At 36.9% G+C, this 144,179-nt stretch overlaps 9 protein-coding genes across 14 annotated transcripts; 4 read left to right on the forward strand and 5 right to left on the reverse strand.

Moving 5' to 3' along the window:
- Positions 1–13,360: 13,360 nt before the first annotated feature.
- Positions 13,361–21,124, reverse strand: tor4ab (torsin family 4, member Ab). 3 transcript variants are annotated; one of them, XM_084113609.1, is made up of 4 exons: positions 20,955–21,124; positions 20,828–20,864; positions 14,873–15,223; positions 13,361–14,594 (listed from the first exon to the last, which is right to left on the reverse strand). In XM_084113609.1, exons 3-4 carry the CDS (start codon positions 15,185–15,187, stop codon positions 13,779–13,781), a joined length of 1,131 nt encoding a protein of 376 aa, XP_083969735.1. In that variant the 5' UTR covers positions 15,188–15,223; positions 20,828–20,864; positions 20,955–21,124; the 3' UTR covers positions 13,361–13,778. The 3 variants fall into 3 exon arrangements, with proteins under 3 accessions (XP_083969735.1, XP_083969736.1, XP_083969737.1); XM_084113610.1 differs by having other exon boundaries at positions 20,790–20,864; positions 20,955–21,092; XM_084113611.1 differs by lacking the exon at positions 20,828–20,864 and having other exon boundaries at positions 20,955–21,112.
- A 13,655-nt stretch (positions 21,125–34,779) lies between these two features.
- On the reverse strand, positions 34,780–39,953 carry LOC311082706 (RING finger protein 225). The gene is made up of 2 exons (XM_084113741.1): positions 39,710–39,953; positions 34,780–37,004 (listed from the first exon to the last, which is right to left on the reverse strand). The coding sequence occupies exon 2, from the start codon at positions 36,946–36,948 to the stop codon at positions 36,376–36,378; it is 573 nt and encodes a 190-aa protein (XP_083969867.1). The 5' UTR covers positions 36,949–37,004; positions 39,710–39,953; the 3' UTR covers positions 34,780–36,375.
- A 3,051-nt stretch (positions 39,954–43,004) lies between these two features.
- Positions 43,005–54,235, reverse strand: wdr31 (WD repeat domain 31). The gene is made up of 10 exons (XM_084113740.1): positions 54,018–54,235; positions 53,341–53,472; positions 53,129–53,252; positions 49,973–50,047; positions 48,858–49,002; positions 48,667–48,767; positions 47,700–47,767; positions 46,446–46,587; positions 46,200–46,362; positions 43,005–44,674 (listed from the first exon to the last, which is right to left on the reverse strand). The coding sequence occupies exons 2-10, from the start codon at positions 53,385–53,387 to the stop codon at positions 44,514–44,516; spliced, it is 1,026 nt and encodes a 341-aa protein (XP_083969866.1). The 5' UTR covers positions 53,388–53,472; positions 54,018–54,235; the 3' UTR covers positions 43,005–44,513.
- Positions 54,236–55,329: 1,094 nt separating this feature from the next.
- Positions 55,330–69,819, forward strand: slc2a11b (solute carrier family 2 member 11b). 2 transcript variants are annotated; one of them, XM_084115938.1, is made up of 12 exons: positions 55,330–56,028; positions 56,520–56,618; positions 58,916–59,076; positions 59,183–59,307; positions 60,294–60,423; positions 62,080–62,228; positions 63,215–63,402; positions 64,905–65,015; positions 65,257–65,358; positions 68,395–68,470; positions 68,702–68,829; positions 69,126–69,819. In XM_084115938.1, exons 1-12 carry the CDS (start codon positions 55,921–55,923, stop codon positions 69,312–69,314), a joined length of 1,566 nt encoding a protein of 521 aa, XP_083972064.1. In that variant the 5' UTR covers positions 55,330–55,920; the 3' UTR covers positions 69,315–69,819. The 2 variants fall into 2 exon arrangements, with proteins under 2 accessions (XP_083972064.1, XP_083972065.1); XM_084115939.1 differs by having other exon boundaries at positions 55,356–55,574.
- A 546-nt stretch (positions 69,820–70,365) lies between these two features.
- LOC311082507 (glutathione S-transferase theta-1-like) lies at positions 70,366–74,177 on the forward strand. Its single transcript, XM_084113374.1, has 5 exons — positions 70,366–70,579; positions 70,795–70,882; positions 71,008–71,158; positions 71,819–71,995; positions 73,129–74,177. Exons 1-5 carry the CDS (start codon positions 70,414–70,416, stop codon positions 73,273–73,275), a joined length of 729 nt encoding a protein of 242 aa, XP_083969500.1. The 5' UTR covers positions 70,366–70,413; the 3' UTR covers positions 73,276–74,177.
- Positions 74,178–75,310: 1,133 nt separating this feature from the next.
- On the reverse strand, positions 75,311–80,737 carry LOC311082508 (glutathione S-transferase theta-1-like). The gene is made up of 5 exons (XM_084113375.1): positions 80,526–80,737; positions 80,250–80,337; positions 79,088–79,238; positions 76,023–76,193; positions 75,311–75,858 (listed from the first exon to the last, which is right to left on the reverse strand). The coding sequence occupies exons 1-5, from the start codon at positions 80,647–80,649 to the stop codon at positions 75,730–75,732; spliced, it is 663 nt and encodes a 220-aa protein (XP_083969501.1). The 5' UTR covers positions 80,650–80,737; the 3' UTR covers positions 75,311–75,729.
- Positions 80,738–84,117: 3,380 nt separating this feature from the next.
- On the forward strand, positions 84,118–85,585 carry LOC311083062 (glutathione S-transferase theta-1-like; the record flags this gene model as incomplete). The annotated part of the gene is made up of 4 exons (XM_084114313.1): positions 84,118–84,134; positions 84,505–84,640; positions 84,772–84,942; positions 85,100–85,585. The coding sequence occupies 4 exons, from the start codon at positions 84,118–84,120 to the stop codon at positions 85,226–85,228; spliced, it is 453 nt and encodes a 150-aa protein (XP_083970439.1). The 3' UTR covers positions 85,229–85,585.
- A 3,364-nt stretch (positions 85,586–88,949) lies between these two features.
- Positions 88,950–102,076, reverse strand: chek2 (checkpoint kinase 2). Of its 3 annotated transcripts, XM_084113258.1 has the most exons (16): positions 101,945–102,076; positions 100,414–100,703; positions 98,895–99,019; positions 97,505–97,637; positions 97,237–97,327; positions 96,761–96,857; positions 95,974–96,027; positions 95,833–95,897; positions 93,941–94,040; positions 93,037–93,123; positions 92,776–92,939; positions 91,761–91,876; positions 91,547–91,632; positions 91,165–91,281; positions 91,060–91,125; positions 88,950–89,152 (listed from the first exon to the last, which is right to left on the reverse strand). In XM_084113258.1, the coding sequence occupies exons 2-16, from the start codon at positions 100,688–100,690 to the stop codon at positions 89,093–89,095; spliced, it is 1,638 nt and encodes a 545-aa protein (XP_083969384.1). In that variant the 5' UTR covers positions 100,691–100,703; positions 101,945–102,076; the 3' UTR covers positions 88,950–89,092. The 3 variants fall into 3 exon arrangements, with proteins under 3 accessions (XP_083969384.1, XP_083969383.1, XP_083969382.1); XM_084113257.1 differs by having other exon boundaries at positions 91,060–91,281; XM_084113256.1 differs by having other exon boundaries at positions 91,060–91,281; positions 101,827–101,956.
- Positions 102,077–102,612: 536 nt separating this feature from the next.
- On the forward strand, positions 102,613–110,344 carry hscb (HscB mitochondrial iron-sulfur cluster cochaperone). The gene is made up of 6 exons (XM_084113796.1): positions 102,613–102,990; positions 103,305–103,401; positions 106,828–106,917; positions 109,587–109,731; positions 109,974–110,021; positions 110,131–110,344. Exons 1-6 carry the CDS (start codon positions 102,614–102,616, stop codon positions 110,223–110,225), a joined length of 852 nt encoding a protein of 283 aa, XP_083969922.1. The 5' UTR covers position 102,613; the 3' UTR covers positions 110,226–110,344.
- Positions 110,345–144,179: the final 33,835 nt, after the last annotated feature.

Consider the following 144,179-nt stretch of genomic DNA (forward strand, 5'->3'; position numbering starts at 1 on the left):
TTGATTATGATTTCACTTTTCTAACTTTAGATCGACAATTTTAACATGCTATATAAAAATATCTGTGGGGTATTTTGAGCTAAAACTTCACATACACACTCTGGGGACATCAGAGACTTATTTTACATCTTGTGAAAAGGGCATTATACCACCCCTTTAAGTGATACTCTACAGTGATCTGTCACGACACGTTAAAGAGCCACAAAACGGTATTTATTGTTTCAATTTATTTAAAAAATTACCAAATTTGAACGTTGAGACTTTTTTGTCAGTGTCCTCTCTGCTAACTAAAGTCTTTGCGAACGGTCAATTAGAAAAATAAATAAATCACAGACTCCTACACAAAAGCTTGCAGATCACATTGTGTGGTAGAGTCACTGATAATAGACTCATTGAACTTTACAACTGTCCTTACAATTATCACTCCCACACATACAAAACCATCCAAAATGTGCCATTAGTGTTTACCAAGATGTAATTTCTGGGTGAGTAATGGGGTCATGCTAGCTTTTAGATGATGTCGTAGTTGTGAATGATTTCCACTTCTTGACCGGCTGTTTGTGGAGGCGTGTTTATATAGCAGCAGCCGCATCACTCTCAAATGAACTTACACATAGGTCATGTACAAACTCTTAAGCCCCTTAGAGATGGATATACCAAACTACCCAACCTCAAAATCGATATTAAACAGTCTACAGTTATGAAATGGGTTCCCGTACTTGGCCTTCACATGTCACTTTCACACCTGATTCATTTTTGTGCACTAATTTAATGATCTTGGTCTAACAGAATGAAATTAAGGGTACACAAGATGTTCAATTCGTCTATGAGAGATACAAGTCCTTCACAGTGGCCAGAGGTCAGGTCACTATGTGATGCTGGTGGAGGAAAACGTTTTCTGACTTTCTCCTCCAAAATACCCCAAAGTGGCTCAAAAATCTTTAGATCTGGTGACTGTGCAGGCCTTGGGAGATGTTCAACTTCATCAAACCATTCTGTCACAAGTGTTGCTGTGTGTATTGGTACATTATCATGCTGATACATGGCACCACCTTCAGGGTACAATGTTTTAAACATTAGGTGCACATGGTCCTTCAGAATGGTTCGGTAGTCCATCAAGCACAGTCGGGAATGTCATGATATTACAGCTCAAACATCACTGATCCACCGTCGTGTTTCACTCTGGGCATCAACAGTCCGGGAGTTCAGACTCTTTGGGGATTCTCCAGACCGTAACTTCCACGGATGTGGTAAAGTGAAAAGTGAACGTGGACTCAGAGAACAATACATGTTTAATATTGTTGATAGCCCAAGATTTATTGGCACCAATGAAACCAAAGGTTTGGCTATAGCATCCTGACCATGAATATGGACTCTGTGGAGTTGAGCAGCTGTGTTTTTTTTGATACAATCCGGGTTAGTACCTGGACATCCCTTTCAGACAGTACAGCTTCCTCATGCGTCGACAGTTACTCCTGTTGGATGCGGTTCGTCCTATGTGGAGATATGCCGACATTACCCTGGATACCAGAGCTCTCGATACACCACAAAGACTTGCTGTTGTAAACTTGCGCTCGATCGGCTCAAAGTCCGGCATCCGACCAGCGCGGAAGGTCTCCACGTGTTACTGTCTTTTCTCGAGGCAAAGTATTTTTTGATTAAATGCAATACATTTGAATATGTATTCTCTCGTTATTTCATCTGACTCTGTTACGTCCCTGAAATGGCCCAGGGCATGATAAGGGAACACAACATAAAATAATTTAATTCCCGGATTAGTCGGCCGGATAATGTTTCTACGGTGCTGGAGCAACAGGACACAAAGACAAAAAAATAAGGTTCAAATCATGAAAATACGTATTTATTCATAGCACCCACGTGCACAAATGAGAGAGAGACAAATACCGTACCCAGGGAGTAGGAACTTGAGCGGGGCTAAATTAAAGAAATAAACAAAACAAAACCCACAATAACTACTTTCCCCGTCCCCACTAAACTACTACCACAAGAAAATAAAACAAAACAAAACAAAATCAACGGCGCTCAGCACGCCCTACTTAATCTACACTACATAAAACAAAAACATACAATATAGCACCCGCTCCTTACCTGATGTACTAACACGGATTTCCCCTAGGTGTAGCATGAATGGAAGTCACGTGACATGCTTTCCTATTCACTACTCCCTGGCCGGTTACAAAGCAATATACAAAAAGAAACGTAGGGACTCAAGTCCAACGTAAACCAAAAATAACAATACTGCGGAAAAAATAAACGGTTAATCCAAAAATATAAACAGTGAGTAACAAACAAAAGAAAACAAGGCACGCCACGCATGAACCCAAAACGAAAACCAAGCAAAGCTTCTCTCTCCCCCGCTTCCGGTCTACGTCACTCTTTTATAGTAAGGACGCCCATTCAAATGTATCCTACGTCGTAATGATGATGGACAGCCAGCAGCACCGCCCTGAGAGGTGATAGCGGAGAGAGAAAAACAGCAAAACAGGAAACACAACAAGACAACAAAAACAACATATCCTCTGAGTCCGTAACATCCCCACCCTAAAAAGAACAAACATACAACATGTTTGTCACAATTTCCACAAGAGGGGGGGGGGGGAGAAAGAGAGAGAGGAAAGAAAAAAAAAACACAAACCATTCACAATAAACACATTGACTTATACTCAAACCCTGGAAAGCGCATCGGCTACTACGTTCTCAGAGCCTCGTTTATGCCGAATTTCGATGTTATAATTTTGGACAATCAAAGCCCACCTCATTAACCTCTGGTTCTGGTTATACATTCGGCACAAAAAGGTTAGGGGATTATGGTCAGTGTAAACGATCACTGGACATGCCGTAGATCCCACGTAAACTTCAAAATTCTGGAGTGCCAATAGCAAGGCTAATGCCTCCTTTTCAATGGTTGAGTAGTTGACTTGGTGCTTATTAAATTTCTTGGAAAAGTAGCAAATTGGATGGTCAACTCCGTCTGCATTCTCCTGGAGAAGCACTGCACCCGTACCAGACGCACTCGCGTCAACTTCAAGCTTAAACGGCACCGCGAAATTGGGCGCAGATAACACCGGAGTACTACATAATAGTGCCTTAATATTCTCAAACGCTTGCTGACTTTCTGAAGACCAGTCAAAAGATTTTGAGGGACTAAGCAGATCCGTTAAAGGACGAGCCACGGTGGAGAAATTTCTACAGAAATTTCTGTAATATCCTGCCATCCCAATAAAACGCCGCAATTCACGCCTGGTTAACGGCGCTGGGAACTCAAGGATGGCTGCAATTTTAGCTTCCACTGGTCGAACTTGACCCTGGCCTACCCGCTTCCCCAAATAGGTGACCGTAGCTTTGCCAATTTCGCATTTGGCCAGATTCAATGTTAACGAAGCTGCTTCAAGGCGTTGAAATACTGTTCCCAACAAGGATAGATGTTCAGACCAGCTCGTTGAATACACCACCACATCGTCTAAATAAGCATTGCAGTTCGAAACTCCAGCGAATACAGTATTTACTAGTCTTTGGAAGGTGGCCGGTGCATTGCGTAATCCGAATGCCATAACCCGGTATTGCATGAATGAGTCAGGTGTAACGAAGGCAGAGATCTCTGAAGCGCGAGGGGTTAAGGGCACCTGCCAATATCCCTTCAGCAGATCTAATTTACTAACGAACTGGGCTGAGCCTAAATTGTCAATGCAATCCTCCATGCGAGGCAAAGGGAAACAGTCTGGCACTGTGACAGCATTGATCTTACGATAATCCGTGCAAAATCGGTAGTTTCCCTCAGACTTCGGCACAAGTAGACATGGTGAGCTCCACGGGCTACTACTAGGTCCAGCAAAACCTTCTCTTACTAAGTAATCAACTTCTTCTCTCATTAAGGATCTTTTAGTAGCATTTACTCTGTATGGACGCTGCTTAATAGGTTGCGCATCCTTTACGTTAATGTCATGGTACAGCACCCGAGTTTGTGTAGGAACGTCACCACAAATTGCAGGAAAACCACGAATAAGTGCAATCACGTCCTGTTTTTGTGACTCAGTCAACCCGACAAGAAAGTTTGAAAGATCACTCAATACCTCGGAGTTTGACAAGCGCGCACACGACAATGGGTCGCTGCGTAACGTCAAACCATCCTCATCGATCAATACACCAGCAGATGACGCTCCTACGTGACAATTCACAGCCACCGGAGAGATAGCGGGCCCTGCAATCTCCTCCGTAGGAGATTTTACCCACACGTCATCTCTGGAATGATACGTTTTCAGCATGTTAACATGACAGACTCTTTGTTGTCGCTTCCTGTCAGGCGTTCTAATCACATAGTCGGTTTCACTCTTTTTACCCACGATCTCATACGGTCCTGCAAAGCGTGCTGACAATGCAGACCCGGGTATAGGCAACAACACTAATACTCGGTCTCCAACGGAAAATGAACGAAGAACTGTTTTCTTATCAAATCGTTTCTTCATATTACTCTGAGCCTGAGATAAAAAATCTTTAGCCAAGTCACAGGCGCTCTGCACCCGTTCACGGAGTCTACAGACATAATCCAGCACATTAACCTTTGGACTCAAATCACAACCGATGCCTAGCATTTGTTCCTTAAGCACTTTTAACGGTCCTCTAACAGAATGTCCGAAGACTAGATCAGCTGGGCTAAACCGTAATGACTCCTGCACAGTTTCCCGAATAGCGAATAAAACAAAGGGAATTCCCTCGTCCCATTCGTTACCCGTCTCCACACAATACTTCTTCAGCATTGATTTCAGAGTTTGGTGGAATCTCTCCAGGGCTCCCTGGCTTTCAGGATGATATGGACTTGACACACGATGTTTTATATTGAGCGAACTCAATACTTGCTTAAACAAGTTCGAAAGGAAATTCGTGCCCTGGTCAGTTTGGACGAATCTCGGCAATCCAAAAGTAGAAAAAAATTTAATAAGGGACTTAATTACAGCCTTCGCAGTGATCGTACGTAAAGGTATGGCCTCTGGATAACGAGTAGCAGAACACATAATAGTGAGAACGAATTGGTTACCCGATTTTGTTTTAGGGAGCGGACCCACACAATCCACAATTACACTCTCAAACGGCTCACCCAAGGCGGGGATGGGCACAAGCGGAGCCGGGGGAATAACTTGATTCGGTTTTCCCATATATTGGCAAGTGTGACATGTGCGACAAAAATTTACTACATCCTTCTTAAGTCCAGGCCAGAAAAAGTGTCGCAAAATACGGCCATATGTCTTAGTAACCCCCAAATGTCCGGATAAAACGTGATCATGAGCCAGGGAAAGTACGTGAGGGCGGTAGACAGAGGGAATCACCACCTGGTATACTGACGCACCCTCGTCACTCGCAGAGGTGGTCGGCTGCCATTTACGCACTAGCAGACCATCATCTATAATATATGAAGCACCTTTATCTTTACCTTCTCTTGCTGCAATGAAACACTTAGACAAAGTTTCATCCGTCTTCTGAGCCTCCACAACTTCCTCACGCGTAACTGACAAGGGCAAAAGAACATTGACCTTAGCAACTTCTGAGTCTTTACTAACAAGATCATTCGGAGCAGTAACTTCACCAGACTCATCAGCTACACACAAAAAGGTATCATTCAATACAACCTCATCACCTTTTTTCTTAACCTGCGCACGAGTGAGGACGCATGCGGAAAACAGCTCAGGGTACGTCTGGGCTAACTCGTCTGATTCCGGAGTCAACATAGGCTTATCAACTACTTCCAGTGCAGGCAAAACTCTCCCTCCAGCCAGGTCGTTTCCTAAGATAAATGACACCCCTGGAACTGGAAGCGCAGAACGCACCCCCACATTGACAAATCCAGTGACCAAATCAGACTTCACATGTATACGATGTAAAGGCACCTTCACCACTTCCATACAAAATCCCTGAACTAAAATGCTAGATCCCAAATGTGACTGATCAGAAAAGGGCAGCGCATCAGCACATATAAATGAGTAAGCAGCTCCGGTATCACGCAAAATCTGTATTTCCACCTGCTCCTCAAGCTTACCACTAAATGATACAAATCCTTTCAGTAAGAAAGGTTTGTATATACCATCAGGTAACCCTTCTGTCAGACCTTCAGAAACCGCGGTGTTCACAAAAGCAACAGGCTTCTGCTGTGGCGAACTCTGCTGTTTGCGTTTCAGCACTAAGCAATCTGCAATCACGTGACCGGCTTTATGACAATAATAGCACTCACGTCTCTCTTTCGATTGTTCATTCGCCATCCTCGCCTGTTCATTAGCAGGTTTCCCCTGAAATAACTGAGGCTGAGCAACAACAGTCGTGTTTCTCTCTGTGCGCGCACTAAAAAACACATTCTTATGTGTGAGCGCAAACTCATCAGCGCGCACAGCTGCCGTGGCAAGATCAGCGACTTTTTGCTCATTCAAATACAGAACAATGCGTTCCGGCAAGCCTTTCTTAAAATCCTCAAGTAACATCAATTCTCGGAGAGAGGAAAAATCTGTTACCTTACTTGATACACACCATTTATCGAATAACACCCCTTTCTCGCGAGCGAATTCAACAAATGTTTGATGCACACCTTTCCTGTGGTTTCTAAATTTTTGCCGGTAAGCCTCTGGTACCAATTCAAACGAACGAAGGATAGCTGTCTTAACGGTCTCATACTGTAAACTATCTGCTAACGAAAGTGCAGAAAAAACTTCCAAAGCCTTTCCTGACAGCCGGCACTGCAACAATAATGCCCATACATCTTTAGGCCATCCTAACGAGACCGCTATCCGTTCGAAAGCTCCAAAATAGCTATCCACCTCCGACTCTCTGAACAAAGGCACCAAGGGAAGATTTTTACTTACATCGAATGCAGCCGAGCCTGTAGAAGCTCGAAATGGACTATCTTTACTCACCAAGTTAGAAGTGACCGGACCAGCAGTGACAGGTGCGAGCTGCCTCCCCTCCATCTCTAACCGGCGCAAGTTCACTTCTTTCTCAGCTTCTATTTCCAACCTACGGATTTTGAGCCGCAGATCAATTTCGCCCTGGCGTACTTGCGCTCTCTCCTCCGCTTCCATACGGAGTCGGGCGAGACGAACTTTCAGTTTCGACTCCCCTATTGATCCCGGCGTGGCCGGGGAAAACGGCTCAAAGGGTGGCAAACCTGCTCGGGCTTCGACCTCGGTCTCCGTCCCAGCGAGTTTCACAACTTCCTCCCCAGCCTTTGCACTTTGCGCATCATCGGCGATTTGAACTGCTTCTCCCTCCGTCTCCGATAAAACTAAAACATCCATTTCCACTAATCGATGCAATAAAAAATCTTTAATCTCCCTTTTTAACAATTGTTGCCTAACAGAAATTCGGAAGTGGTCAGCTATAGCAATCAATTCATCTTTCCGACATCTCTCAAATACCTCAAACGAAGGGTTCTCAATGAAATTTTGTGCGTACGATGTCATAATGAAACTTACAAACGAACCATAGGCCCGTAACTAATTCCACAAGAAAACATGCACACAATCCCTAACTCATTCTCTAATGCACTCGACAAATGTACTAAATCCTTCCCTAAAGTACAACTCAACAACTTGAACCAGCACCTCAACAACGTCCAGGCTTTAAGGAACGGACGAGCCCCCACATTTATGTTACGTCCCTGAAATGGCCCAGGGCATGATAAGGGAACACAACATAAAATAATTTAATTCCCGGATTAGTCGGCCGGATAATGTTTCTACGGTGCTGGAGCAACAGGACACAAAGACAAAAAAATAAGGTTCAAATCATGAAAATACGTATTTATTCATAGCACCCACGTGCACAAATGAGAGAGAGACAAATACCGTACCCAGGGAGTAGGAACTTGAGCGGGGCTAAATTAAAGAAATAAACAAAACAAAACCCACAATAACTACTTTCCCCGTCCCCACTAAACTACTACCACAAGAAAATAAAACAAAACAAAACAAAATCAACGGCGCTCAGCACGCCCTACTTAATCTACACTACATAAAACAAAAACATACAATATAGCACCCGCTCCTTACCTGATGTACTAACACGGATTTCCCCTAGGTGTAGCATGAATGGAAGTCACGTGACATGCTTTCCTATTCACTACTCCCTGGCCGGTTACAAAGCAATATACAAAAAGAAACGTAGGGACTCAAGTCCAACGTAAACCAAAAATAACAATACTGCGGAAAAAATAAACGGTTAATCCAAAAATATAAACAGTGAGTAACAAACAAAAGAAAACAAGGCACGCCACGCATGAACCCAAAACGAAAACCAAGCAAAGCTTCTCTCTCCCCCGCTTCCGGTCTACGTCACTCTTTTATAGTAAGGACGCCCATTCAAATGTATCCTACGTCGTAATGATGATGGACAGCCAGCAGCACCGCCCTGAGAGGTGATAGCGGAGAGAGAAAAACAGCAAAACAGGAAACACAACAAGACAACAAAAACAACATATCCTCTGAGTCCGTAACAGACTCCATAAATGAAAAGTTTTTAATGATATCTGTGCATCATTAAATGTGAGCGAATGTTTGACTATTCTTTTTAACTCTTTAATGAAAATAATGTCAAAGTCAGTTAGAATAATCAAATGTAACAATTTATTATATCAGGTAAATGTATCATGCCAATTTCATAATCAATTCAAAGATAATCGATACAAAACATCAAATGCTCTGGAATAAAGAGAAGAGATGCAAACCCAACATTAAGATACATGATGCTAAGAGTTTACTCTTAAGTAAGAGTCACTCTTAGCATCATGGGCCAACTTGAGTTACAAAAAGGCCCATTATATAGACAGAAACTCTTTCACATGGAAACATGTGCTAACAATGTAAATTTGCATTCAGAGGTTATACCTTTTGGGGGTATGAGACCATTTGCCAGGAGACCACCTTCCTTTGTGTGCCAGTTATCTCTAAAACTATTAAAAACCTGATTACCTTTTGTTTTACTTATTTGGAAATGAGACATTTGTACCAGTTGCACTGAGACATTTCAAATGATACTAAATATGTATATATAGTCATAAGATAATCATTCACATTAAACTATATATTTTCTTGGGTGAATTCAGGTGATCTGAGTATGAAAGAGAGGGGGTGAGGGATGAGGGAATGAAATGTAGATTAGGATGACTCAGAGGTGAGACTTTTGTCTCAAATGGTGAGTTCAAATGGTAATTTCCAGCAAGATCCTGTCTTCTCAGGGTCTGGTCGCTCCTTAACCAGACTGTCCGGCATTTTCTAATTTCTCAAGTCTTACACTGTCCTGGTCACAGATGAGCCAGCGAGACGAGCACCAACAATTTGTCCTTTTCTGAACTGATATATCTCCCATTATGTTGTGTACAGCTGTGCTATTGCTCTGATGTTAACCTTCACACTCTACTCTTACTGATGGAATGTAAAATCAGTGATGACTGGCCACCAGGCCGTGTATATATATATGTATGTATGTATTATATATATATTTAAAACACATATTCAGAATGTACGAATGTACTTCTTAAGCTCAAAGTGCAGTACCTGCTGCCGTGTCAAGAAGCTGGTTATGCTACATGGTCTTATAAACAGCCTGCTGTATATAAACAGAATGAGCTTGGTTCAAGATGATCAATCACAAAACATACTAGATGTTTACATATTCTTTGAACAAGTAAGTGGTGTAGCCCAGGGAAAAACCCACTGCTGTGGGGTTGTTTGTGGTTGTCAAGACATTGCTTCACAGTTGCTAAGGTGTTCTTAGTGTTTTTTTTGTGTGTTGCGAAGCGGTTCTTGGTAGATACTTCATGGCCCAACTTAAAAGAGCCCATCCCTGCATCTCTATGTGATATTCAGGTTGCTAAATATGGCTTGGGACCCTCTTTAAGTGTTAGTACACTCAAACAGTGCAGGATGAGTTACAAAATGAAAACTTTGTTGAAATCACTAACGGTTAGTGACTAACCCCACGTATAACCAATTATAATAGTGACGCTAGCCTTAGTAAAATGATAGAGTTCATTCTAAGTGTATGCCAGGAAAGTGATTGAATTTCTACACCGGAGGTCAAATTTATGTTAGAAAGCCTGTGATTTATGTCACTCTGAGTGAAACTCTGGCTTCAAAAATCAGGAGTCCTATTTCATGTTTTTTTTGTGTGTGTTTTTTTCAGAGGAGTGTGTTTTCGGTTCCTGGTTTAATAGGAAGTTTTGTCAGTTCTTATCTGGGTTGCTTCACTCCGTTTTCCTGTTTCCAGTGATGCAATCTACAATTTTAAACAACTTTGTATTTCAAATCAATTTAATAAAGCAGTAAATGTGCAAATCTGTTGTATAATGCATATAAAGGCCACCGTAGAGGAGCAGTGGAAAGTTCTGGTGCGTTGAAAGATCCTGTTGCAGTAAAACTGCTGGCAGCTATGCAAAGTTAGTCTGGCGTTGAGCTGAACCACAAAACGGAGGAATGCACTGACCTTGGTCTCCACCTTCCTTCGGAAATTAACTCTTTGTTCACAACAGCTGGAAGCAACACTGAGATCAGACACAAAATAAAACCTCCATGCTTGACACAAAGGACAAAAATAATAGAGTATTTTTGCATACTCTAACTGCTCTAAATTGTTTGTGGTGCTGCTGTACCACATTACTGAATTGTTAGTTTGTGTGAGACATGTAAATTTGAATCCTCCAGCACCTCCAGTGCCCTTTTCCACCCTTGTAACTATTTTGAATTACACTGATTACCAGAAAGTTCAAAGCACATAATTAAACTGGCTGTAAATTAAGCTGTCAAGGTTATGCATGTCTCAACTGATATTATCAAACTTCCCCATGGCATGTGCGTTATTTTCAAAAAGAAAGTGTGGAGTGAAAAAATGTCAAAGTAATTGGAGCAGAATCAGAGCATTAAAATTGCTTAAAAGGGGAACCATAATTTCAACCAAACAGTCAAGCAGATTCAAAATGGTTAATGTAAAAACTAACGTACAGTAAAAATAAAGATAATAATTATCAAGGTATTTTTTAATACTGTTGAAAACATTAATAAAATATTGAATATTTTTTATCAGATTTTTCAATGCATTTAACTAAATATTTATAACAAAACATTTTAATACATAAAAAACAAACTTGGCACAAATGAATCGTTTGAAGAGTTAAGAACCAATTTATTGAGTCACACAGACTGAACTGACAGAATCATGCTACGAACTGTAGATGTGTTTAAAACTGCTATAGCACTTTAAAAAAAACCTCATGTTAGTTTTGCACAGATTTTAACCCTGGGTTAAGTCTAACCCTGAATTGCGATGCCAAAGGTATACATAGTGAACTATGTCTAAAAAACAGGCTTAAAAACAGGATATGAACAGTGTGAAATATGGAACAAGCCATGATTGCATTAAAATGCAATATCATTTGAAGTGGAAAAGATGACGTTCTTCCTCTTCCTTTTCTAGAGCAAATATCTAAACATTTTAAATCAAGATACGTGTACTTGAGAAGCACAATTAGGTCTTGTTTTCTACATAAAATGTATCAAAATGAAGTGAGTTTTTGCTTAAAGCAAGAAAAAACAACTGTCAGTGGGGTCAGCAAAATAATCTTGTTTTGCAGCGTGAATATGTAAATATAAACTTTTAATATATCGCAAATCCTTTGCTACTACAGTCAATGGTACTCATATTTCATGGCATTTTCTCTAAATGAAAGATATTTCACATGGAAAGTGTGTGCATGTGTGGTGATCGCGTGACACTTTTCGGCCGTGTCTTGATGTGATTAAAAGTGAAATTTGTTATGTTCAGCATTCTCAGACAGAAGGCTGTAGGCAGGTATGGGGTGTGTAATTGGGATTCAAAATTATTTGTGGTGGTAACCAGGCTTCTGTCTCACACTAAACACACAAGGGTGAAATCAAGATCAACCTGCCAATCACAGCAAAGGAAACAAACCCAAACATCAATCAAGTGAAAACAGCAGTGCAAACCATCAAACACATATATCACGATTTTGACCACAAGACAATTAACAGAGGCAATCAATGCATTTATAGCATTTATGTATATATATATATATATATTCAAACACAAAGAGATAAATATATTTAGCCTATGAAGTATATATGAGGTAAAACACTCCTCCCTTAAGGTTTTTAGCGAAGCATACAGACAGTATGTTTGTTGTCCTGTTGTCCTAAGACTTAACATAAGACATAGTGTGATAGAAACACTTACCTGTTCTATGTGAAGTTATATCCAATCTTTCAACTTGCCGACGTAATGCTACAGCTGCTAAATTGCTAAACTTTTAGCAAAAAAATATGCACAAGTTTACCTGAAAGCGATGTGACGTAATTATCCGTAAAGCATTGTTTACATTGAACAAACTGCACCCACAGGAATTACATCAGTAACATGTGACCAGAAGTTCAACCGCCTAGAAAAGTAGTGCCACCTCACAAGGATTTATACGAAAGCCCCAAAGGCCATGCATTATGATTTTTTTTCTTAAAGGGGTGGTTGATTATGATTTCACTTTTCTAACTTTAGTTAGTGTGTAATGTTGCTGTTTGAGCATAAACAACATCTGCAAAGTTACAATGCTCAAAGTTCAAAGCAAAGGGAGATATTTGCTTGTAAAGAAATCACTTTTTAAGGACTACAACAAACGGCTGGTAGGGACTACACGACATTCCTCCCGGATTAGTGACATCACTAACCCTAAAATTTACATAAACCTCGCCCCCGGGAACGCGATTTATAGATTATCAAGACAGAATATGCTAATCAATGTCTAGAAGAGAACTACACATAAGCTACATAAATTCATCAACTAACCATTCAGAAATGTCCTGTTGCATTCTACATGTTGTCACTTCTTCTTGAATCTCTCCATCATTGTCTGAATCCGGTTTGAACATAAAAGGCTAAAAGTTTTTGAAATTTTCAGTGCATGTCTGTGTGAGGTAAAAGGACACAAGCTGTTGAAGCCCCGCCCTCTGTGTTGGGAGCAGCAGCTCATTTGCATTTAAAGGAACACACACAAAAACGGTGCATTTTTGCTCACCCTCAAAAAGTGACAATTTTAACATGCTATATAAAAATATTTGTGGGGTATTTTGAGCTAAAACTTCACATACACACTCTGGGGACATCAGAGATTTATTTTACATCTTGTGAAAAGGGCATTACACCACCCATTTAATTTTGTTGTAATCTCAACGTCATCTCAATTTAAGGTTTTCACAAGAAAAACAAACCATGTTGTTAATCATTTCTCTGTTCATATGATCTTGAGGGTCATCAAAATTATTTTCCATGGCAATCAACATTCTGACACAAATATATTATTGAACATTCTTTTAAGATACTTTTATTCAACCAAGCAGCCAGAAAAATTAATTACATATTTCTGTTACTTTTTTTTGGAGAAATACTTCACAGAGACACATCATTTGAATTAAAAAAAAGTTGTATTTGTCACTACAGCTTCCCCTCCCCAAATTCATTGAAGAAAAGAAAGTCCAAAAGAACAGCATTAATTTGATATAGAAGTCTTTTGTAACATTATACATATCTTTACTGTCACTTTTTTTAATGCATCCTTGCTGAATAAAAAAATATTAATTTCTTTATTGTCCTTAAACTTTTGAATGGTAGTGTATTTGAAATGTAAGTTTGGCAAGTTGTTCTTGAGAATCCGGTCTTTCTTTAGATAGGAGCTGTATTTGCGTAACTGAAAATCAGTTTTCAAACAGAACTCAGATCTCTCAAAGCAGGTTAACTTTTCCCACTACTTGTTTGCATCCAGTTTTTGCATACTGTCTTCCAGCCGCTCTGTGATAGGCCAGTTCATCCGCCAGCCTATCTACATGACTGAGTTCGGGGTAAAACCCTTCCAGGGTCATTTCCTCTAGAAAGCATTGTATGATGTGTTCCCGCTCCAGCAGGGAAAGAGGTATAAGCTCGACTACTGACTCCGTCCATAGAGGATGGACAAGAGACAAGGCCTGTCGGAGTGGTTTATGGGCTCCGGCGGTGGAGGCGTTTTGAAGAACGTGAGCTGAGATCTCTCTTTGCCCCAGACTGCTGAGGAAAACGTAAACCACGTTGAGAAACTCATTCGTCTGATCTGACTGAAGAAACGTCTGCAAGATGTCCAGCAGCAGAGGTGGCATTAGTTCTACCTCATCCAGAATGAAGAAGGGAATCTGCTCCTCTTCCTCGGCTCGAGTCACTACCTCAGTTATACGGCGAGCCATTGCGGAGGCGCAGTTCTGCGCTGCTTCCTGCTGGGGGCAGTGGTGTTTGGATAAATAATGCACCACTAGCTTGTCTTCCACCACGGAGCGGAAGTGCCGTACCAGTAGGCGACCCAGGTGGCTCTTCCCGACGCCAGACGCCCCGTGCAAAGACAGGACGAGGGGCTGCTGGTGGGCATAAGTGGACAGGTAATCGTTCAGATGGTCCATTAGCTCCTCTAGCGCCTCTGACTGGCCAAACACCTCCCTGTGCAACGTCCTCTCCAAACCCTCAAGATCGTACTTCACAACATGGTCGTCCAGATTCTCAATGGCGTTGTAGACCTGGGAGAACAGGAACTAATTTTTAAAGAATTGGAAGGCATCTTTAATAAAGCTTTGGTTATACTTTATTTTGACGATCCACTTTAGAAATTCTACTGACTGTGAGTAACTTTGCATCTACATCATTAGAGTATTAGTACTCTCAGCACTCTCAGTGCTGGGCTGCGTCTAGTGTAAAACCTGTGCCAAATCCAATGAGTGTGTGTTTTTCAATTTAGTGGTTTTTCAATTCTGGCACAAAAGAAATGGCACCCAAGGAAAAGAACAGGAAGAATTACCTGGACGAAGACGATCACGCTAAAGAGCACTAGGAAAGGTTTAGCTCGGCTGCGCTCTTTCTTTGGCTTGAACATCAGAGTGTCATTAGGGAACATCACGCGGGACTTCCTTCGCTTGGACTTTCTGGTTTGGGGGCTCTTAGGATGCAAACTCGCATCAGAGACAACTGAGTTAGTTGACCTGACTGAATTAGATCTCTTGAGGTACTTTTTCTTGATTCGCATCATGGCTTTCAGCTGTGGGGAGATCATAGACGCGCATTGCCCACCTTCCTTCTCCTCATCTCCTCTCGCCTTTTCCACTTGAACATCCATGGAAACCCCTTCACAGTCCACCACCAGTCTGGAATACTGAGAGAAACAAACATAAGACCATGTTATAGTTTAATAATTGTATAAATTCACTTGGTAAATGCTTTAATCCAAATCTTACAGTGCCTACTTTGTTGATCCTGGAACAACATTCCAATCAACCAATCAGATTTGAGGGACACGTTTACAGTTTATGCCATGTTTAGGCTTACAACCAGGGTTAGGTGCTGAGTTAGTGTTATTCACTTATCATTTCCCTCTGATTTTAGGGATAACTTATGGGTAGGTTTAGGTTTAGGGGTAGGGATAGGACTACATTTTCAGACAGGAGTGTTGTTTCAAGATCAATAAAATATGTTGAAGCAGGAACATGACTTACTTGGCAGAATCACAGAGACCATGTTTCTTATAGCCACAAGTTCATGCAGTTCTGCTACAGGTCGAGGTAGTTAGCGTGACTGGTTTTGAACAGTCTTAAATTTAGCTGTATCTTGGCAAACGCATGATAATTAGAAGTAATTAAGATTGAGAGGCTAAATAAGAGGCTGGAGTTGGCAGCAATGGAGATGTGTGTGTGTGTGTTAACCTACAGTAACTGCTTTTTTAAAAGTTTAAATAGCAGCTCAAAAATGGATTTCACAATTCGAGGCTTTTCAAAGTATATCAGAAAGTTCTGATATTAAATTATGTTCATTTTAAAAGCACATTTCTGATACAGGCTATAAGTAAGGGATAATCCACAGCTAGCTGTGCATTAAACGATTTTAATGCACGACATGGAGGCAAAGAACCGCCCAACATGAACATATTTGACAGGAAGACTAAAAATGATGGTTATTTTTGTCAGTTAGAGGTCGGGAGATCTAGCATTCTGTCCCCTTTAAATCAGTCACAGAGATAAAGTGTGGTAAGATTACATTTATTAGAATGAATAAATTGCGGAATTTAAAACTGCTGAGAATGTGTTGGTTTGTGTTTTTGTATCTATTAACTCAATATTACACGTTTTTCCATGGACTATGGTAACTTTTTATTGTCGTGTTAGCTGACACCTTCGTCTTGTTGTATTGTGTTAGTTTAGCAAAATCATCTGCTGAAGTCTATTTCATATAGCTATAGATATTCATACATGCGTCTAATTATGAATGTTCACGGACCGGCTTTGACCGTTCCAATATGGCGGACAGCTTACGTATAAACAGCCGCTACTGAGGCATCTATGTGTATATACTGAATCTATCTATAACTATGACCTGATTGTACCTGCACAGTTTTGGCGTAGTGCCATCTAGTGGTCAGGAGATATGAATCTGGTCTCTTAAGATTTGATTCCCATGCTGCGTTCCAGTCCACTTTTAGACATGCACTTGCGAACTTCCCTAAGCACTTCCCCTCGGGGGAATCCCCGCAACCATTTTGAAGTGCGTTCCACTTCGTGAAGTGGACGAGGGAAGTTTATATGGACAGACCCTCGCTCCCTCGATTTTTGACCTATATGTCCCACAATGCAGTACGATTGTGCGTCACCACAGATCTCATCTAATCACCACCACAACAAACAACTCTATGATATATTAATTCTATTTTTTTTTATTGAAAACAACCCAAACACCATATATACATTTGGATGCTGCATTAAACTAATTCTTAAAGGGAAAACAAATGTAAATAATAAATCAACACCATAGCTGATTCCAAGTGATCAAGGGCTTAGGACGTTCCAATTCAGCCCATTGCAGTTTCCGCCAGTAGTGGGCACTCGCAATGACATACATCCGAGTGAACGAGACGGAGGGAAGTTAGCAAGTGAAGGGCATGACAATTTTGGACTGGAACGCAGCCCCAATTTTCCTATATCGGCCATTTTAGACAATGGCCATTTTAAATTTTGTTGTAAAATGCTAGATTTTATAAACGCATTGGCGCATCGTTACAAAATTCGGTAAATGTCATCGGCAGCATGCCCTGAAGGTACTTAAAAGTACTGATGTACTGAAGAATTGTAATGAAATAAAAAAAAATGCTTGTTATCACACTAGGTAAGGAGCGGGTGCCATCCTTCTCAGGTTCCTACTCTCTGTGATCGGCATTTGTTCTTTTTCTGCATAGCAACGGCCTAAATCTACTCAGAACCTCTTGGCAATTGCACATCAAAGCACTGGAAATCACCTACAACACAGAGGGCCCTATCTTGCACCCAGCGCAATTGACTTTGTACACTGACGCATGTATCATTCCTATTTTGCACCCGCGCAAAGCGCGCTTTTCGCTCCACAAAAGCACGTCGCTAAACTAGGGAATGAACTTGCGCTCCCTGGGCGGTTCAGCGCAAAAAAGGAGGCGTGTTCCGGCGCAAACGTTCCTTCATGCTATTTTGCAGGTTTAGAAAACAATTGCGCCACTAACCAGGAAAAAATAGTTTAAAGTCAGTGGCGCGTTGCGCATGTTATTCATAAGCTATTTTAAGGGCGCATGCTTGGCCATAATCAATGTAGCGTGTGCACAACGCGCATACACTTTGATTCTCTCATCTACACAGAAGCAGCAGTTTTCATTTTTGCAAATCATATATTATTACGATAGATAGATAGATAGATAGATAGATAGATAGATAGATAGATAGATAGATAGATAGACAATTTATTATAAAAGCATACATCTAGCTTACACATTTACCCAAATTATCATACGCCTTTTTAACCGAAGTTAATTTGGGTGGGTTTCTCCATCCCCAACGTCCCTGACGAGAGCGTTGCTCTCCTTGGCTGTGAACCGCTCCTGGCGCGCGTCTGGCAAATCCGCCGTTATAATAGGAATCCGCTTTAGAACAAAGCGCGCCTGCTCTTAAAGGGAATGTGAGATGTCGCTCTGATTGGTTTATTTCACGATACGCCCAAACCACACCTATGAATAATGAAGCTACTTCAGACCAACCCATTTTAGATTTGCGCCTGGCGCAAGAGTCATTTATCCCGCTGGGAAAATAGCAACAGCGCCAAGACCCGCCCACAAAGTTACTTGCGCTTTGCGCTTTGACACTTGCGTTTCAGATCGTTAAAATAGGGCCCATAATGTTATGGTGAAATCTTTTGCATGAGCAACACCACTCACATTTTGTAATAAAAAGAAAATGTAATCACATTTTCTTCAGAAAATGAAATAATCTATCATTTCTATTTACTCAAGACACATGCATTCAGGGGAAGTCCACATCCATTTCTCTCTAAAGTTTTAGTCATAGTGCTCTCATATGTATTATCCTGGGCTCATCATCCTAAGCTCCACATGTCCGGGCAGAGAAAGAGAGAGGGATGTGTGTGAGATGACTTTTACGATTTTGCATAACTGTCTACACTCACACTGCCGTTCTGTTTTACAAAAAACGCACAAACAGGAAGTTGATGTATAACACACTAGCATTGAAATTAGAGACAGAGCTTTTGGTTCTGTCTGTATAACAATATGCCATTGTATATGTGTGTAACTGTGTGTTAAATAATGGTCTCAAAATGTATTAGAACGCTTACTTAAAACCGTAAAAGGTGCTAATGAAATTGAGATTTCTGGGTCATTGAATGTCATTGCGATAAGTGTCTAGATCTACGCATGTGCTATCCATACAGGCAAAAACATTGCTTACAACGTGTGTCGGAAACGAATCGCTCATTAGCATATCTGAATTTCAGGTCCGGAGCTTCATCAGCCCTTGATACACAGTGAAACGAACAGTAAAGATGGCGTCGGTTTTACCAGATCAATTCGAGCGCAAGTCCTCGTCCTTTGGAAGTGAAGCAAAGTGGATTAGCTTTCGTAGCGCAGAAAACAGCATTTTCTCAATATGTCGACAACAAGAACCAAACTCTTCCAGGCCTCAGCTACATCTACAGTGATTGAGGGCGGGTCAAAGTAGACGATGTTCGCGGGCAGCCAATGAAGACCATAGGCTGGAATTATGCAAATTTGTTAAAAACCTACATAGATTTGTGCAGGAAGTAAGACTGGGATTACTGATGACTTGTTTTAGGCTGTTCAGAATCCATTCTTTCTTTTAGGAGACAATAACTTTCCCCCAGTTTGGGTCCCAGATTAAAATGCATGTTTGAGCTGTTTTAACTGAAAGCAACTTGCACTGACATATATTAAATTATGTCAGTGCCATTGTTTTGTCTCAAGATTCACACAGTAATGTTTTTTTCTAAGGCACGTTTATAAAAGCTAAATGTCCTAATTGAACCTAATCCTGGCTTAATCTGTGAAATCGGGCCTTTATTTTATTGTAAACTTTGATCTTTCAAACTTTGCAGACCTTTTACATTCACAAACAGCTATATTACACACTACATGAAAGGTAATATCCAAAAAAAGGCATAATGACAGATTTACTCCTATCTATATTCTGAAGGTTTTAACCGAAGGGTTTGTTCATAAATGTATATCATTTGCCTGGTTTTACACAACAGTTTATTCCTAAAAACATGGTGATATTTTTTTTTTCTGGTTGTTGACAGGGTTTTCTGATATATGGAGTGATAAAAAGAGATATCAGTAATCCCTTCTACAATACAATACAACATGATACTACTTTATTAAACCCCAAAAGTAAATTATTGTCTTACAGAAGCAGAAACTCATACGCAAACAAACCGATAAAATAAGACAAAAATCATCTACAAGCATGGCACATCTAAATCTACACTTCTGCAAAAGCCTTTGACTCAAGGAAGTTGGCACAATGAAACATTTTTTTTTTTTAACCTGGCTTCATTCAAGGTTTAGATTTCTTTTCTGGAAATGTATGCAAATTAGAGCATATTTGATTAGACACTGCCTCATTTGTATACTTCATACACTTTTTTTTGTGTGTGCAATTCTTAATGAAATCAATGAGGAAGTATGCTGTATATTTTGTTTTACCCTATTCACCTGGGATGTCTGCCATAAATATAAATGCCACCTGATATGTTGTTATCTAATGCAATGGCATTCAGACATTTAAAGGGATAGTTCTCCCAAAAATGAAAATCCTGTCATCATTTACTCATGTTGTTCCAAACCTGTATCTGTTTCTTTCTTCTGTTGAACACAAAAGAAGATATTTTGATGTTGGTAATCAAACAGTTGACGATAGCCATTGACTTCCATAGTATTTTTTCCCTACTATGGAAGTCAATGCCACCGTCAACTGTTTGAATACCAACATTCTCCAAAATATCTTCTTTTGTGTTCAACAGAAGAAAGAAACTCATACAGGTTTGGTACAACATGAGGGTGAGTAAATGATGACAGAATTTTCACTTTTGGGTGAACTAACCCTTTAAGTGCGACTTGAGAGTTCAAATACTCTGAAGCCATTATAGATGCATATATAAAAACATAACTGTATATTTCCATCTTTCAAGGTATGGCTGGAGAATGGTGTTTGTTTGCACACAGCTGTGTGAGGGCAGTTATGCAAACTTCACCATGCAAATGGTTATGTTGCACAGAAGCACTAATGTAAAAAATTAATATGGAGACAGAAAATGATCTAGAAATGGAGGAGATTACAAAAACATGTTATGGTTCTCTTTGTTTGTCAAAAGCAGGGTCAGATGCCTAAACTTGCCTGATTTTATGGATATGAAACACAGTAGGGGCCTTTACCTTTCATGGATGAGTGATATCACCTGCAACGATACCACTGTGATAAAGAGAAAAACATAATAGTCTATGATCGACAGACAAGGTTAAACCAAAAATAAATAAAAATCGTAGAAAACAGATAACAGACCTTCAAAGCTGCATGAGACGTCTGCCTGCTTCCTTCTCCTTGAGCGTTGGTTCTTGTCCTCAAAGATGACGATTTTGACGATGATGATTGATATGAAGTAGACGATGTTCGAAACACACATGCACACCTTTCGACTACCTGCTCACTCCTATTTCCATCACACCATCTCTGTGTTTGAGCTCCACCCTCTCGTCCCACTGTTACTTCACATCTCTCTTTACATTTTCCTTTCCTTGTCCCATAAACCACATACAATAGCCTATATCAGTGTGATTGTACAATTGCACTGGCCAACTTTTCCTATTTAAAAGAGCAAAATTAATTAAAATGGATAACCGCTCTCTGACCGCAGGCCCCCAAAATAAGACTTATTTTTTCAATTCCACTTATTATATAAGGAACGTTATTCTTAAAAGTTAGTTTGCAGTCATTGATGCTATGCCATTTATGACATTATGTTAATCAAAATGTAAAGCCTGCCATATGAAATAATAGTCAGAAACCTTTAGATAAAATGTTGAGTACATTATATTTGATACATCAGGCTTTTATGGCTCATATAGTGAGAATATGGAGCTCATATTTGAGGAGGGGAAAAAAAACTCAAAAATATGTAATATACACACAAAAATATGTAATGGTGCAGTTGCGTATATTTATATGAACAAAACCTATGATGAAATTCTCATAGCTTGTAATGTAAATCAATGAGATCTTTAGTACATTATGGTGGAAACTTACATAAAATGCATATGGACACCAGTTGTCACTGTATCTCTAAATAAAGTCTCAGTAAGATGATATTTAAATGCTTAGTTTTATGATTAAAACATATAATGCAATGATGATTGAGTGATGAACAAATAAACATTCCTCAAAACCCTGATGGATTTGATACTCACGTTTAACATGATTTAAAAAAAAGAAAAAATTATGTATAGATGATGTAAACCTAAGTTGTTTCAATATAAAAGTTATTCTCAATTATACTAAAAGGCCTTTTACTTGATAAAAAGTATAAACTACCAATCATACGACAGAAGGCCTGTAGTAGACATGTTTAACAGCAAAGTTTTGATCATGTTGATAATTTAGAGGCCTTACAAATTTGTGTATCAAATATGATACAGTAGGCTTTATAGGGTTAAACCTGGAGATACAGTATTGCTACTGGTTTCCATTATATTTAATTCAGTGTAACACCACTGAAAAAAAGCATGCTAGCCAATAGTAAATAACCATTTTCTAATCCTAATCTTCAGCATAATTTTATATGAATTTAAAAATTCAAATGAATTCAAAAGCTCGATCACCTCTGCGTTTTAAGCGAGATTGTGGAACAGCCAAGAGATATTGATCTCTTGATCTGAATGATCTGGATGGATTATGAGTGATAATTAAGTCAGAAAGGTATTTGGGGGCCTGGTTGCTAAGAGATTTATAAACAAATAATAACATTTTAAAATCAATTAGGATTGGGGTGATGTGATCTCATTTTCGGCTGCCAGTGAGCAGACGGGCAGCCGCGTTTTGGACCATCTGAAGACGAGTGATGGAAGAGAGAGGTAACCTGACATATAATGAGTTGCAATAGTCAAGTCGTGTTGAAATAAAAGCGTGAATAATTGTTTCAAAGCTATTCCTGTTTAAAAATGGCTTGACTTTGGCTAACCGGCGTAAGTGGTAAAAGCTGGCTCTAACTGTGGCATTCATTTGTTTGTTCAGTTTAAGGCTATAAAATCTGAAGTTTTTAACTTCGGAAGTGAGGTGTGGTGTGAGGGTGCCAAGATCGGTACAATTTCTGTCAGAGAGCTCATTTGGACCAAATTGGATAATTTGGGTTTTATCGTCATTAAGCAAAATGAAGTCGTTAGTGAGCCACAGCTTGAGTTCTTGTAGTCTCGTAGTGTTTTCAATATGTTTTATAGGTATGTAGAGTTGGGTGTCGTCCGCATAACAATGGTACGACACACCAAATCTACTCATAATTGATCCCAAAGGGAGCATGTACAATGAGAATAGTAGGGGTGCCAGAATCGATCCCTGGGGTACCCCACAATTGAGGTGAGTCGCAGAAGATAGATGAGTACCTAATCTAACAGAAAATCTTCTGTTTGATAGGAAAGACTGGAACCATTTCAGTACCATACCTGAGATACCGATCGAACGTTCTAGCCGAGATAGGAGAATCTTATGATCTACAAAGTCAAAAGCTGAACTCAAGTCTAATAGCACATGGTATCGCCAGCATCTGTCGTTATTAAAATGTCATTAAGAACTTTTAAAAGAGCAGACTCAGTGCTGTGAAGGGGTTTAAAACCAGACTGAAAAATATCCGAAATTGAATTAATGTGCAGATAGTGTTGCAGCTGTATAAAGAGATCAGATCAAAGTTGGCTCCACTGCGAGCAGGAGAAAGTAGGATCGGGAACATGCTCTCTTGAGGTAAAAACGTGCTCGAGTAATGTTAATTTATCAGAGAAGAAATTAAGGAAGTTTTCACACTCAGTAGGAGAGATCATAGAAAAGGACTTAACAGAAGGGTTTAAAAACCCCTTGCCTAGCAGGGATCACTGGTGATCCCAGATCTCAGATTGTTCATTGTTTTTGAGCTTATTTATCTCTCTATTAGTAATTGCTAGAGTATTTCTGAGTAGTTAAGAGTAAACTGTCAAGTGTCAGCTTTTAAATGATACCTTGGTTTTGTGTATAGTCAGAAGGACTCATTAGCAACAACCATTTTATTATGGGTATGTCATATTGCACTCGATTCTCAAATGGGGGGTGACAGGTAAGGGGTCAGACAGGACAGAGTCGATAGTAGAAAAATAAGAATTTTTTTCAATGATGTCAGATAAGAATTTATTTTTAGCTGCTCTGGCTGTTTTTTTGGAAATTATTTAGTGAAACAGTCAGCATCTCGAAGGAAATTTGAAGCCTGTCTTTCTTCCATTTTCGCTCGAGCCGTCGACATTGATGACGCAATAGAAGAATATTGCGCTATTTATCCATGAGATGAGCTTCAATTTTAAATGGATGGATGGACAGATAAATAAATAAATGAGATGCCACCATGCTTGAGGAATGACCCATCTGGCATGTTTCTACATTGTTCACAAATTATCTACATAACATTTACATAACTGATCTGTGGGTGGAACAGAAAGCGGTATTATTTGAGATTATTTGAGGTCTGATTCACTAATTATTCAATTAGGTTTGCTGGAGGAGCAACTTTCCTAACAAAATAAATAATGAACAGTAATTATTCCAAGTCAAAGCATCCAGACAGAAACAGACCACAAATTTAACCTCGATATTTCACCTGAGGGACCCTAGTGAAAAAAAGTATACTTTGTATCTGAAATATATTCCCTTTTCAATAAATATACTAACAAAAATTGTACTCTCTTTCAATATATTAAAATTAGCATCATGCTTTTACCTATTTTCACAATACAACTTTTAACACATTTTAAAATAATTGGACTTTAGTATATTTTAGAAAAATATATTTTAGAAAAATATACTTGAAGTGAAAATTCAGCTTATTTTTTTTAAAGTGTATTTATTTGCCCTTTATTAAAAATATATTTTAGGTATATTTGAACTGTGTGCTGGAAATGATCATTGTAACAATGCATTGAAATTATTCTTTCAAAATACATTATAGTACACAATAGTATTTTGTACAAATTATAGCTAAGTTTTATTTGTCTAATAATGTACATTTGTTATTGAAGACAATTTGTAGTATTTGGAATAAGCCAAAGGTATTAATGATCCTGTACTTTTTACTCAAATATATCACACCATAACCTCGCAAGTGCGCAAGGCCCTCCTCTCTCTATATATAGATATATAGGTATATTGCTTGTTTGTTTCGAAGACACTCGTAATGAATTTGTAATGTACTTGTAACACAAATAAAGTACACTTAGTCCCTACACAAGCATATACTTAAAGTATACTAAGTATTCTTGAAGTTGGTCCCATTTAGTACACAAAAGTACACTAAATACACTTTCAAAATAGAAAAGTTTCAAAATAGCACACTTCAAGTTAACTATTATTAACACACTTGAAGTTTACTGATAATTAGTCTGGCTGCAAGTATACTTAGCATATTTTTTTTTCACCAGGGGATGTTTGTCACAAAGTTCATCATCTGCGTGTCTGCTTGTACACAAAACTGAATGACTAATTGCGTCACAATCTTGAGTGGACGTTAAGTTTCTATTTCCATAGAAACATTAAAAACTTGCACTTTTGTGATTTGCAGTTCTGAATTAATTGCAAAACATATATTTTAGGTTTCATTTCACAGTGTAGGGGCAAAACTTTAACTAGAAACCAAATACTAATGCTTTTTTATATAAATAATTATTAGACAACAATTAAAACATAAAATGCACTATTAATGTTTATAAAATAATAATAATAATAAAAACATTTAAACAATATACAACCTCAAATCAGAAAAAGTTGGGACACTGTACAAATTGTGAGTAAAAAAGGAATGGAATAATTTACAAATCTCATAAACTTATATTTTATTCACAATAGAATATAGATAACATATCAAATGTTGAAAGTGAGACATTTTGAAATGTCATGCCAAATATTGGCTCATTTTGGATTTCATGAGAGCTACACATTCCAAAAAAGTTGGGACAGGTAGCAATAAGAGGCCGGAAAAGTTAAATGTACATATAAGGAACAGCTGGAGGACCAATTTGCAATTTATTAGGTCAATTGGCAACATGATTGGGTATAAAAAGAGCCTCTCAGAGTGGCAGTGTCTCTCAGAAGTCAAGATGGCCAGAGGATCACCAATTCCCCCAATGCTGCGGCGAAAAATAGTGGAGCAATATCGGAAAGGAGTTTCTCAGAGAAAAATTGCAAAGAGTTTGAAGTTATCATCATCTACAGTGCATAATATCATCCAAAGATTCAGAGAATCTGGAACAATCTCTGTGCGTAAGGGTCAAGGCCGGAAAACCATACTGGATGCCCGTGATCTTCGGGCCCTTAGACGGCACTGCATCACATACAGGAATGCTACTGTAATGGAAATCACAACATGGGCTCAGGAATACTTCCAGAAAACATTGTCGGTGAACACAATCCACCGTGCCATTCGCCGTTGCCGGCTAAAGCTCTATGGGTCAAAAAAGAAGCCATATCTAAACAGGATCCAGAAGCGCAGACATTTTCTCTGGGCCAAGGCTCATTTAAAATGGACTGTGGCAAAGTGGAAAACTGTTCTGTGGTCAGGCGAATTAAAATTTGAAGTTCTTTTTGGAAAACTGGGACACCATGTCATCCGGACTAAAGAGGACAAGGACAACCCAAGTTGTTATCAGCGCTCAGTTCAGAAGCCTGCATCTCTGATGGTATGGGGTTGCATGAGTGCGTGTGGCATGGGCAGCTTACACATCTGGAAAGGCACCATCAATGCTGAAAGGTATATCCAAGTTTTAGAACAACATATGCTCCCATCCAGACGTCGTCTCTTTCAGGGAAGAACTTGCATTTTCCAACATGACAATGCCAGACCACATACTGCATCAATTACAATATCATGGCTGCGTAGAAGAAGGATCCGGGTACTGAAATGGCCAGCCTGCAGTCCAGATCTTTCACCCATAGAAACATCTGGTGCATCATAAAGAGGAAGATGCGGCAAAGAAGACCTAAGACAGTTGAGCAACTAGAAGCCTGTATTAGACAAGAATGGGACAACATTCCTATTCCTAAACTTGAGCAACTTGTCTCCTCAGTCCCCAGACGTTTGCAGACTGTTATAAAAAGAAGAGGGGATGCCACACAGTGGTAAAACATGGCCTGTCCCAACTTTTTTGAGATGTGTTGATGCCATGAAATTTAAAATCAACTTATTTTCCCCTTAAAATGATACATTTTCTCAGTTTAAACATTTGATATGTCATATATGTTGTATTCTGAATAAAATATTGAAATTTGAAACTTCCACATCATTGCATTCTGTTTTTATTCCCAATTTGTACAGTGCCCCAACTTTTTCTGATTTGGGGTTGTATATTTAATTATAATTAAATTATTGTTAGTAAATAGATTTTTATTATATAATTATTATTATTAACAATAAATTAAATTAATACTGTATATAATATAATATTAAGCAGAAAAATATAAGCAAATATATCATTAGATCATAAGTTATCATTGGTCTAGTTATACTGTATGTTTGTTTACTAGAGAGTGTTTTACTGTTCGAAGGTTGTTCTGATTACTCACCCGTGTGGAGGAGCCATCAGGAAAGCTCACTGTATGTGGGAGGGCTGGTGAGTAACACTGCTTGTTTGTTAGTTTGGGGTTAATTGGTATTGGCCTTGACCTCAGAGAGACAAGAGTGACTCTTCCTGAAAGAGTGGTGATATATATGAGGAAGCTTACTTCTATGGCATTTCCATACACTTGAATATCTCTTTGTTCCTCCTGCTGTTCAATAGAGCACAACAGTGACCGCCCACTTTTTCAGAACATTCAGGGATTTAATTTCTTTTTTCAAAAGTCTTCAATAAAGTCTTCAAAAAACAATAATCAAACTAAGCAGTGCTGAGTTAAAGGAACCGTATGTAAGAAATATATTTCAATTAATCATAAAATGGCCCTGATATGTCACTAGACATTAAGAAATCATGTTCATTTCAAATACTTATATCACTGACAACAGTAGTACGGCAAGGATATTGTCATTTAAAAGTGAAGTTGCAGCCCTCAACTGATGTTGATGTTGTCATGTTGTGTTTTGGCCTGAAGCGCCACCCTCCACCTATCTACCAATCACGAAATCAGTAGTGTTTCGGCATCCGGGTTGCCAGCTCTGCTCTAGTTACCACAGCTGCAGCTACAAACGTGTCGGATAAAAAATATCTAACGTTACGAAACCTAAAAGACCTCGTTATGAATCCGAAATATGCAAAACATCTCTCATGAAGCATAAACATAATTAACAGAAAAAAACTTACTGTGTAGGACTCGTCACTTGCCATTGGAAGCTCCTTGTAGCAGCCTACGTTCCTGCTGGATCCTGCAGCCTAACTGGCAACCTCGAGTCAGGGGGGAGGGGGAGGGGATACACCGCTCTACAGTAATTTGAAAGTGATTGCAGTACCAGTTTTGGCCACAATCTTACATACGGTTCCTTTAAGTGGAACACTACAAACTTTGACTGACGACTGGAGTAATGGGAATAACATCACAAGAATAAATTATAGGCTTCACTTTATTTTGATGGTCCCTTTAACACTTTCTGTTGACTATAAGTAATGTTGCACCTACATGTCTACTAACTCTCATTAGTGTTAGTAGAGTTAGGGTTAGAATAAGTTGACATACTTGCAAAGTTACTTATTGTCAGTAGAATGTCTGTTGGAGGACCATCAAAATAAAGAGTTATTAGATATTAAACTACCAATACTCTACTGAGAGTCAGTTGACATGAAGTTGCAAAGTAACTTAGTCAACAGAATGTTCAAAAGGGACCATCCAAATAAAGTGTTACCAAACTATATTTAAAATTATATCCAAATGGAAAACAATTAGCTCAACTTGCAAATATGTCTCAATATTAATGTTTTTTTATTTATTTTTATTTTATGGCACCTGAGCATAAAACACTTATTTCAAAAACATACAAAAATCTTACTGATCTCACAGTGACTTTTGGCATGTATTATTGCAGTCTGAGAGCTCATTGTAGGTTTGTCTTTTATACATTTGTATGTTATCTGAAAGGTTTAAAGGGACACTATGTAACTTTTGGTCCTCTAATGGTAAAAACTAATGGTGAAAATTTTGTTTTCGAAATGTTGTAAAAGCAACACAGAGATGTGTTTTTATTACTGTTTTTATTTATAATTATTACTGTTATTATTTATTATTATATTATTTATATTACAGTAATTATTTATTACTGTTTTTATTTATTATTTTATTTATTTTATTATGTGAGTTAGGTATTTTATTGAACAGATACATTTCCACATGCATGTGGCAGAAGAACATTGTTTAGATTGTGCTTCGGCTCTGCATGACTGTGTAGATTAATGTGATTATCATACTGCTCATAAAACATTCACTACTAGGCTTTTACTTAGAGATATAATCAGTTTAGATGGAAAGGATCTAATCTAAATCTAAAGTCGTTACTGTATCTTTACTTATTAATAGAAACGGTATACTTCCTTGAAACTAAATTCCAGCACGGCTACAACAACCATTATGATCTTCACAATAGATAATGCTTTACAGTGAACTCTGTTAGAGAGCTACATGTGGAAATTTATCAAATACCATACTCACCTGTTGAGTAATAAAAACACATCTTTTTACTACGTTAAGTATAATGTCTTGTTTGTGTATGTATAGTGTATAGAGAATTGTGGTGTAGTGTGTAATCTTTGTCCTGTCTTTTATGTATTTTTTTTTTTTTTTTTTTTACTTTTTGGCCGCCTGTCTTGGCCAGGACTCCCTGTGAGAAGAGGTACTGTAACTCAATGGGACTTTTCCTGGTTAAATAAAGGTAAAAAAAATAATAATAATAATAAAATAAAATAAAAATCTCTGTGTTGCTTTTATATTTCAAATCCCTCAGTTCTCGCCATCTCTGAAAAGCCAAGCCAATGTTGATTCTTGTTTTATTACGAGCTCAGTCGCATTCTCTTTTTGCCAGAGACACTGGCTGAGTTTACACTTGGCATTAACATGCGACCTGTATCCAGATGTTGTCCACATACACATTGAAAAGACAAGTGTAAACGCGCTTCTGATGGGAATGTTATCCGATTAGCGTGTCCAGGTGTGGAGGTAGTCGAGGACGCATTGTGATCGGATCTAAGTGTAATGTAAACGCAATCCAGCCATCGTGTCTGCATTCACAGGTGAACGTCACACAACCCCCCCCCCCATTCATTCATCATTCCCCCTCCTCTCTCCGGAACTGAGAGCGGGTGTGGTTTTGCGATACAGTCGAGTGCGAAGTACATGTAGGCTACATCGCAAATATAGCCTACTGAAATGTTTGCCTTCACAGTTCGCACACAAAATTTGCAGAACCATTCATTTTCTGTAAAGAACGCGCATTTTTCCCACCACAGCTGGCAACGTTCTCGGACCCATACGTTTCTCTGGACGGTTTCCATTACGGCATCTATCCACATTATTAGTAGCCTACTTGCAGCCTCTTCATCCTTCTCATTTTGCGAGATTTGTAAAAGGTCCCCCGATTGAAAACAGTGTGATTTCAGTGATTCAGGTCAAATGATTGTGAAATAATGATTATGTTAAAACACAACCAACACATTCAGATCACCTTTTCTCTTTGTTCCTCTGGCTGTTATAACTCAGGTATAGCAGCCAAACAAAACTTAAAGTTAATAATTTAAGGGTCAAGAGCCCAACTAAAACACACACTGATCTCCACAATGGTGACTTTAATTATGGTTTTCTCCTTCAGTGATTCTGCTTGTTAACACCAGGTGTCTTCAATGTTGGCAATAAAAGATATTTTGTAAATTTTAATCATTTTAAATGGTTAACTTTTAAGGAATTAATTTGATTAATTATTACTCAATTCTAATTTGTTACATTTAATTAATAATATTGCTTGTAATCTGTTGCCTCAATTTTATTGATTAGATATCAATAAAATCAATGTATTCTTTTTTACAGTGTACACCACTCCCACACCACACACGTCAAAGTAGCCCAATTTCCCGCGAAAACCATACCAACAGGTCTAAAATATAAACTTACCATAGTGAATTATGACAAAAACACATTTTTGAAGAAGGATTGGTAATGTATTGACTGATTATTTAAATTGTATTAATGTTGATCAATAAAAGTTACATAGTGTACCTTTAATCAATAAAAATCAATTTCTCAATAGAGAAAATAAAGGCTTTTTTTATTACACGGAAACCGCTCAGTTGTAAGAAAAAAACTAAAAACATTATAAAGGTAAATATAAATGTACTGGCTGTGGTAAATATTATAGCACTTGGATATCAATAAACTCTTTATGTTTGGTGTGCCACAGATGATTACAGCGACTCTCAGACTCACACAATACAGAAATTCACACGTACACTCAACACGATCTTCACAAAAACAAAGATAAGTAACAGACAAAACTCTTGCCAGTTCCCACGAAGGATGAAGGACACACACACACACACACACACACACACACACACACACACACACACACACACTCTTTTGTCAAAATCTCTTTCTACACCAGTAACATGTTCAAAGCAAAAGCACAATTGTGCATTGTTCACATGCTGTACAAAAGCACAAGAATAGTATCACAAACATGACTGCTGTAATCCGGTCTGGGTGCAGTCTTTGTGCCAGTTTAAACATCATCTGGCATATATATTAGCACTAGCTGCGAAAATACATAGGCAGAGATGTGTCACATCAATGTGACAATGCATTATGACATCAATCGCCCAAACTGTCTGGAAGAATCAGTGGTGAATCAATCTAACCCAACATTTACCTTCATACGGTACATTAAAAATCATCTCACTGTACAATCAAACCGTCTCTAGAGCAGAACTGGTAATGTCTGATCCAAATCCACACAGAAACACCCGGCACACCTTATAATCAGTCCAGGCTGTAACATTTATTTTAAGAACAGATTTGTCTGTTACACTTTACAATAAGGTCTCATTTTTTTAACAATAGTTAACTGCATTATTTAACATGAACAATGAACAATACTTCTATAGCATGTAAAGGCCTATTATGTCTTATTTAAATATCGAAGCTTGTTGTGACTTTTTTTCCCCTATACAATTGTGAGCTTATATCTTGCGATTGTGAGAAATAGTCAGAACTGCAAGATATAAACTTGCAATTGTGAGAGGAAAAGTCAGAATTGTGAGATAAAAAGTTTTATTCTGTGAAATCATTTTATTCTAAAATCAAACATTAATGCACCATGTTATAGCCTTTTTTTTTTTTTTTAATTAACCAACTTTAACAAAGATGGCTAATAATAGAAACTCTCTAAATGTTACTCATTGTTAGTTTATGTAAGCTAATGCATTCTCTAATGTTAACAAAAGAGACCTTATCAAGACTTTGTGGTCATGCAGAGTGCTATTTTTAGATCGTTGCATAGCACAGGCTACTGATGTATCGATTTCAAAATTCAGAAAAAGTCCGGATCTTTCAGTAGTGCAAAGTTTCACTTTACTTCCTTCTGCAATTTTTCCATCACATCCGTGAGCTGAAGTCACTATAAAGTTAAATAGAAATGTATTTCCCCATTTCTGAGGTTTCAAGAGGTGGATGGCACAGTGCACTCATGTGTTCACTGGTTTGTTTGGTTTTGTCAGCCATACAAGGCTAGCGAGCCAGGGGGGCAGCTTGACGAGCTCTGGTACTTTTCCATTGCGTACAACCGCTCATTAATGAAGCGCGGTGAAGTTCGGGCCAGATTAGTGAATGAACTCTGGCGAGAAGGCGTCATCTGGTGGACGTGCGGGGCAGTGGCGGCTCGATACCAGACTTGCAGTTTTCCATTTCTACATGACTCTGAAAAACTTTGATAATTCAATCGCTATGTAATCGATTTGGACAATGAGACAATATGACTTTAATAGCCGTGTTGGTATGAGAAACAGAAATAATTAATCAACATTGTAAACACGCATAGCCTATGTAAAATAATAATAATAAAAAACATTATGTAGGGTAGGCCTAATATGACAAAATATGTCCAAAATGACGCAATATACACTTATACACTCACTATGTATACTTATGCGCTATGTGTAGTGTATTAATTTTGTAAGCGCTATGCAATTCCTAGCTTACTTATACTGTAGGCTAGGCTAGGCTACTATCCCTTAAAAATGTGTAGCCTAGTTTTTGTGTGGGTGTGTATGTGTGTGTGTGTGTGTGTGTGTGTGTGTGTGTGTGTGAAGAAAAATACAGTTTTGAGTGTGTAGCATAGAAAATACTGGCCTACTATATGTCATACAGCTATGTCGCTTAACTAGTGCATTCTGTCACTGTTTAAAGTGCCCTGTCAATCATCTTGTCACAGGACAATCTCGAATCCTCCACATTTAATTTCCTACCGTTTCGGAGAGAAATACGTTGATCTGCCAGCACTGGGTACTTCATTTTCAATATGCATAATGATGCATTTACAAGTTAATGAACAAACGTATCTTTACAAAAGTTCACAATGCTGTTGCAAATGAAACATAATGTGGATAACATTGAATAAATATCTTTTCGTCAGGTTAGACTGATTATTAATCACTCAAACACCTTTATCTAAACCTTTGAACTTAACCGTCGGAAACACACGTCCGCCGTGTTTGTAGTTTTTAAACTCCTTTTATTCGTGTTTGTAGTTCTAATCGAACCCTAGTCCAACGCGCAATGGGTTGTGGGCAATATTACCCGTTAGAGTGTGCACGGATTAGCACATCGGACTCTAACCGGAAAAAGTAGACCATCTGCGTATCTTTGGAATACTCATTTCAACTTAGCCTACTACGATTTGGGACGCACTAATTCTAATTTCGAATACTATTTAGGACGGATAGTAACCTATGTGAATTGGGACGCAGCAAAGGTTATTTTGTCATTCAAAGTTGGAGTCTGATAGCCCATCACCCTCATGTAATTAAAATGGTGACAGTTGAGTGCATGGCTGCATCCGAAATCGCATAATTCCCTACTATAGTAGGTGAAAAACAGTATGTGGCAAAAGAAGTATGTCAGAATTCACAAGCTATCCGGATGACCTACTTCCAGCATGTATCCCATGAGGCCACGGGAGAGGGATCACATGACAATGACAACATGGCGGATGTAGTAAATCCAAATTACATTCATACTACACACATTCATACTATAGGCCTATAGAACATACTTTTTTAGCCGTTGTGAAGTAATTACTTATTCAAAATAAGTACCTACGCAAGAGAGTATGCGATTGGCAGCGCTTAAGTCCAAATATATATTTTTTTTTTACTTAAGTCCAATTTTTATGCCCTTCCCTCGCTAACTTCCCTCTGTCTCGTTCACTCAGATGTATGTCATTGCTTACGTTGCACGAGTGCCTACTAGTGGCGAAACCCTTGAAATGTTTAAATGGAATGCACTAAGCCCTTGGAATCTGCAATGGATCTTTATTATTTAGTTTTTTCCTTATTACATTTATTTTACGCAGCATTCTATAGGTCTGTATGTTTGGGCTGTTGGAGAAAATATAAAAAAAAACTACACAACTGAAAATAATAACAAAACAATAAACTTTAACAGTCAGCTTAAGGTAGCCACAAGTATTACATTTAGTTAAATAACTCCAATATCATACACTAGAGTTGTGTGGGGTGTGGGTAAATTGAGCATGATCTGTCATGGTGCATTGTGGTCTATGGATCTGCCTGAAGTGTTGAGTAGACTCACTCCCTCTGTCATAATCGAGGAGTCGAGGGTCTGTCCAAATAAACTTGCCTCATCCACTTGACGAAGTTGAATGAACTTCAAAAGCGGTGGGAATTCCCATTCCCCGAGGGTAAGTGCTTCAAGGGAAGTTCACAAGTGTATGTCTAAAAGTGGAGTTAAACGCAGCCCACGAAGTGTCCAACAAGTGCGTCATCCGGGTATTTTTAAAATGTACTTTTTCTATCTGGGATTTTCAGTGTGAAAACACTACTCACACTATAAAACAAAACGTCATAGAATGGTGCGTAAGTATACGAAGTATTGGCCTTTTCCTTTTTTTTTTTTTTTTATTGTGTGGAAATGTGTGTGGCTATAATTTAATGTTACCAATACTTTGGCAATGCAAAGTCTTTCATCACGGCAATAAAGCTAAATCTAATTCAATACATAAGGAGTTCAGTTCAGTGAGCAGAAAAAAAGTCAATAAAACAAGAAAAGACCTCTATACAGAAATCATTCAGAAATAACGTTTCCCTTAATGGGAACGTTAGCAAAACGTTATTAGAACATATTTTTTTGTTAGCTGGGATGATTGTCGATAAAAAGTATAGTTTTAAAACTTACACTACCAGTCAAAAGTTTTGGATCAGTAAGATTTTTAATGTTTTTTTAAATGTTTTTTCACAGTCTTTTACCAAGGGTGCATTTATTTGATACAAAAAAATTGATTACAATTTAAAACAGGTGTTTTCTATGTAAATATATATTGTAAAGTGTAATTTTTCCTGTGATCAAAGTTGTATTTTCAGCATCATTACTCCAGTCTTCAGTGTCACATGATCCTTCAGAAATCATTCTAAAATGATGATTTGATGCTCAAGAAATATTTCTCATTATTATCAATGTTGAAATCAGTTATTCACATTTTTATTTCAGGATTCTTTGATGAATATAAAGTTCAAAAGAACAGCATTTATCTGAAATCGAAAGCTTTTGTAACATTAAACACTACCGTTCAAAAGTTTGGGGTCAGTGAGTTTTTATTTTATTTTTGGGGGGAAATAAATAAAAGAAATCAATACTTTTATTCATCAAGGATGAATTCAATTGATCAAAATTTACATTAAAGACATTTATAATGTTACAAAAGATTCTATTTCAAATAAATGCTGTTCTTCTGAATTTTCTATTCATCAAAGAATCCTGAAAAAAATTGTACACAACTGTTTTCAAGATTTATAATAATAATGAATGTTTTTTGAGCATCAAATCCACATATTAGAATGATTTCTGAAGGATCATGTGACACTGAAGACTGGAGTAATGATGTTAAAAATTCAGCTTTGATCACAGGAATAAATTACATTTTAAAATATATTAAAATAGAAAACAGTTATTTTAAATTGTCATAATATTTAACAATATTATTATTTTTTTTTTAACCAAATGGTAGTGCAAATAGCGGGAGAGAGAGAGAGAGAAATTAATGTGAATAATAAAAAAAAACAGTTATAATATAACATACATTTTAAAATATAATATACATTTTAAACCATACATTATAAAAAAACATTTTGGACATGTAGTACCATAGTCATTACCATTATCAGTGTGCATGACCCTCCCATATGATATTTTTGTAAGGTGCAGTTATGAGTGCCTTTGATTTTCACACACACACACAAAAAAAAACTACCTAAAAGTATCATATGGTATACTGTAAAGCAGCCTACCACAGTATTTTTAAGGGACATTAATAAAAAGATACAAGGTGCCATAGTGTTTTGCACATGTACCATGGTAGTAGGGCCTATACCATCTAAATACCATGGTAGCTTCACAGTACTTTTTTCACATCCACCGTCCTCAGCTGTCAAATATAGCAGTAGAATTCCATGATGAGAGGGACAGTTTGATTTGCATATGGAAACATGCAAAAATATGCTCGTCATGTTAAATTCACTTTGAAGAAGACGATCGTAATGATGATAATGACCATCATAATGGCCACCGCACTCATGAGAAAAGCTTTGCACAGTGGCGAGCGCAGTACGGTGATCAGCACAGACCTCTCTCTGGCCGAGGCGCGCTCCTCTCCTGCTGGGTTCACGACGTCCAGACTCTGGCTGATGGTGTGTGTTAGAACCGGGGCAGAGCTGGGCACTCTCTTCACCTGCAGTTTGCCTTTGTTGCGATTAAAACGGATGCTGTAGACGTGCTGCATGGCAGCCGGGAGGTAGGACAGCACCGTGGAGTCATTCGCAAGCTTGGGAACACCCAAGTCTGGTAACGGGGTGTAGGCACGGCACAGCGGGCACTGGATGGTGTTGGGTTGGGCGGACTTCACGTTCATCCGCGCTAGGCACTCCAGGCAGAAGGTGTGCTTGCATTCCAGTACCTTAGGGGTGTTGAAGATGTTGTTGAACTGGCAGAAGCAGATGGCGCACTCCAGATCGGGCAGCTCGCCCTCTTCCGCGTCTGGTTTGTAGGGGTCACGGAGGTCGTTCGGGTCAGGCTCCATGACAGAGGGGGGAGGTGAGAGAGAGGGAAGTCACAGGGCATCTTCAAGGTCCAAGTCTGGAGGAGAACAAGAAAAGTTTTGTTTCATGGATTTTTCTTGTATTTTCTACCACCACCCATAGAAAGAATAAAATAAAAACAAAAAACCTGGCATTATACACTATGAATATTGTTGGCTCTGTGACTAATTGCTTATGTTCCTCTTTTGTCTGTGACTTTGGATAAAAGCGCCAGGCAAATGCATGAATGTAAAAAAACACACAAAAAACCTGCCATTGTACACTACGCATATTGTCTGCTATTTGCCACATCGCTTATGTTCTTCTATTGAAGTTGCTTTGGATAAAAGCTCCTGCAAAAAAAAACAACCTGGCATATACACAACAAATATATCCTTTGCATAAAAGCGCCTGTCGAATGCATAAATGTAAAATACTTATAAAAAATAAACAAATAAATAAAATTGTACACTATGAATATTGTTGACTCTTTGACACATTGCTTATGGCCTTCTATTGGAAGATGCTTTGGATAAAAACTTTAAAAATGTTAAATGTTAAATGTAAAAAAAAAACACACACAAAAAAAAAAACACCTGCCATTGTACACTACGCATATTGTCTGCTATTTGCCACATTGCTTATGTTCTTCTATTGAAGTTGCTTTGGATAAAAGCTCATGCAAAAAAACCCTGGCATATACACAACAAATATATCCTTTGCATAAAAGCGCCTGTCGAATGCATAAATGTAAAATAATAATAAATAAATAAAGCTCCCATTGTACACTATGAATATTGTTGACTCTTTGACACATTGCTTATGGCCTTCTATTGGAAGATGCTTTGGATAAAAACGTCTGTAAAAGAAAATGAATTAAAATAAAATAAAAGCTGGCATTGTACACTATGAATATTGTTGGCTCTTTGACACATTATTACTTATTTTCTTTAGTTGAAAGTTGCTTTGGATAAAAGCGTCTGCGCCTGCTAAATTAATCAAATTAAATTAAATTAAATTAAATAGAAAAATTAATAATAATTTTATTAAATTAAAAACCTGGCATTGTACACTACAAATATTTTCTTTGGATACAAGCACCGGTCAAATGCATAAATGTAAAAATAATAATAAATAAATAAATAAAACTGGCAATGTACACTATGAATACTGTTGACTCGTTGACACATTATTACTTATGGCCTTCTGTTTGAAGTTGCTTTGGATAAAAGCGTCTGCAAAATAAAAAATACAAATACAATCTGTGGTGAATTGGTTATGTTCCTCTGTTGTAAGTTGCTTTAGATAAAAACATCTACTAAATACATACATGTAAATGTTAAAATAATCAAATAAAATTACATTTTTGAGATTTATGAGCCCTGCATATGGTCATCATGTGTTCTGGATGTCAGTATATTCCACATCAGGCTTTTTAGGCCTGGCTAGCAAGGCTTTCATACTCAACCAGCTTCAGTGGAAATAACATGCACTGGTTGACCAAGGTGCAGATTTGTTCTCGTCCGCCATCTACAATTTTTTGCAGAGAATGTAGTACGATTGGTTGACAGACTTGTTTGCTGTTCCACCCACGCTGACCTGTTCTCAATAACAGATTTGCCTTGGAAATGATTGTAGGTCTCCATCAAAGAATGGCGCAAAATATGCAAAGCAGCAGAAGGGTGTCCCATTACACCCATAATGCAGGTAGAAAGGATTGGGTTACTTCATTAGAGGTCCACTTAGCCTCAACTGATCATATAGTTTACATTTATGATGCCAGTATAGTCAAATATGGTGCATTTAAATGTAGCTGAATGTCTCAGCGTCTACCTACAATTTGTTTCTTACTCTACAGATATATATAATTGAAATACTTTCTTATAATTGAGACTTAGGCCTGGTTCCATAGACAAGGCTTAGATTAATCCAGGATTAGGCCTTAGTTCAATTAGGGCATTTAAGAAGCTTTTATAAACGGACCTTAAAAAAACATCACTGGTGTTATTTGGTACTTCAGACAAAACAATGGCACCGACACATTTCGTGCTCAAACATGCATTTTAGTCTGGGACTATAGGCTTAATCCTTGTCTTTGAAACCAGGGGTAAGACAGTTTCCATTATCTACATCTTCAATCATCAAATGTTGAATATCTGATTTCAGATAACATACCTGAAAGTTATGACTGAAGGCATAAGATGCATAACACATTTTTACATTTCAAAAACCTCAAATGAGTTTGACGGCATGACCGTCAACAAGTTTTAACCCCAACAAGTATGTAAACTCCGGTGTTTTTGCATTTCAATGGTTGATTAATAAACTACTGGCTTTGAACCATATATTTTGCTTGACTATTATCAAGTCAAGGAAAACGTTAGAGCCACTCTTATGTGTTAATATCACCAGTTCTACTTGGTATAAAGACAGTAGACATAAAAAATACAATGTAACACTTTATTTTGATGGTCCCTTTAGAACACTCTGTTGACTAGAAGTAACTTTGTAACTACATGTCAACTGACTCTCATTAAAGTTTTAGTAGACCGTCTGCTTAATATCTGAACGTCTCTTTATTGTGATGGTCCTCCAACAGACATTCTACTGACAATAAGTAACTTTGCAAGTACATGTCAACTTATTCTAACCCTAACCCTACTAATACTCTACTAATGCTCTAATGAGAGTTAGTAGACATGTAGGTGCAATGATCAAAATAAAGTGAAACCAAATACACAAATATATTACACAACTACTCACTCATCTTCTGGAAAGATCTCTTCTTTTTTTTGTTTTTTTTGTTCTGGATGTCGAGGCTGTACTTTGCGTCTTTGTTGCCTTTCAGAGAGAACGAGATGTGTCGGTGTCTCTCTTTCTCTCTTTGGACATCTACCACAGTTCTCCTGACATGTTTTACATAGAAAAACAAAACACCAAGAGTCACTACCACTTTTTGTCTTCTCGCTCAGCTCTCTTTCTTAGTCTCTCTCTACCACTGTGCTGTAAAGAATGGCAGCATTTGAATACTGGAGCAGCAGCAGGAGGAAATACACAGTCAGTAGTCAAATACAGCCGTCAGAGTAAACTCTACAACCATGACCTGAAAGACAGAGAAACAAAGAGGGATTAGAGAATTCATACCTGATCTGAAGAATGAAGTGAAGAAAAGCCTTCCATCTTTACTTCACGGAAGTAAAATAACCTTTAAAAAAAAAGGACTGTGACAGTATGACTGGTGACAATTTATGTTTTTTCAAAAGAATGTTTAAAAGTACAGTGGTAGTACCATGTTAGTATTTTAAAATAATAATTCATAATAAAAGTGTTTATAAAAGTATAAATGCACTGCCCAGCCAAAAAAAAAGAAAAAAGAAAAAAGAAAGTCGCTGTTTGGATTTAAATAGGCAAAGGAGTTTATGATTGGATCATTATTGCAGTGATTATTATGTTTCTAGCATGTGATATGTTTGGAAACAGTTCTTCTAACATTAATTGATGGAGTGTGTAGCTTTTCATTACTAAAACAACCATGTATGAGAACACATAATGGCAATTTTCCAGGATGACAATGTAAATATTCACCAGGCTCACATTGTGAAAGAATGGATGGGAGGGAGCATGAAGAATCATTTTCACACATGAATCTCTGAGTCCAGAGCTTAAATTCATTGAAAGTCATTGGGATGTGCTGGAGGAGACTTTACAGAGTGCTGGACTCTTGCATTGACAATACAAGATCTTGAGCAAAAACTGATGCACCTCTTGATGGAAATAAATGTTGTGATGTTTTTCCATCAATAGGTGCATCAATTTTTTGGCAGTAGCATGAATAGAGTACAGTGTACGCCGCGAGTAGCTCCTTTACTCTCAACCACAATACCCTCCCCTATTACCAATTCACCTACTTTTTGTGGACTGTTTCACAAGAGTTTAACTTGGATATTGAAAAGATATAGCTTTTCATTTTTATTTTGCCTCTGTCCGAACCTCTTTGGAGTGTGAAGCAGTCATCAAAATCAAAATTTGTTTACTTTTACAAAACACAATTAAGTTGCTCAGTGAAACCATTGGAAATCTTTTCTTTGTAATGTTGTCAGTTAAATTAAGTTGAAAGAAAATGAACAAATCACATGTTCTTAAATTTTATTGCATTTGACCAAATGCCCCAACTTTTCTGGATTTGGGGTTGTATATAACTGACTAATTACGATCAAATAAAATATATTATGAGCTTTTAATAAATATCATGGTACTATCTTTTGATATGGTTTTGTAAACGTAAAAATGTTCGTATTACATATTTGTATCAACAGCATCAAGCCACACGTATTCCATGTCCTGTTGTGTCTGTATGCAAACAAAGAGCCAAAAAAGGACTCTTCTCATTGAACTGAAATAATTTATCACATAACGTGCAAATACATTAACATTTCCTTCAAATTGATATTTCGACACCACAGAATTTACATAATAGTCAAATAAACACATCAGTGTAACATTCACATCCTTCTGTATCATTAAAACAACATGACACAGTATGGACAGTCCTTTCCGCTGTTTGCTCGTCGGTACACTGCTAATGTTATATAGTGGTTGAAAAAAGTATTTGGACACTTTAAAATGCATGAATGTCTTGAAATTTCATTAGACAACAAACGATAATGTGATGAGCTACAACCTGTTATTTTACACTACTTAAAATTAAATAAAATACCAGCTTAAAAAGCCTCAGAAATGCAGTTTGTTTTGAGAAAAGCTCTACTCTTAAAAATAAAGGGTTTTCACAGCAATGCCATAGAAGAACCATTCTGGGTTCCTCAAAGAACCTTTTAGCACTGAGAAAACAATGAGTAAAATTGACTTAATTTAAGATTTTGCACGGATATCTTTCAGGTAAATTTCACATATGGAATTAAGAAAAATCTACTGTATTTAACTAAGTTAAGTAAAATCAACAAAGAAAATAAGTTACTTTAACTTGGCCAGTTACATTTTGTTTTAATTGAGTAATTTTGAGTAATTTCTACTTTGTTGAAGTTTAGTACATTTTATTCAAGCATTATCACACTGAATTAAGACATGCTTTTGAAGTGTATTATTTACTTAGAACATCAAAGTAAACAATACAGTAGATATGACAACATATCTACATATTAGAAGTTATGTGGTACCCACCCGAACACAGAGATCGCAATGCTTACTTGGTACACAACACAATAAAGGTAATATAATTGAGTGGAAAATTAACTTCAGATGTCACAAAACAGCAAGTTGCCTAACAAAAGCAACAATAAAACAGTTTAAATACAGCTGGAAAACAGAGAAAAATGCAACATTATTATTCATGTCAGAAAGTTGAGTAGGTTTCACTTAGTTTTATAATATAATAATATAATATAAGTAGGGCTGTGAAATGAGAATTCAAGAATTTTTTTTTTATTTATACATAAAATATTTATATTTATATATAATACAAATTATATATACAGTATATTTAAGCAAATATTTCTTAAATATATACATGCATGTGTGTGTATTTATATATACAAAATAATTATGCACAGTACACACACATATATTATGTGAACACAAACTTTTATTTTGGATGCGATTAATCACGATTAATCATTTCACAGCCCTAAATATAAGCTTAAATTGAGTACTAATATAGAATTTACATTTTTTGGGGGGTAAATTCTTGCCTCAACTAACTTATTCACGCATATTAACATTTGTTTTTTTTCTGTAGTATTTGTCACCACAGAATAATTTTTTTATTTTATTTTTTACAATAAAAGATATATGAACCATATTTTCGTTTGAAAATCTGAAAATTGTTCTGATAAAAATAACCTTTTTTGCAATTTTCATGGATGTCAAAGGTTCTTTATGGAACCATATTTGCCAATAAAGAACCTTTATTTTTAAGAGTGCAGCAACATTTATTTGATATTTTGCATCTAAGGCAATGACATTCAGGCAGTTTTAAGTGTGATTTAAGTGTAAAAATACTCTGGGACCACTGTGCATTATGTAGAAATAAAAGAATACATAAATCAAAAACTCTTTGGTTGACATGTTTGTAAAAAAACCCCTTCAAAACAAGGACATTTTTAAATCCAGATGGAATCAACACTGCCGGTGTTGGCAAGACAGTATTCGCTGGAAGAAGCTGCAATAGTATTTTTATTCTAGAACTATAGTAGTAATATTAAAGGAAAAATATTAAAAACAACAACAACAAAAAAACACATTGCATCACTGATTTTCATTGACTTCACATTCTCCATTGTCTGGCCACTTGTCTCTGGAAGAATATTGAGACGTGCCGTTTTTGTATTTAATTCTCAAAACCGGCTTCAGGAAATACAAGAGCTGAATGTTTACCGAAATGTTTAAATGTGTGTGTGTATGTAAACTCTAGCAGCTTCTCTGTGAAAAATGATTCAGTTTCTGGCTCATGCCAAGCCCTGAGTCTGAGTCTATGTAACTGTGAATATGTGTGTATGAGAAAGAGAGAGAGAGAGAGCATGAGATTTTAGATCCTTCTATGCTACTTTCTGCATGACTTTAGCAGTGAACCATTACCTAGTGCAAATAAAAGGTCTCCAACAGGGGTGTAAAAGTACAGAGTAATTGTACTCAAGGTCTGGCCCAGCGTCTATATAAGATCGTGGTTGCACAGTATGTGTACTTACAGTGTACTTACCTAAGAAAGTACTGGGTAATGTAAGGTAACTACATGGGTTAAGGTTAGGTTTCAGGGTAGGTTCAGGGTTAGTACCCAGTTATTGTAATTAATAAGTATAGAACTGGTATATACCCAGTATAGAACTGTGCTACCTAGATTGCGAGGTTTGCGATTGTGATATAAGCCAAACTCTAAATAATACTTTAGCATATAATGAAGTACAATTACTCCGGTAATTTACACCCCAGGACTCCAATAACATATTCAAGCATATTCAGCAACCAAGCAGAAGTGGAGTGGCATTTTATTGCCTGTATTTGTTTACACAATCACACACACACACACACACACACACACACACACACACACACACACACACACACACACACACACACACACACACACACACACACACACACACACACACACACACACACACACAATAAACAGACAAAACAGCACCTATCTTATCTCATAGTTGAATTTGGAAATGGAGAAAAATTCCCATACGGTAAATCATCCCTGCCGGTAGGGTGTTTTACAGCGACCCAGTCTCTTTCCTTTAGGGAAGTTGATTAATTTTTTATATCCTTTAATGGTTCATGCAGTCAAGTGATCATACACTACATGGCCAAAAACATGCGGACAATGTTGGAACATGGATGCAGGGATTTGCTCCCATTTAGACACGAGCAGATTGCATGAATTCATGCTTGATTTTATGCTCCTGTTAGTAACAGACGTAGCTGAAATGTCCAAGCTGTTTAGAATAGGGTGTCCACATACTTTTGTCAGCGCAGTGAACATTTTGATTTCCAGGAGTTCCAGTTATTAAAGTTGTTGGTTTTATCTTCCAGGAGGTCCAGATGGAAGTCAGAAGCGAGCCACTTCAGCGAGGCTGGGCACTGTTGCCTGATCCAGATGCAGCTGGTGCAGTCCTGTGTTAAAACTGGCACACAGGAGACTGCTGGAGTCACACGGAGCCAGAGACACCAACGGCCCTGAACCGTCCAGCGTTAATGTGTACAAACATGCTGAGGAGAGAGTATGGAGACAAGAATCAAACCATGTGGATCTGACTCATTTTTTTGTGATTATTCCACCAGACATTTGAAGGAAAAGCTATTTGTTGCTGAAAAAAGCATGACATACACTAAATGTAATGTGTTTACTGTTGCCTTTGACAGTGGCTATGTTACCAACCACCTATTTTTACGCACATTTGGGATATAAAAAATGCCAATGCCAAGATGCGCATAAACTCTAAAAATGCACATAAAAAAACGTATGCACTCAAGCGAGGCGGATAAATGTTTTATTTTATAAGAATAAACTATGATGGAAACATTTACTGAAATCCCTCAAAGCTCAACAAAAGACTTTTGTGATTTTGCCTCAACAGCGGACTAACCAGTGGACCGATTTCATCGCACGGCATGTCTAACGTTGGTTTGGTCATTCTGAAATGCCTGAGCCAAAGTCTGTCACCAAAATGATTTTTTTAATCCCCTCCCAGAAGCGTTAGCATCCGAACGCAAGATAACACGACAGCGTTTATTGCGTTTCGTCTGCGCTCTCTGTGAGACGCAAAAAAAGAGCCACAGAGGTTTCCCCGATTGCAGAAACTCACATTTTATTACAGATATTTTGCACCAGTTTCCCGGAAAGTGGCGATTTTGTTCTCTTGAACACATGGGATGGAAACGCTGCTTTATTCGCAAACGATTTACATGTTATTCCAATTCTGTTCATAAGTTAAATTCGCAACTATGGATGGAAACATAGCATTGTTGTTTAAAAAATATATATATATTTGGGAAACAGGGAACCATTTGCATTTCAATTCCACAAGTCATGAAAAACCTGAAGTTCAAAAAGTTCAAAACAGCATTTATTTGAAATATATACATATTTTAAATATCTTTACTGTAACTTTTGATCAATTTAATGCATCCTTTCTGAATAAAAGTGTGAATTTCTTAAAAAAAACAAAAAAACATCTTACTAATCCCAAACCTTTGAACAGTATTGTAATTAAATACATTTAATTATTATAAGACTTTATACTTAGAAAGAAGTTTATTGCCAAGTATGCTTGTTTTGGTGACAGAAGAAGCTTCCTGTATACACAGAGACAATAACAGTACACAAATAAAAAAATAAAGATATATGTGAATTAGATAAACAAATGTGTATATATATATAAACAAAAAAGACACATTTGCATGTACATGACGTGTACATATACAAATAGAATATAATTACCAGGGAACATCAATGCATTATGTATACTAAATAATTTTTATTTTGATTACTAAGCTTATTAATATGTGGCATTTATTAAAATATTTATATTCATTTAAATATATGCCAGCCAAAGGTGATGGGCTTCCCCAGCTGAGTTTGTTTCCTTGTACAGTTTCTTTTTCATCAACCTAAACATCTTAGACAGTTTTTTGACTTGACTTCCAAAACCAGGAAAGCTGGCTTAACCCACTGGCTAATCCTCTTGTTTGTTTAAAAAACAGAATAGTGCATGTGTGTGTGTGTGTGTGTTACCTGCAGTGTTCTGATCCCATATTTTGACTGAGCTGTCATACGATGAGGACGCCACGAGGGCAGGACACCCGGGACGGGGAGGCACAAACACGCAGCACGCTGTGGTCTGCAGGTGTCCTCTGTATTCGGCCACCTTACAGCCGGGCTGTCTGAGGTCCCACAGCTACACACAAGCATAAACACAAAAACAGATAAACGTAAGAACACGCACAGCTGTGCCCTGGCAGTGTCCGCACACACACTCACCGTGGCCTCGCAACCCTGCCCACCGAAACCGTTGCTGGACGACAGCAGGTGGTAACAGTTGGAGCTGATGTCACAGTGTGTCTGAATGTACTGCTTTGCTGGAAACGTGTTAGTCACATGCCAGGTACGACTATCCCACACCCTGAGACGGACAACACACATCAACACACAAACAAACTCAAGTCAATTTTAGTTATATAGCATATATTTTCGCACACACATTTTTTCAAAGAAGCTTTACATCAGAATCATGATGTTTGTAATTACAGTCGTATTTAGGAGATTAGAGCTGTGCAACAATACATGGTTAAACACTTTATTTCGATGGTCCACTTTAGACATTCTACTAACTATAAGTAACTTTGCAACTTCATGTCAACTAACTCTCATTAGAGTATACGTAGACTGTTAGTAGACTGTTAGGTTAGAGTTAGGATTAGAAGGATAAGTTGACATGTAGTTGCAAAGTTATTTATAGTCCGTTAAGGGAGCATTAAAACAAAGTTAGCAGATATAAAGCAGACAGTCTACTAATACTCTAATGAGAGTCGGTTGATATATATTTGAAAAAAGTTACTTGAATGTCTAAAGTGGATCATTGAAATAATGTGTTACCCAATATAGTTTACATTTTGCGATGATACAAGAAATCAAGCTGTTGAGATTTGCTATATAATAACTATATATCACTTTACATGAGTATAATGTAATCTAAAGCATTTATTAATATTAGTTAATGTTAATTTCAACATTTGCTAATGATTTGCTAATGACATGATTCATGTCAAATCAAAAGTTGTATCTGTTGATATTTAATGGACATGAACTAACGATGAACATTTGTATTTTACTAATTAACAAAGATTTAAAATACTGTCTCTAATGAATTACTCATTGTTAGTTCATTTTAGTTAATGCATTACCAAAAGTTAACTAATGGAACCTTATTGTAATTGAACAGATGTATTTTGTTATGAACAATTCAATTTTTAATAATTAACATTAACTAAAGATTAAAAAAATCCATAACAAAATAATTGCTCATTATTAGTTAATTTTATGTTAACTAAAGGAAACTTTTTGTAAAGTGTTACTGATATACTATACGTCCAGCTTTATATTTAGAGCTTTTGTGATTATATAGTTGTTACAGCTTGTTCTTTTTTTAGTAAATATTTCCAGAGAAACACATCTCTGCAAACAATGACTGTACACCGTTGTAATGGATCATATGACATATCACGATCTTCTGACCTGATAGTTTTGTCTTCTGAGGTTTGGACAATAGATGTGCTTCCTGGTACCCAGCACACATGTGTCACCTGAACAGAGGGCAACACACATTCATATTCAGTGGCTAACAATTATTAGACAAATAATGCACATGTGGTAATGCGTTCGCGAAGTGGTTACCATGTCTCAAGACTTGTTCAGAAGTTTTATTTCAAGACATTTGTCAGGGTTTTTGTGCTAAAAATGCTCTTGTGTGCAGGACTAATTTCTTACACATCTCATCCCAAACCTCCGTCGCTAATACCAAAATCTAATTGGTATTGGCTTGAGCCATTGATATGCAGACTAATGCAGTTATTGGAGAGAGTTTGATAGATGAATTACCTGCATCTATGTGTCTCTCAATGGTGTTCGGCAGCAGCGTCTCTACTAATAGCGAAGCTGTAAGTTTAACTGCTTCAAAAACAGCGACGTTATTACCTTGCTACTGAGAAATCTCATGTAGTTTTGCAGATGCTGAACTATTTTATTGATTAAGTTGCAGGGCAGCGTTAACAACAAGTTTTTGAATGTTTGCGTCTGTGTGTCTGTGCTGAACGTGTGCATTTGTATTGGAGAGAGCGGGAGAAAGAGAGCGTGTCCATAGATAATGAAACACAATAACATGAGAAATAGTTTGTCATTTTTATATCCTATTGTTTGTTATATTTATTTGCTTGGTCAGTGGTCTTAGTGGGTTTTGATTAATTTGCTTTTATAGGCTGTAAGGACCTTTTCAAATGCTGAAATCATTTGGCGAAGTGATATGGATCTGTTATGTGAGCAAAACCTGCCTGGAACTACTTTAGCTGTGCGTTTACTAGAAAATAATTGCACACCTTAGAACGTTCGTCAACCAACAGCCCCATAGTGTAACTAATTGATTATAAATACACAAGAATATTAGAAAATAAATATGAGTCAAATTTTGAAGACTGGCTTTTCTAACCAGGTTGCGTGAGATGGTGTTTCTCTGCAGACATTCTCCCGACTCAATGTCCCAGAGACACATGGAGTTATCACGAGAGCCCGTGCACAGCTTTGTGCCATCTACAAGAAAAAAAACAAAAAAAAACAACACATTACAGGATTGTGTTTAATTTGTGAACGTTGCATGTTATCATTTGAGCATTTGTTCACCTGGGCTGACCGCTACACCGTTAACTACGAGTTCATGGCCACAAAACTCCTGGATGGGTTCTGTATCTCGACCCAAATCCCACATCAGCACCATCTTATCCCGGGACGCACTGAAGATTAAGGAACTTCCTTTGAGACAACACAACTAAAGGAAAACAGAGAGATTTATACTGTTAATATATAAAAATCACACTTATTCATTGCTTCATCTCTATGTGTGCAAAATATATAAAGGTACACTATGTAACTTTTTTGTTCAAAATTAACAAAATTTAAATCATACATTATTATTTAATAATACATAATGAGTCAATACATCATCAATCCTTCTTCCAAAATGTGTTTTTGTCTTACCATTATTCACTTTGGTAAGCCAATTATAAGTGTTTATTTTAGACCTGTCGGATGGTTTTTGTGGGAAATTGCGTACATACGTCACTCACGTGTGTCTCGTCATATCTGTAAATAAAGAAAAGTTACTCCTACTTTGACGTGTGTATGGTGTGGTAGTGGCATAAGTTAGTTTTCACAACACACAAAAAAAGGTTGCCGAAAAGTGCAGAACAGAGGAGAGTCTGCTGGCAAAAAGAGAACATGACAGAGCTCGTAATAAAACAAGAACCAACATTGGCTTGGCTTTTCGGAGATGCCATTTTTATTACTCAACAGGTAAGGTATTTACAGTTAAATGGCCATATGTAGCTCTCTAACAGACTTTATTGTAAAGCATTAGCCTATCTATTGTGAAGGCTCATTTCATTATGGTTGTTGCAGCGCTGTGCTGGAATTAATTCTCAAGAAAGTAACGTGTCTATTAACGGGTAAAGATACAGTAATGTCTTCAGCTAGTCAGCTTGAGATCATTTCCATCTAAACTGGTTAAATCTCTGAATGTTTTATGTAATGTTTATCTGCACAGTCAGGCAGAGCTGAAGCACAACCAAAACAATGTTCTTCTGCCAAATGCATGCGGTTTTCTTTTTTAACCGCTAGAGGGCCAAAAGTTACATAGTGTACCTTTAAACAAAATCAGTTTTGTTTATTTTTATTCCACCATTGAAAACCCGACATTGCTCGCTGAATCTAATTAGAAAGATTAACTGTAGTTTCATTACCTTTGTAATCTCTCTGCTATGGCCCGGGAATGATTTACACAGTTTTCCAGCCTTCCAGTCATAGACAACAACAGCCTGACCAAAAAACAACAACACAAATCATATTAATATGCATATTTCAATCAAACTTTGAACAAGATATTATGACGATTATTGCCAGTTTGTGTAAAGCCTTAAAGCTGCCGTCGGCAAATTTTTTTTGATCATATTTAGTGAAATCGACACTATAATCCGACAGAACAACATAAATAAGGTGGTTTTAGAAAAAACCCAGAGCTTCTAACTCCACCTGGAGCGTGTTATTTGTTTTGCAAAAATCCACCGCTCCCGGATCATCGGGTCCAATCAGCGCAGGGGGGTGTGAGATCTGACTGTCAATCACAGGTCATCCCCCCTCCCTCGCGGCGCGCACGTTACAATATCACATGCACACGACACGCCTGAAGACTGCACAAAGTGTGATGGCGGAGAGAAAATCTACTAACAAGCTTCCATTTCCTCGGTTATTGCTATCTATGGGTAGATTAGCCAGGGCAGCCTACCTCCGAGTCCATGGTGTTGATCGATGCTGAAGAGACGGACGCGTTCACAGAAAATCAGGTACACATACACGCACGACCTCGATGGGAGGGTGCTCGCTGGTAGTGGGGGAGGGGCATGAGAGTTGTAAACATTCAAAATTTTGGCTAAGTCGACCCAATCTGCCAGACTTGCCGACTGCAGCTTTAAAGGTCCCGTATTATGCCCCTTTTCACAAGATGTAAAATAAGTCTCTGATGTCCCCAGAGTGTGTATGTGAAGTTTCAGCTCAAAATACCCAACAGATCATTTTTTACAGCATGTTTAAATTGTCATTTTTTGGGGCACAGAAAAACGCGCTGTTTTAGTGTGTGCCCTTTAAATGCAAATAAGCTGCTGCTGGACGACCCAGGGGGCGGAGCTTCATGAGCTCGCGCTCATCTGTCAGGGCAATTTCATCTCACGGATTGATGATAATATCAGAAACTCTCAGTAACCGTGTTCATTTCGAGTCGGACAATAATGCCTACAGAGTCAGAGTGCTGTATAGAGATGAAACAGGTATAGTTTAGTAGTTTAATTACGGTTATTATAACGTATTTGTCATCTGCTTGTATGTATCCATTATTTATTAATAGCCTACAAGTCTGCTGTTTCGGACCAGGTCCGAATGATGATCAAACATATACTGATGAGTTTAATAAAGTTTATTGTACATCACACAAAAGATGAAGCGTCAGTTTTACTTCAGAAAATCACCGTAAGAGCTGAGTAAACACAGTAAGTTATAAGAAGTGCGCAAGTACACGAATTTCGGTAGAGTTGAGGGAGCATTCCTGTGGGCGGAGGTTAGTCAAAAAACGGTTCTAGTGACGTCATTAAAGAAGGAAGTAGAGGGATGTAGTCCAAATGGGCCGTTCGATGTAGGCGACTTCTGTTAAATAAAATATCTCGCTTGGCATTGAACTTTGAGCTTTATAATTTTACAGATATTATTTATGCTCTAACAGCAACATTACACACTAACTAAAGTTTGAAATATGGGATCACGAAGAACGGGACCTTTAAATGTGGAGCGTGTAATTCCTAGTGGCACCAACCTGAACTGCAAATGTATCTAGATTTTTACATTTTTACATGCTTAATGTTGTCTGACATTGTGGTTTAAGTGGTTTAAGTGGTTTTTGTGGGAGTGGTTTAAGCATGTTGCTATGGTGTTCCAGGTGGTTGCTAGGTACTGAGACAGGACGATACAGATCATATATCATCCCAAAGAGGTGTATTTTCCTGAAAAGTTTATATAATTTAAAATGTAATTTATTCATATGATGTAAAGCTGAATTTTCAGCATCATTTCTCCAGTCTTCAGTGTCACATGATCCTTCAGAAATCATTCTAATATGATGATTTGCTCCTCGATAAACATTTCTGATTATTATCAATGTTTAAAACAGTGGTGCTGCTTAATTGTTTTTTTCTGTGTGGATACAGTGCCATTTTTTATGATTCTTTGATGAATAGAAAGTTCAAAAGAACAGCATTTATTTTTTAAAAACAGAAATCTATTGTAACATTATAAATGCCTTTACTGTCACTTTTGATCCATTTAATGTGTCCTTGCTGAATAAAAGTATTCATTTCTTTCAAAGAAAAAGAAAATCTGACTGAACCCACCCTTTTTAATAGTAGTGTATTTCAATGAAAGATTGATTTGACACATTCTTTTATTATGTGAGAACAAAGAATGTGGAGTCATGGGAGACATGACGCTATAGCACAGTGTAGGAAACTTAAACGTCAGGAACAACAGTCAAAAACAGTTATGATGACAGTCACAATGTCAATATACAAATATATCTGACCACAGACCATGCATGCTGCCTTTGACCCTGCTGCTTTTGACCAATCAGAATCACGTATTCCACAGAGCTGTAATCAAGATTTAAAGGTTTGTTCAAGTTACTATGAGCAGTAAAGCACCACTATGATGCTTTACAAACATACATTGAGAACTTAACATTTTTTACGTCATTTAATTTGTTTTGATAGTAACTAAAGAGTTTACAGTACATTAGTAAGGGTTAGTTCATTTACACCAGTGTTATTTTATTATTAATTATACATTATTATTAATTAATTCATTTTCAGTTTTAGCAATTTCACTATGTACTTTTGTAAATATTTATATTATTCTCTTCTATTATAATTTTTATTTCAGTTTTAGTCATTTTTAAGTACTTCAACTTAGTTTGTTTTAAATTGTCATCTAATATTTTATTTCAGCTGACAAATACTTTTTACAAATACAAATACAATTTTTTTTTAATAGATTAATTTTCAATAACACAGACTACACTAATGGTTCACTTTGCCGCAGAGTTTTATAACACTACTGTGTAATTTAGCCAGTCCTTTAAAGAAAAACAAAAGATAAAATGCTTTGAAATTCATTTCATTCAGTTGTAACTGCTTTATTATTAGCCAGCAACAGTAAAACCAACAAGGCAAAGCAGTGAAAGGTCAATTGTTTTTGCATTTCCAATGGGTGCTGATTCAATAACTTCACCTTTGACGTCCAACACCGCTACACTCGTTAATCTCAAACCCTCCCTCCTATTCAATGCTTCTCCAGCTCACCTGGTCATGCCCCCCTGACGCGCAGAGGTCAGAGGTCAGGCTGACGACACAGTTGATGGCATCTGTGTGAGCGGGTTCATACTGCACTACCTGCGGGACAAGTGCAGTCTCCCCCTCTTTGACCCTGTCAAGGTGATAACAACAACAGAGCCTCAATGACCACAAACTCATCACAAGCATCTGTCAAATCATTATTGCTCATCATATCTCACTTGTAAATGTCTGAGCGCCGCCGGAACTTGCTCTGTAGTTTCCCCATGTTTGTATGGGTGTCCGATCGCCTGATATCAGGATGACTCTCTCATCTCCCCACGTCGCAAGCCATCTACAGACTCTTTCGGGATCTGAGAGAATTACAGTTTTTTACATGTTGATGAAGACATCAGTCCCTGGCAACCTCACAAGGGAGCTATTAGCTGCCAAGAACAGATGCTGATGTTGTCTCTAGCATAAGCTGGTAATCAGTTATGTATTGGACTCAGTTATGTATGGGCACAGCTTGCATGTGAGAGCTACAGGAAGACAGGGAGGGCGACCTGAATCCTATTAAGTGCATTAGTTCCTCATCGCATTAGGTAACAAGAAAGATGCAATATGGCAATATTTGGACAAACCAATATCCCCAGTAGACATCTTCTGCAATAAACCTTCATATGAAATGAAACAGCAATATGCAGATATTTACATATAGGTATATATAGGTATATATAGCTATATATCGGTGCCAGTGCACAATGCATTGCCCATTTGAAGGCAAACCAGCAAGCACTGCATGACATACATGCAACATCGCTGTCTTTTAACCCATGCATCTACTATTAAACTACATTAGACACACGGAGAGGCAATTTAAATTCAGTGAAGTTCGCGAGGACAAAACTAAACTTACCGTCCCGTGCCGTAAGACGATTATCCGGGTTTCCCAATCAGTGTGCCGGTGTTATTGTGAATGCCTCGCATGTGCGTGTGTGTGTGATGTCGGAGATATTTGAAATTACGTGAACGAAGGATTTATCGCGCATCGTGATCCGTTTCGGCAGTAAATCTTCCGCGGCTCCTCGAGTTCAGCTTCTCAATCTCCATAGCGTGAGCGACGCTTTCGCTGTTACCAGGCGCACGAGATCACGTGAGCACACAGGGGACGGGGCTTCAGGTCACATGGACTGTCTGAATAAAACAATTACTACTATTCATTTATATACAACAAAACAAGCAATAAAATAAACAGAAAACGAAACTAAAAAAAAAAATATATATTATTCCAAATTATTATTATTATTTTAAAATTTTTCAACACGGGAAACAGTTACAAAACGCCTACATCCATATACAGTAGGCCCTGTATGCACAATAATGGAACAGAAATATCTCTTAGAAATATAATATTACACAAAAAAAAAATGTCAACGACAAAGATGTCTTCAGAACCTTACAGTTGTTGTTTTTTTATAGAAATTAAAGAATCATAAACAAAATATTTAAGTCAGAGGAAAGCAATCTCATATTAATAAAAATTAACCTCAAAATATTATGCTCTGAATAGGAATTTTTTTTCAAAAATGTTTAGCCACATAATATATGTAAATGTCATGTAAAATGTAAATCAGACTAAATTTGCCTCATTATTTGCATTATTCACTCATTACTACATTATTACTCATTATTCAGCAAGAAAATATATTTTTAAAATGTATATTAAAAAAATGACGCAATATGTTGTGTATTGATGTACACATATATTTTACTCAATTGTTTTTATGTCTAAACCAGTAGCCAATTGTGTTGTATTTAACAACGATTTTTAAGTTTTATTTTAAACTTTGAAGCAAGTATATTAGATATGGCTACTTTCACTGAACAGTTTAGACTAGTCTACACCAGGCGAGCGGTTATTAGGAGCTTGTACCGAAGATTTGAGTTTGGTAAGGCAACACAACATTTCCTTCTGTCATAAGCATTTTAGATAATCATTTATAACAATGCTTTTTATATGAAATACAGGCCTAGACTTTAAACGCAAATGATGATACTGGTGTGGTCGGAGCCTTCCAAACTGCTTGAGTTTTATGAATCAGAAAGAGGCTTATGGGCTCTGCGGTCACTTGACTGAAACAGCAACAATGTGCTCTTTGTGATCAAAGGCCAACAGCACAATGCTTAATATACTGTTCAATAAGTGTTTTTTCTCACAAATAACCATTAGAGGACAATCCAACTGTAATCTTACATGCAGAATTCAGAATTTGCTCCTCAGGTAGGTGGTCATCTGAGCTTATGATTACACTAATGACTGCACACAGACCCACCGCCCCTTCAAAGTTAATCTTTCCTGTGAGACCTATAAGGCATGATGGAATAAACTCCTTTCTTCAGCATTCTAAAGTTGTTAAAAATGAATGAACTCAAAATAAACGAGCCGGAAGAGTCTACGACTTTAAGAAGAAAGGTAAGCTTTCATTTGAATTTTAAATTCATGGTCCAACTCACGGCTCTCAGTGCATTATCCATAGGACTGAGTGTGGAAAAGCAATTGACATGCATGTGTCAAAAATATCCCAAAGACGTCTTACAGAACTTCTCTGTGGCTCTAAAGGGAAATTCATCCTGAATCAACTCTGAACCAGTCCATTTTTCACTGTTCATGCTCTGAACAACAGCATGATTGTATTTCTGCTAGTATATCTGTTATCCACCTCATCTAGAGCTCTAAGAGCAGTTCTGTCCTAGGATGAGTTCATATTTCAGAGACACTCTGAATCCGTGATTAAGAGACGTTTGGAATATTAAGTGAAATGTTAAAATATTTTGGACGAGTTTCAAAAATGGGCAAAGACAATGGAGAGCTAAAGGAATATCAGCCTTTACTTAAAGACTTCAACGAACCCGTTCGACAAATAAAGGTATGCTTGAAATTATTCTTGTAATATTATTTTTGAAATACATATAACAAATGTGTAAACAAAAGTGATGGACATGACGTGAAGTTGTAAAAGCACTTGCTATGTTTATGTGTCTTGCATATTACATTAATTTTTTTAGATTATTGTATATTTGTTCAACATTTACTAATTCATATAGGCTACATTAACATCAAGCACTGTGAACTAACATGAACAAACAATGGACAATTTTAACAAAGATTAATAAATGCTTTCAAAATATTGCTCTGTAGTTCACGTTTAATGTTAACAAATGAGACCTTATTGTAAAGTGTTGCCATATTTATTGTATATTTTTGTTGCTCTTCAGCTGCTGTTGCAATACTGCAGTTTTCCTCAGTTTACTCTACTCTACTCTACTCTACTCCTAACCAGTATAAATATTAGCTGTTAACAGCAAGTATAGATCAAAATCACGTCTGAACATGCATTTTGTACTGTGTTAACTACAGGTTCCCAGTAAGTCTCTTCTTCTGGCTGTCTGGGCCGCTGGCATTGGTGGAACCTTTCAGTATGGGTACAATATTTCTGTCATAAATGCACCGACCAAGGTAAGAAATGGGCATCATCAAGCCTTTACCTGATTATTCATCACTTTACTTAAGCCTGTTTGTGTTTACATATAAAGCAGACTTTGTATAATATGCATTATACAGTCACATTAAGAGGAGTTAAGTCAAAATACTTTACTTAGGTTATGTGTATGTGTGTGTGATGTATAAGTTATTATTGCAGTCACTCATCAGATTAAAAGTCACATGAAATCTGTAGTTAGTTAATATGTAATGAGAATTTTGGTCCCTGTCACATTTTTGCTAAAAATTTGACTAAATGTAGTCTACTGAATCCAAAACCCACATTTGGGCTTTTTGCACTTTAATTAATTGTTAACTCAGGGTCAATTTTAACCATGTTTCACAATGTCCACACATTACCCTAGATTAGCAATTGATATTCTAAGATGTTCTTTTTTGATAAAATATTGTTCATGTTACTATTATTACAAGTTAAAGGTGCAGTTGGTGGTTTCTGAGAAAAGCGAATGAAAATTGAAAACACCCAAACAAATTTGTGAATATTTGCTAGATATCTGTGTGTGCTGAAAAATATATATGTTTGTTACGTACATAGTCCTTGCATAGGAGAAAAAACAAAGTGGATCAGAGCGATCACCATACACTCATGATGATGGAGAGTGAGCAGCCAGGACATTTGAAAGACCGTAGAAAGAGAGATGGCTGAGATATTATCAAAGAGGAAAAGGTCAGATCAAGCAAGAGCTATAGGACCCACGTTAAAGGTAGGGTAGGCATTCGAACAGGCTAGCAATAGCAAGCTAGCTTTGAAAGCATGAGATCCCACCCTCCCTTCAGAGCGTCTCCAAAGCCACGCCTCCTTCAAAACACATGAACGCACACAGCAGAGTCTGCAAAGAGTCACGAGAGAAGGCATTAAATTACTACATGTCTCAAAGCTTATGATATTACAATAATAATAAACAGTAGCTATGTTTCCATCCACACGTTTTTATCCGAATTAAGTGATATCGAATGAAAAATGCCTTATGGAAACAGTAAAATTTGATTGAATTTCATGAATATCGACTCAAATGAAATACGTTCGGTCTCATCGGATTTTATCTTGATCAATATACGGCTTATGCGATAAACGCTGATGGAAATGTTATTTGCCGAATATCGTCGGGCATTTACGTGCATCTGCATCATCATAGCAATGTGTTGATAGCGTCGTTGTTTTCTTATTATAGCTTGATATGTCGCTATCAGCTGGCACATAAGCACTATTACAACTTGTGCAATATTGATCATTTGTTGGTAGATGGCGCGATCCATTTTGTCTAGCAAAACTTTGTTCGCAAATGTTTGCTTGAATGTTGTGCAATTCAGTGCGAAAATGTCTCAAATCAATTCGATATACCAATTTGATCGCAAAACAGCATATGACGTCATTACGCACAGGTTTTTATTCGCTTTAAAGCCGGATGGAAACACACTTTCACCAGCTTTATTCGCATGAGTTTTTTTACCGAACTTCAGATAATTCGATTGACAAGTGGATGGAAACTTAGCTAGTAACAACTTACAGAGCTCTAGTTGTACCACCTGACTGCTGCAGATTAATTTCGGTGTTGATAGTGTCGACTATCCTTTCCATTACCCTTCAAATTGCGCAAACTGAAATTGCGAATTGAAAATACGCCCAAAGGAAACACGTCAATTATGCAAAAACTCCCATTTATCGCAAAAAAGTTTTTAAGCTTGAACGAGGTGTTTTTTCAGGCAATTCGAAAAAGAAATATTTCGCAAAACTGCAATGGAAACAGTTTTTGGTCACCTGACGTAGACGACGCGGTATGTTTGGACAGAATACAAGACAGAGTTCTTTAGTAAATTCATGTAAGACAAAAGAATTACAGGAATAATGGAATGGGAGAAACACCCAGAAACACAGAAAAATATATGTGCCGCTCAAAAGTTTAATAAGGGTCGTTCCTTACCATTAATGCTTGATAACACACATACATCTCCTTCGATTAATAATAATGGCTAGTGCAGTGGCTGGGACAAAAACCTACCAACGTCCGTTGCCATGGTTTTTGGAATGACTTTACTTATCGCGAGATAAGTTTTAGTCGCATAACATCGGTTAATGGAAACGCCGTCATTTCGCAATAGTTTTTTGTCGACATTTAGAAAAAAATCGCAAAAGTTTTGCGCAAATCTGTAATGGAAACGCACCTAGTATCTCAGAAATCACTTACTGCAACTTTAAATGTACCATTTCCTTTGACAGTATTTATTCCATTTGCTTGTGTATTTTCTATCAGTCTGTACAGAACTTCATTAATCAGACATGGACAGAGCGCTACAACACGGAAATCTCCACACAGATACTCACTCTCCTCTGGTCCACCATAGTGTCCATATTCACTCTTGGTGGACTTGTGGGAGCGTCCATTGGGGGAACTCTGGCCATTAGATTTGGAAGGTGAACGAAAGACAAAATACTGTATAGAATGTGTTTGAAGAATGCATTCAATTAAGTTTTTAGGGATGTTACAGTCTTGAGATTAATTTTCCCATCTTTTTTCCAGGAAAGGGACCCTGTTGTTTAACAACACATTTGCTCTGTTGGCTGCTTTCTTCATGGGCTTGAGTTATCCTTCTGGCACTTTTGAGCTTTTAATCATTGGACGCTTCCTAACAGGAGTAAACGCAGGTACACATCTCAAGGTTTAAAGCACATAAAATTAGTGAAGGTTGATCTTTTTTGTTTTTATTCAATCAACATTAACATTATACACTACAGTTCAAACTTTTTTTTTTTGTTACAAAAGTACAAAAGATTTCTATTTCAAATAAATGTTGTTCTTTTGATTTTTCTAGAATCCTGAAAAAAGATCAAAGAATCCTGAAAAAAACATGTAATGGTTTCCTCAAAAATGTTAAGCAGCACAACTGTTTTCAACATTGTTAATAATTGAAATTGTGTCATAAGCAGCAAATCATCATATTAGAATGATTTCTGAAGGATCATGTGACACTGAAGACTGGAGTAATGATGCTGAAAATTCAGCTCTGATCACAGGAATAAATTACATTTTTAAAAATTACTGATCCTAAACTTCTGACTGGTAGTGTATTTTTTTTTAATGAATACAAATATTAAACGTTATACATCAATCTATAAAAGTATAAGGGGAAGGTCAAAATATATAAAACAAAATAAAATTATTTAAATTTAAATACATTCCACAAATATTCAAAGTCTTAATAGATTTTTTTATTCAGAGAGTTTCTAATATTATCAATGTACAGCCTTGCTTTACTCCATAAAATCATAAATAGTTTTTTAATTAGTACATTTGCATTCATGAATATGAAATTTAGTCAGAATATCTTCTTTTGAATAATCAGCAAAGCTAAAAAGTATATTTTCCCACAACAGTGAAAAAGCTGTAGGCCTACCTGAGACAAAGCAATCCCAAAATAAATGCAAGTGGTTAAAATGCATTCATTGCATGTTTAGAATTTCTGTAAGTGATTTGCTGGATATAATTTGTTGTTGCCTTTATGATAAATTGCATGTTAGCCTATCTGTTAAATGACTAAACATGAATGAGAAGCTTATTGAATTAAATAAGTTGCACAACATTATGAGCATTTGTTTATGGTCCCATAACTGACATCTCATTTAATTGACAGGTATCGCAATCTGTGCGCAGCCTCTGTATATTGGTGAGATCGCACCGAGAGCTCTGCGTGGAGCCATGTCCATGGGAACCTCCATCTTCATCACCGGGGGGATCTTAACAGGACAAGTGATTGGCCTCAAGTACGAAACAAAGGCATTAACATCACAGAAAGCATAAGAGGAGGGTCAAAATTTGTCTTAAATATGTCTCCTGTTGATTTCCCCCCCTGAAATTTACTAAATTTAAAGGGGTAGTTCATTCAAAAATGAAAATTCTGTCATTAATTACACAACCTTGTGTCGTTTCAAACCCGTAAGACTTTCGTTCATCTTCGGACACAAATGAAGACATTCTTTATGAAATCTGAGAGCTTTCCGTCTCTCCATTGACAGCTACACAACTGACACTTTGACGATTCAAAAAGTTCATAAATAGATCGCAAAACTAATCCATATGAATTGAATGGTTTAGTCCAAAATTATCTGAAGAGACATGTTCGCTTTACTTTTTACTTTGTAAAAGTTTCATTGTTGGGTAAATAACAGTGTTGTAGTCGAGACCAGCTCACTCGAGTCGAGTCGAGACCGAGACCAGAGAGGTTGGATAACCTAAGGTTGGGTCTAAAAACCAGACCTAAAGATATCTTCAAGAATATGTAAAATATTTTGGTGGTAACAATAAAATTGGCACCATACTCAAACAGTAAATCAAATATACCATGGAATCATGTACACTGTAATGGTAAAAAGGCCACATAGTAGGTGGTGTAAAGGTCATTTTATTACAATTATTACTTACAATTATTACAATCAGTAAGTGCTCTTGTCCACGTAACATTGTTGTATCACTCTATACAGTAAGACCACATAACATTTTCTAGTACAAATAACATTACTGTACCACTATACCTGTATGTTCAACTGTAACAAAACTTTTAGCCTTTAAGATTATGTGCTCTTGTCCACAAAACATTGTTGTACCACTCTATACAGTAAGACCACATAACGTTTATACCAGTTGAGCTAGAGGCTCCACATCACATCTGACCAGGCTCCTGCTGCATTTGCGTGGAGCGAACGTTAGTCTCAAGTCATGCGCAGTTGCGCACAAGAAAGTCAGCAATCATTGGACGTTTCAATCAAACAACAATTTAAAGAAATATTAACATACAGTAACAATCATGAAATATTTTGAATGGGACTCGGGAATAAGTCCGAGTCCTAATATGTTCGAGTACGAGTCAATTCCGAGTCAAAATGCACACGAGTCCATGACAAGACCGAGACCATTAAAATATGGTCTCGAGACCGAGTCCGAGACCGAGTCTCGAGTAAACAACACTGGTAAATAACCCTTTTATTTGCTGACCCATACAACAATCTTTGACTTTATACTCTCACAAGTCAATGTGGATGCAGCATCAAATAAATAAAAAAAGATTTCATTTACAGAAAATACCCTATTTATTAGAATATTTATTACCATCTTTATTTTTTTAATTCCTCAACTCAAAATGTCTGATAATGGAAGAGTTACAGAAAAACAGCCTTATGTACACTGAAGACTGGAGGAAAATTCCGCTTTTCCAAAACAGTTATATAAATTGTAATAATATTACACAATATTGCTGCTGCTTTTACGGCATTTCTGATTAAATTAACAAATCTTTAACCGGTAGTGTAGCATACAAAAGATTCCTCTTATTGTAGCCTACTAAATTAAATTTACTAAATCAACATGCCAGTAAAGGGCTCTCTCTCTCTCTCTCTCTCTCTCTCTCTCTCTCTCTGTGTCAGAGAGCTGTTAGGTAAGGAGGAGTACTGGCCCATACTCTTGTCCACCACCTGTATTCCAGCCATACTGCAGCTGCTGATTCTGCCCTGGTTCCCCGAGAGCCCTCGCTACCTGCTCATCGACCGTGGAAATGATGTTGCCTGCACCAAAGGTACGGACTGGTTCAATAACTCAAATAAAGGTAGTGATAAAGCTCAGTCAAATTATATATACTTTTTGTGGAATCAGTTGATGAGTTGCTGGAAAAGTCTGGGTTCTCACCAAGGCTGCATTTATTTGATAAAAACTTAAGTAAAAGCAGTAATATTGTGAAAAATTATTACAATTTAAAATAACTGTTTTCTATTTGAATATATTGTAAAATGTAATTTATTCCTGTGATGCAAAGCTGTATTTTCAGCATCATTACTCCAGTCTTCAGTGTCACATGATCCTTCAGAAATCATTCTAATATGATGATTTGCTGCTCATGAAACATTTCTTATTATTATCATTTGTGTCTTTACTGTCGCTCTTGATCAATTAAATGCATCCGAGCTGAACAAATGTACTAGTTTCTTCAAAAAAAGCTAAATCTCACTAAATAAGGAGTGATATGGCAAATTAAGCAGTTTACAGAAAATATCAGAATGAAATATCAACTGTCCATGTAAAAGTTCTGCACATATTTCTACAATCTTTACCAATGTGCTTCATGTAATAATTCAAAAATACTGCCAGGTAAGATTAAGATAATATTAGCAGTTAATCAATAACCAGGTAAACAAACCACAAAATCAGCATGTAAGTTTTCAAGTCAGGAAATGACTGGTCAAAAAAACTGTATCTGGTTCCTGCTTATTTTGATCTGTTTTTCATGTTTTGCTGGCACGTAAGGTCATAAGACACATTTAAACTCATGATTCCATTGAAGTGAAGATGATGTTCTCATCTCAGCTGTGTATAATCAGAAAATCAGAACATTTAAATACTGAAGCGAAAAATCTCATTGCCATGATCCCTTTTGAACGGTTGTCGTGATGTGAACACTCTGTCTGTAAGGAAGATACATCAGCTGAGCCGTAACCAACAACTGAAGCGAGGAGAAGAGCATCTCGTGAGTAAAGGAATGTTATGCCCTTTGCCACTTTCTTTCAGCTCTAATGTGGTTCCATGGCCCGGATAAGTACCATGGAGAGAAGGAGGACATAGAGAGAGAGAGGGACTGTGCGATCGGCATTAAACCCAAGAATCCCTGGGAGCTTTTTACAGACCGCAGTCTTCGCTGGCAGCTTCTGACCCTCTTCGTGATTCACATGTTCCAGCAACTCAACGGCATCAATGCGGTGTGTATCTCGCTCAGACACCCAGAGACAATAACTTCACATTAAAGGTAGGGTCGGCAGTTTTTTTCTATTTTTTTTTTTTTTAAATTAGTTTAAACTTTCTTTATACACCAATACATAATTAAAATGTAAGTACTCTGAAAAAGAGAGTATAAAAATCGAGTGTCCCTAGTCCTCTCAGGGCGCAATAAACACAGCTACTTATTTCCATTGCATAATTTATTATTGGTTCCTGCTTATTTGGTATTTCCATGGCTACCACCCCTGCCGCTACAGGAGCTGCCCACATGCGCGCACCCGTTTGACTCGAGGAGGAGAAGAGGCACGGAAGCTAGGAAGAATCACAATAATGGCAGAGAAAGAGCAGTCAAAATTCCCAGTACCTGCATATACAGTCAGCGAAGGCAAACAAGGCAAAAAAAGGAACTAGTAAGGTAGAAAGGTAGGCTACTTGTCACCGGAGTGTAACGTTAGTCCTCATCAGAGCCAACAGTGCTTTCATCGTGGAAGCTCTTATATGCAAAACACCGTATATGTTATGAATCTTACACGAAATTCACCTTCATCACAGTGTAACTGATGGTAATGGGAAAACGTGTATCAATGCAACCTGTTTTTAGCTTTGCCTTATGTTACTAGCTCGTTACCGAATCAAACTCAATATATTTTAAACTTTACCAGTATCGATATGCTAGCTTGATAGTGAGTACTAACAGCCATGTTAGTTGTTTATATTCATAATGATAAAGTTAGGTATTTTATTACATGTGATTCTGACATGATGTCACTACATGCACTGCGCTCCGCTCGGCGCTGGCAAACGCGTCCTCCTCCAAGCTGAGCGGTCGGCATCGCGTGTTCATGTGTTTTGGGGGCGTGGCTTTGGAAGGAGCCCAGAAAGGAGGGGGTGGGAGTGAATGGAAATAAGTAGCTGTGTTTATTGCAGTCCTTTTTATACTCTCTTTTTCAGAGTACTTACATTGTAATTATGTATTGGTATATAAAGACAGTTTAAACAAATTTGGGAAAAAGTTTTTTAGAAAAATCCTGCCTTTAATGGCTTGGAATATAAAATGATTAGCCTTGACAGCTGACATGTGCACTACCCTCCAAAATGGCATGTGACCGGCCTGCTGTGAATTAAACCCTGATCTTTTCTCAAAGCAAATGATTATAAAAGGGGAAAAAAAAGTATCTTTGTGACATTTATCTCAGTTCATATAAAAAGTGAAGTGAAAAGTGAAAGTGAAGCAAAGCCAATGCTGAACCATGTACAGTAGGCCCAAACATTATATAGACAATTAAACACTATTAAAAAGTAAATATATGAATGTCATTGCATTGGATTAAACATCAAACCAAGAGAGAGCACAAATGCACATTCCAGACTGTTTGTTAGGTTTAACATTTTATTGTCATTGTCAAAGCAACGGTCACACAATTTTACATCTAATGTACATGTGTCTTTGTGACCCAGTTGATAGAGATTTCTCTCCCTTCAGATTTATTTTTATGCAGACTACGTGTTCACCCAGGCTGGGATTCCAGCTGACAAGATTCCTTACGCTACAGTGGGAACCGGAGCTTGCGAGTGCATCACTGCACTGACGTGTGTAAGTCTGGGATTTGTGTACCAGCTCAAAGTCGTTAATCTCAGAAAGCATTTTTGGCATAAAATCGTTTGGCATATGCCTGTAGATCCAGAGACATGTCCCACAAATCTCACAGTGCTGATCTGACAAATTGTGCTTCAGCCTTTAGTAGTATTGCATGGAGATTTTAGAAAATAATACAATAAGAACCCGATGTTGAAAGGTTTTTCAAACACTGGAGTTGTGTGTGTGTGTGTTTCAGGGTCTTCTGATCGAGTCTTTGGGAAGAAGGGCTCTGATTATCGGTGGATACTCTCTCATGAGCCTGTGTTGTGTCTGTTTCACCGTCGCACTGACTTTTCAGGTTAACAGTGACCTATAAGAAATTCTATATGCTAATTAGGGCTGTGAAAATAACGCGTTAATTTCGATTAATTAATCTGAGAAAAAAATAACGCGTTAAAAAAAATAACGCAGATTAATCCATTCCGTATTGACCTTTGAACCTGGAGCCGTTCTAGCCATAGATATCATATATAAACGCGTTTATGATATCTATGGTTCTAGCCACCATTCGACTGTAAAATGAAGGAGGGAGACGAGAACGCGCTGGCGCTGCCTGGATCATTGATTGGAACATTTACTTATAAAAAAAACAGCCGGCATTTCAACGTTGATTCACCGGTGAACGTAATTGGATTATGTTTCGATTGTGCAAAACGAATCAACGTTGAAATCGTGACGTTGTTTCACTGTTGATGTCGTGACGTTGTTTCATTGTTGATTTCGTGACGTTGTTTCACCGTATCTTCTTTCGATATGGGTGAATAAAGATTGTATGTCGACGTTGAACCAATGTTGAATTATGCTTCGGTTTTGCAAATTGAATCAACGTTGATATCGTGACGTTGTTTCACCGTCTTACCTTTCATCATGGGATAATACAATTGTACATTCAATTACAACCTAGTTTGCAGTTGAAACATGAGTCATGACAATGCTGACTGAATTTGTGATTAACTGTACACTATATATTGTTAACTGTCAAATTACTTGCAGCAATGGCTTAAACACATTTAATAAAAATATAACACATATATGCTCAAGATTGTAAAACAAGCTTTATTCTGAAAAAACAAAAGTCTAAAAATACTTTCTAAAACAGATGAAAAACATCTCAAACTTTAAATTGCAGCATTTTCGAAGTAATGTTAAAAACCTGTAGAAGCAAGTGTAAATAATGTTTATAATTTAATGTTTAATATTAAATGTATAATTTAATAATGTTCAATAATTTAATAATGTTCAATTGTATTGTATTGTATTGATTATTTGCTAGGCACAATTATTTCAATGCTCACCCTTTGAACATTTGAACATTATTTCAATAACATGTTCAACACAATTATTAATAATAATGTTCAATTATTTGAAAATAATAATAAAAGAGTTTTTGAACTTTAATGTCACTAATGCTGATTATTCATTGATTCATTTGAATTGAAATATTTAATACTTTCACAGCAAAAATTATGTATGCGATTAATTTAGATTAATTAATCACATAGTATAATTAATTAGATTAATTTTTTTAATCGAGTCCCGGCCCTAATGCTAATACTATACTATACTATACTACTGTATATTTGCTGTTTTTCTCAATATATTTATTTTGTGCACCGTGTCAGTATGTTATTACACTCTTAAAAATAAAGGCTCTAAAAGGGGATTTTGCTGCAATGCCATAGAAGAACAATTTTAGGTTCCCCAAAGAACCTTTCAGAGAAAAGTTCTAAAATACCTATTTTTTTCTTAGTGTAAAGAACATTTTAATAATCTAAATGTAACCCCTCTGGTTCTACTCGCACCACGACAAGTGGGATTCAGTGTTACCGGCAGAGGAGGCGGGAACACTAACAAGGACACTACACTGTCAGAAAAAAAACATGCAAAACAGTTTGTCAATAGGGCAGTACCCATAAAAGGACAAATCTGTACCATATCTCTCCCCTAAGGGTGCATATTAGTAGTAATATGTACCCTTAAGGTAGTACTATGAACATTTTAGGGGTAAATGTGTTCAAAGATCACCCTTTTAAGGGTACTACCCCAGTGACAAACTGTTATACACCTAAAGGTACAGTTTTTGTAGATTTATTTTGAGAGTGTAAAGATCGCAACCTTTAGCATCAGTGTGATACTCTGGGGAGTGAGGGGCCAGGGGAGTGAGGTTTACTTGCACATTACTTGCACATTCTTACTATCTGGTCTCTGTTACATACAGAACCTTTTCCCATAAGGAACCGTTTGTGTAGTACAAAGGTTCCATGGATGTTAAAGGGTCAGTTCAGTTCACCCAAAAATTTAAATTCTGCCATCATTACTCACCCTTATGTCATTCCAAACCTGCAAGACTTTTTTTCATCTTCAGAACACAAATGAATATATTTTTGATGAAATCTGAGAGCTTTCTGTCCATCCATTGACATTGCAACTACCACTTTGATGCCTGGAAAAAGTTTTTCAGATTGTAAAACTAATCCATATGAATTGAGCGGTTTAGTCCAAATATTCTGAAGAGACAAAATCACTTTATATATTGAACAGATCGAATTTAGTCTTTTATTCACACATAAACATTCATAAACTCACACATCAGTTGTGGCAAACGGAAGCTCAAGCATGTTTACTTGACGTGTGAGAACCAATGAGGTTCATTCTCGTGTTACGCATCACGTTTGAGCTTCAGCAAGAACCAATGAGGTTCATTCTCGTGTTACGCGTCACGTTTGAGCTTCAGCAGGAACCAATGAGGTTTGTTGTCGTGCGTCAAGCAGGTTCGGTTGAGCTTCTGTTTATGTTCGCTGATCAATGTTTAAATGTGAATAAAAGCCTAAATTAAATCTGTTCATTATATAAAACAATCGAGTCTCTTCAGTAAATTTGGATTAAACCGCTCAATTCATATGGATTAGGACAGAAAGCTCTCAGATTATATCAAAAAGATCTTCATTTGTGTTTCGAAGATGAATGAAAGTCTTACAGGTTTTTTTAACGACATGAGGGTGAGTAACATTTTTTTTGGGTGAACTATCCACTTTAGCTATATATTTTATTTGCTGCCCAATACAACAATCTATAACTTTATGTGGAACCAATTCCAATAGGAACCTTTATTTTTAAGAGTGTCAAATGTCTCAATAAACTGCAGTCATACTGTATGAATCGTTGAAAAACGGCATAACGTTTGTGATCTTAATATTTGTTTCAAACATTTATATGTATGCAGATTTAATTTAATGTTTTCAATTCAATTCAAGTTTATTTGTACAGAGTTATTGTAAAGAGTTATTGATTTCTTGCAATTTATTGATGTGTGTTTGTTGTTTCTCCCTCACAGGAGTCCAGCACTTGGGTTCCTTACCTTAGTATGACCTGTGTTTTTGCCTTCATCCTCAGTTTTGGCCTTGGACCAGGTGAATGAATGAGCAAAAAAGAAAGAAAGCAAAGACAGAAAATTACATAACTCAGTAATCTTTTAACAATAAAACAAACTGTATTCTGTCTAGACTATTGTTTTGTGCATTGGCACACACTGGTGTAAACCATGGTGTAACCATAGACTGGGTGTAACCTATTTTTTTTACAGTCTATGGTGTAAACACACACTAGTTTGATCAGTGATATTAATGTGCTTTGTGTTGTAGGTGGTGTGACAAACATTTTAACAACAGAGTTGTTTACCCAAACCGATCGGCCTGCTGCATACATGATTTCTGGCTCTATCAATTGGACCTCTTTCTTCCTAATCGGCATGATCTTCCCATTTATTGTGGTATATACAAATGCCTTTTCCCCTCTTTTTAGAGAAGTGCATTTTGATGAGTGGGGCTGGTTTACACAAACATTTGGTGCTACACTGTGTATTATGTACAGAATGGGTTAACCAAAATTTTTATTATTAACAATTTCACAAAGCAATGTGTTTGTCCAAGACACTCGGACATATTATTTACCATGCATATGTTGTAAAATTATGAGAGTTAATTACTTTTTAATGATAGTTATTTAAAAACGTGAATTTAAAGGCTTTGTTTTTAACAATGTAATTTTTTTCTTTATCTCTCCCAGAATGGCCTAAAGCAGTACTGCTTCCTTGTTTTCCTCGTTATCTGTTGCTTGGTGGCCACGTACATCTTCTTTGTGGTCCCAGAGACCAAGAACAAGACATTTCTGGAGATTCAGAGTGAGTTTCGCTCTAGAAAGAAGCTCACTGCTGTCAGTGGCACTGAGGGCCCTCTACTGTCCACACCAATGTAAAACACACAATACATTCACAAAGTACTGTATTTTAATATTTGAAAGGGCATGCGTAAAATATGCCAAAAATACATGGAAATGTGAGATCAGCAAATATCTGAATTAAAGATACTTATGTTGAACAATAGTGTACTATATAGTGATTTGTAAGCGTGTGATCAGTTACTCACATACAGACTGCACAAAATCATGTGCCTTCAAAATGAATACTGTCTTTTATATCAAGGAGAGTCACAGAATGAGGGACTTTCAATAGTATTACATCTCGGAAGTGTTTTAAAGAAATGAATATGGATAAAACTCATAGACTGTAAAAAATAGATAAAACTCCATGGAGCAATACTATTTAGAATCAGTGTACTTACAGTATTACAGGTTTCTGCTCTAATTATGTAAAATGGATTCATATTGTGACCTTAAGCGAGAAAAATCACTGCATTAAACATGCTTGAAATTATTTTGAATGTCAACAAACATTTTGAAAATAAAGGATTTTTTTTTTCACAACACATAATGCTCTGTATTTTTTTCACAGTTATCTTTTATTCTCAACATTCTTAAAGGTTTCAGGTATTTTACAAACTCTAAAAATCACTGCATGAATCATACTTGAATTTACTTCATTTTAATGTCAACAAAAAATTTGATAGAAAACTGACATTAAACAAAATGTTTTCACGTGTGCAAAAAGGTTTGTATTTTTCAGAATCAGGGATGTTTTAATCTTAAATTATATAACGTTTTTTATTTTTTACAATAATAATTTAATTTAGTCTCGCAGTGTCATACCACGTGGAAACACGTGGTATCTGTTACTTTTCTCAACACTGATAAGAATCGACCAATCACTGTCGTTTACAATTACTTGAGTTTTTAAAAAATATAATTGTATAGAGATTACAGGAGGAGAATGTCAGTTTTAATCATTGAACTTAATATATTTAAAACAATAGACTATTTAATGTACAAATGTCTCAAATAAGAGAACGTTCTCTGTTTATGAGCAACTATCTCAGCCCCTTGCAGGAAGACAGCATACATTTTTTATAAGCAGTTTGTGATTGGACTAGACCAGTGACGCTTGAAAAAGCAGGAATACATGTTATTCTGTCAATACAGGGGGAGACACTTGCAGTTGACTATGGCTGGAAGACAGGCATTGAAAGTCTATTTAGATCTCATGTCGCAGCCATGCAGGGCTGTGCTAATATTCCTCAAAGAAAACAAAATCCCACATACGGTGGAACACACTGCGTTACGAAAAGGTGAGCAGCATTATTGTGTTGTATTTGTTCAGTGGAGGCTGTGCAATGCTTTGTAAAGTCCAGCTGGCTTGAATCCAAGCCAGTACAAAGGTCATCCTGCCGATTTATATAGTCCTGTATTTATTTCAGAACTTTGTATCCTAAAACTTAATTTACTGAACTTTATTCTACATTAACCATTCACAACTTTAATACCCTTAAACATGCAACTGTAGGGCAGAATAAGACACCTGAGTTCACCAAACTCAACCCCATGCAGAAAGTTCCAGTGCTGGAGGACAATGGATTTGTTCTTACTGAGAGGTAAAGTGTAGTTAGAAAAAAAAGAGCATTTAGAAGTTTAAAATTAAAATGATTATTAGTTGCAGTAGTTTAAATTATTGTTTCTGTTGTTAACCTATTCTATTATTTACCATCTTCTGTCAAAGTGACGCCATATTGAAGTATCTGGCGACAACCTATAATGTCCCTGATCACTGGTACCCCAAACTGCCAGAGAAGAGAGCGCGAGTGGATGAATACACAGCCTGGCATCATGCAAACACACGTTTACATGCTGCCACAGTCTTCTGGCTCGAGGTATGGGGTTGGATATATGGCTAGTTGACAATATATTTAAAGCAGCGACAGCAATGTGACATGCTATACGTCATCAAAAACAACATTATTATACATACAAGTTTCTCTGTCATGAAACTGGATGGCGCAGGTTGATCCTTAGGTCCTTAACTCAATCTGCTTGCAATCACATCATTCTCTATACGCACAGCTGATTGGTTCCTGCTGTATCAGTAGCCAATGAGCTCACTGCTCAACTTTCAAATACTTCAGCATTTGCTGTAGCAGTCGCAGCACACTTTCAGAAACCCTCCACCTTCCCCAGCTCCACCTGTACAGATCTGCTACGGGTAATTCATGTACTCTATATTGTACAGTAGCAGCATGTCTTACTTGCTCATAGCAGCATGTCATGAATGTTTCGGCAGTAGCAAGTCCCGTACTTGCTTTGCAGCAGCAGCAATAACCTATAGCAGCAGCATAGCAGATCTATTCCACCTAGAGCAAACATATCAACACTGACATATCCATTACCATGCCAAACACTCAGAGAGTTGTCATGACAGAAATGCAGTTTTTATTACATCATTCTCCGTGAGAAAATACATTTCATATTTTTACATTTTAACCTTTAAAACATTTAATTCTGGCAGATTTCATAGGTTTTGTATTCCTGTACAGGTTTTATTGCCTCTCATGACGGGACAGCCAACAAATCCTGCAAAGCTCGAAAAGGCGCTATCAGACCTGGACGGCACGCTAGACAAGCTTGAAAACATGTTTCTGAAGAGACAGCCCTTCCTGTGCAGTGATGACATCTCATTGGCTGATTTGTTAGCAGTTTGTGAGCTCATGCAGGTAAATACTTAAAGGGTTAGTTCACCCAAAAATGAAAATTCTGTCAGTAATTACTCACCCTCATGTTGTTCCAACCGCGTAAGACCTTCGTTCATCTTCGGAACACAAATTAAGATATTTTTGATGAAATCTGAGAGCTGTCTCACTCCTCCATAGGCTTCTAAGGGATCGAAACTTGCCCAGAAAAGTTATTAAAGACATCGTTAAAATAGTCCAAGTTACTACAGTGGCTCAACCACAAGTTTATCAAGCGACGAGAATACTTTTTGTGCGCAAAAAACAACAAAAATAACGACTTTTATTCAAATATTAATTTTCGTCTGTGTGGGCCTGAGTGAATTCATGTAGTGTAATAGCGCAGCGCTTCTGGGTTGTACGTCACACGCATCACACACATGACCAGCGTTGGCCAATAGTGAGCCTACGTGGTGACGTGCAACACAGAAGTGCTTACACTATGTGAATTCATTCAACTTGATTTTACCCATTGGGAATTGATTGGATTGTTTGATGGTTGTAGTTTACTATTGGTTGATCTCATGTGAGTGACCGGTTGTCATCAGAGAAGAGATGCAAGATGGAAAGGAAAATATTTTGATTACAGATTATGAAGGCACATGAATAAAAAGAAAAAGATGTGCACAGATAAATTATTTATAATAAATACTGCTATATTCCATAAAAAACCCAAGAATTGCCAATTTTGATTCCATGGTGACTTTATGTATGGAGGACCACAAGTGTCTCTGAAATAGTAATAAAGCATTTAAATAAAGCATTAGTTAATAACTAATTGTACAATAAAGTACAATATAGCCATAATAAATGTGTTCCAAATGAATGTATTAATTTATAAATAAATAAATAAACTAAATTTCAATTTAATTTTAATGGGTTATAAAAAGAGTAATAAAAAAAATGTATACATCCATCAATCAACAGTTCAAAAAACAAAAACAAAATAAAAGACTCAGTATTTACTATTTCCTAGACGCTTGTGGTCCTCCATAGTAATGTGGCATTCATTAAGGCGAAATTTAACATTCATCCACAATTGTACATGTAAAAACATAAATAGACCGTGTGCCTACAAAGCCTTTGCATCTTTGATATCATTTGATTGTCTCTTTCAGCCCCTCGGTAGCGGGAGGGACGTCCTGAAGAACAGACCCAATCTGCTGAGCTGGAGGAGTCGAGTCCAGTCAGCGCTCTCCGACTCTTTTGATGAAGCTCACGACATTGTCTACCGTTTAAGAGATAAGTTCACAGCTAAACTGTGAAAAATCGAGTCTTTCTATTCACAGCAATTCATTCTATACAGTTGATATTTCACAAACTATTAATTCAGTATGACTAGCATGGCAAGGTGTTTCAACTCTCTGCCATATACTGTATGTATCTGTTGACATGGATATGCAGTTTGCTCAATATTATGTTTGATTAATAAAGGGTTTGAATATATTATCCACAAGTATGGATAAAAAAATGGTAGCCTGATTTGCTAAATTAATAAATGTAATGGTTTGTGATGATTTAAATAATTTTTAAGGAGAATCATCTAAGGAGAAGAAATTGTAAAAACATTTTATTGTTGACGGGAAATTACAAGAATGAATGTTTGTGAACATCAAGACCCAGGTTTGCTCTTGAATGATGAGTTTTCTTCTCACTCTTGTGCCTTACCTTTCTGTAATGAAAATGTCTAATTAAAACTGTATCAGTTAATAAACTTGAAGTTGCACATCGTATTGACACAAACTGTAGTAAAGGTGCGTTCACGCCGTGTCGTAACTTCTGTAACGATTCTGAACTGTAAAAAGCATTTGTGTGCTTGTCGAACTTACGTGTAAACTTGTCATTTTCTGAGAGCTACGACTTGTACCACCTGACCTCTGCAGATTTATGGTGTGTTTGACTTGAAGCACCGCTGTGCAGATCGATCGTTGTATGGCATCAAAGTACAGCGAGAGCGATTAGAAAGCATACAGAGCTTTATTTGCGGCAATTACAACATGGAATGAAAGCAGCATCTACAAAACTTTGTAATGTTTCTTGAATTATAAACAATGACTTTTGAAATTAAATAGCTGAAATATTTTTTTTCCAAAGAAACAAAAAAATAAAATGTATACTTTTGCCATCAATAAAAATGGATGAACAACATCCCTCAAAAATCTTGAAACTGATTTAGTATGTTTTAATTTTATTTTTTAATACAGTAGAATAGGTTTATGAAGACACAGTGTGCTTTGGCTCCACCTTTCTGTGCAGGTTGGGACGATTCAGTGTGGATTTAAATTGTTTTAAAACTTTAAAAGTAACACAACCAAGTAACACAAGTAATGCAATCAGATTACTTTTTTCCAAGTAACTAATGAAGTAATGCATTACATTTAAATTTTTAAAATTACAATATCTGATTTACTTTTTCTTTTTTCAAGACTTTGTTTTCCCATTTATTGACAGCTCACCTGTTCCCATGTTGAGAGAAATCGGGAGTAAATGCAGAGGCATTGTGTGTGCTGTGTGAACTTGATGGGGATTGTAGTTCTAGAATAAATGTCACCTTATTTACCATTGTCTTTGCTGCTGACCTTTGATGATCCAATTCAACCAAACCCATAAGCAAAAATGACTTTAGATAAACATCACATTTGTTACATTTTATTGCTGAAGAAAGAGTGTTGAACTTTCTTCTCCTTCGTCCTATTCTTCTGCAAACCAGAATGGCAGCACAGCTGAAAGGTTTGTTTGAGCTGCTCCCACTATAGTAAGGCATGAATTTGCTTTTCCTTCAGTCTGAGGATTATTCATTTCACTTTTGGTGTGAAAGGGCCTTTACGTTTGCCATTTTTTATTATTATTAAAAAACAACAACAAATCTCTGGTGAGAAAAAGCAACGCACAAGTAATGTAAGTAATTCGTTATTTTTTTAGGGAGTAATGCAATATTGTAACGCATTACTTTTATAATACTTTTACAATATTGTACCGCATTACTTGTGTGTGTGTGTGTCTGTGTGTGTTTTAAATATTATTTATGAGCAATTAAGTACTGTATGCCGATACAGTTTTGTCATGTTGATCATTTTAAAATAACGTTACAAAACTTTGGCAACTCTAACATTAAGACTTTTTTGCTATTTATATCATATAAGCCAAGGTATAAAGGAGAAACTAGTATAACTTGTCTAGTATACTATTTATAGGATATTACAGACCAAAGAGGTTTAGGAGATTGGTGTTCTTACTAATATGAACAATGTTTGTGAACCATGCCAATATACAGCAAATGAAATGCTATGCAAACTAATTATATCATTTCAGTCACTGAAAGTTAATCCCACAACACTTGAGTCTGATTTTCATGTGTTTATTTTTTGGAAAATCTTACAATGCATATTCTTCCAGAATGTCTGACACTGTACCACTTTATTATATAAATATTTGTACAGTTTTTTTATTTTTTATTTTTTATTATATATATATATATATATATTTTTTTTTTTTTTTTATTTATTTATTATTATTTATATATTGTTATATATTTTATGTATAATTGCAAAGCAAACCATAGCACTTATTCATTTAGAAAACCTTCCTAACAAAATGACTTGTGTAGCCTACATTTTTCAAAAGGCAAAAATACATCATTGATCCCATAAGGTAAAAACTTTGACAAAAATATCTTTACAGATTGTATTATTTTAAATAGGGAGACAGTTTATGGGTGTTTAGATTCTCATACGGTAGACAATGTCGTGAGCTTCATCAAAGGAGTCAGAGAGCGCTGACTGGACTCGACTCCTCCAGCTCAGCAGTTTGGGTCTGTTCTTCAGAATGTCCCTCCCGCCGCACAGGGGCTGAAAGAGACAAGTGACCGTATTTTAAAGATCTTTAGCCCTATAGCTTAGACTTCACCTGACATTTCAACAACATGTGAACTAAGGCAGGTAGTAATTTATTAAAGAGTTCCTTTAAACTGCTCTGTGTAAACATTCACAGTATGTTTAGCAACGCTATTTACCTGCATGAGCTCGCAAACTGCTAACAAGTCGGCCAATGAGATGTCATCACCGCACAGGAAGGCCTGTCTCTTCAGAAACATGTTTTCCAGCTTGTCTAGCGTGCCGTCCAGGTCTGATAGCGCCTTTTCAAGCATCTCTGCATTTGGCAGCCCCATGCGTGGCAGTAAAACCTGTGAAGTAATACAAAACCTATGAAGTCTGCCAGAATGAAACAGGTAAACGTTGTTTCAAATAGTTTTAGATTTAGAATGATGTCACCGCTTTAATATCATGTCAACTAGCCACATATCAAACCCTACCTCCAGGGGCGTAGCACCAAATTTTGGGCCCTGGGTACAAACCATCTTGCTGGGCCCCCGTACCAAATACCATAGTGATACCAATGGGTGGGGTATTGCATTTTTATCATAAAAACACTTAAAATGTAAACAAAATAAGCCACACTCTGATTAATATATTTTTGTTTTATTGTCAAAAGTACAAGTTAATTGATGATTATTTGTCTGTTTAAAATAAATGCAGACTATAGAATCACAGGGTACACTAACCGCCAAACTAGACATTCAGTCTTTGAATTACGTTTTTAAAATAAGTAATTTTCAATCATTAAGATGTGCATTAAACTGAGAACAATCCTGTACTTAATGTAAGAGCGTGCGCGAGCTAATTTGCATAATAATGCGGTAAAATATATTAACTCCTCGGTGGCAAGGCACCGGGGGTGGATGAGATCCGCCCTGAGTACCTCAAGTCTCTGGATGTTGTGGGGCTGTCTTGGCTGACACGTCTCTGCAGCATCGCGTGGCAGTCGGGGACAGTGCCTCTGGGATGGCAGACCGGGGTGGTGGTCCCTCTTTTTAAGAAGGGGGACCGGAGGGTGTGTTCCAACTACAGGGGGATCACACTTCTCAGCCTCCCTGGGAAAGTCTATGCCAGGGTACTGGAGAGGAGAATCCGGCCGATAGTAGAACCTCGGATTCAGGAGGAACAGTGTGGTTTTCGTCCAGGCCGTGGAACACTGGACCAGCTCTATACCCTCTACAGGGTGCTGGAGGGTTCATGGGAGTTTGCCCAACCAGTCCACATGTGCTTTGTGGATTTGGAGAAGGCATTCGACTGTGTCCCTCGCGGCGGCCTGTGGAGGGTGCTCCGGGAGTATGGGGTCCGGGAGCTTGGTTCGTATTCCCAGCAGTAAGTCAGACTTGTTCCCGGTGCGTGTTGGACTCCGGCAGGGCTGCCCTTTGTCGGCGGTTCTGTTCATGATTTTTATGGACAGAATTTCTAGGTGCAGCCAGGGGCCGGAGGGTGTCAGGTTTGGTTTACTCTCACCTATGGTCATGAGCTTTGGGTCATGACCGAAAGGACAAGATCCCGGATACAGGCGGCTGAAATTAGCTTTCTCCGCAGGGTGGCTGGGCGATCCCTTAGAGATAGGGTGAGAAGCTCGGTCACTCGGGAGGAGCTCAGAGTAGAGCCGCTGCTCCTCCACATCGAGAGGGGTCAGCTGAGGTGGCTCGGGCATCTGTTCCGGATGCCTCCTGGACGCCTTCCCGGGAAGGTGTTCCGGGCCCACGGGGAGGAGACCCCGGGGAAGACCTAGGACACGCTGGAGAGACTATGTCTCCCGGCTGGCCTGGGAACGCCTCGGTGTCCCCCCAGAAGAGCTGGAGGAAGTGTCTAGGGAGAGGGAAGTCTGGGGATCTCTGCTTAGACTGCTGCCCCCGCGACCCGGCCCCGGATAAGCGGAAGAAGATGGATGGAAGATGGATGGATGCGGTAAAATAGGCGCTAACGATCTGTGTTTTCGCGGGTGTTAGATTTTGACAATGGAGGGAAATATACAGTGTTTTCATGTAAACTTCTGACTCTGGGGAGAACTGCAGCAGAAGAGGAGACAAGCTGCGCAGCTGCCTGGAGTGGCAGTGTGTTGAGCTCCCAGCTCCGCCTCCGTCTGCTTCTCACTCCCTGTTATTTACCCAGAAACATTGTTTGCTCGCTATGTAGGGTGTGATACTATAAAGTATTGGTATATTATTCAAATAGAGTACGAACATAAATGCATGCTATTCTACCTGGAGTAGACATTTATGTTAAAACAATGTCAATGCTCGATGATGCATTTGGAGCTCACCTTTCTTTTCAAAAAAACTGAGTGAGCAACTGCTTGCCCTCATTTGCCTTTCTCTCTTTAATCTTCTTTTCTTTTCGTTTTTGAGCCCCTGATTTTCCTTTCCTAAGGAAAGACATGCTTCCCCTGTCTTCCTAGTTCCTATCACGGCTCACTCCAGCTCCAGGCTGTCTCATCAACAGATTCACCGCAGGTCCGCAGCAGAAGCACCTGACCTGCGGGTCGTACCATTTACATTGATTCGAGAGGGGTGGTGGGGCCCTGCACAGCATGAAAATGACTTTTTTTATACCAAACCAGTTCCTAACTACAAGTTGAGTTTTGCACAGGAACTTTTTTATTTGTACATAAATGCTATACAAATGTTAGTGCATGTATATGTATGTATAGAAAACTGATTTCTAAGGGGGCCCCCCCCCTGCCTCAGGCCCTGGGTACTCGGTACCCTTTACCCCCATAGATATCATATATAAACGCAAGATGTCTTGTGGCGCAGTCACTTCCGGCATCACCGTTCGGCCATCTTGTCACAGTGGAGCTGTGTATTAAGGCGAGTGATCAGCATGCACACAAATCCTCTTATCTCGCTGAAATCTTGACGGATTTACAAACGGTTTGGTTTCTTACAGACGTTATTAACATGGCTATAATTCTGAATGCTTGAACATGCATGTTATAATTTTTCATATGTATGCAGTGTATGTATGCAGTGTCATAACTACATCTCTGACGTTTATAACAAACCAAACCGTTTGAAAATCGGTAGAAAAAAGTACATAAAAGTACATGCACCATTAAAGTAGTGAGCGAGCACACTGTGGCAAGATGGCCGCCACGTGCGGACGTCGACCTCCATTGGCCAGCAGCGCGCACGAGACATCTAGCCTTTATATATGATATCTATGTTTACCCCCCCAGTCCGATGCCCCTGCCTACCTCATGCAAGAAGACTGAGGAAATGTGCGTGTGTGTGTTCGCATGATTCCAGGCTGTGTATTCATCCACTCGCGCTCTCTTCTCTGGCAGTTTGGGGTACCAGTGATCAGGGACATTATAGGCTGTCGCCAGATACTTCAATATGGCGTCACTGTGACAGAAAAGAAGAGCTTGGAGGAATATTTCACCAAATTATGACAATTTTGTCATCATTTATTGAGCCTTGTGTCATTCTGACTCTGAGTAAATGATGATTGTTTTTGTTAAACAGACCGAACAGAACAAATGCATATACAAATAAATAACATGCAAAACAGACTTCACCAGCTCTTACCACACTTCCCAGCAGTCCCAGTGACAGAAGGGAGAAATTAATAATAATTAGGGGGTGTAACAATATATCGTGTAACAATATCGCAATACAAAAATGCATCAGTATGTATCGTGGATGGTGACAATGTATCATGGATAGTTCACCCAAAATAAAAATTATTGTGCGAAAAAAAACTTCAAGTTTTCAGAGTTTTAGTGTCAGTATACATTAAACTTCTATATATAATGTTAAATATAATGTATAATAATGCAAGGGGGGGGGGGGGGGGATATTTGTGGGTCCTGATAATGCCATATGTCTTATGTTACCAGTAAAAAGTATTATTTTTAATATAGTCAGTGACAGTGCAAGCATAATCGTCTAAAATAATTCTGTTTTCAGCTTCAGAATCATGAATATTTTTATTCTGGTGTCACCATTGTCCTGTGCATTGGATTACCTGCACCAAGTCCAAGCCTATTCATTTCCACCCCCAATGTAATACCAAATTTAGCATTTTAATTAACAGTACATTTTTTTGTTAACCTTTTTCCATGTCTTGGAATAACATCGTATCGTGATATGTATCGAATCGTGGCATGAGGGTATCGTTACACCCCTAATAATAACAGTAAAAATTTGAATAAGAGTAAAGTAAAATACTACTAGTAATAATAGCTAATACCAATAATAAAACATTTAGGAAATGCTACTGATAATACAGCTGTACAGGAGTTCACTTGTCCTTGTTGTTTTAAATGCCTAATCTCTGCAGCTTTCTCTCCTGACTTTCATTTGCTCTTTTAACCAAAGGTTTCATCTGTTTTTTTAGCTTCACTCTCTCTTTACCTCTCAGTGAGAACAAATCCATTGTCCTCCAGCACTGGCAGTTTCTGCATGGGGTTGAGTTTGGTGAACTCAGGTGTCTTATGCTGTCCTAGAGGTTCAAGTTCAAGGACATCAAAATTGTGAAGGTTAAACTTAATGAAAATAAGTTTGAATATAAATAGATTACTGTATATGCAGCAAAACATTTGTACAGGTTTGGATTCATTCCATCTGAAGTCGACAAATGCATCCAAGACAACTCTAACTGAACAACACACTCACAATAATGCTGCTTACCTTTTTGTATCGCAATGCTTTCCACCGTATGTGGGATTTTGTTGTCTTTGAGGAATATTAGCACAGCCCTGCAGGCCTGAGACACGAGATCTAAGTACGCTTTCACTGCCTGTCTGCCAGCCATAGTCAACTGCAAGTGTGAGCTCTTCTGTAACAAGTTTTCTTGTTGGGGATCCCTCAGTCGCTTTGCCTCTTAAATATGGCCCTGGCTGTGGGGAAGGGGTGTGTGTGTGGTTGTGACGTGACTTAGATTTTGATACAGGACCAGGGTGTTCTTATATTTAGCTAAATCACAGGACGTCCAAGCTAGTACAGGACAGTTGGCACAGAGCGAAGCCTTGTTCACACCTGGTATTTCACCAGTTCACATTACATAAAAAAAAATCTGATATTTTAAGTTATGCTAATTTTGGCATTCTGTCCGGGGGAGGGTTTCGAGCTCAGACATTTGGCCCGAACCCAGAGTACTCCCCTCCTTGACTGGGAAAGAAAACCAGTCCAGAGTGAGGCGATGTGGTGGTGGAGGGAAGCTGTGAAACTGGGACAGAGGTGAGGGAAGACTATATTTATACCGGCTTTCTCTTGTGCTGATTGGTTGATTACCTGAATGTGCTTCTCCCAAACTTTGTTACTTAAAACTTCATTAAGATGCGTTTTGGGCAATCGGATCACAAGTAGACGAGGGAGACCTGTTTACACCTGGTGTTTTAATCCGTCTCTTTTGTCCACTTTCAACCACTTCTGTACTGATTTTTTTGAGGGGAGGGTCTATGGTAAATGTATGGTTTTTTTTTTTTTAGATCTTTCAATCTAATGGATGAAAGAGGCTTGCGCAAGTGACATGAGACGACGGGAAAACATCTTGAAGAGAGAACAGCAGCTTTAGTTTCTGCTCTGACAGCCAGAAGAACCGCAGAACAAAGTGAGTGTGCTAGAAATCAGGAATGGCGAGAGAACATTGTGCATGGTACATTTTTCACCTTCAAAACAAACTTCTAAAGCAAACAAAGTTCGCAAAGCAAAAAAATCAACGTTCCACAACCGCACAAGAGCCACAATATTTATGTGTGAAACTGACACATGTAGTAGTGCATTATGGAGAGGATAAAATATAGAAATTTTTGCCATAGTGGCACAGTACGTAGGCTCCTCTCCCTCTCCCTCTCCCTCTCCCTCTCTCTCTCTCTCTCTGTACACATGGTGTACATGCCAACTGTCAGTAGCTGGGACATACCGAAATTTAGTGGAATTTAAGATACGTCCTGCATGGTACATCGTGGTCCTGTATCAAACCCTTAGCCCTCCTCCTCCCTCCCCATCTTAAATCCTTTCACACGTTATAGTACACAGTGTACAAACAAACTCTTTATTTCAAAATCACTGGACTACATAAAAAGAAAGGACAAGACAGTGTTCATACAAACACCACCATACAAACATAAGTAGAAATATGCAAATGATCTCACAAATAATCTTGTTTAAAAACAAGGTGGTAAATAATTATATAATTCAATATGAATAATTTTTATTTTATTTAATATTTAAACTATTGTACTAGTATCTGAAATGTGTACCTTGTTTTTTTTCTCTTGTCTTGTATTAAGAAATTCCAGTGAAAAAGTGACGCTCATTTGATTGATAAATATGTCTAAAGGGTAGGCTTAATAAGCAAAGGCTTCAGCCTACACCTTTTTCGGTTATTATGTATAACTTTATTTGTTATGAAAAATTGTGTGTGAGGACTGAAATAAAAATCTTATGTCATGTTATGTTAAATAAATAACATGATCTGCAAACATGTAAGTCACATGACTACCAACAAAATTTGATTTAATTTGTTATTACATTGTTTAATTAAGGTTTATATGCTATCATTTGGCAGAATTCAATATAAATCTTTTCATTACTACTGGATCTGCCAGTTTGCTGTTTCAAATTATATTATTAAACAATAAGCACAAAATATGCAAAAGCGGCAGCTCTTCCGGTGCACTCAGTGTCCAAATTCACTCACTCGTTTTCATTCACTCCTTCAACTGGACTATATTAGTGGATTAATGTAGGGAATAGTGAATGAGTGAATGAGGGTATAGGAGGTGATTTTGAACACAGCATTTGTGTAAACTTAGATCAATATTTTAGATCCAGGGGTGGACAGAACATTTAGCCTACGTACTGTGCCACTATGGCAATTTTTTTTATATTTTATCATTGTCAAGAAGGAACATTATCAAGAAGGCTATTCCAGAGTTTAGGAACCAAATATGAAAACGTTCTCTCTCCTTTATTGGACTTAGATCTTCTAGATACAACCTAAAGACAAGTCCAGAGTTTTGTGACCTTAAAGAGCATGATGGATTGGGCGATAGAAGATCGGTTAAATATTCAGGAGCTAAACCATTTAGGGCCTTATAGGTCAGTAGCGATACTTTGTAGTCAAATAGAGTTGCTGTCAAATATAACACCCAGGGGGCGTATTACAGAAACTTTCCTTCTTAAGTCTTAAGTTAAAATCTGACAAATTAAGGATTTTTCAGAAATTCGTATTACAGAAGCATATTTTAAGTTGATTTAGGATTCTTAACCATCTTACAAAATCTCATCTTATCTGTAGTTAGGAACTCTTAAACCCCTCCATCGAGTTTGGTAATCAACTCTCAGGTCGGTTACTGAGCAACCAACGACATCCAAACAGCTGCTGTGAAGTAAAACGGAAAAACTGGAGAAAAGAGAAACAAAATTAGTGGTGCTTTTCATTAAGTGAAGTTTCGATAAGCTTGGTAGAAAAGGCAAAGCCTAATATTTTAATTTCATAGGAGTCTGTAATTATTTGTCAGAGTTTTTTTTTTTGTCAAATTGCAGCACATCACATAGGTGTTCACAAAGTCTTTCCACCAGCAAACATTGCTGTTCTTCATCTTGTATCATTAATAAATGTGATGCCATTCTCAGACAGGGCTATTATTATGTGATTTTTACAGTTGGCTTTCAAATAATTTTGAAGTTAGGACACTATTGGGATTGTCCTAAAGTTAAGACAGTTTTTAGGATTTTTTGTGGAGTTAGGATGCTTCTGTAATAGGCTACCCTTTTCCTATCCGTAGTTAAGATAGTTTTGTCCTAAATGAGGTCCTAACTCAAATTGCCATGGTTACCAAACAGATAAGATAGGATTCTAAAGTTAGGATATTTCTGTAATGCGCCCCCAAGTCTTGTAACTGTAGAGGATGAAGTAACAGTACATCCTTCTAAATGCAAATTGTATTCTAAGAGATTCTGTGTACAGGTTTTGGTCAAATAAGTAATGCCTCAGTCTTATCTGATTTTAATAGAAGAAAATTACAGGTCATCCAATATTTTATATCTTTAACACACTCAACTTGGATAATTTAGAAATTTCATCTAGTCGTGATGAAATATAACTGAGTATCATCGGCATACCAGTGGAAACTAATTCCATGTTTTCTTAAAATATTACCAAGTGGCAGCAAATACAGTATATTGAAAATAACAGAGGGCCTAACATAGATCCTTGTGGCACTCCATAATTTACTGACATTAGCTTAGATTTTTCCCCATTTAAATAGACAAAATGATAACGCCTGATAGGTACGACCTAAACCACCTTAATGCCTGTCCCTGAATACCAGTGTAATTTTATAGTTGAGTATTTTATGATCTATAGTGTCGAATGCAGCAGAAGGACAGAAGGCATTTTTATTATTATTATTAATTTCTCCCTTATGTCACTGGGACTGCTGGGAAGTGTGGTAAGAGCTGGTGAAGTCTGTTTTGCATGTATTTTATTTGTATGTGCATTTGTTCTATTCGGTCTGTTTAACAAAAAACTATTTCTTTCAAAGACAAACCTGAAAAATTTCTCATTCATCGTTTACTCGGAATGACACAAGGCTCAATACATGACAGAATTGTCATTGTTTGGTGAAATATTCCTCCAAACTCTTCTTTTCTGTCACAGTGACGCCATATTGAAGTATATTGTCCCTGATCACTGGTACCCCAAACTGCCAGAGAAGAGAGCGCGAGTGGATGAATACACAGCCTGGCATCATGCAAACACACGTTTACATGCTGCCACAGTCTTCTGGCTTGAGGTATATGGTTTTTATATTTGGCTAGTTGATATAATATTTAAGAAGTGATGCTATTCTTCATCTGAAACTATTTGAAACACCGTTTACCATTTCATTCTGTCAGACTTCATAGGTTTTGTATTACTTCACAGGTTTTACTGCCACGCATGGGGCTGCCAAATCCAGAGATGCTTGAAAAGGCGCTATCAGACCTGGACGGCACGCTAGACAAGCTGGAAAACATGTTTCTGAAGAGACAGGCCTTCCTGTGCGGTGATGACATCTCATTGGCCGACTTGTTATCAGTTTGTGACCTCATGCAGGTAAATAGCGTTGCTAAACATACTGTGAAAGTTTACACAGAGCAGTTTAAAGGACCTCTTTAATAAATGACTACCTGCCTTAGTTCACATGGTGTTGACATTTTTGGAGAAGTCTAAGCTATAGGGCTAAAGATCTTTAAAATATGTTCACTTTCAGCCCCTGTGCGGCGGGAGGGACATTCTGAAGAACAGACCCAAACTGCTGAGCTGGAGGAGTCGAGTCCAGTCAGCGCTCTCTGACTCCTTTGATGAAGCTCATAACATTGTCTACCGTATGAGAATCTAAACACCCATAAACTGTCTCCCTATTCAAAATAATACAATATTTCACAACTATTCATCATAGAGGTTATTTCCAACCTGCTTCAGCACACCTGCCTGTGATTTTCAAGCGTGTGTTTGATTAGGGTTGGAGCTAAACCCTGCAGGACAGTGGGTCCCCAGGAACAGGGTTGAAGAACTCTGCCTCATGGGATCAATGTGTCTGTCTGACATGCAGTTTGCTCAATGTCATGCTTTATTTATATTTGCTTTAATATTTTTCTGTCTTTTGAAATATGTACATAACACATTTTGTTAGGAAGGTTTTTAAAATGTATAACTGCAATGATTCAAGTCATAAAATTAAAGTGATTTTATTTTTATTTTTATAAAGGACATTAATGAGAAAGCCAAAAAACTCTTAGAACTTTGTTCTAAAAAAAGCCAAATCTACTCTAGATTTCTCATAATTTTCACCATAATTAATTAAACCACCTGTAGGTGGCGGCGAGTTGCTCATCACCCCCAATTTTGGCAAGTGCTGCATACATGACATACCCAAAATAAAAAGGTTGCTGCTCATAAGTCATTCTGAATAGACACATAACCAACATATATTTAGAAAGCCAACCCTTGAAAGTTTACAGTTCAAGACTCAAAATTAACCAGACTGTAATTAATATTGAGATATATAAGCTCAAACATAAAAACAAAAACAACAAATATTAAGAATACATTTAATAAATGTATAAAAATATTATGTGAATTTAGGATAGCAACTTATAACCACAACTAAAGTGTAGCCACAACTGTGGTCATGCTTCGTTTCAAATCTGAGAATGATATCTCTAAAATTATGCATTTTATGAAGCCTATTGTGAGACCATGTCAGGGGAGACTTTGGAGAAGGCTAAAAGATTCTCATCAAATATTTTATTGCCCTGTAAACACCCATTTATTGTCTCTGACTAATGTCTGGCGAGGAGAACTGGCCCCATTCATGTTCTTTTCATTTAAATCGACCAACCTTTCACACCTCTGCCGGTATGAGACTTGGTCTTCATTATTCTTTTATCCTTATTCTTTTGTTTGAATTCAGCCATTATAGCCTTTCTTCTGGCATAATGCATGGGCATTGACACCTTGTAACCCCCTATACACGAAAAATCCACGCATTAACTTAAGTCTTGTTAGAAAACAAACAACAAAAAAACTATTATTGGAACTTTAAATGCGAATTCTTTTAAATATATATATATTATGGAATAGAAAGCTCCTGCAGCAGGTGCATTAGCACAACAGGTAGCCTCAAGCTACATGACACAATTTAATTTATTAATATTACAATTTTATGTAAAGCTCACTTTAAAATACCATCGAGTATTTGTATCATATTCCGGTCGCGGTTTAAAATGGATTCAAGTCCAAAAAAGATTTTGAAATATGTTATTTTTAGCATTTTATATGAAGCTATGGGCTATGCTAAACCCTTACCTTTATTTTTTATTTATATAAAAATACCCTATCGTGCATTTATTAGAACTTGTTTCGGTGAAGAAATGTCACTTTCGCTTTGTTTATCAAGGATGTCCAGAATCAGGAAGTGTACACAGGACGCGGTCACGTTGAATCACGTGAGATGATTGACAGCCGTACAGCCGAATCATATTTCTCAGAGGTCAGATCTGACGCAAATCAGGAAGGGGAGACACACAACAAGCTCCGTGAATTTCTATTCAAAATAACGATCGTTACAGATTAATTATTTTGCACTCCTGTCATAAATTAAGAAATTAATGTCACACCAAACCAGTTTTATTATAAACAGTGGTCAAATATCGAAGTTGTAGTCTTAAACTTTTCTTATAATGCTGAGTTTGTCCAGATCAAGTAAGAGTGTGATGTTTTGACGAGGAATGAATTTTGAACAACAATAACCCAGGATCACCAGTGATCCCTGACGGGCGAGGGGTTAAACGAGTCATTGAATTATTCATTCAACCAATTTGTCCAAACCAGCTGATTCATTCACGAACGAAACACTGCTGTGTTTTGCTGGTAGACCCAACTGTTCTGCTTAGATTTCGTTGGCAAAATAGAGCAAAAAACAGTCAATATTTACAATATTGTGTCTAAAATTGCCAAATATTAACCCATTGTATAAAAGTAATTTACAATTGTGCTAATATTCGAGAAAACAGCACTTTCTCTTGTAATATTGCTTAACTATATTATTTTATAAACATAAAAAAACAAGAACTCATACAGGCAGGGTCAAATAATATCTTGAATTCTGAGGGAATTTGTATTCATTTTGGAGCCATTTCCAACCTTGCATGATGACGTTATTTTACGTTGTTTATAAAATAATGATGACGTTATTTTACGCCAACGCCAGGCTAGCTTACTTGGAGGGTTTTAATAGCGGTTTCATTTCACAACAGTGACAAACAATGTCGAAGTTTAGGGTAAATCCAGTACCTGGCTGTCACCAATGAAGGTCAGGAAGACGTGGAAGCTGCCCAAGGCCCTAGATTTGCCTGCGGTAGTTATCCCACAAGGGCAGGGCTGCCAACTCTCACGCATTGAGCGTGAGACTCACGCAATTGACACTTTTCACACACTCTCACGCCACACATTTTCTCAGGCACAGAAAAATTGTGGAGCAAAGAGGTACTTTTAATATTAAGCTAATTCTCAGCTCTTAGATTCCGTCAATTTTATTACGAAATTCAGACAAAAATACGTTTGGCGCTTGTAAATGTGACGTGACAGATCGCTGAGCGCCTCAGTTCAAGTGCACATGAACCGATCATCTGTTACTTTTTTATTTAAAGATGCAGTACAACTTACCGAAAGTATACATAATATCGACCAATTAGTGTTTTTCAACCACGGAAAGAGGTCAATATAACAGCAGGAGAACAATTATGTCACATAACATTACATTTACCTCAGGAAAGCCATTTAACCACCATAGCATGTTAATTGAATAGAAAAAATAGCTAGAGAGGAGATTTTGCTGAGCACTATATCACATATTTATTATATTTTTACTTATGTCATTAAATAATTGTTATTATAACAAAAACTGCATTATATTTAATTTAATGTTATTTTTAACCTTTAATAATACCAGCAGATTGGGCCCTCTATGTTTACAGCATTAGGTGAGATTATTTTTTTAAATAAAATTTAAAATAAACATGTATCCAAATTAGTCAATATTGAATCAAAATCGGAATCAAATCACAAGAATGGAATTGAAATCTTGAAATTTTTGTCAAGCAATAATAAAAACTGTATCCTATACCAGCCATTGTACAATGTAAACATTGTAACATGTTGTCACTAAACTTCATAAAATTCTATTTAGTTACCAAATGTTTTGACAATCACAATTACACTTATTGTGATGCAATATTTGTTTTTACATACCCCCCCCCCCCCCGCCAAAAAAAAAAAAAAAAATCTCACTCCAAGCTAAACTCAAAAGTTGGCAGCCCTGCACAAGGGGCAATAGCAGTAGAGCGTGGAATAGCACCCAACAAGCTCATTTTAGACATAAAACATAACACAGCCAGATTAACACACACATTAAAACAATGTCAGTCATAAATGGATCTCCAAAGGGTTGTGCACTGTCATCGATTCTCTTCATACTTTATACAAATGAATGTCGAAGTTTTCAGGATAACTGTCATGTCATTAAATATGCGGATGAAATCAGAAATCAAAAACAGAAGTAGAAAATGTAAAACATTTTATTGTTGACAGGAAATGGTACAAATACTTATTTACAAGAGCAGAACAGTGTTGGACGATTAGGAATAATTGGTCACAGGAAAAAACGTTTAAAAAGCCACCAGGAAATAAAAGTGTGTGAACATCAAGGCCCAGGTTTCCTCTTGGAGGACGGTTCACCCTCTCCCTCTTTTGCCTTGCGTTTCTGTGATGAAAATGTGGAATTAAAAATCACATTCAGTTTCTAATAACAAATGTAGCATTACAATGTGTTTTGATTTGAACTTCAGCTCCGTAAGAATAAAACAATACAAGTTTCTCTAAAATTTTAACTTGCATCATAAAGTCCCCCTGCAGTCAATCATTTTATCCCTTAAAACTCATCTTGATTATCACAGTAACATTCTTCATGCCTTAAAATATCAAGAATGTAACTCTACGCCCTTGCTTCATTTAGTATACATGGATACATTAATATGCAAATTGGTTCCCGCCTCCACTCACTTTTGGATTGGAGTGTGGATCGCCTGTGACTGACTGTATGCACCGTAAAGTGACGGTTCGGGACGAATACATGTACCGTTACACCCCTAGTGTTGACTGACTTGCGCATGGTCTTATTAAAGGGTCGGTTGATTATGATTTCACTTTTTTGACTTTAGTTGGTGTGTAATATTGCTATTTGAGCATAAACAACATCTGCAAAATCACGAAGCACAAAGTTTAAAGCAAAGGGAGATATTTTCTTTTAAAGGGGTGGTATAATGCCCTTTTCACAAGATGTAAAATAAGTCTCTGATGTCCCCAGTGTGTGTATGTGAAGTTTTAGCTCAAAATACCCCACAGATATTTTTATGTAGCATGTTAAAATTGTCACTTTTTGACGGTGAGCAAAAACGCACCGTTTTGTGTCTGTCCCTTTAAATGCAAATGAGCTGCTGCTCCCGGCACAGAGGGCGGAGCTTCAAGAGCTTGCACTCACACAAGCCGCGTTTCCATTACCCTTCAAATTGTGCAAATTGAAATTGCGAATTGAAAATACGGGCAATGGAAACACGTCAATTTCACAAAAACTCCCATTTATCGCAAAAAAGTTTTTACGCTCGCATGAGGTGGTTTTTCAGGCAATTCGAAAAAGGAATATTTCGCAAAACTGCAATGGAAACCGTTTTTGCGCATTTACAGTCACATGACTTAGAAGGCGCTGTGTGTTTGGACAGAATACGAGACAGTTCTTTATTAAATTCATAAAAGACAAAAGAATGACAGAAATACTGGATTCTAAACCTCAAAGAAATGCCAAAATCAAGACCTCGGAGCAGAAATGAGTGAGAAAAACGCAGAAACACCTCATATGTGCCGCTCACAGTAGGGTCTTTCCTTGCCATTAATGCTTGGATAACACGCCTATGTTTCCTTCCATTAATAATAATAATGTCTAGTGCGGTACGTGGCTGTGATATAAACTTACCAACGTCCGTTGCCATGATTTTTGGAATGACTTATAGCGAGAGGAAAAAATGACATTTTAGTCACATAACATCGGTTAATGGAAACGCCGTCATTTCGCAATAGTTTTTTATCGATATTTTAAAAAAAAAAGAAAAAAAAAAGTTTTGAGCAAATCTTTAATGGAAATGCGCCTAGTCATGCACTGAAAATTTCAACAACTTTTAGCCTTTTATGTTCAAACCGGAGTTGACTAGAAGATAACTACTACACATAAGCTACATAAATTAATCAACTAACCATTCAGAAATGTTGTCTACATGTTGTCACTTCTTGAGTCTCTCCATCTTTGTCTGACTCTGGTTTGAACATAAAAGGCTAAATGTTTTTGAAATTTTCAAGACACAAGCTCTTGAAGCTCCACCCTCTGTGCTGGGAGCAGCAGCTCATTTGCATTTAAAGGGACAGACACACAAACGGTGTGTTTTTGCTCACCTTCAAAAAGTGACAATTTTAACATGCTATATACAAATATCTGAGAGGTATTTTAGAGACTTATTTTACATCTTGTGAAAAGGGCATTATACCACCCCTTTAAAAACAACACATAGCCATATAAACATGAAATTGAATGATTTTGAATAAATGATTTTGGTGTTGTACCTTGGATGTTTCACGGCGCGTCTGTCGGTTTTCAGGGTTCATCGGCCGGTTTTCAGGGTTCATCGGCTGGTTTTCAGGGTTCACTGGACGGCTTTCAGGGTTCACTGGACGGTTTTCAGGGTTCACTGGACGGTTTTCAGGGTTCATTGGACGGTTTTCAGGGTTCATCAGTTGGTTTTCAGGGTTCATCAGTTGGTTTGCAGTGTTTCTCATCTCGTCATCCTGTTACACAGACATTAGAATGATCTTTTTTTTATTGCGAAACACTTTATTGTATTTAAATCAACCAAATTTTATTTAAAGGTTGACAACTTTCAATACTAGTTAAATAATGATTTTCACTCAGAAATAGCTAGGAAATTTCACAAATAATTACAAAGAAACTGCAAGTAAGACATGGAGCTAAACTTCAAAATGTTTTTAAGTAGAGAGGCTGAATTAGTATTTTCTTGTAAAACATAGTTTTTCAGGGTTTTTCAGCACATACGTTCAACCACGGATGTTCCAGTGCATCTTCAACACTCAGACGCTTTTGAGGATCCACAACCAGCAGCTTCTTGATCAAATCTTTGGCTGAAAATTAATATATAACTTATACTGTATGCTGTTAAGTTCAAATATTTCTGACAATATAAACTGATAAAATATACACACTATTTAACTATAACTATCCAGTTATTAGTAGAGAGCAAAGACATTACCTTCGTTTGAAACCTTCTTCCACTGAGATGGGATGAAGCGATAAAGGCCGTTAATAATCTGCTCACGCACAGACATGGTGGAGCACTCGGTGTTAAAGGGAGGATAACCACCCAAACTATGACAATAGAGATACACACAGCTTTAGAAATAAATATCATATTCATACAAGTTTAGATTATGGGCACAAAATATACATATCATCTTTCAGGGTTTCTAAATGTATTGGCCAATTAATTGACTTTCCCAATCATTCATGAATATTGTAAAAGTATTTATAGAGAATTCTGTAGATTTCTATTTGCATGCAAGTTACCATCATTTAAATAAAAGGATTTTAAACAATAATTTCATCATTTACTTTCTTCCATATGACAAAATAGGTGAATTCTGAGTAAACAAAAGTGGTTGATTTTAATTATATCATTAGTTTTTGAAAAAGTAACAATAAAATTATTTTTAAAAATAGTCCATACTAGTGTAGTATATTGCAAGTGATCTGAAAGCCATTTAACTCACTGGAAAATATTTACACATTCAAGAAAATATCATTATTTTTTTCAATTAATAATTTGATTAAATTACAACAGCTGGTCTGAATGATTTGTTCTCAAATCAGACTGATCTGGTTCTCTAGTTTGATTTACTGACTCATTGATCCAGTTACAGCAATTATTATTTCACTGGAGATTAGGGCTGATAGATATGGGCAAAAATATTATCAAAATATTTTTTTCCATATCATACGATATTGATATTCATCACGATATTCATTTACCATTAATGGAGAAGGAAATTCTTTCCACATATTTTTTAGACCTGTAGAATGAATGTAAACATGCAAACTTGTTTGTTCGAAATTAAACTCCACAGAGTAGCTACCTTTAAATTTAGGGCCCAATGAAATCCATTCTATCTTCCCCCAAATTCTGTTTTCTCCATTTTTTTTTAAAGAAAAAAGAAGAAGAAAAAAAAGTATTGCTGGATCCAACTGATTCATATTTAATCTCCACTAACCAGATGAACAGTAGGACACCCAGGCTCCAATAATCTACTGCTTTTGTATATCCTACAGTCGCAGCATGTGTGAACACCTCCGGGGCGAGATATGTGGGCGTCCCACAGAGCGTCTTCATCAGGGAGGATTCCTCCAAAATCTTGGACTGATTAAAATCCGTAATCTGCAAAGCATTGAGAATTTGCATGTGTTGAGAAAGCCGGTTATCTCTGGTTCAGGAGTATTTCTGAGCAAGCCATGTCAGGAACTGGTAAACACACCTTAATCAAACAGATGTCGTCATGTGAGGCCAGCAGCACATTTTCAGGTTTGAGATCTCGATGAATGATCCCGTTATTGTGGAGATACTGGGAGAATGAAATGGAACATTTGTTATTTTTTTTATAAATTCTTCTTTCCATTTCACCTCTGCTCCAGCTTGTTTCCTAGTGTAGCTTTCTAATAAACCTGGCATTGAACACTATGAATATTGTTGGCTCTGTGACTAATTGCTTGTGTTTTTCTACTGTAAGTTGGTTTGGATAAAAGTGTCTGCTAAACGCATAAATGTTACGTAATGTGATGTAAATCATTTTTTAAAGCCACATAGATTTTTAGACAATAATGATTTTGAGACAAAAAACTACATTTAATCCGCAGTGAAATGTACTGAACAAACAAATAATGCTCTACTGAGACACAGCATTCGGATCCTTTGGAAGGTTATTTTCAGTCTAGTGATCCTGTATCTTTCATCTCACGTCAGTGGGCGGGGCCAAAGATGTGATGTAGAAGTGGGCGTTGATCTGATTTTGCAGAGGCGGACTTTCATCGAACTATTAAGTCATAATGTGACAAAAAAAATTCTCTTTTGAGTTCTGAAACTTACAGGATGTTTTTATAGTACAATGACCTCTTACAGGTCAAAGATCAAGGAAAATTTTATTTCTCAATTTATGACCCCTTTAAAAAAAATCGTACCGAGCCAAAACCTTTGAATGGTAGTGTAGTTACCATCTAAACATTTGATACTACAAAGTTATCTTTATACATTCGACATGTGTCAGTTGACTGATTTTAATCATTTGACCATCTATGGATATGTAGTGCAGGTTCATGCTTTGTTAATTTAAAAAACACTTTTAGAGATTGATGCCGTTTGAAGCATCTCCCATAAAGACGTACCTCCACAGCCCTGAGCATCTGATAAAAATAGAGTTTAGCGATATCTTCCTCCAGTTGTTTCTTGGCCTTGATCTTGCTAAACAGCTCTCCACCTTCAATACTAAACACAGCACAGAGATAATGAAATTATTCATCAAAAAGAAAGTTATTTTTTTTTTTTGCTGTCATGCTTGATTACAAATTGTGATGAATTTATATAGGGTTATACTGCAACTATAAAAAGTACAGAGATATGTGATGTTTAAGAATAGACCATCTCTTAATAAATCATGTACTCATGTAAAGAGAAAACAAATAACGATTATTGAGCAAAATGATTAGCCTTAAGGTTTTTCTAAATAAAAAAGGTAATTTATATTTAAAAAATATAAACTTGCAATTCTGAGTTTAAATCTCACAATTCTGACTTTTTATTATTGCAATTGCGACTTTATATCTCACAATTCTGACTTTTTTCTCTCAGAATTGTTTATATCACAATTTGGATTTATAACTCGCAATTGTGTTTATATCTCAAAATTCTGAGAAAAAAAATCTGTATAGCGAGATATAAACTTGCAATTTCTCACAATTCCGAGGTTATATCTCACAATTCTGAGGAAAAAAAGTCAGAATTGTGAGTTATAAACTCGCAATTGCAATAATAAAAAGTCAGAATTGTGAGATTTAAACTCAGAATTGCAAGTTTATATTTCGCAATTCAGATTTTCCAGATCAGAATTGTGAGATATAAACTCGGAATTGCGAGAAAACGTCATAATTTTGAGATATAAACTCACAATTACAAGAAAAAAGTCGGAATTGTGAGATATAAACTCGGAATTGCAAGAGAAAAAGTCAGAATTGTGAGGTATAAACTTGGAATTGCAAGAGAAAGTCAAAATTGTGAGGTATAAACTTGGAACTGCAAGAGAAAAAGTCAGAATTGTGAGGTATAAACTTGGAATTGCAAGAGAAAAAGTCAAAATTGTAAGATTTAAACTTGGAACTGCAAGAGAAAAAGTCAGAATTGTGAGGTATAAACTTGGAATTGCAAAAGAAAGTCAAAATTGTGAGGTATAAACTTGGAATTGCAAGAGAAAAAGTCAGAATTGTGAGGTATAAACTTGGAATTGCAAGAGAAAAAGTCAGAATTGTGAGGTATACACTTGGAATTGCAAGAGAAAAAGTCAGAATTGTGAGGTATAAACTTAGAATTGCAAAAGAAAGTCAAAATTGTGAGATTTAAACTTGGAACTGCAAGAGAAAAAGTCAGAATTGTGAGGTATAAACTTGGAATTGCAAGAGAAAAAGTCAAATTTGTAAGATTTAAACTTGGAACTGCAAGAGAAAAAGTCAGAATTGTGAGGTATAAACTTGGAATTGCAAGAGAAAAAGTCAGAATTGTGAGGTATAAACTTGGAATTGCAAGAGAAAAAGTCAGAATTGTGAGGTATAAACTTGGAATTGCAAGAGAAAAAGTCAAAATTGTGAGATTTAAACTTGGAACTGCAAGAGAAAAAGTCAGAATTGTGAGGTATAAACTTGGAATTGCAAAAGAAAGTCAAAATTGTGAGATATAAACTTGGAATTGCAAGAGAAAAAGTCAGAATTGTGAGATATAAAATCGGAATTGTGAGAAAACGTAAAAAAAAAATGGAAAATGAGAGATGTGAGATAAAAAGTCACAATTACTTTTTTAATTTTTTTATTCTGTGGCGGAAACAAGCTTCCATAAACGGGCAATACTCTGCAGTGCTTTTAAAAAGTACTACTCTCTAGTAATTCACGACAAACTACTTTTAAAAGTATCTATGAATAAAATACAGGTAGAAATTCTTTGACCTCAAGTAAATTCTACCAGCGAGTTCATGTTCCCAATTCTTCCATAATAAAACACAACAAGGACTTACTACTCCAGAACAATGTAGTAGGAATCTTCTGTCTGATAGAAATCTTCAGTCTTGATCAGGCACGGCTGCAGGGGGCAGAAAAATAATGAGATATGTACAATAGCTCTGGAACATTTAAAAGACTCATTCATCATGACTTACATGATCAATTTTCTTTAAAATTTCAATTTCCCGTTCGGCATTCCGTGTGGCTGTCTGTGAAATGCAAACAGAACATTTGATCAATCAGGTATGGGCAAACTTAAACATGTGTATGACCAAAATATTAAACCATCTTTTTAATCATGGATACACATCACCAAAGAGTTGAAATAGGATTCTCAAAATACCAAAATGTTATAAATTATAAACCAAAATCATATAGATTCCATAATCTTTAATATTACAGCAAAAACTAATTATTAACTTCAAATTAAAAACTATTTTACATGTACTTTTTTAAATTAATACTTAATAAATTGATAAAAAGTGAAAGAGTAAAGCCAATTATAAATGTACAAAAAATCTATTTCAAGTAAATGCTGTACTTTTAAACTTTGTTCATGAAATAATCCTGAAAAAAAAAAAAAATATATATCACAGTTTACACAAAAATATTAAGCACAAACGTTTTCAACATTGATAATAATAAGAAATGTTTCTTGAGCAGCAAATCAGCATTTTAGAATGATTTCCGAAGGATACATAGAAAACTGCTATTTAAAACTGTAATAATATTTTACAATATTCACTGCATTTTTGATCAAATAAATTCAAGCTTGGTAAGTAAAAAAAAAAAAAAAGAAAAGAAAAAAGAAACGTACCCCATAAGGCATTCAATTTATTATAATTTCTGTACAATTGCTTTGAAACAATGTGTATCGTAAAATGCACTATTCAAATAATGTTCATATTCCAACACAGTAAAGTGAATACAGCCGTTTCTTACCCCTATTGATGGAAAGTCATTTTTGTTTATAGTTTTCAGCGCAACTTTTTTACAGGTTTCCTTCTCAATGGCGAGCTTCACTTCACCGCAGACGCCTCTGTCAGAAAACACAAATCGACTACGTTTAGACTGATATTCTAAACCTGATATTGGCCACATTCAAAAAATTATGTGAACAGCCAAACAAAACAAATCAGATCTGAGCAATAAATCAGAACTGAACTCTAAGGCTTGCAGAGGTTTTTTTAAGTACAACAAACTGCACAAAAACAAAAATGTATGCAATAATCAAATAAAACAGTATCATGCTGCTGCCGTTTATTCATATCCTGGTATTAATCACAATGTCTGCTAAGAACATAAATGCAATATAATGAAGCTATGATATATAACTCTACAGCAAAATAAAACTCCACTATCATCAGAAAAATCAGTACATGATATTTCAAAGGTTTCTGAAAACCAAGTTCACTTACGTTCCAATCTTTCGTGCAATATGGTATTTTCTGCTGAACTCTAAAGGAAGGTTTGGTTGATCGCCCCCCATCTTATCTATGAACATAAAAACTGTGGGGAAAAAAAAGAAAAAAAGTTCAGAGTCATATCTATAATTAGTTTTAGACCTTGAAAGTCACTATATGCTTTCATTTTGTACAAAAAAATATCAGAATTATCTCAAAGAGACATTTCATTATCTCTCAGGAGTTTTCATTAACTCCACCAAATTTCACCAAAATGACGAACCTTGATGTTTTTGTTCTGCAAGGGCAATAACTGAGTTATTGATAAGAATCCGTTGCTTCCCTTGTCCTATTTTCTCATCGTCCACCCACGTGCCGTTACCGCTGAGGTCCTCGAGGTACACCAGATCCTCATCCTGAAACAGCAGAAAAGTAATTATGAGAAAGGCACTGTTCACAGTCAGCCATGATTCATTTGTTCAGCAAGTGAAATTGTCCCATAACAGGGAGTTTACAGAGATAAAGTAAGTAATATTTGCCTCAATTGGTTGGCAGTGCTGGGTAGATTACTTACAAATTATAGCCCATTACCGAATACAATTTACATAATGAAACCTGTAGTTAGTAAGATAATCTTGCATTCTTTTTTTTATCTCTTATGTTTGATTTGATGCATATGTTTTTATTGAATGTGATGCCACTGTTTATATTTGACTATACAATTTGTATGTAAAGCACTTTGAACTCCATTTTATGCCTGAAAAGTGCTATATAAATAAAGTTTATTATTATTACACATTTTAGGTAATATAATTGGACTACTTTTTGATTACTTTTAGATTACTTTAGACCTAGCTTGTTCATTACATTTGAATAGGATAATCTTGGGTTACATTTTATTTTAAGGTGTCATTGTTACAGTGTAATTATATATGCAAGTACTGAGTAATATTAAGCAACTAGATGTACGTACTATAGGATTAGGATTTGGTTGAGGGTTAGTTGCATGTAATTATGCATCATTTACTGTTATTACTATGGTAAGTACATGTATGTAACAAGGACATTGTAAAATAAAATGTTACCTAATCTTGTACCATACTGATATAAAAATACAAAAAATCATGTTGAAAATTTGTTAACTCCATGAAGTGCATTAAATATTACATTATATCAGGGTTTTGGTGAAAGATTTAGTAAGTTGATAAAGGTAATAAGTAATAATTACTTATTATTAATAATTAAAACACTAATGTAAAATTCAAAATAAATCAAAATAAAACAAAAAGTGCCCTCAGTTTTCTGTGTAATTATACCCTTTACGAACATATACAAGCAATATACTGTTTAGAAAGGAACATTTAAAAGATAAAAACATGTTTTTAGGGAGAATCAATGAATCATGAATAATTTACTGCCATTTTGTGAATATTAAGTAATCATGTTATCAATAAAAATGTTACTTGTCTGATTATGAGCATATTAAAACATAATATAATCCAATTACAAGTGTATAATCTTTGGAATCTGATTATGTAATCCAGATTACAGTTACAACCCAGCACTGTTGTCTTCTGTTTTTTTAAACACTAATAAAAAAAAAACCCCTGGAATAATTTAAGAATATTGGATAAAAACAAGTTTAATGAATAGCTTCTCAATGTTGGTCTTACCTTAAAAATCCTAAAGTGTTTCTTGCTGTATGTATTGTAATGTGTTGATTTTTTTAAAATGGAGTTGACGAAAGTATAATCACATATTTTATCCCTTCCAAAGATATACTGGTTTTCTGTGCAATCTGGAAAATATAAAAAAGAAGCCATATTCAGTGTTATTGTTAACTAAAATGGTTAAAAACCCTTTTTGTTAAAGCTGCAGTCCGTAACTTTTTTTTGTGTTCAAAATTTACACAATTTATATACAATGAGCAAGTACATCATGAATGCATTTCCAAAACCGTGTTTTTGTCTTATCCAGAATCACTACGGTACACCTACAATAAGTGTTCATTTTCAGACTCTTTAAGACTGGTCAGGTCGGCACCGCTGCAGAGGAGCCCAGTACCTGCGTGACTCGTCAGACATAAACAGAGGAAAGTAGCTCCGGGTTCAATGTTCATCCGCAAGATGCATACAGTTCTGTTTATTAACCGCTAGAGCGCCACAAGTTTCGGACTGTGGCTTTAATTGAAATTAGCTGAAATAAAATCTAAATAACTGATGAAAAACTTAAAACTTACAAAACCTAAATGAAAATTAGAAATGTTGCCTTGGCAACTAACTGATACAAGTTAGTAAATAAATATTTTGAGTTGAAGTACTTCGAGGGATGTTACTGGGATGCCACGGGCCTTCAGTATAAATTTCAGATGATCTACATAACGTTTTTTTTTTTTTTCCTGCAGGAGCTCACCATACAGCAGCTGCAGTGGCATTGGGTCAGAGGACAATCTGATAACATGACCGACCCAGCGCAGTTGTCACTGGTAAAAGATGTGATGTTGGCTTTGCGCCGAAGTTCGTTATGGGTGACATGATGCCACCAGTGAATGCCAAGCAGGTTTTGAAGGCAATGGGTATGGAAGCCTTCTGGTGCTTTGATACGGTGGCTATAGGGGGCCAGGTTTCGCAGCCGGATAGGCAAATTGCCTTGTACACTGAACAATCTTGGTTGACAAGGCCAAAGCACATAAAACAATACTAAATGTTTTAAAGCTGCAATCCATAACTTGTATTAGTTAAAAATGATCCAAAATCAATTATTGAGCCAGTACATCAATCAGTGTTCAAAACCTTCTCCTTACCTTAGCCCGATTCACAACGGTTAGCTTGTATGTTTTCTAATTTGATTGGTCGGGTCAGTTTTCGTGGGAAATACAAGTTTGCATTAATCTGAATGAATGATAGTGTAATCATATAACTGTAGCACAGCTAAACGGATGCTACGTTGATTGCATTAAATATATTTAAATAATATGTCATTTTTGAAATATTTATGTGAGAAAAACGTCAGAATTGCGAGATAAAAAGTCGCAATTACCTTTTTTAGTTTTTGGGCGGAAACAAGCTTCCATAGTTATTAATACCACTCCTGTTCTTCTCAAAAACACTTGTGACACTAAATAAAATACTACTCGCTCTATAGCGCTCACATTATTCAGTTTCTTCAAGCGAGGAAGACAATACACTTAACTGAGCACATTGAATCCATGCACCAGGGGAATGATCCGGCCCCAGACCTGAGGCTGGGCTTCTTCCTGGTCTTCAGGAATAGATTGGAGTTCTTGTACAGGTAATGTATCCACAGAACTTAGAGTTCCTGATCCTGAGGAAGAGCCCTGGCTTGACGATGTTGGGCCAGATGAGGAGCTGGATCCAGGTTGGGATTGTGTTTGGGACTGGGACTGGGACTGACTCTGGGATTGACTCTGGGATTGTGATTGACCACTGGGTCCAGGTTCGTCAGACATGATGTTTTTAACTCTGGAAGAACAGACAGCAAAATGAACAAAATTTCAACAAGTCTAAAACTCACATGTAGAGTATGATTAAAGCCCAAAACTGGTTGGGTTTTAAAATTCATGCAAGTCAGTACAATAATCATTGTACATGATAAGCGTTTCAAACTGTATATGCATGTTACAGTTTTGTCATCAACATGTTGCATGTGATTTCTAGTTGTTTGTGAATTGAAAAGTATGTTTAATAGAATGACATGAGCACAAACAATTTCTGACAATTTTAATATTTTTAAGAAATTGACATGATTTTTTCAGGCCTAGAATTGTTTTTAAAACGTCCTGATATTTCCAGGTTTCCTATGACACAGATATGTGAACTGTATACAGTAAATACTATATTACTACTATACTAGTGTGCGATTTTTAACATATCCAAGTCATTTTGCAGTGCTTCAATGGCTTGAGAAGGTTTGTTGTAGCAATTTTTGTTTTATATTCTAGTTGTAAGTGTAACAGATCATACAAAGAACATCAAACAAACACACTTTTTACTTACACTAATCCCATTTACTAGTGTACTTTTAAGGTGTTCAATGCATCATACCACACTTTTCAATTTCATGTTTGCAACTAATGACCCTTCCACAAAACCCAAATGTGAAAGTGCATACATTTTACAAGCAACAATTTCACCGATAACTTAGAAATTGGCTCCAAATTAAATTCCAATTAATTTCTCTGCAAATAATGTCTTTAAAGTATAACAATCATTTCTCCTTTAATGCAGGAGAGTACCTGGGATTTTATCAAGGTGAAATGATTGACACATTATTGAAAGATGTGCATTAATAATGTGCTTTGAAGGAAATTAACAGCTTTAACATCATGTGACCTTTAAGAGTTCAATTTCTGAAAGACTTTAGGTCGAACTAATATCATGCACCACCGATTCTAATGCAATCAAATTAAGTTGCTAAACTTGATAAGGAAACAGATTGATGATGGGCCAAGGAAAATAAACAATACTTATGTATTTAATGCGGATAAAGCCACTTTAGTTATTTTTGCTGGTTCAAATGTGCATTACTTTATGACAGCACGCGGATACAGTGCAAATAATAAGAGCTGCACTGTAAAGCACATACGGAGGCACGAGGGATAGAGGAAACTGCTTCTTTTCAGAAGAAATATTCATTAATAGAGCATCCACGTGTCCGTCAGATCATCTAATTTTGTTTTTTCATTTCTAATCGTAATGCATACCTTAATCAAGTCCTCTTTTTAAAAATATCAAAGTTGCAGAAGTGGGTTATACAGGCCTCGTGAGCTGCTCATCAAATCTGCCGGGAAAAGCCGCTCACTTCCATCCATGAACTTCCCATAACATCATTCAGCCAATCAGAAACGAGCGTAAAGGCTCATGGGAAATGCGGTTTATAAAACATTCCAGCATTCGATTAAAATAAAGTACACAACACATACAAGGGTAGTAGATATACTTCAGAATAGATAACATTTAGAAAGATAGATGAAAATATAACAAGAAAATAAACAAAACAACGTCCATCGTAAAACAAAGAGGGTTTACCACACCTTCTCAAAAAAATTGATAGTGCAAGTTATGTATATATATATATATATATATATATATATATATATATATATATATTTGAATTTTACTTACTATATTTTAATGTGGAAGGGAAAATTAATCTTTGAGTTAAGGCTGAGTTAATACTGAGTTTTATTTTAAAGCATGTTTTTTTAAAATCTTGTCATAAAATGACTCATCACAGATTCTGTCTCATCCTAGCAATTACAGTCATCTCTCACAGATAACTACAAAAAATTAATATAATACAATAAAGTCACATAAATTCGACGAAGCGTTTTAAAAGTACAAACTTTTATTTTGACAAATTATTGCTGTTCATGACAGGAAGTAGCGCAATCTTATATATTCGCCCGTTTACTCTCTGTGGTTTAACCATGATAACTCTATACAGGCTCCGATTTCTGTCAACATCTTTCGGATTTAATCACGCACACAAATGTATATCAGACGCACAACGTCTTAACATTGTCTTACAGTCGTGTTTTGCTCCAGAAAGAGCGACCAGCTCTTACAGTAAAGACGTTAAACACTGGAATGCAGTTAAAGGACACTTGAATCTGAAATCATTCAGCACTGTTACACTCAACAGACTCTGTTGGAACTGCGGATCTTCAGCTGCATTATTTTTCTGTTCCTCCTGTAATGCGATCCAACCTGCTGATGACAAGACTAATTATTTTGACATTTTGAATATGTGAGTTAACTTGTGATTTAGTTTATACATTTTTGTTATAGTAATGAATGCATCACTTATGGAGTCATTGTTGCTTATTCTCTGTCTTGGTTCTGAACTTCAAAAAAGTTGCTTTCTTTCTTTATTTTCATTCCTCAAAATCCATAACATATGTATATGATGTCGTTGATAATTAGTTACACTGATTCAGAACTGTACAGATACAGATTTTGGTTTCAGAGCTTTAGACTAGATTTCAAATGTCAGTGTATCTTAACTTCATTATAGTTCACATCCTGACATATATGTAACTGAACAAATTTGTCTTTTCTCAGTGAACAAACATTTTCTTTGGACACCCACAAACTTCAGAAAAGATACTTGGAGCTGCAAAGATCTCTCCATCCTGACAACTTCGGCCAGAAATCATTGGTAATGGACTATATTCTGGGCTTGACATTGACATGGCGTGTAACACAGTCACTCCTACTAGACACAGATACATGATACCAGCTGGGCTTTCTTTCTCTCTCTTTCTCATCTATCCGAGAGCGAGTTACACACAAACCTGCCTCCCCTCACTCACTCGTTTCATTTGCTCCGTATGAATATTGTCGGTTACAGGGCTTGAATTTTGGCGTGGGATTGCGCGTATTGCGCATAATTGTACTCATCTCCGCAGATTTTGTGCAGCACATAAAGCCGCCTCTCAGTACTAAAAGTAATTTTTCGCTTCTTATTGCGCTTAAACAGACAAATACACACAAAATAATGTCAAAATGCGGGTCTTGGCGAGTATGCCAAGTAAACACAGTCCGTTATATTTTAAGTGAATGTAAACAGTTGAGAAATAAAACGCATGTGTAACAGCATAATGGATCTGTGTGTCAGGTCTTAAAGTGACAGCAGCCTTATATACCTGCTGCCAAATTATGAGATAATATTAAAAATATATATATGTCAGTTTTTTCCCATTGTATCGATGTCAGAATTGTGGCCAGTGAAAATGCTGAGTGGCTAGTAACTTTATAGAAAAGATTATAGAAAAGATTAAACCTTTTAAGAGCGGTATTTCTTTTTTGTACTTTTTTTCCTATTGAATATTTCAAACAAAAACAAAAAATATTTATTCATACTATTTATTTATACTAATTTATACTATGTATTTATACACTGATGAGCCAAAACATTATGATCTCCTGCCTAATATGCTGTTGGTCCCTCTGCGTGCTGCCAAAACAGCGCCGACCCTCCGAGATCTGGGGTCTCATTTATAAAGCGTGCGTACGCACAAAAAGGGTCTGGAAACGTACGTACGCCAGTTCCCACGCAAAGGTTGTGATCTATAAAAAACAAACTTGACGGGAGAATGTGCGCACCTTTAAGCAAACTTTGAGCCGTGCGTACGCACATTCTGGAGACAAAGGGAATTGGCGACACCGATGGTGAGCTGGAGTTAAATGTCTTTTTGGTCACTTTTAGACAGAAAATCTAAAGAAAATTAAACATATACAGAAAGATAATACAAATATAATTTCACTCACCAAGCCTATCACTTGAAGCAAATATCCATCCCTTCTTAAATGTCCGCGCCAGCGAGCGCGTTGGGCCGTTTAGTGAAACTGACGCAAATAACAGTTTAAATAAATAAAATAATGATTTAAACTATGTTTTACGTCTGATATAAACATTTAGATTAAATATGCCATTCAAATGGAGTTAAACATGAAATCATCACTGAGAAGTTACAACATTTTTTATATTCAAATTCAATCAATATAGAAATATTTGTTGTGGATGCGATGTTTTTGAACACTTTTATGTGGCGTGCTGTGTTTTAATGTTTTAACCACAGAGATAATTGCTTATCATGATAATACCAAATAGTTTCGGGCAAATAATGCCCAAGGCCTATCTGTTTTCATTAAAAATATAAATCAATTAAAAATACAAGTTGGCCAGTGGAAAAGATTGAGAACAACTTTCTCTGAAATGTATTTTACACTATTTGATTTATGTATTCAAAAACAAGGCAAGGATAGGCAACTACTTGATTTTTATTAATGTAATGTGTCTTGTACCGATAAACGTTATCACGTGGATGAATAATCATATGCAAATGATATGCAGATGAGGATCTGCATAGTAAAACTAGGCGTTGTAAGCTCCATATATGGTTATTTCGGGGAGGAGACGCATGTGCGCACAATCTTCCGCTGACTGGGATTTATAAAGTGAATTCTGCGCAGGTTCTGGCGTACGAACGGTTTTATAAATCTGAATATTTTTTTGCGTACGCCATTTTTGGCTTTCGGGCGCACGTACACTTTTAGTAAGGTTCCTACGCACAGTTTTATAAATGAGGCCCCTGGACTCTACAAGACCTCTGAAGCCGTCCTGTGGTTTCTGGCACCAATATGTTTGCAGCAGATCCTTCAAGTCCTGTAGGTTTGAAAGTGAAGCAGCCGTGGATCAAACTTGTTGGTCCAGCAAAATTAGGGCAACACCTTGAACTCTTCCTCAAACCATTCCTGAACAATGTGTGCAGTGTGGCAGAGTGTGTTATCCTGCTGAAAGAGCCCACTTCCATCAGGGAACACCATTGTCACGAAGGGTGTACCTGGTCTGCAACTGGTCTGTTTAGGTAGGTGGCCTGTGTCACATTTCTATATGCATTGATGTTGTGATGCATCTTCCCGTTAAAATTATGTGTGACTTCTGCCACAGTAAACCTTCTGTTGGCTCAGACCAAACGGGATAGTCTTCGTTGCACTCGTGCATCGATGACCCCTGGCCGCCCAACACCCTGTCGCTGGTTTGTGGTTTGTCCCTCTTCGACCACTGTTGGTAAATTCTCACCACTGCGGACCAGGAGCAACACACAAGCCTTGATACTCTGACCCAGTCGCCTTCACATAACAATTTGGCCCCTGTCAAAGTCGCTCAGATCTTTATTCCTGCATCGGATAAACACACACACACACACACACACACACACACACACACACACACACACACACACATATATATATATATAAATTAATTTTTTTTTAAATTCCCATTGTTGTTAATGGTGATTCTCAATTATTTTTTATTTAAATTAGCAGAAATGAATGATAACCACAATGATGAACATGTGAGATTCACCTTCTAACCCTTTTCTTTAGAAACTTTACTATCACACTCTGTAACCAATGTCCAGGTCTATTTTGCTCAGATATAAGGTATTGTTCATATAAGGCAGCAGACAGTTTTTTAGTGATTGGTTCATGCTTTGCGTGTCCATTTGGGTCTCCTGACAGCAACAGCAAGCCGGATGTGGATTCTCCAGGCTTTGGCATCTCTTGACAGCTGAAAATGTTTCTCATCTGCAAGTCATTTCGTTTCTCACCTCGTATTTCACCTGACGAATCCCATCACAGCTCAGACCCTCAGCATCTGCCCACACAGCGAGATCCTTCAGGGAAAAAAACCCACACAATTATCAGCATTGCTGGGGTTTCGCTTTTTGACAATTCTCCTCATTCCCAAGAGGAAATCCTTACCACAAACAAAAGAACATGTCATGATATCTTAAAATGAATGTGACGACAGCACATAATTATATAACGCTTGGAAAAGTTAGAAAACTTGGGCTGAGTATCACAATATGAGTATAAGTAATTTTTATTGTACCACACTTCCTTTGTTACTCCATAAAATCACTATATTCTTGATCACAAAAGTTGCTTTATACTTTGGAGTTTTGTGTAATTTTTTTTGTAGCTCGTAAGAAGAATGGAATACGACAATTTTCGACAAATACGACATTTACAACATTTAATTCGGAATGACTTTGTGGTCTGATCCTATTTACAGAAAGAGCAGGAATATTCAGAAGAACAATCAGCACTGGTGAACAAAGCCTACAGAACGCTGCAGAAACCTCTGAGTCGGGCCGTCTACATGGTAATTATTTGTTTAGTAAATATTTGTTGTGTTTATGGCATCCGTAGGTCGTATACAAATATTTGGACACATAAGCTACACTTAAATTGAATATAATATGCACATTTTATAAGAGGAAATTTAAAGGAAATACCCAAGCATACTTTTCAAATAAAGTATTTCACAGAAAGATTTTTTTTCATTGATCAAACAATGCATATACTGTTCAATATGAATATATTGTGACACTTAAATATTTGTGAATCATTTATATATATATATATATAATATATTATCTATTTAATTTATGTATAATCTATATTTTTTTTGCACAAATGATAAGGAAAAGTGTGGTTGAGAGAAAAGCTCCTGCAGTGCAAATTACATTTCCTACTTGTATTTGATAGATTAGAATCAAATACAAAAACATTCAAAAAAATTTGGAATAGTTCACCCATAAGACTTTTATTCATCTTCGGAACACAAATGAATATATTTTTAAAGAAATCTGAGAGATTTCTGCCCCTCCATCGAATGTCGATTCACCCAAAACTCTTGACGGTTCAAAATGTTCATAAAGAGATCACAAAAGAAATCCATTTGAATCAAACCATTTAATCCAAGTCTTCTGAAAAGACATGATCAGTTTATATGATGAACAGCACTCAAATATGGTAAACAGAAGCTCAAGCATTAATGTGTGAGAACCAATGAGGTTCATTCTCACGTGTCACTTAGTAGGGGTGTAAAATCAATTAATCGCATCTAACATAAAAGTCTGTGTTTACATAATGTGTGTGTGTATATTTCTGTGTGTGCGCGTGTCTGTGTATATACACACACACACACACACACACACATATACACATATATACAATATATATTTATAAATATATGTGTGTGTATATACAGTATACACACACAAATATAATATATATATATATATATATATATATATATATATATATATATATATATATATATACAGTGCAATGCATAAGTGAATACACCCATGCTAAAGTTGACTAAAAAGAGGAATAAAAAAATCATATTTTGGAAATTGAACTTAATGCCTTAATTTAAAAAATTAGGAAAAATCCAACCTTTAAGGACACCAATTTTCTTTGTGAATGAATAATGTATCGTAAATAAATAAATGTTCTTCCTTAAAATACATGGTGCATAAGTGAGTACACCCCTATGTTAAATTCCCATAGGCAGGCAGATTTTTATTTTTAAGTATTTTTTTTAAAAAAATTTTAGGATACTATGCATCCTGATAAAGTTCCCTTGGCCTTTGGAATTAAAATAGCCCCATGGTGAAGGCTATGTGAAGGCTATGTGATGATGTGGGGCTATTTTAATTCCAAAGGCCAAGGGAACTTTATCAGGATGCATAGTATCCTAAAAAAAAATACTTAAAAATAAAAATCTGCCTGCCTCTATGGGAATTTAACATAGGGGTGTACTCACTTATGCACCATGTATTTTAAGGAAGAACATTTATTTATTTACGATACATTATTCATTCACAAAGAAAATTGGTGTCCTTAAAGGTTGGATTTTTCCAAATTTTTTTAATTAAGGCATTAAGTTCAATTTCCAAAATATGATTTTTTTATTCCTCTTTTTACTTTCACTTATGCATTGCACTGTATATACACACACATATATATATATTATGTAAACCAGACATTTATGTTAGATGCGATTAATCGCGATTAATCGTGATTTTACAGCCCTATCACGCAGTACATTTGAGTCTCCAAAGTTTTGTTCTCATGTGTCAAGCAAGTACGGTTGAGCTTCTGTTTACCATATTTGAGTGCTTTATAGCTGTATCCGAAATCACACACTTCCCTACTATATAGTAGGTGAAAAACAGTATGTGACAAAAGTAGTTTCACTGTACTCATAAAACAGCAGGCAAAAAGTACCCAGATGACCTACTTCTTCCATTGAGATTCTGAAGTATACAATATGTAAAGTGCATACGATGGACACTTTACTATCCCATGAGGCCACGGGAGAGGATATGTGAATGTACGGTGAATCACAGTAAAGTGACGTAACTGATGCAGGTAGGTCACATGATAATGACAGCATGACGGATGTAGTACATCCAGATTATATTCATTCTACGCACATTTTAGCGGTCGTGAAGTCATTACTTATTCAGAATAAGCACCTACTCAAGAGAGTATGCTATTTTAGATGCAGCCTATGTATGTTTGCTAATCAATGTTTAAATGTGTATCAAAGCCTAAATTAAATCTGTTCATTAAATAAAGCAATCATGTCTCTTCAGAAGACTTGGAATTAAACCGCATATGGATTCAATTTTATGAATGCCATTAGAATTTTGGGTGAATAGAGTTTCAATGGAGGGATTTCGAGATACATGAAAGTCTCACGGGGTTTGAACGACACGAGGGTGAGTGTCCCAACTAACCCAAATACATTTTGTGACCACTTATAAACAGTTGCCATTTTCTATATTTTTACACTTTGCCATGCACAGAAAAGTGAATTCAGTTTATCATGCTATCTGGAAAAACATGCGCCCTATGTATCTGGTAGTTTCTATGACTATTGAATCTTATATTGTGGTCTGTTATGACTGCTGCCAAGAGGCCGTAGTGCTGTTTGAGTAGCGCTCTACCCTCTGTAACCTGCATGTTCTGCTCCAGCTGGAGCTGCAAGGGGTTTTGCTGGAGGAGGGTACGGACGCCACCGCGGACCCCCAGTTTCTCATGGAGGTCATGGAGATTAACGAGAGCCTCGCAGAGACGCGGAGCCAAGACGAGGTCCATGCTATCGGGCGGTCGGTGCGAGGTGTGTAGGCCAGAAAGAAAAGCTCCAACCAGAAATGACTGTTGAAATGTTGCTCTGCACCCACTCATGTCACTCGCAACTTGTTTATGTGACCGTTTGCTGCCCTAGATTCATTCCATCAGGAAGTTCAAGGTTCTGTGGTTTTATATTTGTGATTTCACTGCTGTGGTTGTCTGACTTATTTGTGAAAGGGTGGTAGCACTTCTGCTGTTTTTATTCTGTGTTTTACTTCTTTTCACCAGAGAAACTGAAAGGCTTGATTGAACAGATGAATTCATCCCTAAACAAAGGTATTTTTCACTCTTTCTCTTCATGACCTCCCAAATTTGACAGAAATACAGTGCATGCGAGTGGAAAATAGCTGTTTTTGTGTTTGCCTCACGAGCCTCTTTTTCTCAGGGGATCTGCTGACCGCCAAAGGGCTTTTAGCCCAAATGAAGTACTTCACAAATATTGAGGAAAAGGTAAAAGACAGAATTACTGAGGTTTGCTGAGGGACACATCACATCTCAGTGAGAGATTTCACGCTTGAAGTTTTTATAGTAATATTTATTGTTATTAGTACAAATTGTTGGATTATTGTTGGTTACTGAATAAAGTACATTTATTTTAATCTTCTGTCAAAAACTTTTTTGTGTTAGCAACAATAATAACCCTGGTCCGTAGAACATATTTTAGTAGCCTACTTTGGGTAATCCCAACCCTATGACCGTTTACACCTGGTATTAAGATGCATTTTGGTCGATCGGATCACAAGTGACCGACGCTAAATACAGGTGTAAACGTGGTCTAAAACGCTTTGAGCTTGTCCACTTTCATCCACTTCCAGAGGTAGTCGAAAATGCATTCGTCCGGATTGCTTTCGTAGTGTAAACGCTCATGTGGTCGAATGTGTTCGAACAGCCACAAAAGACCGTCTACTCTCCGCCTACTGACCTAATGCGGAAACATAGGAAGAGCGCTAGCCAGACGGGATTTAAACTTTGTCGGCTGGAGGCCCAAGTCTTTTTTTGAAGACGAAAAACATACCCAGCACAATGTTCTCTCACCATTCCTGATTTCTAACACGCACTCACAGCGTTCGGCATGATCTTGCAGCCATCAGAGCAGAAATGAAAGCTGATGCTCTCTGTATGTTTTTCCGTCATCTCCTGGCATGTTCATATGTAAATTGCGCAAGCTTATTTTCCATTAGATCTAAAGATCTGAAAAAAACCATACATTTCCCTGCCCATAGCCCTTGAAAGTGGACGAAAGAGACAGATTAAAACACCAGGTGTAAACAGGAATGTGTCTCCCTCGTCTACTTGTGATCCTATCAACCAAAATGCACCTTAATACCAGGTGTAAACAGGGCCTAAGTGTGTGTAATAGTGATGGCGATGCTTGCATTACTTGCAAACATTCTCTTAGATGGCGTTCCATAAAGAAAGTGTAACTTTCCCCAGATAATACTTCTGCTTTCAGCGTCAAACTGCGATTGGCTGATGCCACTCTTATTTGGATCTGGTCTTTTGGGAGAAGCGAGGAAACAGGAAACCCACAAAATGATGAAACCACTACAGTTATAAAACAAAACTGTGCAAGACAACAATATTAATTAAGCTCAATCCCTGTTTGAATCTTTAATGCTACTTTCTAGACTTGCAATCTCTGCAGTGCGCTTTATGATAAATGCGTCTTATTTCTCTCTAATGTGGGCTGATTCATTAAATTGTAATCGGAGCTGGATTTGTGCTAGATGATGACATTACTCTGGACACAGTCTGATATCGGTCTCTTATTAGATAGCGCTTCGACAGAATTTCTTTATTGCGCCAGTTTGTACAGTCGCTTATGATGTGGAATGAATTAAATTACATCCTAACACACTTATCGATCCAGGATTTATGAATGTGTGTGTTTATGTGAAAGGCAGCATCAGGGAGGGAGAATCAAGGTGTGATTTCTAGAACTGAAGATGCCTCTTTTGAGCTGTAGGGGGAAGCATGTCACCTCACTATGGAGAATGTAGGTAGGCAGAAAAACTCACAAAGGGTGTAAATTGTGTTTCTGAAATGCTTGTTCTTAAGCATGCATATTTCTCTTGTGATGAAGAGTATCGCTTGAGTAGATTTTAATTTAGTGTATTCCAACACTTTGAATTAAATATGTATAGAATGCATGGTTTTTAGTTCCCTTAAGATGGAAAATCAGTTACAAATCTTCCATTTTGTGCTTTTTTTCCCCTTCACTGATCAATAATTGTACATTTCATTAGTTGTGCTCTCTAAGATACACACTGTCGTTCACACTTGGGTTTTATGGTATGGACATGAATGATACCTCAAATCATGTGGCTTGTTGAGAAATACATTTCTGAGTTTCTCAGTGATTGTACTTATAAACTTCACAAAATGGTAAAAACTTAAGAAGGGGCTGAACCCATTATTTTTTTTACAGAAAAACACTGTAGAAATGCAGCATTACCGAAAACCTTACAGAAAAGTCACCTTACACTGTAAATGGTTTAACATTGCATTATAGTATGTAGTTTTATGGAAAAATACTATCAAATGTATGATTTTTGCAAGTAAAAAACTAATGAATTACCATGTAATTTACAGCGAAAAACCATAAAGGAACATTCCCAGAAGTCCTTATGTGACACATCAGATATGTATGGAAGGCCATTTCCGCCACATAAGAAAAAAATACAAATAAAATCATGCTCTGGCAAGTCAAAATTTATGCCAGAAAGTCATAATTATGAGATAAAAATGCAAAATTATGAAATAAAATCAAAATCGACATCGACTTTTTATCTCATAATTTAAAATTATTTAAATATCATAAATTTGTCTAATATCATAATTTTGATTTAAGTCGTAATTTAGATTTTTTTAAAGTCATAATTTCTACTTAGTATGTCATAATTTTATCTTTTTTAATCTTGTCATAATAATGATTTACCAGAGCATGATTTATTTACTTATTATTTTTGTAAAGTAATGCACTTTAGGGTGTTTTGTGTTACATTTTCTGTTACATTTTCTTTGTTTCTGTTAATTTAATGTTTATTGCATTATTTTAGCATCATGAAAGTATCTGCCACGTTTTATGGCCTCTGATGAACAATGATTTATGTGGCTTTCTTATTATGGTGGTTGTCCAGACATTTTAAGGTAAAAAGTAGATTTTGGTAGATCATACCAAAAGTACATTATATTAACATTTGATCACTTAATAAAATATATGGTTATAAGTTTTAAAATATACAGGCACCAATATGCCATCTTGTAATACCTGAAGCATATATATATATATATTTTACAGTGAATTTCCATTTTTTTTTCCTGTCTTTTAAAGTCTAGAGACAAAGGCTCAGGAATAAGCTATTATGACATTAATATAGATGCCACCTAGCAACTAGTCAGAACTCCTTAGCAACTGCATAGAAATGCCTTGGCAACCACCAAAGTGACAGCATCATTTGCAAATGCAAGAACTAATCAATGTTTTTTGGTGTTAAAAGTGAAGGCCGTATAAACAAAGATCATAGTGACTTTGTGTTTTTTAAAGGTGGGGTATGTAATTCTCTTTTTTGGCCATTTTTTCAAAATCACTTAAAATCCTATTCCTAACCCACTTACAGCCACTGAGTTAGAAGCACTGAAATAAAAATTAAGCAATTTAATCATCTGTGGAACGGGCAGGACTCGAAAAACTCCAGCCAATCATTTCCAAGACCACCTAGAATCATTGGACAGTAAGTGCGTCAATCAAACGGTTGTACCCCCTCCCCCCCATCCATGTCCATGTTCTTTGAATGGGTGGAGTCAAAGGAAAGAAGGTAGGACCATTTGAGTTGTGTATTTTCAAAATCTGCCGGCCGTTTTGCAAATCACATACCCCACCTTTAAACCCAGATTGTCTAAGCTGGTACTGTAGAAATGATCATAATTTAAAGTGAAAGTCCAGCTGCATCATCAACTCACAGGCAAAAACAAGTACAGAAAATTCATTGGTGGTTAGAAAAACAGCTTAGACATGCCATTTTGCATTTAATCTTTAGTTTAAGCCCGTGTAACACCACTGGAGCATTTCCCTGTGGATGTCCCGCTGAAAACAGGACTTGACTCACTTGTTTATTAAGTCAAAAACCACAGTGTCACAATTCTAAGTCTTCCACGCAGGAGACGCTATTTCCTTAATACATGTGAATTAAACCACAGACAGAGAGAAAGAGAAGAGGGAGGAAATGTGGCAATCTGATTATTATTCATCCCGTAATCGGAAGGCATCTCCAGCCCTGACAAATTAATGGGAAAACATGATCGACCAGTTCTGAAGCCACTGCTGTCTTCACGTCGTCTTTGAAATTAGTTTGAAAAGAAAAAAGGTCTTGTGAAAAATGGATGGTGGGGAGGGAAGAGAAAAACAAGTTACTTTTATATTTTAAATGTTGTTAAAGGATTAGTTCACTTTCAAAAAATTTTTTGCTTATAATTTACTCACCCTGATGTCATCCAAGATATCCATGTCTTTCTTTCTTCAGTCGAAAAGAAATTAAGGTTTTTGAGGAAAACATTTCAGGATTTTTCTACACAGAATGGACTTCAATGGCAACCAACTATACCAATGTTCAAAGAAGGTTCAAATGTCCGTCTCAATGCAGCTTCAAAGTCTCTACACGATCCCAGTCGAGAGATAAGAGTCTTATCCAGTGAAACGATTGGCCATTTTCTAAATTATAAAAAAAAAATATATACTTTTTAACCACAAATACCCGTCTTGTACCATCTCTGAGATGCGCCACGTATCATGTCATCATGTTGGAAAGGTCACGAAAGAAATAAAAATAAAAACAAAGATGTCGGACGATTTTGAAGTTGGAGGAGAAACTGAGATGAAATTTTTTGCCCTTACCTACCTTTTTGAACCGGTATAGATAACGATAACGTGACGCGTGACCTTTCCAACGTGATGACGCAATGTGTGGCACATCTCAGAGATGGTACAGACATTGTTTTGACCAAGTAAAACAGCGCTGCGTTATACCCCACAATTTTCATTTATCAGTAATTCAGCCTTTGTGGCTATAGTTCATTAGAATGAAATAAAATAATGTGAATTTAAGTGATCAAACATAACTGTAACAAATTTCAAGTTCAGGGACGAAGGAGGCAGACGTTAAACAACTGAATCGTAACTTTAATCATCAAATATGCATAAACACGGATGACTGCGGCATATCAGCATAATGAAAACCAAAAATGTCCCGAGCTCTCGGCCCTGCCCTGCTTCATAACAGTAACATAAATAAAACTTTAAAGGTCCCAAATTGTCAAAACTGAATTTACCTGGCTTTTTTCATGATAACAGAGGTCTAGGGGCTTTGAAGTTTCAAAACAGTCAATCCACAGACAAATGCACACAGCCTGTATAAAGTAGCTGAGCCTTTTCACGAGCCGTTGTGACTTCCGAATAAACGTGATGTCAGAACTACTCAGTCACCGCCTTCAGTCACCACCCCCACCAATGGTGGGTCACTCAGAAAACAACAGGCCAATCAGAAGAGAGGCTCATGAATATTAAGTAGACAGGCCAAAATCGACCTGTTCTTGGCAGAGCTCCTGAGAAAGGAGCTGTAAAATTATATTGAGATGGTTTTTGGTACTTGTACCACAAATATATATTCTTAAGGACATCAAAACCCAAAATAAAACTTCTGAAAGGTGTACAATATGGGACCTTTAATACATTAGCTCATCCGTGAATATGAAGTCCCGTCGAATTGCTTTCCATCAGATGTGGAGGTGAAGACTACAACTCCCATGATTCCACGCTCATTCATGGTGTCATTAAGCTACGCCTTTGTTATTGTTTTGAAAAAGCGACCTCGGCGAAACTGACATACACTGATGGCAATTTTTTTTTCTGTTCATATCTACATATCTAAACCATAGACTGTAAAAAAATCTGGACGTAGTGTCCGTGACGTCACCCGTAGGTTTCTGAAGACCGTTTTTGAAGCCTAAAGTGGGCGTGGCCGACCATCGCCATCTTGGTAGCGCGTCACTCCCGAATTTATTTATTTTTACAGTCAGACAATGAGCTGTGAATTCAACGGCAATTCATCGACTGGCCGCTTGAGGCTGGGTGCACTCTCAGTAGCGTGGCTGGCATCAGGATGTTCGCTAACAGTATATCGCTGCTCACATATTTCAAGCTTCTTTTTACCCCAAAGCGAAGAACGGAAAAGATCTTCGCCGCGAGTATATGGGGGCCTTTCAGAATGCAGCACAGTTGGACCAGTGCACTGCATTGATGTTTCTGACCTCTCACTCTAAGGACTGTTTAACACATTTTACCATATCTAAATCCATTTCCCAGATTTTCTCCCTTAATCAGTGCAGAAAATGTGAAATATTGTGTGTATTCCCTCTGGGCATGCTCATATATCATTGTTAGCGTTCAGTGCCACTTTTGATCAAGTTCTTTTTTTGTGATTTGAGCTGTGTGTATGAATCCATCATCATTGTGTTCTCTAAAGTGCATAACCCAAATATACCGGTTTCAGACAAGGAGATACAAGCTTAGATTATAAAGCATGATCATCATGGATTGTTTGTGTGCAGTGTTCAAATAGAGTATATGCACCGACAATTTACACGATTACTCATCTATAAAGGACCTTCCTTGTAACCTTACAAATGCTAATGAGATATTTACCCTCAGCACTGTTTAACTCATGCTGTTTGATGCTCTTCATTAAGTCATTAATACTGCATGCAGATCTGCTATTTTTAATCCTTCCCAGAACTGATTGAATCGAGATTAACGTATAGATAAACAACAACATATGACTCACTTTTGATCTTTCGCTTTGCATATTAGGGTAAATCCCACAATATCTGTTGAAGACATGTCCAGGTCTCATTGTGCTCCAGAAACTACATTTTGCATTAATAAATAATTTTGTGTGTTTTTGAAAGATTTTTTTTTAAACAGTTATGCATATATGCATATATATTTTCTCATTACTAAAATGTAAAAAAAAATCCCAAATATATTATTTAAATAGTAAAGTGGATTTTTTTTAAAACAAGAATTAAAGAAAAAAAAAGATATTACCTTAAAAATACTGTATTACATTAATGAGAATCTAATGACAATCCCTATTTTAAAAAAAGGCAATTACAAAAAAATAAACAAAGTTGTTTTATTAAAATTAAATTAAACAGAATGTCTTACTGTAATGAGAATCTAATGATGATCCCTATTGAAAACAATATACATATATATATATATATATATTAAAAGGGAAAACACCCTGTTTTTTTTTTTTTTCATTCAGGCACATTCAGACCTAATTTTCATGGAAATAATAGCAAATACATTTTCTTAAATTCACATCAGTCTCTTGTTTTATTTTCTTTGAAGAAAATGTTCTCATAACTGCTGCAGAAACATGTGTGAGTGGAAACATAAGAGGTCAAGGTTAAAAGTTATGAGGAATAGGCCATTTGTATGTATGTTTATAGAATAGAATACTAGCAATACTGTTTTAAATAGTCTGAATGCTGTTGCACTCATTAACTTCAAAATACTTCAGTTCCCACGTTCAGCGTCATCTCATGAGAGATTTCTTTTTTTGTCTTTAAAATTGAAATAGGCTACAATCATAACCAGAATTGTTCAAGCTGAGAAATATAGGAAGCTCAGAGCTGCTCAGTCTTTGTGAATAATATTCCTGCTGCTCGCTCGCGTCACTGCGGCACATCTCTGAGCTTTTGAAATGAGGATTTCAGGGCAAATGTTACTTAAGCAGCGTCTGGCTGAACACTGCAGCGGGGGTTAGAGAGCCGGTGGGTGGAAAGGTTAGTTCTTATAGACTCCGTGACTCAGGGAGCGTCGTTTCCTATTTGACATTCCAATTGAGTCTTCCAACAGTGTGTAATCTCTTCAAGAACATGCGTCATTAAGAAGCCTGCCAATTACTTACCTGGGCACAACATGTCTCATTTGTAAATGCAAAAATCATATCGGATTACTGCTTGCTTATGGAACGCTACCAGGGAGGAAAAAAAGAATAAACGCAAGACATGCTTGCTTGTGAATAAGCCAGTCTAGCAAATTTCATGCTTCATCTCAACAATGTGAAGATATATAGATCCTATAGGTATAGGTGTTTCCTGCCATCTTATTGGCTGCGTTCGCACAGTCAGTGTTTGAGATTGATGACTGAATTCATAAGGGTTAGTTCACCTAAAATGGTTTAATTTACTCACTCTCATGCCGTTCCAAAACCACATGGCTTCATTACTTCTTTTTTTAGGTAGAGTTGATACACTTGTACACATTGTACATGAACTTAAAGGGTTAGTTCACCCAAAAATGAAAATTCTGTCAGTAATCACTCACCCTCATGTTGTTCCAACCCCGTAAGACCTTCGTTCATCTTCGGAACACAAATTAAGATATTTTTGATTAAATCTGAGAGCTGGATCACTCCTCCATAGGCTTCTAAAGACATTATAACTTGCTGGCCCAGAAAATGTATTAAAGGCATCGTTAATATAGTCCAAGTGACTACAGTGGCTTAATCTTAAGTTTATAAAGCGACGAGAATACTTTTTGTGCGCAAAAAAAATAAAAAAAATAATGACTTTATTCCACTATTCATTTCCTTCTCTCTGGGCCTCGAGTTTTTTCACGTAGTGTTTTAGCGCAGCGCTTCTGTGTTGTACGTCACACGTAGGCTCACTATTGGCCGACGCTGGTCATGTGTGTGATGCGTGTGACATACAACACAGAAGCGCTACGCTATTACACTACGTGAACTAACTCGAGGCCCAGAGAGAAGGAAATGAATGGAATAAAGTCGTTATTTTGGGGGGTTTTGTGCGCACAAAAAGTATTCTTGTCGCTTTATAAACTTAAGATTGAGCCACTGTAGCCACTTGGACTATATTAACGATGTCTTTAATACATTTTCTGGGCCAGCAAGTTATAATGTCTTTAGAAGCCTATGGAGGAGTGATCCAGCACTCAGATTTAATCAAAAATATCTTAATTTGTGTTCCGAAGATGAACGAAGGTCTTACGGGGTTGGAACAACATGAGGGTGAGTGATTACTGACAGAATTTTCATTTTTGGGTGAACTAACCCTTTAAGATAAACTGAGATGTGAATATGGACATTTTATAATACGTTCATAGGAACATTTCAGAAACAATTGTGCGTTCACATTTATGATCATTCTACGTCTTTTCAAATGAGGCCTGATGTTTAAACTTTGTGTTTTCACAAAATGGGCATCCAAAACAGTGTATGCCATTTCTCACACACATTGGGATTTTTTTAAATAAACTGTCTGAGTTTTACTGGTGTAATATGGTGACTTTTTTCATTGTCATTTTATTTTTAAATAATGTGTATTTGTTCAAAAAAAATTATGGACAGTATTTTTTTTTAAACTAAAATATTGCAAAAACATTTTTTACCTCCACTTTTATTCCAGAAATAAATTTTGGAAACTCCTTAAAACATTCACTTTAATTTCTAAGGTCAGTGAATTAAGTTTTATTATATATGGACATGGTTCAAGTTTCACTTATTATCTTATACCATGATATTTTTCTTAGGTAAATCTATTTAAGGATGCTTTGATGTTTTTACTGAGAATCAAGACAAAGATACTGATTACACAAAATATTATTCCTGAGTCCCCTGCAGTTTATCATAATTGATTCCACGAGACAGAGTGGTTTCAAAGCAACGTATTTGCTTGTCCACCAAATCAATCTCCAAAAAAAGGTTCACGATATCTGAAATATCTGTAGGCTAATATTTCCAGGCTCAGTATCAGATAGCTGGAAGTGTGACAGAAAAGCTCTTCCTCTCAGCAGGGATCATGGCCCAAGGGGACGCTGCTCTAGATTTTAATTAAAGGTTGGCAGGGCTTTAAACCTCAAGGAGTATTGGAAGGATCAGAGAGAATAGCAATGATTGGTTATTCTTTTGAAAACATAGAATATATTGTACCGGGTTTTGAGGGGAAATCTTTGAAAGCCAGCAGTCAGGTTTTTGGAGGCACAAAATAAGATTCCCACGAGTCTCTGATGTTATCAAGCATTGATGGGTAACTCATTGACAAGGCATATTCACGTTACGTTTGCTGAGTAAATGAAGTCCTCTAATTCTATTTGCCCAGTGTAATAGATTGAATTAGATCTTTTATAGAGATCTCATTGAGCATTCTGCTCAGACCGTGAGATCAGGCTTTGAGGAAATCCACCCGTAAACTCTGAGCACCGCTGAATATATTGCCCTGTGATGTTCTTATCAATACACTAGAGTTTTCTTCAAGCTTTCTAAAACTTTGAGTAACTCAATAGCTGGCAACAACAAAGCATTATGGCCCTGGAAAAAGGAGGTTTCATTTTTGGGTCTATTGCATAAAGCTTAAGTGGTTTCAGAGTGGTTTTTAATGGTTACATGCATTCATTTCAAGATGAGAGTCAAAGAAAAGTGCAACAGCTGCTTTTTAAAACAAACTCTTCTGCACTATTGCACTCATATCTAACCTTCATGTTTCGGTTAAATCTGAGTCTTAGGGTGTGTTCACACTTGTTTGTACTGAGTCTTAGGGTGTGTTCACACTTGTTTGCCAAAAACATTTAGTCCTGATCCGCTTAGTGTTCACATTGGCATTTAAAAACACAGAACCTAATGTTCACAACCTGATTGGTTGGCTTTTATTACGTATATTTTGCTACGGAACATTCCAAACATCCAAAACAATGCTGTGTTCTGGGCTAAATGTGCTTGTTGTGTGTGATGGTATTTTGACCAGTTGAGAACTTGTGAAGAGTCAAAACAGCGGCAGGAATCCCTTCGTTACACACACAAACCAAGACCTGCTGTGAGGAGACGCGGTTCTGATGCTCTGTCCTTTTTAGTGTCGCATCTTCCAGTTTTTGGTTCGTTTACATGTCTTTGGTCCATGTTGCGTTCATATTTCACTTCAGTAAAACTGTTTAAAACTATAGAAACACACAGATCCTCATAGACTTGCATTAGACGAGAAAAAGCTCTGTAACAAATGGCAACAATTGCTAATAGGACTGCAAGATTTTGCGATATGGCTTAGTGCAGTTAAATAGGGCTATTACAATATTATTTTTTCTTTTTTTTTCTTTTTATTTAGTAATATGTATATATTTATTATTATATTATTTTTCTTAACTTTATTTTACAGTTAAATATTACAATAATATTTTTTCTTATTTTGCTTTTATTTAGTAATATTATTTAGTAATACTTATATTATTATTATTTATTATTAATTGTTTTTCTTAACTTTATTTTACAGTTAAATATTACAGTAGTAATTTTTCTCATTTTGTTTTTATTTAGTAATAATTATAATATTTATTATTTATTATTATAATGTTTTTCTTAACTTTATTTTATAGTTAAATATTATTTTTCTTATTTTGTTTTTATTTAGTAATCATTTATTTATTCAGTAATAATTATATGTATTTTTATTTATTATTATATTATTTTTCTTTACAGTTAAATATTACAGTAATAATTTTTCTCATTTTGTTTTTATTTAGTAATAATTATAATATTTATTATTTATTATTATAATGTTTTTCTTAACTTTCAGTTAAATATTACAATAGTAATTTTCTTTTCTTGTTTTTAATTTAATATTTATATATTTATTTAGTAGTAGTAATAATAATAATTATTATTAATATTATGATATAGCCATATTGATATATAATCACAACATTTTGGACAAATTGTGCAGCACTATAAACAAGCACAGCAAACCTGGATTTGATTTTATTTGCATTTTATATCACAACCGTAATTTTTATCATAAAAATTGCAAATATATTTTCACCCAAATTGTGTGGGATTAATAAGTAGCCTAATGTTTATTAAGGCGGGCAACTGAAATTAGAATTTTGAAATGAGTATTCTCATTATTTTTTATGAAATGTTACTTTGTGCCAAGTCTGGCATACAGTATTAGTGCACTACTGAGCTTGTAATGACATGCAGATGCTTATGCCAAACTTCCTGTATCCCGGCCGGCCACTGCATCTCATCTTCGAGCATCTCTTCAAACACTGAAATCAACCAAATGACTCTGGGGGGGTCCAGGCTTCAACCGTGAGTGTTAGCCTTTGAATAAACAATTACCGAAGTGCGGCCTCCGCGGTCTTTCCGGACGATGATGGCGCGATAATGATGCCCCGAGCTTTTGTGCCATTTTCTTGTAGTTCAACAGCATCACAACCTCTCTGGCAATCCCTGTTTCCATGCCAACCACATCCTCCGTTTGCCTGCCTGCAACTCCACAGAACAATAAACACAAAAAAGGCTGATTATGGATTTCATAGTCATCACACCTGTATTGATTCTGTTTGTCCTTTGATGTGATGGAAGATGATAATGTCTGGCGTATTGGACAGGCTGTCCTCAGTCTGCGTCTAGTGAGTCCTATTGAAGCTTTGATACAGGATCCTGACAGCTGCTGTAGTGACCGGCGCATTGATCGACTCATTAACAGGAGGTAATACATTTGCTTTCCTTTGTGAAGCCCTTTTTCTTTATCTCTCCACTCTCTCAATTTTCCTTGTTCACACACACACACACACACACACACACACACACACACACACACACCACACACACACACACACACACACACACACACACACACACACACACACACACACACACACACACACACACACACACACACACACACACACACCCAGACCTGGAGAATATGATCATATCAGACCTGCCTATTGTGTCAGGGCCTCTGGTTAGTATTGAGCGGAAGCATTACATGGTTGAGAGAAGACGGCATAGTACGGAAAAAAAATAATAAAACCTTCGGCTTTCCTTCAGCCTTATTGCAGTTATTGCGTTTGACAGGACATTGACCACATAACTCAATCTTGTCAACACTCAAATTGAAGGCCTTGAAGGAATATGTGTTGCTATTGACCTGTGTTGTCCATGGCTTCTGACTTATGAAATGGTACAAGTCCAACCTGAAGGCATGGACTGCATGCTCCAAAAGTTTATTTCTTTTTCTCAACTGCCGCTCGATTCAATTGGTAGACGGATGCAGACCTTTAGAATATACGATCTTAAGTCTATAATCATTACTGATGTGCAAATTTGATCTCTCATTATGTGCGTGTCAGAAAAGGCCCATTCGTCTTAGATCGTCTCCATAGGCGGAGTGTGTGTTACGCTGGGCAAGGCTTAGCCTTCCCCTGGCCACGGACTGTAAAAAAGTTGAGGACAATGAATTTTGAAGGACAATCATGTTGAATGTTTAAGTCATTTCAACATAAATTACATTAAACTGACTTAAAAAATGAGTTGAATCTTGTGTAAAAAGTTGAAAATTGCTTAACTTATTTTGAAGAGTGAAAATAATGTAAAAACATGTTGTCATAACTTATTGATCATATCATCTTTAAATTTAGAGAGAAAAGCTGCCCATAACTGCTGATCTAGGATCAGTTTTCTCCATAATAATAGCCTATTGGAGAAACAGATCTGACAAACGACTCAGTGCGTATCTGTGTTTGCGCTCTAAAGAGCGTCAAAGGTTTCTATTTACAATATGTTTTGCAACGTTAAGCAATGTAATCAATCACAAACATATCTGTTGATTTTTTTTAATGAAGTAGCCAATCAGAGGTTTTAGTTTGTCACAACCTCACAAAGATATCAATTAAGATGACTGCACAATGAGTATACATAACACTTTGTAAAATATACACTTTGTTTGTTATATTGAGAGGATAAGCTAGCTTGCAGAATTCAGAATCCAGTTTTTTTCCAGTTCTAACTAGAAAAACTACATGAGGATGAGTAATGACAGAATTTTCAGTTTTGGGTGAACTATCCCTTTAAAAATGCATTACATTTCCTGTTGTTCTTGCTGTCTAGTGGGATTTTCATGTTTGCTTTTTATTTTTTATTTCAGCTAACAAAAAGCTTTTCATTAAGCACTGTTTGGAAGTATGAATCACCAACATGTTTCGTTGTATTAAAATAGCTGCTTAATAGTCTGCCTAATTTTGAGGGGACAAAATAACAAAAAACAGGCTCATTAGAAAAACATACCTGTGACAACATTTTTGCAAAATGCAAAATATGTAACAATACGTACTGCAGTTTCCAACAGAAATGAACACTAGAGGCAGTAAAACAGCAAGCACTTTTAATCGTTTTCACACACATTATGATTACAGGGGCAGATTATGAATTAATAAAGACACAATTATGTTATGACCTCAAAACACTTTTTACCATAGTGCATGATTTGTAAACAAATATACTTTGGAGTTTGACTCAAAGGTGCTCTAAGCGATGTCACACGTTTTTTAGGCTGAAACATTTTTTGTCACATACAGCAAACATCTCCTCACTATCCGCTAGCTGCCTGTCCCCTGAACACACTGTAAAAAAACGCGGTCTCTGTAGACAGCCCAGGCTCCACAAACGGCAACAAAAACAAACTGGGCCAACCTGCACCACGAACCATAACAAACATTTTTCCAGCCAATAACTGGCAAGAATGATTTGGGGGTGGGGGTGGGGGTTAGTGTGCATGAAGAGGGAAGTTAGCTAGAGGAGAGATGTCCAACGTTAGAATTATATTCTCTTGAATTTTAATATGGCTGACACACGACCAAAGACACAACGTTCTGATGAACAAATAGCAAAGAAGAGGGAAAAGGAGAAGGAAAGTGCGAAGTCCCGAATTTACATCGGAAAAGTTTCCGTTTCTGTTTCAGGAAGCACGGAAGGGAGGTGGAGGGGACGGGATGAGGAGGATTGAGGGTTGAGCTAGCCTCCATTTTTTTTGACAATACTTCGAGCGTCAGCAAGAAGTGACGTCACCCAACATCGCTTAGAGCACCTTTAACCAGCTCTATTTGTTCGGTTTTACTGGCATACTAAGCTCAGGAGCTCAGCTGGTACAGAATTGCACTTGTGATGCAGAGAGTTCGGGTACGAATCCTGCGAAAGACGAGTCACAACAAATGAGCTCAAAAACAAGCTAAAATGGCATGGTTACGATTGCGTTTTCATGTCACATTTGCTTTTGTTAACACTATCGGGTAGGTTTAGGGTTTAGTGTAGGTGTACGTTGTTTTAAAATGGAGCATTGAGCTTTTAGCGCCAGTCACGGGAGGTGATTTGTACAGGGTATAGTTGTGTCAGGGCCTCTGGTTAGTTTTGAGTGGAAGCATTACACGGTTGAGAGGAGGCGGCATAGTACGAAAAATAAAATAAAACCTTTGGTCTTATTTAACCGAAATAAAACTTAAATAAAAATAAAACTTATTCGTACAAACTCCAACGTAATAAAACGTTGCCATATTCATATTGCATATTCCATATTCACGTTCATCTGTTCCCGAAAAAACTGAACACGCGTTTAGCGCCACTCACTGGACAGTTCACTTTGAAACTTTTGCGAAATGTGCACGACGCAATGTATTTTGTAAAAATGTAGCCATAGGTACGTTTTTCCAATGAGCTACTTTAGGATGAGTAAATGATGACAAAATGTTCATTTTCGGGTGAACTATTCCTTTCACGCTTTTAACTTTGCAATAATTGAATTGCTTAGAGGAATTACCTCAAACATTGTTCACTAAACGTGGTGCTAAAGGGATGTTAGAGTTTTTCAATCCAGGCTTCATATGCTGCTTCCACATTCTGTCAGAACACCTGGTAGCCGCAGCTGCTAGACTAAATAGATGTGTCGCAGTAACCCCTCAGAGAGAGAGAGAGCTGCTTCACAGAACACCGTGTCCCTGCTGAACATCTTCCTTTCCGAGCTTCTGAGACAAACTCTTGAGAATGAAATTAGCCTTCGGGGAGAAAGGCTCTCCTAGATTAGTATTTTCAAGTTTTTTAACAATGTCTACAACGGATCAGAGTAACCCATTCAATAAGAGGTTCTTTCTACATAGCTTTATTCAGAGATGAAGTACTGCCTAAATGGGTCAGGAACGGCAGGTTCAGTCAATTGTAGGACCACAAAGCGTGGGATGGAGTGATGTAAAGCACGCCGCCACTGGACTCTAGAGCAGTGGTTTGCCGGTTTCCAGGAGAACGGTACTTGCCTGACTGCATTGTGACAAGTGTAAAGTTTGGTGGAGGGGGGATTATGGTGTGGGGTTGTTTTTCAGGGGTTGGGCTTGGCGCCTTAGTTCCAGTGTAAGGAACTCTTAATGCTTCAGCATACCAAGACATTTTGGACAATTTCATGCTCCCAACTTTGTGGGAACAGTTTAGGGATGGCCCCTTCCTGACTGCGTACCAGTGCACAAAGCAAGGCCCATAAAGACATGGATGAGCAAGTTTGGTGTGGAGGAACTTGACTGGCCTGCACAGAGTCCTGACCTTAACCCGATTGAACACCTTTGGGATGAATTAGAGCGGAGACTGCGAGCCAGGCCTTCTCATCCAACATCAGTGCCTGATCACACAAATGCACTTCTAGAAGAATGGTCAAATTCCCATAAACACACTCCTAAACCTTGTGGAAAGCCTTCTCAGAAGAGTTGAAGTTGTTAAAGCTGCAAAGGGTGGACCAACTCCATATTAAACCCTACGGATTAAGAATGGGATGCCATTAAAGTTCATGTGCATGTAAAGGCAGACGTCCCAAAAGTTTTGGCAATATAGTGTTATGTATCTTAATGACATTAATTAGGCGGCATTTACAAAGCGGAGATGGGAAACCATTCAGATGCACACAATTTCAAGATCATTTGCGATTTATAAATTTCACTTGGAAGAGAGGCGTACACCCGTTTTTTGTGCATACGTTCATTCTCTGAATCACACGTACGCACATTTGAGAAATGATCGTAATATCAAATGATACAAAACATAATGCAATGCAATACAGTGATGATTGAGAGAGGAACAAATTAATGTTCCTCAAAAGTCACGTTAACATGATTTTTCTAAAAATGATGTATAAATAATCAAGTAAACCTATAAGTATCTTCAGTCCAGCAAGTGTTCATCTTAAAATATTACTAACAATATTATTCAAAGTTATTCTCATGTTTACTAAAAAAATCAGCAAGGCGAATGTTAAGTGAAGATACAAAATACTCAATATTTATTTCCATAGGCAAAATCCAAACAAACTCGAAACAGTGTGCTAGTGCACAAACAATAACCAGCAGTGAACAGAGAAACAAGGGGAGCTTAAATACACAGAGATAATGACAAGACAACAGGTGAAGGAGATGATGATGAGTGAACACAGGTGCTGAGGATGATGATGACAATGTGCAGGTGAAGATGATGATGACGGAGGATTCTGGGAAGTGTAGTGCAGACACAGATGAAGACAGATGGTGAATGTGACAGCAGTCAGGACCCGAAGGGGGACGTTTTTACAATTACACTAAAAGGTCTTTTACTTGCTAAAAAAGTATAAACTATCAATCAGATGCCAGAAGGCATGTGGTTTTTCAGCAAAGTTTGAGTTATGTTGATAATTTACAGGTCTTAGAAATTTGCATATCAAATATGATAGGCTTTATAGGGTTAATGACATCATAGTGCCTTCTTTCATTCAGTCGCTCAAGAAATTGATTTCTAGGACCAATCTCTCCTGTTAAAGTGGCATTATTCGCTTTGGGTTGGCCATATGAAAAGCCGTCCCCACCAAACAAATGAATGGGAATGGTTGATTTTGCGGACTCAGCTCTCGCAAGTGAATTGGTCTGTGCGGGTTGTCCTGTGAGAGTATGTGAGCAGAATCTCGAGGAAGAGGCGTTCTGGGAATGTAATTTTCTCCACCAGATGGTCCAGTTTGTTGTGAGAGGAACCTCTGTGTTGTTTACTCCCATTAGTCTTTCTGGCGTCACGTCTATCCTAGGAACACCATCATTTTTTTTATTCAGTTGCATAAGGTAGCGGCGTATCTAGCGCAAGCTTATGACACATGCAGTGGGTTCAAAATATGGACGTATAGGCCATGATGTCTAAGATTCTAGTACAGTTCTGAGTTCTGTAATTTGAGAATTTTTAAGTAATGATATTTTTGGGAAAGGCCTAAGATTTTTCCAGGTTAAATACAAGTCCTGTTGACAGCATCTTGACTGTTGTTGTTTACCACAAACTCATTCATCAGCTGTAAAACATGCCAAATTTTATGCACTTTACACTCAGGGTTACTAAAAAACTAAAACCATTACTTGAAATAAAATACAATAAACATTAGCTGAAATAAGATAAAATAATAATAATAATAAAAAATTAAAATTCACTTAGAAAGTTCACTAAACATGAAAACTTAAAATATAAAAATAAAACTAATTCAAATCTCAATTATACTAAAATAGCACTGCTTACAATGGAAGTCTATGCGGTGAACAATTTGAGCTTCGCATGTCTGCGGGGAAACCCAAAAGGTTTACCAAAAATAAATTATCCTTATTATTAGAAATAATTATTTCCAAAATAAATATCCTGTCCCATAGACTTCCATCAGTGTCTGGATTATACAGTGATTTTCAGTGCTTGCATATACTTTTTGAATGGATTTTCTGTCATTTTCAGGTTTTTCTCAATTCAAATAATCTTTTGGCACCAATTAACTTACTGAGCAATCCAAATAGACCCTATTTATTTTCTTACTGCTGTTCTTGCTCTTATTGTGCACAATTCATTAGTGCACGTTATTTAAAAAAAATGTCTTTGTAGTCGTCCATCAGAATTTAACTTTCTCTACTTTTGAAATAACTGTTGCTTTTTCATATGACATCCCAAATCCCTCTTTTCTATTATATGTAACAAACACTCAGAAATATATAAGATTACAAAATTTTAATTTCAGAAAAAAAATGACTTCTGTTTGCGGTCGTCTATTTAATATGCTTTAGCTTTTCTTCTTTCATTTGAGGTTGCTAAACTGTTATTTGAAAACAATATTAAAATGTTCCGGTTTCACTTTATTTTGATGGTCCCTTTAACACATTCTGTTGACTATAAGTAATGTTGCACCTACATGTCTACTAACTCTCATTACAGTATTAGTAGACTGGTGTGGTTAGGGTTAGAATAAATTGACATGTACTTGCAAAGTTACTTATAGTCAGTCGAATGTCTGTTAAAGGACCATCAAAATAAAGAGTTATTAGATATTAAGCAGACAGTCTACTAATACTCTACTGAGAGTCAGTTGACATGTATATGCAAAGGTACATATAGTTAGGCTATAGTAGAATGCCTAAAGTGGACCATCAAAATAAAGGGTTACCAATGTTCCTTATTTCATATTTTAAATTAGTACTTTTTAAGACCCTAAACACTTCCCTATAAGCCTCCCAATCTGAGGGACAAGGAACAGGAACAGAAATGAGCATAATATTCAGGGCCTGACACTAGAACTTTGTACACTTTATACATATAAATTAGGGCGCAAGAAATCTGAGAACTCATTGGACAAAAAGTGGCATGTCTGAAACAGAACATTTTGTGTTGTGAAAGGACCAGTTGAGCCCAATATGGAACGACAGCATGTCTGTGTCGCTTGAAGCCCATGAGGGTAATGTTGTGGAAAATGTCCTCTCTTTTATCGAGCATTGCAAACATTTGGGGGATTAAAAAAAAAACACGTTTTTTTCATGTTTGTCAGCGAAATCCTGAACACCTCCTTCCATCAATACCTGCCAGTATAGCAGAGAGTTGCTGAGTTGAGCTCTACCTGCGGGCAGCTGGCGGAATAATTACAACATGTCCGCTCCTCTTCATTTCTCCCTCCACTTCCTGTGTGAGCCAGGGATCTGCAAACTGCTAGCAGAAGCAGCTGTGGAGCGCAGACACTGACAACATGGCAGTCTGATAGAGGTGGAATAATTTTACTTGGTTAACTGGAGGCTTGAAGTTGTCGAGGGTCTCATTAGAGGACGGCTATGGCTTCTTGGCCAAGCGCATTTTCTGCACGCTGCACTTCTAAGCGGGAGTGGAAAGTCGAGGTGCTGTTGAAGATGCGGCTGGTTTTGCTCTGATTTTTTACTGGATTCTGAATTTCAGTTTACTAGGAGTACATGCGAGGATTAGACTAGATTGCATGAGTTAGTTAAATAGCAGTGTGACAGAAAAACACAGAGTTTCTTTGTAATTATTTGTGAAATTTACTTGCAATTTCTGAGTGAAAATTGTTTCAAAGTAAATCCTGCACCTAGTGTAGGCTAGTCAGTCAATGAAAAATGTTAATTGATCTATCAGGAATTAACTGAATTAAAATTCAAATTAATTACATATATCATTTGCTGAGAAAAGCCCAAAACATTATATTATTGTGTCAGTGCAATTATTTGTTGAAAACTGAAAATTGTTTTTGTTAATCAAAATAAAGGTCAAATAAAATATAATATAAATTTTAGATGAAAAACATCACTAAGATACTATTCTTCCTAATATATATATATATATATATATATATATATATATATATATATATATATATTTGTACAAATTAGTGCAGTTATTTTAGAGGCGACGAAACATCCTTATTGATCCCTCCAACAACTTTAACTGAGATTTGATGGAAGTATCTGAATGTGCATTCCTTCAGTAAGTGATATTTGTCATGAATGTATAGTTTGTTTACTGTATATGTCAGTCTTGAGCTATAGACTGTGCAATTAATTTTTTTGTAGCTCAGTTTTATACAGAACGTGTTCCTGTTACAAATTTGCTCTAGATTTAAAATAATATTTCTGTGTATCTCAGCTCACAATGACAAATCAGCTTGAAATTGCATTGTGAAATATTAAGGTGCATCTGGAATCTCTTGTTTCTTCAGGAGGGGGAACAACGTCTTGGCCAGATGTTTTTTGATCTTGTTAAGTTTAAAATCATTTGGATTTAAATAGTTTAAAGGAATAGTTCACCCAAAGTTTTTTTCTGAGATAATTTACTAACACTTTATGCCATTAAAAATTGTAAGACTTTCTTTCACAGAAGTAAATACTCAGAATGAACTCCTTTTATGGTATTTTTCTCATTTTTTATTTATTTATTGATAACAAATTAATTATTCCTTTAAATATTCATAGATAATACCCCAAAACATTTGAATTATAAGTTTCACTTAAAATAACCTTGAACAATTAGTTTATCTATTTATGCTTAAATTAAAATTTTTTGAATGTTAAGTTTTTAATAGATGTTGGATGAATTCGATTTTCATTTCATTTGAATTTTTGTTTTTCATGTGTTAACAAATCATAATTATCGCCACAGGGGCTGATGACTTATATGCGCCTTTTCTTCAATATCACAGAAACAGAACATTTTGTTTGGTCTTGAGTGCAACTTTAATTAGTGGTGCTTTTTTGAAAGCATCACTATTGTTATTGCTCATACTTATTATTATTCTTTTTATTATTCTGGACAAAAGTTTGGCGCGTAATGCGCCCCGCACCGTTTGTCACAGACCCCTGAGTGAGGTGTCAAATCGAGCGGCTCATTGAGGAGAGGTGTGCTATGACTTTTCTAAGCGATCGGGTGTACGATGTTCGCACAGCGGACGAAAAAGCGGCCAAAAAAGTCCCATTGACTTAACATTGGGCATTCTAAAAATATTTGAATCCCAACCGACGTTTTCACACACACAGACTCCAAAGGGCCTGACACCCCTGCGTCTCTCCCTCTCTCTCTCCCTCAGAGGATTTATATTATCAAGCAACCAATAAGTAATGGCCTAAAATCTTCATAACCACACCCTAGCAACCAGTTTCAGCACCCTAGCAACCACTAAGAGCTCCCTAGCAACCACCCTAAACAAAAAAAAAACATTTTTTTAATTTTTTTTTATTTTTTAAAGCAATTTTACTCTCGTGGCCTTGCGATATCGCTCCATGCTTGTGCCTATTCGGCCATAGGCACGAGGCCGCAGGCCGAGTGCTGTACTGAAGGCACTCGTTATTAAAGATTTTAAGAACTCTCTAAAAACTCCATAGTAACCATCTTTGTCAACTACCAACCACCTAGTAACACCATAGCAACTACCAAAAATACCTTAGCAACCACCCTGAACACCATAGCAACATCAAGAAACGCTGTAGTAACCACCCAGAACACCTAGCAACTACCTAGGCAACGCCCTAGACCCCACCAGGAACACATTAGCAACTGCCTAGCAACACCATAGCAACCAACTAGAACACCCTAGCAACCACCTGACAACAACCCAGAACACCCTAGCAACTGCATAGCAACCGCCTAGCAACCACCCAGAACACCCTAGCAACTGCCTAGCAACCACCCAGAACACCTAGCAACTGCCTAGCAACCACCCAGAACACCCTAGCAATGCCCTAGCATCCACCCAGAATACCATAGCAACTGCCTAGCAACACCATAGCAACCACCCAGAACACCCTAGCAACACCATAGCAACCACCCAGAATACCCTAGCAACTGCCTAGCAACACCATAGCAACCACCCAGAATACCCTAGCAACCACCTAGCAACACCATAGCAACCACCCAGAATACCCTAGCAACCACCTAGCAACACCATAGCAACCACCCAGAACACCCTAGCAACTGCCTAGCAACCACCAAGAATACCCTAGCATACGCCTAGCAACTACCCAGACTACCCTAGCAACACCCTAGCAACCACCCAGAACACCCTAGCAACTGCCTAGCAACCACCAAGAATACCCTAGCATACGCCTAGCAACTACCCAGACTACCCTAGCAACACCCTAGCAACCACCCAGAATACCCTAGCAACTGCCTAGCAACACCATAGTAACCACCCAGAACACCCTAGCAACTGCCTAGCAACGCCCTAGCAACCACCCAGAATACCCTAGCAACCACCTAGCAACACCATAGCAACCACCCAGAAAACCCTAGCAACTGCCTAGAAATCACCCAGAATACCCTAGCAACCGCCTAGCAACACCATAGCAACCACCCAGAATACCCTAGCAGCTTCATAGCAACCACCCAGAACACCCTAGCAACTGCCTAGCAACCGCCTAGCAACACCATAGCAACCGCCTAGCAACACCATAGCAACCACCCAGAACACCCTAGCAACCACCTAGCAAAGCCCTAGCAACCACACAGAATACCCTAGCAACACCTTAGCAACCACCTGAACAACATGAATAAGCCATATCTCAGCACCAGAACATCGTACAGACATGTTTGTTGGCTTGTATGCAATCATGTACCACACTCTAGCAACCGAGTGGCGAGTTTTGCCACTGCAAGCACCACTTCACATTTTCTTCAGGAAATGTACATTCTAGTTATAATTACTGTTTAAACAGGGAAAGATAAAAGCTGTTGGATGAAACTTTGGTTACACTATTTCAATACACCACTTTAGACGTACTATAACTTTGCAACTAGTCAACTAACTCTCGTTGATTAACAACTAGCCTACTGTACATGCCAACTACATGTTAGACTGTTAGGAGTTAAGGGGTTTAGGGGTTTAGGTTAGTAGGATAAGATGACATGTTGCAAAGTTACTTATAGTCACTAAAATAGGGAGCATCAAAATAAAATGTTAGCTATTAAGCAGACAGTCTACTAATAGCCTACTATAATGGTAGTTGACATGCAGTTGCAAATTTACTTTTAGCTATAGAATGTCTAAAGTGGACCATCGAAATAAAGTGTTACTGAAATGTTTTAACAGTTAGGGCCCTATCTTTACGATCTAAGCGCATGGTCTAAAAGGGTTGTCCCTATTCTCTTAATGAGTAATGGGTGTGTTTTGGGCGTAACTTGCAATAAACCAATCAGAGTCTCATCTCCCATTCCCTTTAAAAGCCAGTTGCACAATTCGCTATTGCCTTGGTGGAATTTGCAAGCAGAAAAACGTAACGCGTCTCCAGAGAGGAAATGGATCTGCTCGTGCGCGAGGTTAAAGCAGGCAAGCAGACCATCTAAGGGACAAGCCGGATTCCACCATACCGTTATGTACACAATAATAATCTTTTACATTGTAATCCTTTTATTTTTAATATTTGGTATGTTTGTGTGTTGCTGCGCGTCCCTGTGTGTGTAATAAGCAGAGTGTATGTGCGTTGTGGACCCGCCTATAGGCACATATTACTAATGTGCCCTTTAAATAACAAAAAAAATACTGCTCCATTGACTTTAGACCAGGTTTTGTTGGTCAATGGCACAGTCTATTTCAGTTGCCTCAAAATAGCAACGCTCCAACAATGCGCCTGAACACACCTGGTTTTCAGACCAGCAGCCCATGGCCGAACAGATGGGCGCAAATGCATTTGCTATTTAAACAACGTGGCGCAGGATGTGAAAATGATAACTGCGTTGGGCTGAAACTAGCAAAACACACTTGCATCGCGGCTGGCGCTGCATTGCACCAAATGTATGATAGGGCCCTTAGTGTCAAACACACACAGGATCATCAAAGTTTGTGCGAGAAATGTCACTTGGAATGATCCGAATAGAAAAATCTGCTTTCCTCTGGAAAGTCTTTTAATCACAGCAAATGCACGCATGCACACGCAACCCATCTGTCTCCAAATATATCTTGTGCACTCCATTCACATAAATCTTTCATCAGCCAGAAGAGAAAACCAAAAAAGAGGTGAGAAAATCCAAATCTAATATTAATTCCCACGTTCTCGAATCTCTTGTTAGCGCCTGTGTGTGATTACGGCGGAGCGCTCCTGTGCCCTCTTGACCTTCGGTGTTGTTTGAGGAATTAATGGCGGCACGCCTCTGTACCTTCAACTTCCTCTAAATACTCGAATTAACAGTAGCCGCTGCTCACTGCTCTCCCAGTCTGTCATATGGTAGCGTAATAAAGATTTACATGAGTTATCAGGATATGAGGATTAAATGACACAGAGAGTTTTAATGGCAAGGAGATAAAATCAGTGAGGATCATGTTTGGACAAGAAATTAGCCATGTTAAAATCAGCCACGACAGAGTTGATTGTCAAGCGTAATTGATTTCCACAGAAAATAATTTAAAGAAGCGTGTATGTACTTGCATGAATTCTTGCTTTAAAATGTATTTGAGATTTGTGCTGTAGATCTAACTTGTCATTTTCTGGTGTGAATGCTTATCTCTAGGTGGATGAACTTCTAGATCACCAACTTAACTCCTTTGAGTTTGCTGTAGACATGCAAAAGTAACCAAGTAGCTTTACATGGTCATCATAGCAGGAGTTGAAACTTGAAAGATGAAAGTTAGCTAGATGAAATAGTTAGATGAAATATATATATATATATATATGTATGTATGTGTGTGTAAGATATTTAAATGTTTTTAAAAGAAGTCTCTTCTGCCCTCCAAGACTGCATTTACAGCAAAAACAGTAATAATGTGAAATATTTTTTTACAATTTAAAGTAACTGTTTTCTATTTTCAATTTGAATATATTTTAAAATGCAATTTATTCCAGTGATCAAAGCTGAATTTTTAACGTGTGTGTGTGTGTTTGTGTGTGTGTGTGTGTGTGTGTGTGTTTAAGTCTTGTGGCTATACTTTTGAAAGTGCTGTATGCTTTTTAACTAAACATGATCTCCCATTAGATATCATAGAAATATCATAGACTCATTGACTTCCGACCAACACAGCTGCATAGCGGTGTGCTAAAAACATACAGTACAAACATGCTAGCATCATGGTGGTAATTTTTATTTTTATTTTTTTATATATATACAGACAAACACCCCTCACATTTTGTTTGGAATATAGTTCATTGTACAGATAGTTCAATCTATCTGCTTGCAGTAGCACACAACCAAAACGACACAAACACACTTTCTCCTGGTTTCCACTTGGCCTCAAGAGCATAATTGATTTCCTTGTTCATGTTTTCTCAGCCAATGGTCTTTTTAGTGGGGTAGTCACTCTTTTTTTTTTTTTTTTTTACTAAGACTCATAAAGACTGCTTCATTTCACTTCATATTTCAATGTCACAGATGGCTAGTTTTACCAACAGAAGCTTTAACGGCTCATGTTAGGCTCATGTAGCGTTTTACAGCAGGCTGTATAACCGTGCAGCATTTGAAACACTAAGCGGCCTATAACGCTCTGAACTCTCCTCAAATGTTCTGCGCTTGTACAACTGAACACTTGAGAGGCTCTTTTTGAACTGGCGGTGTTGAAACCATGCTCTTCTGTTTCTCTGTGCCTTCTCATTTATGTTTTAATGGCTTTTTCTTTCTTTTGCCGTTTGCTGCTGCATCACAGAGCTGCTGATTTATTCATATCCATACTCACAAAAAATGTCTAAAAAAATAAAAATAAAATAAAAACTTAGCCTGAGCTTCTGGCCGGCAAATGGTACAAACTAATAACTGTTTTCTCTGGAATATGAAGTGGTCTTGCTTCTTCTCTCACAAACCCAGCCTTTTGACTACATCGGCATAAAGTTGTTCAAATTACAGCTTATTCTCTCAGGAAGAGACGAGACCCTATGACCAACTTGTACTGTCTAGAAGTTGGTTTATCTGTACAGTTGTGCTTGAGGATATTGTTTAATTGTTACTAAGTGCCTCTTAAAGATTTGCTGCTAATTACAGTGATTAGTTCTTCCTCAGGAGCATTTATTGTAGTTTGTTAACACAAGCTTGTTTCCAGGTGTACTGATTCTAAGATAAAGCAAGTCAATCAGATTGTAGCTAATTTTCAGCCAGCTCTTTTTGTTTTTGTGTGCAGTATTCATCAGATGGACAGTGATCTGACTGTGGGCGGTCCATGGTTGAGCCTGTAACTCAAAATTCATGTACTGTAGCTGTATTTGTGTATGGTAATTCTGGGTGTTATTAGAAAATAAATAAAGTCATGACAACATATGTTTTTACATCACTTGAACTCATCATAATCATTTAAGCAATTTTAGCTTTTTGTTATACAAGATTCAATTTTTAATTTTTAAAGTCAGTTTAATATAATTTAAGTTGCAATTACTTTAATTTGATTATATTTCAAAAATGTAGGCTGAACTTAAGCTTTTTTGTCAAAATAGGTGGAATTTTTTAGTGTACAGACAGTGTTATTAAAAAGTGTTTATTATAAATTATTTATTCATGCACATTATTCTTTTTTAATACATGTGACCTCACATTCTTTAATCAAAATATCTTCCCCTCCCTCTTGCAGCGACATCTCTTCTCTTCACTGATGACATGTTAACTGGCGCAGGGGCGTGGCAACCTGTCACTCACATGATGAGACAAGTCCCGCCCTATATTTTTTCTCGATTAAGAAGCTGTTTCACTCGGATATACATCACAATAGGAAAGAAAAGTCAGTTTTACACCAACTTTAACGTGTTGCAACTGCTAACCGTATAGAAGCATGTTATAGAAGGAACCATGGACTGTAAAAAAAAAAAGATAGACAGCATATCTCGCTCACTTTTCCATCACTGAAATCTCACACAGAGAAACTAGACTGATAGATTAATTCACTGTCTCTCCCACACACTGTGTTTCCGTGTTTGCTGAATTAAGGGTTCAAATAAAAGCGAGGCAGAGAGACAGACGCCGAGGAGCAACACGACTGAATGTCTGATCTGAAAGGGAAGCTCAAGCAACAGTCAGAATTCTCGAATGCTTTGAAAAGTGAACGAGTGTGACTGATTCCATCATCTTGGACCTCTCACATCCAAATTACCCAAGCAGCACTGTAATCTAAGAAGTCAATACATAAAAAAAGAGTGAGACAGCAAAAAGTATAAGGGATGAAAGACAGAAAATATCAGAAAATTAGACAGGCCTAGCTGTAGTCAAATTACATAGACATTCATTTCAATTTTATATCATTGCTTGTTGACTTGATCCTTGTTTCTTTAAGAAGCCTGGGATTGAAATCAAGCCTGCGGATATAAAGGAATAAGGACATTTCATTCTACCGAAATCCCCTTAAGTGGTCTACACTATCACACTAAACCGTCATTGACAGGTGACAAGTGGGACAGGGCAACAGGGACGAGACATTATTTAAAATAGGAATTTCTCTGAAATTAAAAATCTTTGGTAACTTTTTGGGATATTGTAAGTACACAACTGCAGGAAATATATCACACTGTGCAAGTGATTTTTGGATATTTTATTACAAAAATCTTACATATTGTACCTTTAAGCACCAAGTTAAACAGAATGAAAATGAGACATTTTACCTTGGCAACTAGATAAAATAAAGTAAGTTTTCGTTTTTACGTCATTGTTTATTGTCTTCATTGCCTTAACAACATGCTAGCAATCACTCGGAACCTATGAACCACCTCTGAATACCTTAGCAACACCCTAGCAACTGAATTCATTTGCCGACAGCCACACAGAATGCCTTAGAAACACCCACGTAACTGTATTAATTTGCGTACAGCCATGCAGAACGCCTTAGCAACACCCTAGCAACTGTATTAATTTGACCACAGCTAGTAAGAATGCTTTAGCAACACAGTGCCCTTTCAACCACACAGAACACCTTAGAAACTGTACTTTTCCTACACCCCCTCAGAATGTCTTAGCAACTGAATTAATTTACCGACAGCAACACAGAATCCCTTAGCAACTCCCTAGCAACTGTATTAACTTACAGCACCTCAGAATGCCTTAGCAACACCCTAGCAACTGTTTTAATATGACCACAGCTAGTCAGAATGTTTTAGTAACTCCATAGCAACCGTACTAATTTGCCAACAGCAACTCGTGTTGCCGTAGCAACACCCTAGTTACTGTATTAATTAGAATGCTTTAGTAGCACCCTAGTAATTAATTAGCCTGTACAGCAACTCAGAATGTCTTAGCAACACCCTATAGGAACTGTATTAATTTGACTACAGCTAAGAATGCTTTAGAAACACCATAGCAACTGTACTGAATTGCCTAGAGCAACTCAGGATGCCTTTGCAACCACTCAGAACCCCCTAGCAACTGTATTAATTTGCCTACAGCAACTGTATTAAAAAAATGTTTAAATCTTTTTAGACTTGCTTTTTGTGGCACGTTTATATGTAAATGGGCCTAACTGCAAAAGAGCAGACTGATTTCTGGCAAACAAAGTTGAATAGAATTTAACCATGCAAAGAAGTAGTAATCCAATGTAGTGAATACCAGTGAGAGTGCAGACAGTGATACACTGCCTCAGGGCTGCCAACTCTCACGCATTGAGCGTGAGACTCACGCAATTGACACTTTTCATACGCTCTCACGCCACACATCCATTTTCTCAGGCACAGAAAAATTGTGGAGCAAAGAGGTACTTTTAATATTAAGCTAATTCTCAGCTCTTAGATTCCATCAATTTTATTACGAAATTCAGACAAGAATACGTTTGGCGCTTGTAAATGTGACGTGACAGATCGCTGAGCGCCTCAGTTCAAGTGCACGTGAACCGATCACCTGTTACTTTTTTATTTAAAGATGCAGTACAACTTACCAAAAGTATACATAATATCGACCAATTAGTGTTTTTCAACCACGGAAAGAGCTCAATATAACAGCAGGAGAACAATTATGTCACATAACATTACATTTACCTCAGGAAAGCCATTTAACCACCATAGCATGTTAATTGAATAGAAAAAATAGCTAGAGAGGAGATTTTGCTGAGCACTATATTACATATTTATTATATTTTTACTTATGTCATTAAATAATTGTTATTATAACAAAAACTGCATTATATTTAATTTAATGTTATTTTTAACCTTTAATAATACCAGCAGATTGGGCCCTCTATGTTTACAGCATTAGGTGAGATTATTTTTTAAAATAAAATTTAAAATAAACATGTATCCAAATTAGTCAATATTGAATCAAAATCGGAATCAAATCACAAGAATGGAATTGAAATCTTGACATTTTTGTCAAGCAATAATAAAAACTGTATCCTATACCAGCCATTGTACAATGTAAACATTGTAACATGTTGTCACTAAACTTCATAAAATTCTATTTAGTTACCAAATGTTTTGACAATCACAATTACACTTATTGTGATGCAATATTTGTTTTTACATACCCCCCCTCGCCAAAAAAAAAAAAACCTCACTCCAAGCTAAACTCAAAAGTTGGCAGCCCTGCATGCTGCCTGATCTAGACGGACACTGTATAGTCTAATGTAAATACAGACTAAAAAATCACCAGCATAGATATACATATAAAAAGTGTTAGTGTGCCTGATGACACATGACAAAACAAGTAGCAAAACAAGTTTCAGAACATTAGCTCATTCGGTTCTTTGTTCAATAGGAGGGAAGTGTAGACAGTGATAAATGAAACACCAATTAGCAATATAACTCAGGTGTCTGACTCATTCTTTCAATGAATATGTGTGCGATTGCGAATATGACCAGACTGGGTGAAATGTGTGTAGTCCTGTGTGCGCTAATGTTTCTGAATGCCACATGGATCAAGAAAGGCGTGAGCAGTCAGTCGCACTGCAGATGTGTTGAAAAGATGAAAAAAAAAAAAAAAAAAACGAGGTGCAGCGGGATAATGACTCTGGTCGTGTCAACAGGCTGACAAAATAGCATGCTTGACTTCACACGTCGACCAAGCCTGCAAAGCTCCAAGTCCAACGTGTCCTCTTATTATTCTGGGAACCATCTGGTCTCCCCACAGCTGCCAATGCGCGAGGCACGCGCCGCCCCGAGGGCAACGCCACCATCATCACGCACCACAGAGGCTCACATGCCACCACAACCTGCTCTTCCCTACCACTCTGACATGGAAATTCTGTTAGGAATTCAGCCGATCAGAGCCATCAAATATGCATTCCCACGACCTGTAGCCCTTGAAAGAGACGTAATTCCGGCCTCCACCTAAAGATGGCAGTAGAGTCTCAGCTACAGCACACAGCACAGGCGGTATGCTAGTGAATTATTTACGTCTTTCCAGGACTATTTGTTTTGTTTATCCTTTATATAGTGACACATAGAGTTTCGGGTGTAATAGAAAGTTCGCTGGTAATAACGTGGGTGAGAGGGGGTTTGTCATAATTGTGTTTTGAGTCTAAAGAAATAGTGTGAACTTGAAGAGAAATTAATTTGTGTCTCTTCCTTCAGTGCAGATGCAGCTGATAAAGGAGCAGCCTTATTTTGCCATTAATTAGTTTTCCCAGGTGCATACATACAGCCGTCAGATTGGCCAGCCGTGTGTGTGTGTGTTGTCTTTTGTGTATGTGTAGTCTACTCTGTGATGAGTCATAGCCCATATGGGTAGTTTACTATTTTCATTTCACCGTTACTGATGAGGTCTGCTGTGTGTAAATGGGGTGGTTTATTATCACGGCCACACTTGACTTCCTGGAGAGGATTTGTTTTTGTCTTAGTGACACCCCAAAATTCACTGCAACATTTTCTTACTTAGTATTTTTGTCTTATTTTCCAGGACAACGTCTAAACTTCTTGAATTAAGTTTATTTTCATGCACTTTGGTATGAAGCTTCCTAGTATGAAACATAATTGTAAGTTTTCAACACGATAACACTAATGGTAAATACATTTATTGAGGTTAATGCTTATAAGCATAAAACAATTTGCTAATGGGATGATAAAAATAAATATATTTCAAGATGCAATGCTGCATTTATTTGATCAAAAAAAGTAACATTGATTACATTTTTAAAAATATTTAATTAAAAAAAATATATATTATTAAATTTAAAATAACTATTTTCTATTTTAATATTTTATAATGTAATTTATTCCTGTGATGCAAAGCTGAATTTTCAGCATCATTACTCCAGTCTTCAGTGTCACATGATCCTTCAGAAATCATTCTAATATGATGATTTGCTGCTCAAGAAACATTTCTGATTATTATCAATGTTGAAAACAGTTGTGCTGCTTCATTTTTTGTTTTTTTTTGGAAAGCATGATAAATTTAATTCGGGATTCTTTGATGACTAGAAAGTTCAAAAGAACAGCATTTATTTGAAATAGAAAACGTTACAACTTTAAGGTCTTTGCTGTTACTATTGTCACAATTTTTATTTTATTTTTTGGATTACAGTAATGATAACTTCTTTATAATAATGTGTAAATCTGCCTATTGTCATAAAAAAATGTCACAATACAAAAAAAGCTAAAAAGCTTTTAAAATATAGGCATAATTTTCTGAATGCAAAATATAATTTCTTACATTTTTCTATTGATTTTGGTGACCAATGTTTTTGGCAGGTTTTATAAGATTCTCTCATTAACATGATAAATATCCTACTTTTCTGTATGTTTTGCTCTTGTGGTTGTGTGGACAACACAAAATAGGTAGCATAATCACAAGAACATGTTGATCCACATTGAGCTGTCATTCAAGACATCTGTGATAAATCATCTCACCATAATCAAATAGATGGGAATGATTAGAATATAATACACACAGATCACAAGTCATATCTTAATATCTCACTCAATTGTCTTTTTCTAACTGCAATGACTTCAAATGGAAAGCAAACTAAAGCTTTTGCTTAAAAGAGCTTTCCACTTTGTCATTGATGTCTGTGAGAATCGAATGGGTTATTTTATTCAGATATTTCTCTTTTCAGATGTTTCTCCTGCAGGAAAAGACCCCATTCATCTCAATATGAGTCTTTTACAGAAGAGATCTCAACAGTATCTCAAACTGTGCTCAGATTTGCCAAAAGTCTGCAAAGGCTGGACAGTTGTCTCATGGTATTTTAGGAGAAGCACGGCACCTAATGAATTATGACTGAAATATCTTTTAAGGATCCAAAGCTATGAAAAAGCAGAATCAGAAGCAGAGTGAGAAAGGAGAAAATCACTCTCTCCATCTATTTCTATCCCATCGTGAGATCGCAGACAAGAGAAGAGCCACAGTAAGAGAAAAGGCAGAAGAAAGATGATGGGCTCAAAAGATCGGCCTAGGTTAAGGCTAAAGATCAGGGAGGAGCCACAGCACATCCCAACAACAGTAATACGCTATTTCTCTGGGTTTCCCCCAGTCTCTCGTTCTTTCGCTCTCCCACACACAGATCTATCTACAGGCACCTCAGAGCACAACATGGTTATCAGGGGAAACGAGTCAGGGTTAAGTGAAAGTGCTGAGTAATATGAGCAGTGTTGGGGAAAGTTACTTTTAAATGTAATGCGTAAGAATATTAAGTTACCCCCAAAAACAGTAACTAATTGCGTTAGTTATTTTTTATGGAAAGTAATGTTACTTTACTTTTACATTACTTTTTCTCCTTACCATTGTCTCCTGTTCTTCCCTCAGACTCGTCCCCCAGAAACAGTCCCATGGACCCAGCCCCAAACCCCATCTCTTAAAAATTAATAAAGGCTGGTTTCTAAAGTACTTCTGCCTGCCTCTATGTATTAATGTTCATGGGTAGCCTAAATGGGTTCCATTCAGACCTTAACATTAAGTATTTTACTGTTATATGTCAACAAGATTCAACAATACATTTTCACCTGGCTATACCCAATGTTTAGATCTGTTGTGGTATTTATGCAAATTAGCACATACATAATTAGATTATGCACCGTTTGTCCATGTTAACAAACAATTAAAAAAAAACTTGTAATACATTTTTTGTTTGTCTTGATGTAAGACATCAACTCAGTAATTTTCATGGTGATATCTAAAGGTTAAAATTTTTGCCCTATTTACGTGAGAAAAATAATGAATAGGCGTATGAATAGGCTATATTTGGGTCTTTTTCGAAACTTTCCCCTAATGGCATTCTTCTGGACTTTTTTTTCCTTACTCAGGACATATTGAGGATACAAAATCAGTTGATTTTGCTTCTGTTGCAATTCGTTCAAGGTTGACCCCCATTTTGGCTTGAAATGACTGGACTAAAAGTTCATCACTCTTACGTTTATCAATAAAAAAAAAAATATATATATATATATTTTTTTTTACCACAAATGTGGTTTATCTAAAGTAATTTTGCTTATTAGTATGGTTAAATTGGAGCATTAAGGGTCAGCAGCAAAGACTTTACTTAATACAATGAGATTAAATACATATTCGTGTAATTTAACATTTACTGTACTTATTGCAGGTTTGTGTAATATTCTGAGTTTTCATTTCACTGTTTTTATTATTTTGAGGAATAGTGGATCTGTTTTTGTGCAAGCGAGATGAGTATATGCATGCTCACGTTATTGTAGTCTTGATCTAGAATAACCGTTACAACCATGAAAGACATGAAACATGAAAGAAAAACATGGTGTGGCATGAAAAATGAACATGAACATGAACATGAACATGAACATGAACATGAACATGAACATGAACATGACTCACAACAGTGGTTTACAGGAAACAATACTTGACAAAGACAAATAGCAAACATGAGGGCTTAAATACACAGACTAATGACAAGACAAGGGACACATGTGAACAATGATCAGACAATTAACCAATGACA

The sequence above is a fragment of the Abramis brama genome, assembly GCF_963993115.1.
Source record: "Abramis brama genome assembly, chromosome: 5".
NCBI classification, from domain to species: domain Eukaryota; kingdom Metazoa; phylum Chordata; class Actinopteri; order Cypriniformes; family Leuciscidae; genus Abramis; species Abramis brama.

Excerpts from the sequence above, each read along its gene's own strand:
- tor4ab (XM_084113609.1), bottom strand. The coding sequence starts at position 15,187 with ATGGATGTTCAAGTGGAAAAGGCGAGAGGAGATGAGGAGAAGGAAGGT. Across the intron at positions 14,595-14,872 it reads GCGTGATCGTCTTCGTCCAG|GTCTACAACGCCATTGAGAA; the intron begins GTAATTCTTCCT and ends CTGTTCTCCCAG.
- LOC311082706 (XM_084113741.1), bottom strand. The coding sequence starts at position 36,948 with ATGGAGCCTGACCCGAACGACCTCCGTGACCCCTACAAACCAGACGCG.
- wdr31 (XM_084113740.1), bottom strand. The coding sequence starts at position 53,387 with ATGGGGAAACTACAGAGCAAGTTCCGGCGGCGCTCAGACATTTACAA. Across the intron at positions 53,253-53,340 it reads CGGCGCTCAGACATTTACAA|GGTCAAAGAGGGGGAGACTG; the intron begins GTGAGATATGAT and ends TCACCTTGACAG. Across the intron at positions 49,003-49,972 it reads ATAGCAGAGAGATTACAAAG|TTGTGTTGTCTCAAAGGAAG; the intron begins GTAATGAAACTA and ends GTTTTCCTTTAG.
- slc2a11b (XM_084115938.1), top strand. The coding sequence starts at position 55,921 with ATGTTAAAATATTTTGGACGAGTTTCAAAAATGGGCAAAGACAATGGA. Across the intron at positions 56,619-58,915 it reads TCATAAATGCACCGACCAAG|TCTGTACAGAACTTCATTAA; the intron begins GTAAGAAATGGG and ends ATTTTCTATCAG. Across the intron at positions 59,077-59,182 it reads CTGGCCATTAGATTTGGAAG|GAAAGGGACCCTGTTGTTTA; the intron begins GTGAACGAAAGA and ends TCTTTTTTCCAG.
- LOC311082507 (XM_084113374.1), top strand. The coding sequence starts at position 70,414 with ATGTTATTCTGTCAATACAGGGGGAGACACTTGCAGTTGACTATGGCT. Across the intron at positions 71,159-71,818 it reads CCACAGTCTTCTGGCTCGAG|GTTTTATTGCCTCTCATGAC; the intron begins GTATGGGGTTGG and ends ATTCCTGTACAG. Across the intron at positions 71,996-73,128 it reads CAGTTTGTGAGCTCATGCAG|CCCCTCGGTAGCGGGAGGGA; the intron begins GTAAATACTTAA and ends TGTCTCTTTCAG.
- LOC311082508 (XM_084113375.1), bottom strand. The coding sequence starts at position 80,649 with ATGGCTGGCAGACAGGCAGTGAAAGCGTACTTAGATCTCGTGTCTCAG. Across the intron at positions 76,194-79,087 it reads CCTCAGTCTTCTTGCATGAG|GTTTTACTGCCACGCATGGG; the intron begins GTAGGCAGGGGC and ends ATTACTTCACAG. Across the intron at positions 75,859-76,022 it reads CAGTTTGCGAGCTCATGCAG|CCCCTGTGCGGCGGGAGGGA; the intron begins GTAAATAGCGTT and ends TGTCTCTTTCAG.
- chek2 (XM_084113256.1), bottom strand. The coding sequence starts at position 101,876 with ATGAATATTTCTTCTGAAAAGAAGCAGTTTCCTCTATCCCTCGTGCCT. Across the intron at positions 99,020-100,413 it reads GCATGGATTCAATGTGCTCA|ATTGCACAGAAAACCAGTAT; the intron begins GTTAAGTGTATT and ends TATATTTTCCAG. Across the intron at positions 91,282-91,546 it reads TGGAACATCCGTGGTTGAAC|GATGACGAGATGAGAAACAC; the intron begins GTATGTGCTGAA and ends TCTGTGTAACAG.
- hscb (XM_084113796.1), top strand. The coding sequence starts at position 102,614 with ATGACAGGAAGTAGCGCAATCTTATATATTCGCCCGTTTACTCTCTGT. Across the intron at positions 102,991-103,304 it reads TATTTTGACATTTTGAATAT|TGAACAAACATTTTCTTTGG; the intron begins GTGAGTTAACTT and ends GTCTTTTCTCAG. Across the intron at positions 106,918-109,586 it reads TGAGTCGGGCCGTCTACATG|CTGGAGCTGCAAGGGGTTTT; the intron begins GTAATTATTTGT and ends GTTCTGCTCCAG.